At 44.7% G+C, this 130,923-nt stretch overlaps 4 protein-coding genes and 1 non-coding gene across 5 annotated transcripts; 1 reads left to right on the forward strand and 4 right to left on the reverse strand.

The window, feature by feature from the left end:
• Window positions 1–28,653: 28,653 nt before the first annotated feature.
• On the forward strand, window positions 28,654–96,024 carry USP24 (ubiquitin specific peptidase 24). The gene is made up of 68 exons (XM_075711628.1): window positions 28,654–28,959; window positions 41,379–41,544; window positions 42,530–42,597; window positions 44,363–44,506; window positions 45,033–45,155; window positions 46,039–46,074; window positions 46,662–46,727; window positions 48,263–48,328; window positions 49,287–49,361; window positions 50,126–50,284; window positions 51,553–51,667; window positions 52,198–52,301; window positions 53,446–53,553; window positions 54,060–54,155; window positions 54,281–54,475; window positions 54,678–54,692; window positions 56,273–56,380; window positions 57,000–57,149; window positions 57,935–58,066; window positions 58,595–58,706; window positions 58,961–59,037; window positions 59,929–60,069; window positions 60,229–60,282; window positions 60,478–60,593; window positions 61,288–61,354; window positions 61,527–61,637; window positions 62,046–62,144; window positions 62,226–62,396; window positions 63,044–63,129; window positions 63,274–63,367; window positions 63,627–63,782; window positions 66,110–66,207; window positions 66,968–67,063; window positions 67,220–67,448; window positions 68,375–68,534; window positions 68,811–68,966; window positions 69,544–69,614; window positions 70,388–70,548; window positions 71,419–71,480; window positions 71,836–72,027; window positions 72,322–72,439; window positions 73,769–73,913; window positions 74,373–74,492; window positions 74,741–74,866; window positions 75,083–75,181; window positions 75,812–75,894; window positions 76,116–76,257; window positions 76,687–76,806; window positions 77,213–77,433; window positions 77,858–77,982; window positions 78,625–78,766; window positions 79,116–79,266; window positions 80,607–80,702; window positions 81,354–81,457; window positions 81,888–82,001; window positions 82,799–82,895; window positions 84,389–84,505; window positions 85,123–85,215; window positions 85,563–85,665; window positions 86,566–86,687; window positions 87,219–87,332; window positions 87,611–87,676; window positions 87,956–88,022; window positions 90,942–91,020; window positions 91,625–91,700; window positions 92,817–92,903; window positions 93,235–93,345; window positions 93,514–96,024. Exons 1-68 carry the CDS (start codon window positions 28,654–28,656, stop codon window positions 93,574–93,576), a joined length of 7,842 nt encoding a protein of 2,613 aa, XP_075567743.1. The 3' UTR covers window positions 93,577–96,024.
• A 2,736-nt stretch (window positions 96,025–98,760) lies between these two features.
• Window positions 98,761–103,441, reverse strand: PCSK9 (proprotein convertase subtilisin/kexin type 9). The gene is given in 12 exon segments (XM_075710839.1): window positions 98,761–98,928; window positions 99,209–99,390; window positions 99,640–99,805; window positions 99,919–100,067; window positions 100,334–100,504; window positions 100,813–100,996; window positions 101,140–101,336; window positions 101,443–101,584; window positions 102,221–102,354; window positions 102,559–102,682; window positions 102,829–103,017; window positions 103,109–103,441. Coding segments are annotated over 12 exon segments (2,139 nt in total).
• Window positions 103,442–105,078: 1,637 nt separating this feature from the next.
• On the reverse strand, window positions 105,079–105,149 carry TRNAG-CCC (transfer RNA glycine (anticodon CCC)). The gene has a single exon. It is a non-coding gene; the product is annotated as a tRNA-Gly (tRNA).
• A 2,147-nt stretch (window positions 105,150–107,296) lies between these two features.
• On the reverse strand, window positions 107,297–110,445 carry BSND (barttin CLCNK type accessory subunit beta). The gene is made up of 4 exons (XM_075711707.1): window positions 110,269–110,445; window positions 109,045–109,124; window positions 108,390–108,632; window positions 107,297–107,585 (listed from the first exon to the last, which is right to left on the reverse strand). Exons 1-4 carry the CDS (start codon window positions 110,443–110,445, stop codon window positions 107,297–107,299), a joined length of 789 nt encoding a protein of 262 aa, XP_075567822.1.
• A 1,620-nt stretch (window positions 110,446–112,065) lies between these two features.
• Window positions 112,066–114,928, reverse strand: TMEM61 (transmembrane protein 61). Its single transcript, XM_009492811.2, has 2 exons — window positions 114,579–114,928; window positions 112,066–112,351 (listed from the first exon to the last, which is right to left on the reverse strand). Exons 1-2 carry the CDS (start codon window positions 114,926–114,928, stop codon window positions 112,066–112,068), a joined length of 636 nt encoding a protein of 211 aa, XP_009491086.2.
• Window positions 114,929–130,923: the final 15,995 nt, after the last annotated feature.

Genomic DNA, 130,923 nt, shown 5'->3' on the forward strand with positions numbered 1-130,923 from the left:
TATCACAGAGCTCTGACGCAGAAATGAGTGATTGCAATGTAACAAACTACCACACACTAGCTTCTCTCAGTCCACATGCACACACAGATCCCTGGGGGACCTTTTTTTCAAATATGGGGTAGCTTTCCCACGAGTTAAAGAGAAAAACACTAAATCTAATTATTTTCCATTTATTGTGGATTGTCACAGGGTTAGAATATACCAACAGCAAGTTATTACTGGGCAGCTGACAGATGCTTGCTTGTGTGTCAAACCCTTTAGATAGAAGCTGAGCTGAGTCCTGTTCTTTTTTAAGTCAACAGAACTTCTCTGAGATCTTTCACCATGTCCTAACAAACACTGCTGTTTATGACAACCTTTAACTATGAAACACCAGGGATTGCCTAAGTTAGACACCTGGGTTTATATTGATTTCAAGTTAACATAGCCCTTAAAATGGGGGCGGGGTGCTTAATGCCTTTGAAAAGCCCGCTCCACATTTTGCCATACTTTTGGAGAGCACAGAAGCATAGGGAGTAAGTTTGGAAAGTCACTTATGTGATCTCTCACTAAAACTCCAAGGTACTATTCAATAACCCAGCCTTTTGGAAATTTTTGCATGCTGCTTACAGGACACACTTCATTCTTTTGACATAAATAGGAAAAGTTGTTTGCATCAAAGCTTGATAGGTTGGAAACTTTCCTCTTTCTACATATAATACATAACAAAATAACTTCCGGAACCAAAGTTGCTGAGGACCAAACCCTGTCAGTGGGAGCTTTTCCATTTGCTTCATTAAAAACCCAGTGTGGCCCTACAAGAACAATATATACTTTATAACTGCAAGTTAAATTCAGTGTTGTTACATAAAATATTTTCTCTCCAGCTGACAGCACAGGAAAATTATGCCCTCTGTTGCACCTCTATATTTGTATCCCATATGAAAGTCTTTCAGACCATGCTGTCTTTCTCGTTGGGTGGTGGGCTCTGTCAGCCCACAATTTTGCAAGTGAGAGTGATGAATTTACTACTTGATCTTAACAGGCATTTGAATTCCACCCCCTGTTAAAAGACCTCTTTATTCTCCTGCTTAGGTTTTGGAGAGGATCACACAGGATTAAACCTTCCCACCGCTTTGATGGCTATTAATGATTTGCACCATCAGAAGCTGAGTTTAGCGCAGAAAATGTCCTTGGATGACCCACCAGCAAGAAGTCATCACTATATATGCAGCTCTTAATCCAACACTACACCCCTGATATGCCTGCAGAATTTGGCATTTCACTTCACTGTGTAAAACCTTTGGACTCTCTGGAATTTAGACCATTTAACTTCAAAGTTCAGGTTCATTTGCTGGTGAGGGGTAGTCTCACTAAGTCACCCAGGGTGTTTACTTCTAAAAAGTCTGTCCCATATCCTGTTTTCTGGGATGTTTATAACCACTCTTGGGATGCTCATTGCATCTCCCCCATTTAGACAGAACATTAAGTTAAGGTCTTACCTGGGATGACACACTGGGATTTGGAAGCTGGAGGACATGTCATTACAGCTCTATGGATGCACTTTAAACTACCCAATGGCCAAAATATTGTAGATTAATTGCCATTTACCAGGTTTCTGGTGAGGATTTTGCTACCTTCTTAACCTCCACAATACCACAGCTGGACTGCTACCAGCCCCCAAGTTGATGCACCTGAAGTTACTTCCAATATACCTGCAGCCACAGCACAACCATCACTACTGCCACATCTTGCTATGACTGGATCACCCAAGACTATAACCCTGATGCAAATCAGCTACTGCAAATAAATTTATTCTCTGGTTAGCCACAGCACCCCACTGGTGTTTATAACTAAGGCCAGTGTGGATATTAGCAAGTAGGCAGGTTCCTATGGCAGCAGGCTGCTAAAGGGCAGCAGAATAGTCTTTGCTCCCTGTGGTTTAATTTGCCTGTGTGGAGCCCTGGAAAGTCAGGCTGGCTGGGAAAAGGGTAGGATAAAGGCACCCTGCAACAGCATTTTGAGTAGACTGAAAGAGGAGGGGAGAACAGGGGTCTGAACAGCCAGAGGCAAGGAAGCTGCAGCACTCAGATGAGTGAGTGAATTCTGGACAAGGGTAACCACTGAGAACAGTTAATAATAACCCAACACACAAGGGCACATCAGAGACAAGCACTCCAACATGAAATGCTGTTCACAAAAATCTGCAAATGAGCTAACACTAATGAAAACAAGGGGCTTGGAAACTGGATGGTGGTGGGAGGAAAGGAGATGTTGTTGTATAACTTGCTCCTCGTGCCCAGACCAGCCAATGCAGCTGGATTCTGACTTGCAGCATCATCACTTTTCCAGTCTTGGCCTCCTGAACCTGCAGGCAGCCCCTCGAAATGACCTGCCAAACCTTTGCTATCCAAACTATTCTTCCTTTGAACAGCCTGATAAGGGGCCAACCTGTGCAGTAGCTTCTCACCATGCCCTGGAGGAAGAATACAAGGAGGCCTATAAAGCCAATTGCACTTGTTACCCGAGGCAGCTTTTGAACTCTGCACAGAGAGGCTGGAATGCCCCCTTCCACTTAGCAGAACAAAGGCCAGCCAGCCTGCAGGGTTTTAAATCTGAAAGTTAAACATGAATGTGATTAATGTGTGGCTTTGAATTTCATGTATTATTGAATTGTATACATTACTCCAGGCTCGGAGGTTTTCCCCTTTTATACTGCAACACAAATGTATGTTCTGTTTGGGAGCAGTGCAGAGTAGAGAACACCAGGCAAAAGTATTTCCATATGTATTCCCTAAATTCTCTGCCTGAAGGACTTGAGCGAGCCGGGATTTATACTGTGTTCCACTGACCTCAAAAAAACAACTTGAAACAGATTTAGAGAAGATGCACTGGAGCTCATTGCAATTGAAACGCTGGATGCTTATTTGACAGCCTCCAGGAATCCTTCCAGGTCCACCCTTTCCTGTGAATCTGCTAAAGCTCCAGAAGATTATCAGAGTTAAGCTAATGTGCAGGACTCTGGATTTGAGGAGATGGGTTGCCCCTGGTAAGAGTCATAAAAATGATCATCTCTTGTAACCAGTGCTCCAACTCAAAAGACTGAGTCCTTGATCCCACTTAAGTCATAATCCTCTGATAGGAGCCAGAAAGCTGGACCACACCACTCCTGTATGATCCTCCTGGCTTCAGTGGAATGCTGCGTGACCAGAAGAGTATCCTGGCTTTTACTACTGAGGAAACCTTTAAGTATTTTTAGAAACTGTTAATTAACCCCATTCATTACATACAAGGGGCAACTGCAAAGTGCACCTGGACACTTTCAAGTCAGGACTTTTTCATTCTCTGTATGGCTTTGGGCAAGTCTTCTGACTTTACCACAGCATAACACAAGACTAACAAAGGTGCTGAGAAATACTTGAAAATTTTATTTTAGGGAATATAGTTCTTTTTTAATTAGAGGGTTTCCCTAGAGAAATCTTAAATATAGTGTCAAATGGCCAGTATCTGATATGCACTACCTGCCTTTCTGTGGCAATGGGTCTCCTGCAAGTCCTGTGCATTTTCATTCATTCATCCAGCCTTCTGCTGTGCTAGATGGAGTTCTCATTACATTAGTGATTCTGTATAGAACTGAACAACACGTCTGCATAAATGATGAAGCTACACAGTTCAGTGCCCTGACACTTTTACTCTATGTTACAATTTTGATCTCCTGAGAAGCACCTTCAGCTTTGCCTCAAAGACAAGACACTGGCTTCTCTCCCACCATCTAACTGGGTCAATTAGTACTGAATGTATGCAGTGTAATCACAGGCCCTAGGGTGATGAGTTCATTGAGATCATTCTTCAGTATCCAGCCAGATTTTCAGAGAACTGTTTGCATTTTGATAAGACCACTGGGAAGAGGGATTTGCAATTGTATCATATACCTCCACTCACCTTGCTATGGTTAATTCAACAGGGACCACCACTGAAATGTCCAGTGAGCTTGCATTTCATGGGATGCTTCTCACTGGGCTGGGCAGGGAGGATCTGGAAGAAATTAGAGATGATATAAAGAGTTCTCCTTTTCCAAAGCTCAGGTCTAGATGGCTTCTCATAATTTTCCATGCCAATTTGCATCTGGAACTTAATTTGCTTGTGGAATGGAGCATGGCTATTACAGAAGGAGAGCTCTGTCTCCAGAAATAGTTTCTGGCTCAGGAGGATGACTGACCTTTGTTCTGGACAGGAATATGAACTCTGTTGCCTTGGGGACACCTTTGAATCCTTGTCTCCTATGCTTTAGCCATTACTAGCCCTATGATTTCAGGACATGAATCCTAACAGCACTAATAACTCTCCTGGCTTGCCAAGCTTATTACAGAGTAATGCTTCTTTAATTCTTTACTTCCCAATCAAAAGGTCCAGACAGTGGATATGGGAATTGTAACAGTGATTCTTAGACCTGATATATGTCCAGTATTAATTTTGCTAGAGTCTTCCTGAAACATGTACAGAAAAAATATTGACCACTTAGGACCTTTTAGGGGCAGAGAAGTCCAGAATATCATATCGTTGATCCATGGCCTGAGATCAGCCCTGCAACTTCATCCTCAGTCTGAAATCTGGCAAATGCTGTGCACTTGCATGGAACTTACAGAATCCAACTGAGGCTCTGATCTCTTAACTGCAAAGACTAAACCTGCCGCATCTCCAGCTCACCTTTGTGCAGTACAGATGCAAACCAGACAAAGCACGACAACCACATTTCTGTCAAATGAGTGAAAATACATTATATGGTGCTTATGCTGGCTATACAATTTATGCTTGGGCCAGAAGAACAAATAAGCTTTGAGCAGGGAACTGGACAAGAATGCTCTTACAGTTCTGTGATCCTTGGTCTGGCCCTAAAGCACATACCAATGTAGCAGTCAAATGTAGCAAAAATGTAAAATACATTTTGGTCCAGACCCCAGAAACAAAAAAATCTCTACAGCTCCTCTGCAAAATGATGCTTGCAACCCTCACGTACTGCTCCCAACCCCAGAGAACTGCCTGTTTGCTGGGGACATCTGCATCGCTTTTGCTATTGTCTGCCAGCAAGAAGGCCTGACCTGCATCTGAACTCATTCCAGGGTTATTTCAATAAATCCACAGTTTCCCAGTAAGCCCAAAAGTCCTTGGTTAGGACATCCCTGTCCTGTGCAAGCTAAACCAACTCTCCCATTTTTAATTTGGCATGGCTGGTCCTCCTCCCATCTCTTAATTAAATGCAAGAGAAAAAAATAGAAAGGTGTGACAAGGTCTGACAAGACCCACAGAGTGTCCTCTTTTTCTGTGTACTCATGTGGCTCCATTCTTGGAGGCTGACCCAGGGCACAGCTCTGCTCTTCTACATATATTTTCCAGTGGAAGCATTTTTTTTTTCCTTCCATAGATTTATTCAGACTCCAAACTCCAAATTCATCAAAACTGTCATGGACCATTTGCAGGATGGGAAGATATTGCGAGGCCAATCAGCGTGGGTGTCACAAACAATTATCCACTGCAGAATGATCCCAATTAGTAAACACCCTGCTAACGGGCCACCTCCCCAAGGATACTGATTGCCTGTGACAGTGTTTTTTTCAGGATGTCTGTTGAAAAACTACAACTCAAGCCTTTGTGGGCTGGCTTCTGGCAAATTCCTTGTTAACCCTACAAAAGAATCTACACATGGATAATTAAAAATAGATCGGAGTAGAAATTTAAAGTACATCTAGCTTTGTCGCCCAAACCCTTTATAACAAGATCTACTTCTCATGTGGAATAAAATGTAAATTCTATTCCCTGTCTTAGCTCATACAAGGCACTCTCTGTGTTTTGATGCTTTGCTCTAGGCTTTTTGAACTAAATAAAGATTTCAGTATAAACACTCCTTTCCACTTCCTCCTTTCTTCTCTCCTTGTCTGTTGGTGCAAAACTCTTAAAGAGTTGCCTGAAGGACCAAGCTCAGTGAGTGTTTGAAATCTAGCTGCTTACTCCTTGCTTAAGGCATGCTGCCTTTTCTGCTGTATGCCACTGTCTAAAAGAACAGCCTTTAACAATCACAGAGCTATTTTTATGGGATGAAATCACAAAGACAGGAGTAAATGAAGATACAAAACTAAGTAACCTTTTGACCACCCAGTTCTCTCCTGAAATGGACTGAGGAGCGATCAGTCACTTCTCTTCACCCTGATCGTCTGTCAAATCAAAAGACAGCAAGCCCAAATCTGGTGTAACCCAGGAATAATACCACTATGAGTAGTGGAGCTGCAGAGAGGCTGAAGAGAGGAAGAACAGAACTCTGCTTTCCACCATGTGAACTCAGCCCCTGCAGTTCATGCAAGATGGGCCAGAGGACAACTAGCTGTAGCTAATACTCAATACATGGTAGGTAATGCCATGAGTACAGAAGTTTGAAGTTGCAGTATAAGATCATGCTATGAACTACCAATTGCTTGGATCAGAAGATTTCAACTGAATTGCTTTCACACTGAAAGCATGTCATATTAGCGTTACTACCTATAATGCAAAGGTTAGAGTCTGACCTGCTTTGTACATCCTTTGACTAGCCATCATTTTAAATACTGTACCACGTAAGTCTCTGCTTCACACTGCTATCAGCAAATGCTCCAAAAGACTAAACTGCCAAATGCCACATAAAGCAATATAAAAAGCTATAGCTCAAGCAAAATGTACTGAAGAGTAGCAGTAAGTTGCAATTTCCTCACGGGTGGCTGTTAAGAAGGGCCCAAGCAGCATTTGGTACAAAACTGTGGAAATCAGATGAGAAAACCCTTCATCCTTCTCCAGTCCCAGAACCAGCAAGCCAAGAGCAGTGATGCAGGACTGTTTCAGGTTTAGCCCTTTCATCCTCACAATGCTGACTGTGTTTTACGGTGTTGCGGATGACGCAGGTGGAAACTCACCCAGAGCAGAGAGAACGATGAACAAAGTATTCCTGTTCTCCAGCCAGGTGGTCAGAGCTTTACTGGATGCAAGTTGGATGGAGAAATACGCTATTGAGGCACATAGGTTCCTTCCTGAACTGGCCACAGTACATAAATGACCTGTATGCATGCATCTCTCCAAGTATAGGAGCTGAGGATGGACTATGCATTAGTGGTAAAGTCATCATAATTGGACTCCTTGGATCGCGAGTGGGCAGCTTTCTGAAAGAAAATTTCATATTGAGCAACAATGGGTTGGGCTTGACAATATTCACATCTACTACAGGGCAGAGTAGTTCTTTGTTCTGTGGGACTGTTGGGTAAAATCTCATGACCTGCCTGTATTGAAATCTTAGCCATAATCCACAGAGTCCAATTATACAGAGGTAGGAAGACTGATTTGGTCATCAAGGCTGCCTCCCAGCCAACAGTCTTGCTCCCAAGGAATGGGCTTTAGTGCCATACCCTATTTCCTGTCAACTGTGCCAAATCCTCCCATACTGCTCAGTAATACTCCCACACCCCTGCGATTTTGGCAGGTTCCTGTACAGCCTTTCTCCTTCTCCTCTGGCCTGGGGTAAGCAGACTCTCTTCTTTAATATGTGGGGGGAAGTAGATTCATTTAACTCATCCCTCTTACTTTCAGCTCTGATTTCAGTCCAGTTGATTGGTAATTTCTTGGCAGTAAATTCTACCCCAACTATGTCTGCCAAATCTCTGTAGATTTCCATGGAGCTATGCTGCTTACCCCAGTTTACAATCTGGCCCAATAACCTGACTTTAGTTACCTTGTTGTTAGTCTGTCACACGCACCCAAGTATGCAAGCCTAAACTATACACTGCTTGCTTTGCTGTCTCTCACCTTAAAGTTTTCAGGGTTCCTTCTTCCTAAAGAATTTTGCTTTCAGATTTTTTTCACAGATAGAAAAACTTCTTTTCCTCCTCTAATGTTCCATCGCTTTCATTATTTTTATCCCACCAAAATTACCAAAATTCCTGGTTTCTGCCATGCTTCGTGTATAAGGCACTCAGTAATGTTTGCAAAACATCGCACCTAAAACTTTCATTAAAATGTTCTTTACTGCTTTGCTAATGCACAGGAGGAGTCCTCCATAAAACGGATGAATCAAAAAGTTTCATCAGTCACATTGGTCAAAAATCTGCATGATCAGAGCCATGTATCAATTGTCATTTCTACTAATCCATATGACTGAGTTCCTATCCAAGACAAGCCAAACAATTTTGGAGGGAGGGCAAGATCTTGTAAGACCCTGTATCAAATCCTCTACTAGGCTCCAACTGCAATATATCTAATACAATCCCTTTGTCCAATAATTTGCCTTTGCATGATTGAGGATGAAATTGCATAACTATTCCCTCCCTTCCTCTCCCCCAAGCACAATACCCTGTGGTTTGGAGCAATTTAAGACTTAGTTCAAGAATTTGTCTCACTTTTCTCCCATCCTGGTGGTCCACGCTAAATCCCAACTCTTTCTCTTTTACTTTCTTATTCCTTCCTTCCTGATCCACTATGGCGCCAGCATCCAGAGCTTCACCATTCTTTTTCTTCACTTTCAGACTGCAAAGTCATGGGGACAAAATGTGAGAGAAGATCTCCAATATCACCAGCTTGGTTTACACAAATCTTAACGGTGGTGCTATTGCGTTCTTACCCACCTCCCTCATTCCAAAGGAGATTAAGAAAGACTGAATTCCTGTCTCAGTTGAAGAGACTGTTCAGCCCTCTGTAAAACTGCAAGGAGTATGGACACTTGTAAATTTTGGAGAAAAAGCAGGCTGGCTCTCTCCCAGGGGAAGGGCTTTGCACATAAAGCTGAAGACAGAGAATCTGGCCCTGCTTTAAAGAGGAGGGACATAGTTCTATTTCTAGCAGCAACACTGTGTGAGTAACTCCCTCTGAAGTCAAAGGATTTTGCCCTCAGATATTCAAGGGCAGAAACTGGGAGCCATAGAGTCAGCCTTTGTGCCAGCTGATGGAACAAGCACCCTCCAGCTGTAAAAAAACAGCTCTGAACACTGAGATAAAGCTGGAGCCACTGGAAGTGTCCTTGCAGCCACAAACATATTTATGACCCAAAATTCAAATAGCAATTATCATTGCAACCACTGCTGATGCCAGAAGACATTCATTCCCTGCCTATCCATCCTGTTTGGCTCGCAGATCCCAGTGGTCCTCCTCAGGACAGCCACGCAATCTATGTGAAAGCACTTGGCTTCTGTGGAGGCCATGAATCTTCTGTGTTCCCTACTACACATACTCGCCAAGTCAGTCTTGATTTAGCTACAGTAATGTCTGCTGCCTGTTCCCACAGAGAGAAATGTTTATTATATAGGCTCTGATCTCAAATGGATGGTAATAAACGGCCTGCCTCTGCATCAGAACAAGGTCGCTGACCCAATCTTCTGCCCAGAAAACGTATATAAATTCAGCCAGGCCCAGAACTGCAGTAAGAGCCAAGCCTGCCCCAATCACCCTGGGCTGCCAAGCTGGCTGCCTTGTGTTGGTGTATTGCAGGCAGAGAAAGTCTGGCCTGTAAATGTGACTTGAGAGATGATGGGACATTAGGGAATTGCACCCTTGGAAGGACAGCAGGCCCTAATTGCTTTTGCCACTGCAGATCCAATAGAAGCTACACAACCAAAAGGGAGAGGCTTCACAGCTTGGCCATCAGGAGCTTCCTGAGCTATGAAGGAGGAACAGCACTTTGGCCTAAGAGGGGAATAGCCCATACACATAGCTGGAGCAGCTCAAGGCAGCTCTCCTTCACAGGGGAAGTGCACTGACTAGCTGACACACTGTGGATCAGCTTGAGAAATTAGAATGTTCTGGTGAAGCCTGCTTTCTGGCCACGAGGCTTACAAGCGGAGGACTCAGATGAATGTCTGAGTTGGGCTTGAAGTGTTTTACTGCAAAGGGCCACTTTGACGCCACCACACACATGTACACTGTCAGGTTTTACAGTAGGGCTCATGGCACTTCCAGAGCCGACAACTTCACAAAGCCTCACATCAAGTTAGCCAGCAATTCAGCATGGGGTCACTGTGCCTTCTTCAGCAGCAGCTCCCTGACCACACGATCCTGAGATCTTTGGGACTCTGGTGTGGGACTCTGGTCTCATTTCTGTCCACTCAGCCAGGACACAGGCAATGGAGTTTTCACCAGTTTTATGAGCCGACACCAGGAGGGCAGATGACACCTGGCCCAGCATAAAGCCTGCCACTACCAAGGGAATCTGCCACGACAGTTTGAACCAGCAGAGAGAGCTTGTGCTGGACCAGCATGCTCTCTCATGTGGCTGCAGTGTTTTAGATCCAGTACTAAAAGCCCTAAAGACGGTTTTATGGTATCACTGGGGTGAGGACTTTGCTTGAACTCCTTTGGTTTAAGCCTTGATTTAAGCTAGTGCATAATTCACAAGGGGGATGATAACAGATGGCAACTTGTTAAGCCACAGGAACTCAATCAGTTCTGATCACATGACAACACCCTAAATAATTTAAATCATATCCTACTGCAAGAGCTGTTCTGCTGGGGCCCCATGTTACAGAGAGACACCAATGCCACACTGTGGGAGTCATCTTGCAAGGCAGTTATTACCAAGTCCCCCTGTTTGCAAAGGGAGAAACTGAGGCACAAGAGCGAGTGGCTTCCACATGGTCACTTCATGAAAGCAGATCGCTAGTGTCCCCCTGCTCCTCTGCATCAGATCCCAGCCATGAGGCCCGGGTCTCTCCTTCTCTAGAATCATAGAATCATAGAATCATTTAGGTTGGAAAAGACCTTTGAGATCATCCAGTCCAACCATTAACCTAACATTACCAAGTCCACCACTAAACCAATTAAGGGTAGAGTAGCAATTTCATGCTTCCTGGCTTGGTGGCTGGATTATTTATAATGAAAGTAAAAACTAGGAATCATTAAGATTGGAAAGGACCTCTAAGATCATCAGTCCAATCATCAACCCAACACCACCATGCCCACTAAACCATGTCACAAAGTGCCACATCTACCCATTTTTTGAACACTTCCAGGGATGGTGACTCCACCACCTCTCTGGGCAGCCTGTTCCAATGCTTGACCACCCTTTCCGTAAAGAAATTTTTCCCAATATTCAACCTAAACCTCCCCTGGCGCAGCTTGAGCCCATTTCCTCTCATCCTATCGCTAGCTACTTGGGAGAAGAGCCCAATGCCCACCTCACTACAGCCTCCTTTCAGGTAGTTGTAGAGAGCAATAAGGTCTCCTCTCAGCCTCCCCTTCTCCAGACTAAACAATCCCAGTTCCCTCAGCCGCTCCTCATAAGGCCTGTGCTCCAGACCCTTCACCAGCTTCATTGCCCTTCTCTGAACACGCTCCAGCACCTCAATGTCTTTCTTGTATTGAGGGGCCCAAAACTGGACACAGTATTCCAGGTGCGGCCTCACCAGCGCCGAGTACAGGAGGACAATCACCTCCCTGCTCCTGCTGGCCACACTATTCCTGATACAGGCCAGGATACTGTTGGCCTTCTTGGCCACCTAGGCACACCACTGGCTCATGTTCAGCCAGCTGTCAACCAACACCCCCAGGTTCTTTTCAGCCAGGGAGCTTTCCAGCCACTCTTTCCCAAGCCTGTAGCGTTGCATGGGGTTGTTGTGACTGAAGTGCAGGACCCGGCACTTGGCCTTGTTAAACCTCATACAGCTGGCCTCGGCCCATCGGTCCACCCTGTCCAGGTCTCTCTGCAGGGCCATCCTACCGTCAAGCAGATCGATATTCCCACCCAGTTTGGTGTCATCTGCAAACTTACTGAGGGCGCACTCAATCCCCTCATCCAGATAGTTGATAAAGACATTGAACAAGACTGGCCCCAAAACAGAGCCCTGGGGAATACCACTCGTGACCGGCCGCCAACTGGACTTAACTCCATTCACCACTACTCTCTGGGCTCGGCTACCCAACCAGTTTTTTACCCAGTGAAGAGTACACCCTCCCAAGCCATGAGCTGCCAGCTTCCCAAGGAGAATGCTATGGGAGACTGTGTCAAAGGCTTTGCTGAAGTCCAGGTAGATGACATCCACAGCCTTTCCTTCATCCACCAGCAGGGGCACCAGGTCATAGAAGGAGATCAGGTTGGTCAAGCAGGACTTGCCTTTCATGAACCCATGCTGGCTGGACCAGATCCCCCGGTTGACTTCCACATGCCAGTTGAGCGCACTCAGTATGAACCACTCCATAATCTTTCCCGGCACTGAGGTCAGGCTGACAGGTCTGTAGTTCCCGGGGTCCTCCTTCCGGCCCTTCTTGTAGATGGGCGTCACATTCACAAGCCTCCAGTCATCAGGGACCTCCCCTGTTATATGTTGTGCATGTTTACAAAGATATTTGCAAGATGTAAATTCAGACAAAAAACATTACTTAAAAAAAGGGGTGGGGGGTGCCTGTCATCCACAGCATCATTGCTAACTCCAAGCAGATCCTCCAGAGAAGTTTATCACCAGACCAGACCTATTACCTGGTATACGATCCAACCAGGATAAAGGGGTGATTCAATCCATAAGGAAATCCACTGAAATCAATGGATCTAAAAACTAGATTCAGATCCCAGCTTTCCACTGGCAAAACCCCACCTTGCTCCTGGTTTACCCTGCTATATCAGAGAGGCTGCAGGAGCAGGGTCAGGAGAGTGTATTCAGACCACTTCTGACTCCCAGTTTTCATACTCTACTCAGCAATGCAGCCAATCAAAGAGCCAGTGGGAAAAAAGAGACTTCATAGAAAAATATTCACAACTGGAGCCATCCAAGCCATCATACCCTGAAAAATTAAACCCGATTCTAGGAATCCTAATACTGGGTCAAAAAAAGCCAGAGCTATGTGATGCAAAAGTGACGATCTAACAGAAATTCACAAGTTTATCTTTTGCTGTTGCAGGCTCTATGTTAGATCAGGACTTTGCTGTCTCCCTACAGCAAAAGTAAGAGGATAAAGCCATCTCAACTGCATTCATCAAAAATGCAAGCACATCCACTCTTGCCACAGATCCCATTTGTTCTCTGCGTATGATATGGCATTGAAATGTTGACCCCCATTCTCATGACAAAATGTCTCTTTCTTCGTCAACTATAAGAGGAAACTACCTTTCCAACACATGGCCTAAACCTCAGTGACGTGAAGACCCTTCAGTGTCTCTATGAGAACCAGGAGGCCCTGCCAAACTCCTCAGCCACTTCAGGAAGCCATATGGGATGGAGGGCAGCAGGGAGTTTTCTCTTAAGTGTTTCAGCACCTTCATTTTCTTTCCATCATCCAGGCTGCCACATGCACATGAAATCTAGGGCTCTGAGGAAAGTTTCATTCCCAGTGAGTTGAAGCAGTCTTCTGAATGAGAATACTCTTTAGGAAAGAAATGTTCCAGGAATATTCCAACACACTCTGGATTACAAAAATGCTTCTACCATCACAGGGGATAAAGCACCATAAAGAACACAAAACTTTAATGAATTGTTATTATTATCATCTCAGCATACTTATCTACCCCTTTGAGAAGACACACTTGAGTTTGAGTCTTCTCTGGAATTCCAATCAATCATAATCAGCACAGCTAGTCCCGGCTGAAGCACAGGCATTGGCTGCTAACCATAAGCATAATTAACACAGACCAATGCCTCCCGCCTCCTGATATATTACAAGGGAACACTGCCTACACTACATTCATCCTTAAACATCACTTGACTGCCAGACCATTTTTACTCTTCACTTCTAAAATAACCATCCCCTTTTTTAAACATTTCAAATATAAAAGCACTCATAAGCTGACCAGCTAAATTCTCCTACAGTAACTGTTGCGGGCACTTCATCTCCTGAACAGAAAGAAAACTGCTACCTAAAAATCCTTCTCCATCACAGAGGTGTTTGAAGCCCAGTTTGTTGGTCTAAGCACAATGCATGGAGCTCTTCAGCACACTAGTTCTCACCAAAGCACAAGCGTGAACTTTCTCTCTGGTGCACTATTAGCACTTGGCAAAGATGTTTGCAGAAATACCATTAGATAAAACAAAGCCCTGTGTGTACAAGATGGACCAGATTCTCAGCTGGACTAAACTGTTTGAATTCAAGGCAGCTATGCCAAATGACATGAGCAGGGATACAGATCCATGATTCCTCTACATTTGTGTGTTAGTAGTGAAAGACATAACAGTAGATGGTAACAACCCTGTCCTGATCTTCAGGCAATGCTGCACATCAGAAGATACCTCATGCCATGGAGGGTTCTAAAACAGAGGAGCTGCCCCTCCAAAACTATAATCATCCCAAAACTTCTCACAGACAAAGCAGTTTTACATTCAAAACAAGGCCCTGCAAAATATCTCTGTGCTGCCTGGGGCAAGGTCCAATTCTCCATCACTTTGCTAAGTGACTCAAAAAATCTAGAGAACTTGCAGCTGGGGGCAGCCAGTACGGAAGCAGGCCCCAAGAAAAACGTGAACCATGAGTTTAACCACAGAGAATCAGTCAAGAGTGATTTTGTCCATTTGAGTTTGGACCTAAGGAAGCCTTCTCTTTGTAAGGAGCAAAATCCATTTTTGCCACCATGAGTGAACAGTCCCCAGACAAGGCTCACAGTCTCTCCTCCATTCCCCCGTCCCCAAGGCTGCCTATATGAGAGCCAGCACAGCCAAGCTGCTCTCCATGGGGTGGGGTGCTGGGAGGAACCTCTCACCAGCAGCGATGGGCACTGCCTCACCTCAAGCCCAGGCTCAGTGATCAGCCCTGAGGGGAGGCCCTTTTTACACAGAAGTTATTCAACTTGCTTTTCTCAGAAGGAAACCTACAGGAACCCACATCACACACATGCCCACCTGTTCAGGCTCCTTAAGAAATGCCTCTTTCCATCTGAAAAAGCAATCTGACAACTCTCTTTTTTGTTTTATTTCAAGCAAGTAATGACATGTCTGTCTTATTGCACAAACCATCAAGGTACTAACTTCAAAAGCAATGAACCTTACACTTCACTCTTATTACAGGGAATAGAATCATAGGACATTCTTTAACATGGGGAACCAGAGCGGTCTGAACCCAGACTGAACTTAATCTCCTAAACAGGCCCAAACCCAAATCTCTACTCCGAGTGCTTCCAAACTTCAGGGCACATTGCGTCTGGCTTATGTCTCTTGCTGCTGAGTGTGCCAAGTCCTGCAGCTCCATGCAGGTCCTTAACACGCTCCCAGCAAACTGGTGTGTTGGCTACCTGCCTCTGGGGAGGAGAGACAGAACGAAACACAAGATAACTGCAACACGGTGACCTTGTGCGATAAAATTGCCCGAGGAAAACGAACAGCCAGGGTTGCAGGGAACAGCTCTAAAGAAACCAGTGCCAGAGCAAGGAGTGCCAAGGACGGCGAGCTTAGCAGAGGGCGGTGGAGGGAGGGAGGGAGGCGGGGAGCGCGGGGTGATGGAGCCGCGGCAAACCCGAGCGGGAAGCGGGAGGGCTCTGTGGGCTATCCAACACTGCCCCCTGGTGGCAGCAGCGAAAGCCTGCCGCGCCGGCGGGGCTCCCGCCCGGTCACCCACGCCCGGCGTGCAGTGCACGTCTCTATCTTCTAATTACATGAGTGACTAAGGTACGTGGATAAATAACAGTTGCTAAGTCATTTTGATCTTGCCTGTAGCTATACGGTCAGGGTATGGTTTTGGTCAAGCTGAAGCGTGAGAACTGCAAAACAAATTGCCTACATGAATGCACACGCTCCCGCTCTGGACTTCCCTGTGGCTACCTGCGGACTTGCCCAGGCTGGTCGCCAACAGCCGGACCTGCACAAGCCAATCACTCAGCAAGGAGGCTACCACACGTAAAATGTCTTTTGTGCAGCTGGCCGGCAGGAATCTGAAGCTGTCTTCAAAACCTGGATTGTTGCACTGGGGGGGGGGGGGGGGCGGGAATAAAAATTTAAAAAAAAAAGTCCTTTGGCTGTTTTTCCAGGTTTCCTTTTTCATTTTGGTTTTAAAGAAAACTCTGGTTCAAAGGCCCGACCTCAGAAAGGTGTAAATCACTATAAAAATACCAAGTGCAGATTTGGAGTGAACTCAGTTAGGCTTGGAGGCTGCCTTTCCCTCGAGCTAGCCCAGCCAGACAGGACCAGCACAGAGCAGCTTAACTGCTAGCAGTGAGCTCGCAAGGCCACGGAAGGAAGTGGTGAGGCTGGGCACTAAGTCAGGAACTTTCCCCTTTCAGATGGCTGGTTTCTCACTGGCATGGGAGTAAGGAAATCATGACACCGCCAGCAGACCACTGATACACGTGAGCAGTCACTGCATGGCAGACTCCCAAAAAAGATGTCACAAACCTCGGAAACCACAGAGGTGACACATACAGCCTCCTGAAAGGAAGGATGGAGAAGCAGAGGCAGGGGAGATCCAGCGAGCCAGAAGCCATTTCTTCCCGTGATGGTAAATCTGTGATGAATTTTGTTCATGAAAAGTTTTCCCCTTCCTGGCACCCCAACTCCTCCCACCATAATCCAACTTCTGGTAGTCCACAGGCCAAGACTGCCAGGTATAGCCCATGGCCTGAGGAAACCCATGTGCTGCCAGAGGAAAAGGCAAGCTCAAGAAGTGGGCATGGGGCTTCTCTCCCGCTCACCACACCCACACGCCAGATGTGTCGTCAGCCTGAGCAGTGCAGAGAAATCCCAGTGCTTTGGGGGCTGTGGCTGACCCATGCTCCCCAGCGTTACGAGGGCAGACGTCAGCCGAGCTCTGTTAGCCAGCATACACTTTCCCACCTAATGCTGTGTTTTAGCTGTCACAGGACAACAAGAGCAGGTCAGGTAATCAGCTCCATGTTAACCCAAAGCATGCCTGCATCTACAGCCCCCCCAGGATTCAAAACCCAAATGAGGCACTTCAGCCCCCCTAGCAAGCATTAGGCATAAACAATATATTTCTCAGAGTGGGAACTGGCAAAGGCAAGCAGAGACATCACTTTGGATGCCTCTTCCTCTGAACACTATGTGCTGTCAGGCTTCTTTACATCCAGAGCTGGGAATGCCCTTCAAGGACAGGCACTCCCTGCTGTGGGGTACTGTGGATCAGAAGTGATTTTTTTTCCTTTTAAAAGTGTAAGAAAGAACCTGGCAGAGCACTCAGCAGGTGTCCTGTACCCCAGGACAGCGGGTTCCTAAGAGATGTCTCCTCAGGATCTTGGCAAAAGAGCCCAGAGCCTGCTCCTCCTGTCCGAGCGCACGAGGCTTTCTCATGTGGGTAAATCTGTCCTGCTCTACCCCTCTGCTTCTCAGCGAGAGTGCCCCAAGCCCTCCCTCAGCCTGCCCAGGCCTTCCCTGGCAGCTTGTGGTTTCACTCAGTCTCTGGGAGGTGTGTACGTACTCCTCTACGATGCGGAAAACCCAGCTCTCCCACTCCCTGTGTAGGTGTTCAGCCTTTGCCTAGGGTTTGACTCACAATGTGGGCATAGCCCCCAGGGACTTCCCAGCTGTCGAGAGCCAGACAGTGACAGCGAAGATCAAGCAGTACTGGGATGGTGTAGAAACAGAGCTACAGGCACACGGGGCAATTCGCAATCCACACGGGAGGTGCACAGTGAGGGGAGGTGACCCCTCAAGTAAGACAGGTAAGAGAAGTGAGACATTTGGGATCACAGTATGTTTCTCTTTTTTTTTTTAGAACTAGCTCTGTGGCTCCATGTGCATTTAGATGAAAGGGGAGATACCCATCAACTTGTGCAGCCCCAGGACACTCACCGTTCTGGGGCGCTCTGACCCAAGCACTGCCTGTTTGCATCTGCTGCTCCTTCAAGAGTACACGCAGTGAGTACATACACTTCCATGCCACGTTAGGTTTTCTTGCTGACAACAATCATTTTGATAAAAGACAAAACAAAAGAACACAATCGCTCTGAAAAACAGCTAACGTTTCCTAGCTCCCCCCCCCATCATGCTGTAACATGAAATTTCAGCAATCCAAAATGGAGATAGTGCAGATTAATGAGTCTCTCCAGGACATAAAAAAAGGTTGAACACAATGTCAGATGCTGCCAGTACAAAATAACCCACACAAGGTCAGGAACAAGCACAACATGCAGCAGAAAGGCAGATAGATACGCAGATGCAAAACTTTTACATCCCACTTGTTAAAATACCTGTATTGAGCTGTCCAGCACTCAGCTTCACACTAAATCACTCAGGCAGCAGCTAGGGACAGGCTCTGAGCTAGTGTAATCCCAAAGGGCACCGCTGAGATCAAGTCAGAGACATCTCTTTCAAACAAGTCTCTGTTCCCAGATTGCTCCCACAACTCCATTACATCTGGAAGTGTAAATTCTCTGAAATGTTTATGTCATAATTATGATTTTCCAACATTTACATAAAACTCTCATGTACGAGAAAAAACAGATGAAAGTCTTCCACCACATGTTCAAGAATCCAGCTAGCAGATTTCTCCAGTTTCTTGCATTGCTTTCTTGCATACAGTGATAAAATCACTCATAAGTTATTTTTCCCACAGCTGATTTCATGCGGTACTGAAGCTCCACATAAACCCTCTCGTGAGGTCCTGGAGGGGATGTTGGGATCACCTACAAAGTCTGTAACTCTGACCAAGTTTATAAATCACAGCATGTATCAGATTCCCCCACAGGGCTCCAGGAATCGTCCCTTGGCCACCCGGAGACTCAGGAAGGGCAGGTTTCTCAGCTCAGATCAAGAGCCCACCTAGAACTGAGAGAGTGCAGTGTGTCCTGCAGATACAGCCAGCATGCCAGGAGCTCTCAGGGAAAGAAGCAAGAGTCCCATTTCCTCACTGCAACCACATAGCGTTGGCCTTGTTTCTTACGGCAATTAGGCTCATGCTACCCATCTGGGGTGCATCTGTGCCTGTCTAATCCTGATTGAGTCCTCTGGTCAGCCCTAACCAAGCTGGACACTGAGGTGCAGGCCTCAAAGTTAGATAATTTCCCTCAGCTTCATAAAAACTGGGAGTCAGGCAGAAGAATTGTGTTCCCACTGAGGACAGGCTGAGAAGCTTGCCTGTTATTAGTCATCAGCAAATCCACATGTGGAAAGGTAAAAGACAATCAGATACACTACAAATCCAGCTATATTAATCTTGCTGTTCAAGAAACTGCATGCTTTAGAAAGAGTGAGGTAATTTGCACCTTTCAGGAGAGGAATAATGAAAGCAAGTTGCTGTATCTACTTTCAGAAGAATGTTTGAGAAGTACAGAGACTAAACCTGTGTGCCTGGGACTGGACTGCTCCAGGAAAAGAGCCATCCCCCCCTGCACACCAGGCTGAATCCGCTCCAGACAGGAAGAGTAAAGGCAAGCGAAGACTGAGGCTGAATGCAGCCGGGGACAGAGCTTCGGGCATCTGCTGTGTAGAGGGAGCAGAAGACAGGAGAGGGGGCTGTGCAGCAGGAAAAGTGCCTCTCTTCACCCTGAAGATGGGAGATCATGCTGTGAAAGGCAGAGCTAATGGGGAAACAGTATGCTGCTTCTCCCCTCCAGCTCCTGTCCCCATAAATCCACCCCATTGTAAAGACAATACTGAGGCTCAGAAGTGGACTACTTTCAACTCTGCCACTAACCTCCTTTGCAGTCCTGGACAGATTCTCCCCTCCTGGTGGGGATTACCCTTAAATCAGAGCACAAGCTAGAGATGTGGGATCTCTCTGCACATTTATAAATAGCTCACCTACACATTTCACAGGAAGGCAAATGCCAGTAAGCAGCTTTAACGGCAGCCCCAGCAATGACAACAGCAGCAGCAAAAACACTACCACCTTTCTCCAATGTGTCCTTATTTCCAGCATCCCTCATACTAACAGGGACAATTAAAACCTGGAAGAAGCCCCAGGACACTGACAATTAGTGACTGTAGGCCAGACCTGAAACATAGTCAAGGATCAGTAGTTACGAATCTGGGAAACAGGCTGGGCAAGTCATATGAACCTCAGCACGCAACTGGCATCTCTGGTCCCTGCCTCATTCTCCCCACAAGCCTGGACCACATCTCACATGTTTTCCACACCAGGCTGTGGCCCTTCTCCTGCCCACGCACCAGGCAGAGCTTTTAACTTGCCAAACAGTTTTGCACAGATCACAGTGTGGGAGAGATGAGACGTTTTAAGGCATAAACAAAACAAGCCCAACCTGGCCAGTGGAGGAAAGTGATTCGTCACTATTAAACCATGTCAGGATCAGCATATCATGGTCAGGACTCCCAGTGTTAGGGATGTGTTGCAGATATGGGCTGTGCCACTTGGCTGGACCCCATTAGGAGACAAACACCTAGGTAGCCACAGCCTCCCCTGTATTGCATGACCTAGTACAGCAAACATGTCCTCCACCCCGTAGCCCAGCCAAGGCCCACCACTGAGTGTACCAATGAAACAAGTTGGATCACTGATGCGCATCACAACAGCAGGAACTGACAGCTCTGTAGGCTGTGAGATGGCATGTGAGTTTCTACCAGTGTAACCAAATCCTACAAGTCAGGAAGGTTTTGCTAGGTCATCTGATAAGCACCTTCTCCAGCAGAACCGGTTCAGATGCTGCTATTGGTCTTGCTTCCAACACTACTAGGAATTTAGCTGATTTTAAGCAAATAAGTTTAAAATTATTGTGTTGTCTCTGCTTTTGCCCATTTGTCACTGTAAAAAAACTGTAAGCCACAGAATGTGTTTTCAGTCCTGCTGCACACAGAGCACCTTTCTTTCCACTGAGGTCTCCAGCTTCGACAGAATCAACCTCAAATTAAACAAGATCCAGCCTGGCCAGCAAAAGGACACTTCCTGCTACAGGACAGGATTCATCCCTGCTCAGTAACATTAGGATTTACAGATCAGTCAGAGCCCACAGCACCAGGTGCTGTACGGGTGGAATAAACAGCCCCTGCCCCATAGTTTCTTAAAAGCAGCAGCCAGACAAATGCAACAGGGAGAAGGAAGGGAAGAATTAACCGTATCATTATATCTCCATGTAGTGTCTGATGGAAATAGTCATCTTGTAGTAAAGTGATTTCCACTATGATTATTTGAGGATTGAGGGGAACAAAAGTTTATTTCATGCTTTAGAGAAAAAGTATGGATGTACTTGTGACAGCAGTGCACAGACAGCAGAGACTGCAGCATTTGTGGACTGATGATGGCCTTGCACAATGTAATGCAGCATTAAAAAACAAGGGAAGTTGTTACTGCAGTATGGTAACAGATCAAAGGCTGGGAGCACACTAGGAGTGAAAGGAGTAGCTGATAACAGGGTACAGTAACAGAGTTGATACATGGGTGCAACTCAGCCCTGAAGCGCTTTGCTGGTGAAGATAGAGGGCCTTCAAATGAGTCACTGACAGATCAAATGCATTGGGAAAGGGACAACAGGGCTGCGCGTGCCAGCAGGCAGATGAAGCAGGAGAAATCCAAGGCTTTAGGCTCTCACAGCCTTGAAGATCCTCTTGGTATTTCTGAAAACTTAAGCCTTGTGTTTGAACCAAAGATAATCACATGCTTCCACCTCCCTGCTAGTCCCACCTGCAGATCCCTAAGCACAGCACCGAGGCCTTCCTCTAGCACAGAACAGCTGCTGCCTCCCACCCAGAGCTGAGTTTCACTTTCAGCTGCCCTTCAGTCTGCACTTAATAATCTGCATGAAATGACAGAATCTGCCCGAATGAGAAATTGACAAATCCTGTGCAAATACACCTGAAGCAATGGTAATACTAAAGAAATTCAGAAACAGAAAGAGGTTCTTCCATCACAGCCCCTCTGCCTAAACACCCCAAGATTTTTAGTCAGGATAGTGGTTTTTACCGCTCCAACCTCCAAACTCCTGCATGCGGCTGCTGGTGCCAAGCAGCTGCAGTGCTCTAGTACAAAACCCTGGCAGTAGGAACACAACTTCGGGTTTCCACGTCACTGAGAGCAAACAAGGTGGTGTTTTGATCAGGACGTAGAGGTGCCTCTTCGGAGCAGGAGAGGAGTTGTGGAGCAGTCTTTAATATAAACCAGTTTTTTGTGCTCATTTAAGCCCAGCACCACACAGGCCTGTGTTGCCGTGGAACACAGTAAAATAAAAAATAAAAGGCACCAGATCTGTAAAACAGTTTCCATTTGGTGGTTCTCTCCCTCAGCAGGCTCCTTCCTATCTATTCTGTTTCACTAATTAGAGCTTAAAAAATCCTCCAGCTTCACAGACTTGTTTCTCAAGCTTCAATGCAGAATTTAGACAATGAGAAAGTGAAGAAGCAGGTCTTGCTTTAAAGGTCAAAACCTAATTCAAAAGGAATCTGCACAGGGCAAAAAGCCAGCAAGGAGTTCCCTGTTGCTCTATCACATTGCACCATATTTCAGCCTACACCAGGGAAACGCCAACTGCTTTTGTTCCTGAATATCAGATACACGCGCACTACAGAAAACAGCCTTCACCCTCAGAGTACTGCATGTTACTACAAGCACTGTTGCCACACTGCACTGCCCTTAGCTAGACTGATGTAGTCTGTAAAATAAGTATATCCCGTCAGTGTTGGATTCATTGTACTGTTTCCTACCTGCCTAAACAGAGTCTCCGCGTTGTTCCCCTCCACAGTGTCTTGCTTGTTTGCACTGAATTCATAGTCCTATTTACAGCTCTACTGATTATCATAAGACTGCAAAGTCTGTAAATGTTGGATTGGTATCACAACAACACTCAAACACAGTCTCAGACCACATCTCCCCTCCCTAAAGCAGTGTGTTAACTTCAGTGGCTCTGTATCACAGGATCAGGGGGATCCCAGAGAAGGGATCAGCAAGCAAGGCTGGGACAATTTGAAGACAAAATAAAAGCAACCAAAGGCTACCCTGTAAAACTGCATGGTGCCTTACAGACTTGTTCAGTGTAACAAGAACACCAGAAGTTTCCATTTCAGATTGTTTCGCTTCTAAAATGTCACTGCATGAGTTTGTCCCTGCACAAACTGAGCTCTACAGTCTACTATTACGTCAAGTTTCCTCAGCTAACTTGGCTGAAAGATAGAGTGAGCATTCAAGCGCCTGCCTCTGGGTGGGTCTCTCAGGGTGCTGCTGCAGCCTGACACCAAATATCCTGTTTGTATTGTTTCCCCCCCCCCACCAGCAGCTCAGCCACGGCCACTCCAGCATCAGAAATAATTCTGTCATTGCAGTTGATCAGATACTGAACTCACATGTCAACACGTCATTTATCAAAAATGACAATACACCGTAACAAACATGGGGAGAGAAATGATCTTTAAAAGAAGTGATTTTACCTACAACCACGCACATTAAAAATGGATTAGTCATAACTGCAGGTTTTTCTCAGGGCTCTGTTCCAAATCTGATTCTATTGAATGGCTTCACTCTGCATTTCTGCATCTTCGTGCTTTCAGCTTGTTTTAAAGTTCAGCCTTAGCTTTCATTTTCCACAGCTTGTGAAGTTTGTTTCAGGAAGCATGAACAACCTCCTTGCAATTGTTTCATTTTCCAGCCCAGAGCTGTGGAGATGTGTTGTGAGACCCACAAGATGGTCTGAGTTGAAGAGCTGAAAACAAACCCATACAGTGAAGCAGAGGGGGCAGATCTGCTCAGCCCCTGGAGTCAGCTGTTCTCTCCTTTCAGTCATGTTTCCGTTAACATACTGTTCCACTCTTTTCATGCTCACGTCATGCTGCTTCCATTCAAGGGAAACTGTATGAAACTTCATGTTTGTATTCAGGCGACCAGCAGGTACTCAGCTTCTGCTGCAGAAAAAATGGTCATGGTTCAGCTCCTGTTCCTTTTGGACACTAGAATAACAATGGGGACAGAGTTGCTGGAAGAGGCGCATCAACACCACGAGATCTGTTCACCTTTCTTCTTTCCTTTTCAGCCCCAATACGGTTTGTAGCAGTTGTAAAAATGAATACATGTTGAGGAGCTAATGATACTACTCCATCCCCCTATAAGGCTTGTTAGATACCCGTCTTAAAAGCACTGTATTAGAGCTAAATATTGTAATTATGATTACTAGTGTACATGAGTGCCAGCTTGAAACCAAGGTAAACTGCCTCTTTGCAAATCACTGCTGACAGCAGGCTTTGCCTTGGCAGTTACCCGAGTACAAATCTTTCTAGCTGGCCAAAAGCTGCGAAGGCAGCAAAAACTCCTACCGTAGACAAAGTCTAAAAGTATATTGCATGAATCTGTCAGCTGGTGCTCATTAATAGACTCACACACTTCTGTCTGCTAAAATCTTTGTTTTGTGTGCAGCTGCATAGCTACCTGGAGGAGTCAAATGCATTTTGTTATTTGTCCATTGCAACTGTACTTTTCAGGGGGTTTACACAGTTCTTCACTACACAAATGCTTGTAACCTTCTGCTAAAGGCAACCAAACATGATTCATCAGTATCTACCGATAAGAAATGTGATTTTTGATAATTCAGGGAGATTTGCGCTATCTGGTCCCCAAGGCACTTTCTTAAATCCCACCTATTACATTTAGCTATAAATAACACAGAAGCAGGAAACTGGAAGAGACTGGGTGGGACAAGAAATAAAAGGAAGGAAGGAAAGATAAAGTCATTCCAGAAAACCTACATTAATTCTTTGTAACACCATAGAAAAACTGATTCCTACAATATCTCAGATACGCCTTCTTCAGGTAGTAGAGTTCCTCTGTCCCAGTGGCCAGCTACACTAAAAAGCAAGCAGTGCCTTGCCCACCGAAACCGTAAGATGAGGGAAACCTTTGTAAACATGTTCCTCTCATCAGTGTTTGGTATGTTTAGGGGTACAGAGACAGGATATTTCTCAGCAGCAAGTTACCTTCTTGTCTCCATTGGGTAATGAGATTTCCTGTAAGACAATGCCATTTGCTTTGCTGCCTCTTTCCAAGCCTACAAAAAACCCTTTATGCTGCAGCCTGTGGAAAGTGTTTCTCTTCATCTGGCAGATAGGACAGAAGCCTCTTCTTATCATGAGATCCAGCTATATTGGGTGCCTAATCCCAAACCATTAACTTCAGTAAGAAGAAGAGTGTTCTTCCCTTCCAAACAAAGGAGCTGGATTTCATACAGACTCACACACATTCCTCATTTATGCAACAACTGCAAAGGAATTTCTTCTAGCTACTGTAACTCCAGTTTTCATACAGTTCCTTCTGATTTTATGTACCATATAGTGGTGAAGCCCTGTAATTAAATTTTGTCCTGATTTCCCATATTTAGTCATTATTTATAAAAGATTGATGAACAGGAAGTTTTAGCTCGTACTAAGCTTCCCTTGGTAATATATTCATATGGTACTTCTAACAAAATACGAGAAAGATGCTTTTTTATCCTGAGTAGACACATACATGAAATTAAAGATTTGGCGGCAACATAACAAATGTTACATCCCCTTCTATCAAAGTCTCTAAGTATATATGTAACAATTGTGGCTGGGAAGGTACAACAAAGAGGGAAACAAAATCAGGGTAGCAAAGGACGTTTTCTAATTACATCTGAAATTTTGGTTGGCATTCTGCAACAGCTATAAACAACAAGAGAAATCTTCAAGTTCAACAAGCCAGACAGTCACCTCTTAGTTTGGCTGCGTGTGTATGTTCCACCAGAACGATACAGCTGTTTCTCTTTGAGGGAAAACACTGCATTTGCTGTTTAAATAGTGAGTGAGCTGTAAACACAAGACTGGCTTTAAAACAGGCTTATGAAGAAAAGCATAAAAGCATATTCAGTTAAAAAGACAAATTAACTGAACACTCCTACTGTAACATCTCTGCAGAAGTCATTGCAATTCTCCATCAAACTCTATTTTTAGGCTACCCAGCAACACCATGGTCAACCCAAACAGCCAGGTTCGATGTCACAGCACAATCACTTACCAAAACAGTAGTTTCTGTTCCAAAATGTCTCTTTTCTGTAACACAGGGGTTCCTCATGGCCAGACATGCTGCAGGATACACATATGATGCATTCTGTAGAAAGTAACTACCTTCCATAAAGTAACATGGTCAAATAACTAGTAAATGTGTGTTATATCAAACTGGCAACTACACAGGCACAAACTCCAAGTTATCCAAAGGCAGATCTTGAGGATATTTGCTCCCCACTTCAATTTCTTTTTTTGCCTTGTCTCTCTGCACCTCCTGGTGCCCCATCAGGAAAGACTCATTCGCTGCTTTTCTTGTTCTCAGACAAGTTTGCTGTGCTTCTCCCTGCAACTTTTCTTGAAGTGACAATGAATGAAATACATTTGCAAACTGGGACTTCCAGGCTGAATAACTTCTAGAAAAAGATGCACCCATTCCTTCACTAAGCTGGAATGTACAATCTTGTCCTTTAAGTAGTCTCAAGAGAGATGCTGTCAGGGAAGTCTGTAAAAACTAATTTTAGGATGAGTACACCTCACTGTCAGTTATGTCAAGCTGCTGTGTCCAATTGTTACCCTTACATGTTGGCAAATTCAAATTCCCTTCAAATTTCCTTCAAGACAGCTGGGCTATAGAGCATAGGTAACTTAACTGTAAAGCATTCTCTTCTTTCTTAGTCACCTGGGATTACAATCAGTTCTTCCATTACTTTTGGTATGTTTTCATTAGTTAGCTCAGCGCAAATTTACAGGAGCACTTCCTTGAAATAAATCTGAAAGCAATAATGACATCTAATAAAAGATATTACTTTTTCCTACAAACTTTTCTTCAATGAGTAGGGGAAAATGATGCCAACTGACTTCATCAGGCTGTGAGGATTAAATCATTATTTATAACATGCTTCAAAAATGAGAAAGTGTAATTTAAATGTTGGTCATGTGAGCAAGCAGTGAGTCAATATTCAGCATATTAACTGAATGCATTTGAAGTGCTGGAATTTTTCTGAAGCCTGCCAAGCTTGAGCCATAACAGTTTCTTTTATAACTGGAGATCAGCACAAATGAAAGACCTTCCTTAGATCCAGAAGCTTAAGTTCAGAGTCATATACACTTTACCTCCATTCCACTTAATGGCAGCCTACAGGAAAAAAAATCAGAGATGAATGAGCAAGATGAAGGAGTCATGATTACCTTTTGGGTCAGTATACAAGGAATATGAGACCACTGGTGGCATACTGCAATCTAAAAATTAATTCAAAACCTTGCCAATCCAACACACTGATCCATCAGTTTGTCACTTTCTACAGACAAACTCAGTAGCAGACAGACACTGAGCTCTGAAAGTTCATGTAGGTTAGACACCTAAATATTGTTTGTGTGCCCTACACTTGAAAGTTTCCTTTACACTGAATGTGATTTGTTTCTAAGACTTCAGACAGCTGTTTCTAGATTCCTAACCCCCGTGCTTTCAGTGATATTGGCCACTGTTAACACAAAACAGTTTGCCAGCCAACATGAGCCTCCAAAGACAAACGTATATATGCAGATACCAACACTGATCCTGACGAATCTATTACCTTTTTCCTCCTTCGTTCCTCTTCTCTGGACATAGAAAACACATCACTAAAACACAGTGATAAATTTTGCCTGGGAGATTGCCAGGAGATCCAGATCTACTGACTTCTGTGCAGTACCAGAGTTCACTAAGTGTGTCTAAGAAACATATACAACTTATTTTCTGCTTTGGGCACTAGCAATTTTGAAAGTTTTTTTGCTATCGGATTGCACTTTACTTCATTTTGTATGGATTTGCATCTCTGTTTGCTATATCGAAGCACTTGAAGAACACATTTCTACAGAGAAATAAGCTGGAAGCTGGCAGTGACAGCAGCGCTCCGCCTGCGGTTAGATAGTAACTTCTCGGTGTGCCTCTGGAAGCCACATCCTCCACTCGGGCATGCCCAAAACACCGCCGCTTACCTCCTCCGGCCCAGGACTTGCTGTCCAGCTGCCACCCACAAGTGCAGGCAGGGCAGGAGCTTTCGGCAGGGGCCAGGACTTCGTTTCGCCTTAAATCCGACCCTCATCACCTCAGAGGACACCTGCCTACCGCCTGCCCGAGTAGCTCCCCGTCCCCAGGCACCCAGGCCGTGCGCCAGCCCCTGCCCGCTTTCCCGCCTTGCCTAGCCCCCCCCCCCCCCCCCCCCCCCCGTGGGCCTGTTCGTGTTTCGCTGTGAAAGCCCAGCCACCGCCCCGCCCGCCGTGCCCCTGCGGGATTTATTCACAGTAAGAGCCGTAATTAAAGGAAGAACTACCGGCAGCGAGCAGGAGGCCGGCCGCGCAGCCTGCGCCCGGCAGCCCGGCCCCCGCTAGGCGGGCTCCGCCGCACAGGGCGGCCCGGCTGCTGAGGCACCGCCAGGCCGCAGCGAGGCCCGAGCCGGGCCGGGGTCCCGCTCCCCTGGCAACGCCGCTCCCCTCACGTGACATAGCCGGACACGCCCGGCCGCCCCTGTTGCTATGGCGACAGCCGCTCCCTCGCACCCCCCCCCCCCCGCCAGCCCATTCGCGCCCGCGCTGCGCCTCCCCCACCACGTGACGCGGGCCCGGCGTGCGCTCCCCAGCCGGGCTTCGCCGCCGCTTCCGGGCTGAGGGCGGGGCGGAGGGGCCGCGTGTGTGAGGGCGCGCGCGGGGGGGCGGGGGCGGCCGCCGCGGCGGCGGCGGAGGGGAGAGGCGCTCCCGTCAACATGGCGGCGCGCGGGGCGGGCAGCGCCTGAGCCCGGCGCCCCTCGGTTCCTGGCCCCCTCCTCCCCCCTCTCCCCCGGCCCGGCCCGGCGCGGCCCGGCGCGGCGCGGCCATGGAGAGCGAGGAGGAGCAGCACATGACCACGCTGCTCTGCATGGGCTTCTCGGACGCGGCCGCCATCCGCAAGGCCCTGCGCCTGGCCAAGAACGACATCAACGAGGCCGTGGCGCTGCTCACCAACGAGCGGCCCGGCCTCCACTACGGTGGCTACGAGCCCATGGAGAGCGGGCAGGGGCCGCCGGGCGGGCACGGCTCCCCCGCCGGCGGGCAGGGACCCCGCGGCGGCGACGGGGACGGCGGCGGCGGAGGCGGCGGCTTCGACCCGCCGCCCGCCTACCACGAAGTGGTGGAGACCGAGGTGAGCTGCGGCCTGCCCCGGGCGGGCCGCCCCGGGGCCGGCCTCCTGTCAGCGCCGGCCTCCCCGCGGGGCGAGTGGAAGCTCCCCGGGAGCCTCCCCGCTGCGGGGGTGCCGGCGGGCAGGCGTCGTCCCGGGGCGCGGGTGCGGCGGGAGGGTGCCCCGGGGAGCCGCCGCTCCCCGCGGGGTTGGCCCCGCCGGCCCCCGGGCCGGGGCGGCGTGCCCGGGGCCTCTCTTCCCACCGCCTTCCCGCCTCGCCGGCTTGCTCCCGCTCGGTGCCGGGGAGTGCGCGCCGTGGCTCTTCGTTGCGATCGCTGCAAGGTGAAGAGCACCCGGGCTGTTCCCTTGGCATTCTAGGAATGTGTGGCTACCGTAGAATTATTTTTTTTTCTCCCCCTCTTGTGCTTTCTTGCATAATCGGAGTGACTAATGACTGTCTAATTTTTTTTAACTGTTTGCACAATGTGAAGGAAAGTGCAGTCTGGGTATTACTTTGCGTACAGTTTTATTTGGATAAGCTAAGCATAAATTCTGAAATAGGAACGCAGTGAGTTCTGATATTTTCAGAATAAAGGTTTTAACTCGTAACTTAAATTATAACTGTTCTAAAACGGACCTGAAGTAGATAGAAGTGCTGGAGAATGCCAGCCTTTCCTAGTTTCTCTCCTTCCTCCTTTTCTGCCTCTTTCTTGTCTCTCTTCCATCCTCTTCCAGAACTCTGAACTCCTCAGCCAGCAGACATGCTCATGGTGCTTTCCCTGCTGCCTGGAACAGTCTTGTAGCACTTAATGTAAAGCCTTCTCCTCCTCCAGGTCTTTTTTCCAAAACTCCCCACAGTGCTCATATGAAAAGAACTAATTAATAGTGTCCAGACTATGGAACTCGTGGGGATCAGAATGGAAGAACAGCTCTGCTGTGCGGTACCAAAGGGCCACCTTGCGTAGTGTCTGTCTCAAGAAGTAGTCAATAGCAGATGCCTAAGCACGAGTAAAACCAGGGAAACTCATGTACCCTCCCAGGCTTCAGTGAACAGTATCCTGGGATGTCCTGCACCACAAGTGGTATCCTTCTGCGTACTTGTGTGTATGTATCTATAAATACATATATATATGAAGGATACATGCACATACCTTCTTGTGTATAGCTACCCTTGCACAGATCATCTGTATCCAAAGCCTTGGTATATTGAAGTCTAGTCTTGCAGAATAAAGATACATGATCCTGTTCACTGAATTAACTGGGTTAGATCGTAAGATCATATAAGATGATGATGCATGCCTGTGGAGTAAGGTGATCTGTGGGACGGCACATGTGCTGTGCAGAAGAGGAGTCCCTGTTTAACTGCACTGATGGAAGAAATAGGGAACTGGTTTCTAACCTTTTCTTTGAAGGGGTGGGAGTGAATGAGGGTTCTGCTTGTTTGCATTCAGATCTCTGTAGCCACCAAGAGTTGTCATCTGATTTTCCTATCAGATATAGTTATGGTTGGGACAATCTGGGTTGTCAGGGTGACATTTCAAGAGAAGCTGTCAGTGTAAACTTCAGAGAAGTGCTTTTTTTTCCCCACTCCTGTTCCTGTTATAAATGACACTTTGACAACTCTGACTAAGAGGATTTTTTCCCCCTATTATTTCAGCTTGCGTGTCGGACCAAACTTACTTACACTTTATAGTTTCCTTTGCCACTTATGTTCTTGTTTGCTTTGACTTGTGTTCTTGTTAACCCACAGGAGGGAAACCAGACCATTTCAATGTAGGCAAATGACTGCACAAAGTAGGCATTTCAGAAGGATTGCAGTATCTTGCTACATGAAACTTTATATAAATTCAGGCCTCAGTTTAGTAATTGGATTAATTTGCATATGAGCATCTGTCAACTCCTGCACATGTATGCAAACCAATATTTTTGTAATATGAGTTACACCTGTAAAAATCTTAAGACTTGGGATTGTTGCCTGTGCTTATTTGTCTAATATTGCAGTACAACATAGCAGCTTTTGACATATATTTTATAAAAGGGGGAAAATGTTATATGATCAGGTCTTGTGGTTTTTATTCTTCAAATATAATCTCAAACTACATTTAATAAGCTACAGCTATTATTTAAATGGCTAATCAGTAAGTAGTTTTCCATTTAACACAAGCTTATGGCATATGAAACTGTACAGAAAGCCATTGCACAAATAGCTGTATTATTCATTGTGGTCATATATGTTATGTTGAAACATATTGTACCCCATACTATCTTGTGGTAATTCAGATATTATTTCTGGTTTTCTTCCTCTCAGTATCATCTCTCTTTCTAACAGCTCTTAGAGTGTGTATTCCTCATTCTCATCCTAATACCAGATTTAACTTTTATTTAGTGTGGAGGTAGTGGTATGTTAGATTTTTGGTTTGATTTTTGGGTTTTATATATCAGCAATGTACATGAACATATAAATCAAAAGAGCACAATTATTAGAAATCTTATCCTAAATAAAAATTTTCTGGTCTAGTAATCTTCTTCATGAACAAAAGTTAGGATTAGATTTTTTTTTTTTAATTTAAAAATAACAAGAAAGCTTTAGTCATTCTCCAAGACGTGTGTAACAGGTCTATACTTTATATTTACATTCTTTTTTTGGCTGAGTACAGTTTACCTTACATACAAGAATAGATTTATGAATGATTAAACACTTTACGTTTTCCCTAATGAGTAATGAATCCATTATGTTTGCATATGGTTTTTTGGTTTCTATTACATAATGTTAGAATCTGTTCTGTTCAGTAAGCATGTTGATCAAAGAAAGGCTTGTCTGTTGGTTTTCTTTGAGAACAGCACAGCAAGCAGGTACTTACCATACTAGTAAAACCAGCGTGAATCCTCTTGCAGTGGTCCAGACTGCTGGTCTTCGGGGTGTCTACAAGTGTCACAGAAGCCTGAATTTGGGATAACTGGCCCAGAAGCAAGACAGCTGCTGTGAGCTGGTCTGACATGTGCTCTGTGCTTTCTGTGTGAGACTTGAGATGAAGACATACGTAAATTCATTTTCGTGAGGGCTAAAACTTCAGTTTCAGCAGGCTAATGTCTTCCAAAGAACATACAGTTGATTCAATTTTAAGTTAACACCTGTGGTGCGCCTCTGGCATTGATGCTGTTAGCATGGCCATGCTTAACTCATTAAAAGAAAAAGGCCAGACAAACTTGGAAGTACAGAGGGGACTTTGCATTCATTTGTGCAGTCTTCCTGAAATGTCAGGAAGTTCAACTTCAGGTTTACAGTTAGTTTGAAGTTTTGCCCTGTGTAGTGCCAAACCACTTTGACAGGCTGAGATCACCTGCTTTTACAAGAGGTAACTTTGCCTGTTTGACATAACTTCTATGTTTATGTCTGTCTGCTGAAGTAAATCTGGTAAGTGCATTTTGGCAAGAATCTGGGATTTCTGTCTTTATTCCTTAGCCAATGTACAGATTTTTACAGTATGCTTCTTTACAGGGCGGGGGGAAGGATGATATACTCATCTTTTCATACGACTGACAGATAAGCTGTTTTATGAACTGCTGCTAAATCCTTAGAAATTAAGATAAGACTATAAATGAATGTGAGGACAATGTCTGTCAGTGTGTCCATGAATAGCCATGAGTGCCGCAAGTGCTGACTTTGATGAGTTGGGGAGGAATGGGGTGGAGAAGACAGGCCAAATGAATGTGGGGATCGTGACCAGAGAACCTAAAATTGCGGTAAAGGGTAGGAACCTACCTACACTAAAAATATTGAACATATAACAATGGTTTGTATAACCTTTATTAAAATAATCTTGATTTGTTCTTAAACACCTTGTGAGAGTCATTACTATGACCTTTTGGGTAAATTGTGATTAACGGATTATATTACCTTCTAGCTGTTCCTGTCTCTTATAGCATGTGCTCTTTTGATTTTTCTTTTTTTTTTTTTAGTTGAACTGGATCAAAAGCTCATATACACCAGATTTTACTAGATAAGGTTTATAATAAAACTTGTCCAAGATTGCTTTTGAGGTGCTGTTTGATTTCAAGAGAAGGGGGTTTTGTGAAAGAAACAGGCCAGCGACTGTAATGAGTAACAACAGTGCCAGCAACATTCTTGCTAGTCATGCTGCAGAACTGTTGTGTTTAAAACCCTATCCCTCCTCATTATTAGAGCTCAGTACTGAAAGCAGTTCTGCCACAGATGTGCTGCGTCACGGTGGGTGTGTAACTTAACCTCTGCTTTAGCTTTTAGTGTGTAAAATGAGGATAATGGTGTGTGCTTTATTAGGAGTATCACGGACGTCAGGCTTGTGAAGTTCTTTGATCCTTGAATGGAAAGAGCTGTATTTATTTAAAGAGGAAAACGGTATTTAACCTTCAAGTGAATGAGATGGATTTCATGCTACAATCTTATAAATTTAAAGTCAGTCTCCTGTCTTTTAAGTAGTGTTGAGCTTTGCAAAAGTGCATATTTCTGGCATTCTTATGTGGAAGTTTTACAGTGTGGCTTGTCTAGGAATTGGCCTTGTAAAACAATTAAGCAATTAAATAAAGCTCTGTGGTGGATTCTGGCATTGAGTCCCTGGCTGGATGCCATCAGAATGTCAAATGGAATTAGTATTTTAGCACTCCTGGTTTTCAGCATCACCGTTTTCAAAAATTAGTGGCCCTGGTGTAGAACGTCTTTTTAGATTCTGGTTATGTTAATGCTTTCTTGGATTTTGAAAGAAACCCTGGGTTTCATTCTTGGTAATAACACAGACTAATAGAGATGCTACATGAAATTATGGAAAATAGGGGTAATACTGAGAGTTGCAGTTGGTTAATTTTAAACGTAAGCTTTGTTTCTCATAACTTATAAACTCATTATCATGCAATGTGATTGTTAGAGTAATCTTCGGATTCAGACAAGCACTTCATAATTACTGGTTCGTCAGTGGAGGTAGGAGTCAGCTCTGTATAGCCAACTTCTCAGCTGGGCAGGAAGTGTCTTTCATATAATGTTCTCTGGAGGCATTTTCTGGTCATCTTCCCAGTTTACAGTGCTATTCTGTGGCAGCTGTTTAATAAGGAAGTGAAATACTGAGGAAGAATGAGAATAAAAACAAATTAGCCAGTGTTAGAAGTTAATTCCAGCAAATCATTGGGATTGCTTTTGGATTAAGGAACAGTAGCTCTTTGTATGAGGAGGGCAAAGATGGAAAGGAAGTGCCTGTTTCTTTTGTACGCTCTTATTTTGAAAAAAACACGTATTTGTGCTGCCCTAGGAATAGTCTTTGGTATGTATGTTTCAGTTATGCTTCATGGGCCAAATTAAAATTAATCAAAAAGTCAATGTGCTCCATGTTTCTTGCCACTTGATCTTCCTGCTCATTACAGCAGTTCTGGCTTTCTCTTGTTCAGATGCCCAGCAGAGCAGTCTTGAGAGGCATTTAAAGGTTTTTTTTATGTTAGTTAATCACAATTTTGTAATTACACATTGTAGAACTTGATTTCAAAGACATTGTCAGCTGCTTTGTCGGTTCTAGTTTGTGTCTCACATACATCAGTATGTACCCGTAGAACAGAAGTACAGATGAGTGTTTAGCAGTGTTACTGAATTAATTCTCCCTTCCAGAGCTTGACCTTTGGTTGCTAAAATGTTATAATAAATACTTTATCTAGTGTTTCTGCAGCACTTCTCTATTAATGCCTGGTGTTTTGGCAAAGGGAGATAGAAGTATTGACTTAATTTTAAGTACTGAAATGCTAAGCATTTGTGATTCATTGTTTTATTGTATTAAAGCACAATGTTTATCTGATACCACACAAAGTTATTTTGAGTTATTTGGAAATAAGCATGGGGTTTTGTGCTTATGAAAACTCAGGGGTTGGGAGGAATAATGGTATCAACTCAGAGTCTGGCTGTTTGTAGTTACGCTAATGGAGTAAGTTTTTTAAATATATCCACAGACAATACTGAAAACACATGCAAGATAAGTGTGTTTTCCTTGGTTCCTTATGAATGGCATTCTCAACAGTGCTTTCCGTGACCTCTCCCTGGCCTACAACTAGTTATCAAACTTTAAAATACATTGCCAAAAGTGGTTGTAACAAATCTGTCTCAGATTCCACTAAATACTGTGGTAATAGAAGTATAAAAGGGCAAAGGTGTTCCTCTTTCTTAAGTTAAATGAATCTTTTAATTCAAATGTGGTCTTTATAGAGCTTCAATTATTTAGTTTTGCTGTGATGCTTAGTACTGTGTTTATCTCTGAACAACTAGGCACGTATATTGGGGAATATTGCTTAGTAACATGGCACCATCACCCTGGAAATCAGGGAGACCAGTGCAAGCAATGCTTTTAGAAAATGCTAGTTAATTTCTAGCTTTGCTGAATTTATTTTTATTTTCAAATTAATGTTGTGTTCTTATTCCCAGTCTTACACAGTTCTTGGTTGTGAGAGATGGGGGGGAAGGGGAGGAGCCATGGGGTTTTTGTAAGGGATTGTAACAAATCAACCACAACTACTAAGAAGGGTCTCATCTAACCATGCATTCTTGATAGTGCACTTGTACTACTCTCAGTTAAGGTCAGTGTCCAAAACTTTCTGCGAGAACATTCACTAAATAAATCAGAATTTTCTTAGGATGTTTTTATGGTGAGGTGAGAGTCCAAATCTGCTTCACTTAGGTGAAGTCTGTAACCTAGGATTTATTTTCCTTTAGTGGTAGACTGGTATCGTTCCTTTGTATTAACATGATGAAATACTAATATTTTTTCTTATGACAAGACTACGTTAGCTTATATAAAGTAGTGCATAGTAAAAATTTAAAGAGCTCAATTTCTATGTAAAAAGAATAAAACATCCGTATATTTCCCCAATGAGCTTACTTTCTCTTAGCAGAACATAAATAACAAAAAGCATTCTTATCTGTCGCTGTACTCCAGCAGTTTTGCATACAGGTATTTTCTTGTGGATGAAAATGCAAGGGCAAGATGCTGTATCTGTTTAGGACTTAAAAACAGTTGAAAACTGTTACTACACTATACAAATAAGTGTCTGTTCATCAGTAAAACATTTAGGAAATCACAGTGGGTTTTCTTATGGCCAAATAAGAAACATAGGTGGAAATTCCATATATGACACCATTTTCTGAGGCTTGCTAATATTGTCATATTCATAAAAGGATACCAAGCTTGCTCTTAGCAATGTGGGTTGAATGAGTTTGATCTGATGGCAAGAACAGGCAACTGGGAAATGCTTTTCAATTTTGTTCCCACATCTGCCACTTAACATGAGTTTAAAGAAGTTCTTTAAGCTCCTGAAGCACCACTTTATAAAAAGCAAGTCGGTTACAGGTATGAAAATGTAACAGTTTTTTTAAATGTTCAATACCTCATGCTTAGTGTGTTCAAGTGTAAGTGCAAGGTGGTAGCTTTGATTTTGTTTGAAAGCCTTTTAGTTCTTACCCCTGTGATTCAGTTCTACATAACAGAATATCTTCCTTTTAGGAGTTAATTAAAAGAAAAAGAATTGACATCCAGGTGTGAAAGTAAAAGCTGCTTTCATCAGTAGTCTGGCAGATAGACGGACTGTGAAGTCATGACTTTAGAATTCACGGCCTCTCCCACAAATTGATGGACATAATAGATCAGAGAGCAGAGAAATGCTCTGTCCTTATGGGTATTTGATGTATACTCTCACATTGCCTCCACCTGAGCACCTTGCAGTGCTTTGCAAACACTAGTGAATGGTGCATCAGCATGCTGTGGCAGAGGGAAATACCACTGTTGACACTTTACAGCTGGGGAAGTTGAAGCATTGAAAAATTGATTTCCTCATTATTGCTTAGTATGTCTGTGATAAAAACTGAAAGGTGGACCTAGAATTTTTGGCTTCTAATTCTGGCTTTAAGCATTTTTTTCATTACTGCTTTTCAAAGCAATTAAATTTGGTCCTGTTTGTAGCTACATAGTAATAAAATACATTTTATTTTGGTTTTTTTTTAACACTACAGTGAAGCATCAAAAATCTGTTTTCTTGGCTATAATATTGTGGTCATTTTGTGAAAATCACTTATTAGAGAGGCATGAGGGTAAAGAGAACTGCTTGGTCTGCTGGTATCTTAGAAAGTCTGATCCTGTTGCTTGTTGAAAGAAACATGACTTCGGTGTTCTGTTTCATAAGTTATACTAGACTCAAGAGCACATAATGTGACTTAGCTCTGGTGGTAATAAATTCTGTTGGTAGCCTTCTATCAAAACCAAATCAACAAACTAAATTCTAATTTGACTGTAATTTCATTACTAAGACTGCCAATTAGCATCAAAACACTTTCTTAAATTCCTTGTTATTTTATGTAAAGTGACCAGTGTGGTATGGTAAACATCAGTGGCTTTAGTTAAACAGTGTTTGATGAGTTAATTAGCTGAACACTGCAGGAATACATCTTGAAGCTTTGAACGGTGACCATTTGGCAATTAAAGTTAATTTATATTTCACTTTTTTTGTGACGGTGAATCTTTGTTCTGTGTTAGTCTTCCATGGAAGGTTTTATACTACAGATTTACACAATGCTTTATGGATCAGATATTTAACAATTTTTGTTTATTCAGCCTTGCAAACAACCCTAGGAGGTGCCAGGTCCCCAGAGTGAGAATCTTGAATCAGTGCTTGAGACTGTTCATGTGAGGAGATTTCTCTTGAGAGCCTGTGTGTGTATGTTTGGACATAACTGCATTTTCACACCTTGAAAATAAACAGAAAGAGTGAAGTAATGCTGTTAGAATGGGGGGATCTTCAGGGCTTTTGTGTAATAAGAGCTATATCAGAAGGCATGGAAAATGATGTTAAAGGTTTGCCAGCAAATGTTTTTTGGTCTCAAGATTTTGGTTGCAGAAGGGAGAATAGTCACAGGATGTGTGATGTGCGCCATGATTTCCTCTCTCAGAAAACAGGTGATTTTTACAGACTTTTAAACCGTTTATCTTTGGATGACCTGTTGGCTGCCAGGAATAGTTTCTTTGCTTTTTACTGTTCTATTGGTGGAGAATATCACTAACACGTCAGGCATCAGTCCAGTATTAAGTCTGTTCAGCTAGAATTGCATAGGCCTGATTGCGGTCATCATCAACTGGCAGACACCATTCTTAAGTAATTTATTTGAGGGGAGGGAGGGAGTTTCTATATATATTAAAAAAAAAAAAAAAAGTAATTCCCCCAAAAAGAGACCCAGAAAACCACTTTTGGGGAGGCTGACATGGCTTTGTGTACTATTTATTTTCATCTATAGCATACTCTTTCTTTAAAAGCCTTTATTTCACCTGTGGACCCATGTCAGTAGAGTCTGTATTGACAATTCGTAGCTCCTCAGTTACGAAGTGTTAATTGTGGCTACCTGTTCAGAGCTGTGATGTGTTGCATTTGTGAATGTCGACAGAGCAAGTAAGATTTTCAGCATGTGTTGGTTAGTGAGCCAACTTAACGTTATGCAAGAGCTAACCTGGCGTTGCACCTTGCTACAGCAGCTGCTAGCTGCTGTTACTAAAGCTGTCACTTAGAAGAGCTGTACACAAATCAATTTAAAAGTTGGGTGGTGAACAGTTTGGGGGTTTTTTTTGTATGGAAAGACACTAATTATGAAAGAGCAGCAAATGTCTTTAAAGAGACTGTTACTCATACCAGATTATGTTGCAAGAAACAAGACTCAGTCTGCAGTAATATAAACTGAACATAGCAGTAATCTCCAAAAAATATAGGGTATTAAATTTATTAATGGTATGAAGGGGAATTTGAGTTTTAAACTACCTAGGCATTTATTTGAGACTGTTGCAGGTTTCACAGCAGCTGTGAAGCTACTTGTATGTGATGGGTTCTAAAATTAATAAATAATTAAACAATACTTTCTGGGCAGGGTTTTAGTAGCAGAAAACTGACAAGCAAGAAGACTTGTCTCTAATTAGTGGAATGTGCCAAAGATGTGCTCCTTCAATACAAATAGTTCCTGTTGTTATTAGGGCAATATTCTTAGTACTGCACCTGTTTCTATTTCTTCTGGGGAAAAAAAAAAAATGTCTTTTCACTGCATTGTTGGTAGACTCAATCCAGCAATAGGCCAGACATATCCTTAGTGCAGTTTATGGTAATGCCTTTGTTTGTGGGAGCTGCGTGTACAGTAAAGAACATGTGTTATTTCACTCTTTCTGTATGAATTTCCATATTACAGACACTGGCAATCACTTGTGTGCAAAGAGGTAAATAAAGGGCAACATTGCTTAGATGCAGATGGGGAAGCAGAACAACAGGTGAAGTGTTTCAGCAACAGTTGAAGGTCTGTGCTGCTATTAGACTACACATCTTAAACTAGTGTTAGCAATGGATATTTTTATTTAATGTGAACACTTTCCTTCAGGGAATGGAGCAAGTGTTACTATAATCATTTGTTGAAGTGTTGTTTTCCTTTGCTACAAGTCTAGGCTGAACTGAGATGTGGGACCAAGCAATTGAGTGTTTATATTACACTCAGTCTACCTTTATTAGACTAATTGCTGTATCCCATACTGTTACTGTAAGAGCTTTCTTTATAACTGCACATTTATTTTCTACAGGAAATGGATTTGTGTTCTGGATGGGTGTCCTTTACAAAAGCTGTAAACTTAACTGTTGTTTGTTTAATCAATACAACAGGATATTTCCTAGAAAACTTTTGGTTTTAAATGCTGTTAGTGTCTTTTAATTTAGACCTTCAAACGTCTCTTCTCCAGAACTTGGAAGTATTTCAACAGGGCATTATTTGCTAGATGTGAATTACATTAGACTTCCATGCATAGTACTGGATCAGACGACTACAGTTTCAGAAGTTGATATTCAGGTCTGTTAAAGTACAACTTCCCATAATGACAAACTTAGGACTAAATGTTTAGTGGAGGGTTGGGGAAAGGTGGCACCTTACTTCCCAAACACTGACATGTGTTTTTCTGAGCACTATTTTGTGTTCCATTCCTATAAACTTTACTGCTGCTCTCCAGAACCTGTTAGTAAGTCTGGCCACTGTGTGTTATTGTCACCTGCACCAGTGAACTTTAAAGGGTAAGCTCTATACAATTGCTGTTTCCTTGGCTTAATATTTTTGAATCATTGTGAAAGTGAATATGACACATTTACTTTTTAATAAACAGGTCTGATCCTGCAAATAGCAAGTGGAGGGAGACAGTTGGAAGCACAGTTATCTGCATACATTGATTTCATTCTTTGTATACCATGCCCTCCTGAGCTCAGTTCTTTGGGTTTATTCTTTTGTTCCATTCACTTTACTGACACTGTTTGGTTTTTTGGGTTTTGGTGGGTTTGGGGGGGGGGGGGGGGGGGTGTTGGGGTTTTTTTTGTCCTTTTTTTACTCTTGAGCGTGTTTCCTGCTTGTCCTTCCTCCCTACATGTCCCTGGCTTCTCTCTCAGGGGGATCTTGTTACTGTCGCTGCACTTGTGTTTTCCTCTGTCTCTGACAGTTGCTCCTGGTTGCTGCCAGGCCTGATCCAGACATTCCGTCCTTTCTCCTTGTGAAGGCTGGGAAAGTTAGTCAATGTGAACTCTTTGACACATTGGGTAGCTAGCGTCTGTGCGAGGTTAAAAAATAAACAAAAGAAAATAAATGGATAACTTGTCTACTCTTTCATTTGGCACTGTTGAGGCAGTTACCTTATATGGCACTTAGCAAAGAACATGGGGCTAATTCTGTGTTCTGTCTGTACACAGAAATAGCTGCTGTTTAGTGGTACTAGCAAGGAAACCTGTGAAGCCAAGCTGCAGACATCTGCTTGCTTTTTCCCTGTTTGCCTTCCAGAACATATTCCAGTAACTAATTTTGACTTCAGGACAAGGGCAATTGTAGTTTCCTTGTTGGACAACTATATTTGAGATGTAATTTTTGTTTTGGATAATTAGCTGGTAAAAAAAAAAAATCCTGATGTACTGGATTAGTCTTTTTTATTTCTTAATGTGATGAGGTGAGAAAGTGATTAAATTGGCCTCTGTTAGAATAAACTATTCCATATTCTACAGCAGTTGTTGAACAGAGGATTAATATGCAGATCTATGAAGATCAGGGTTTGTACTCTGCAGTCTCACAGGGACTGGAAGTACTTACCACCTGACTCTAGGATCTGATATGCTAAGGAACAAGATTTGCCACTTAAATAGGCAATTAGTTAGCAATTAGTCATGTAAACATAGTAGTTATCACCTACATGAAATACATAAAGGTATGTAATCCCTTCACTTCAAATTGAAATACTAAATTCTACTTTGAAAAATACGAGCAGCCTCAGGGTTGTTAAGAATTTGACATGCTTATAAGCACAGCCACTTTTTCTGAAGCTACTAAATCCTTAAAGTGTCTAGGAGAGAGAAAGAAAAACATTGTTTCACTTGAACTTCCTTTTTATTCACAGAAAAATGATGAAAATGGGAATTGCTCTGGTGAAGGTATTGAGTTTCCAACAACTAACTTGTATGAACTGGAGAGCAGAGTTTTAACAGATCACTGGTCCATACCCTATAAGCGGGAAGAGTCTCTAGGCAAGTGCCTAATTGCATCCACCTGCCTGGCAAGACTAGGTAAGTTTGCTTTCTACACATATAAAGATTATCTGTTTAAAGGATTTCATAGACAGTATGGTAGGCAGTTACGTCTTTCATATTAGTCTTGCAGTTGTTTATTTAGCACCCTGATCACATCTCTGTGAAAGTGTTAACAGTGAACTATTCTACCCAATGCTGTAAAAAGAATGTTGGTCTCTTTTTTTCTCTCTAAAGTAATTTGCTTACTTAAGCTTTTTAAAAAGTGGAGCACATGTTTCTTTATGTTCTGATGATTGTAGGACTTACTGTTTTTCAGAGCTGAATTACTGACTCTTTTTTTCGTTGTGCTGGTTATTTTCCATTAGTAAAAACAAGCTGTCATCTAAATCCATGCGGTACCATGCTTGTATAACTAGTTGTTTTTCCCTAGTGAAATGCTTATACTGCATTAGACCTGAATTTGACTTTTCTGTATTCAGTACTTTGGCTGGGGTTACAAGTGTTATGGAGGCATCATGCCCAACAACTGGTATATAACAAGAGTGCAAGATAGTTTTTCCGTCATGCCTGATGGCAGACTAAGAGGAGGTTATAATCTGTTGGAAGAATGGAAGTGTTAGGTGGTTCTGGTTTGCTTCTTTACTTCTAACCTGTGTTAAGAGGGTGTACTTAGATTTCGTTTTGGTTGGAGGCTGTGAAGCATCAGAAATGATCTGAAGTCAGTATAAGTTACAAACTTTGAAGGGAGAAATACTTATGGTGCTAATAATGCTTGAGGAAGTTGTAAAAGATGGAACATTGGGAAACTTCTTATTTCTACAAGGCAAGTTCTCTTGACTCACACGTTTTTTTGTGGCTGAAAAAGCGTACTAGTTATGAATGAACAGTAGCATGTTTATTACTGCTGGTTTTTGTTGGTGTTCCCAAAAACTTGCAATGAGCTCCCTGAGGTAATCTTAAAAAGTTGTTGGTTTTTTCTTTTTTTTAAATAATTTTAAAAAGCACTCTCCTTTCTGTAAAGGTCTTTCTGATTCTGATGAGAATTGCAAGAGATTTATGGACAGATGTATGCCTGAAGCATTTAAAAAGGTAAGTAGGTCTGGTAGACCAATTCAGTGTTTCTTTGCATTGTTCATGGTGGAAATAGTGTCTTGTAACCCAGACTTCAGAAACTATGGTAACTAGTGAGTATATTCTTAGATTAAAGTCATAGTCAGGCTGTTTTCCTAGATTAAAATCATACATAGACTTACATTAAAATCATACAAAGTCCCAATTCTGGCACATAGCTTTTTTTTTCCCCCCTCCTCTCCCCCCCACTCTTTTTTTTTTTTTTTTTTTTTTTTTTTCTTAAATGAAGAGCTCTGTAGTAATTAGTGGAGCATAAAGACAGGTTTAAAGACCCTTGGATACAGCCATTAATTGCAAGTTCAGAATCAGATTTCCTTTAACTCTATTCTTTCTGCTCCTTCTTTGGCGGGTTGCTAAATTCTTTCTTATCTCTTTGCATGATCTGTTTAGAATTTGTCTTTCCCCTCAGTGCTTAACGCCTAATCATAGAATCGTTTAGGTTGGAAGAGACCTTTGAGATCATCCAGTCCAACCATTAACCTAACATTACCAAGTTCACCACTAAACCAATTAAGGGTAGAGTAGCAATTGCATGCTTCCTGGCTTGGTGGCTGGATTATTTATAATGAAAGTAAAAACTAGGAATCATTAAGATTGGAAAGGACCTCCAAGATCATCAGTCCAATCATCAACCCAACACCACCATGCCCACTAAACCACATCCCAAATCCCAAAGTACCACATCTACCCATTTTTTGAACACTTGTGCCCCTCTGGCTGTTCTTCTCTGGGTTATCGTGAATTTTCTCTACAGAGCTTCCCAAACCAGTTTACTTCCCACTATTCTATTCATTTTGGATACTGCCTAAATTTCTTGCCCAGTTTTTAGACCATGTGTATAAAAACTTATATATACCTTTTAAAAAGTTACTTAGTCCTAATCTTAAAATACAGAGAATATAAGTATATTTAAGGGATTTTTGTTTTCATTTGGCTATTAGAGTAATAGCTTTACATATAATGCTTTTAAATCACTTGGTATTTTTTGCATATTAAATAAACAGTGTAGATTGCTTCTCCACAAAGATAATCTGTAGAAATTTAAGTTCAGAATGTGCTGAATTACAATTTGCTGAAATATTTGCAAGAAACTCTCTTGTTTCTTTAAATGTTACAAAAAGTAATTGTATTTAAAGTATTCAGCTTTTTAACTGCTTATGTTCAGACACAGCTAGCAGAAATTTGCAGATGGAAGCTTAACATCCTTTATAGACAACCCCATTAGATCAGATTTAAAGAGCATGTTTCAATAGGCGCGAAAGCAGCATTAAATACCTCTCTCTTCATGGTACATATTCTTTGTTTTCCAATAGAAACTGCTCAAAAAATATGAATCGATAAATGGTTATTGTGGCTGAATCAGTGAAGCTTTGTGGCATGCCTACTTGAAGATTTAGTAGTTGTGTCTTTAGTCTTCAAACAAATTATTTGCATATTAGTTGTTCTTTGCAAAGGTTGCAGTCTTTACTAGTGCATGGAAATGGAAAACAGTTTGCTTTGCTACATTTTATTTTCTGTCATAAACTGTGATTTGAGGTGTTCAACAAAATTACAAATTTAATTAATTCTTAAGGCATTGGTGTAGAAAGAGCACCTGAAAAACACACCAGATAGTGTTCAGTACACTCTAAGGAAACATTTGCTCTGAAAACAGTCTTGGGGTTGATAAATTTCTCCTGTTTTGTGATTGGGCTCAAACTTAATTTTTTTTTTTCTTTTGTAGCTGTTGACATCCAGTGCTGTTCACAAATGGGGAACTGAAATCCATGAAGGAATATACAACATGCTTATGCTGCTAGTGGACCTAGTTGCAGAAAGAGTAAAACAAGATCCTATTCCTGTGGGCCTGCTCAGTGTACTTACAATGGTATTTGACTCTTTGCAGTTTCTAATATTTGGGTATTTGGCATTTCATATTTAGGCTGCTGCTGCTTTTTCTAACTATATTTAAGTTGTACTGTATTGTCTCACAATCTGCAGGCATTGCTTGCTGCAGATTTTTAACGTCCAATATGCAGTTCATAAAGGGGTGAGTGCTGTTCAAAACTTTTGAAAACAAGTGCTCTCAAAAAAAAAACCAAAAACCAAACCGCACCTGCTGTCACTTCACTGTGTTTTTTAAAACTGGTACTTTGAGTTCATCTCCCCCTTTTTACAGATATCTGGCTCACATGGGTATTGCGTATTGTCTATGCAGATTGGAAGCTTCAGAATGCTTTATACAGTGAGAACTGAGGGGCAGGGGCAGGGGTCTTCTGTTAAACTTTATTTTTTTGCTAGATCTTTAACTGTCAACCAGGAGAATACTCAACTGAAAAAGTCAGACACTATCAAGATAAGTTTTGAGACTGGCGTAAGCCATGCTGTTCATTGCCATGGGTTTTTCTTTCAAGGCTTTTAACCCTGACAATGAGTATCATTTCAAGAATCGAATGAAGGTATGCCAGAGAAACTGGGCAGAAGTCTTCAGGGAGGGGAACATGCATGCTGTCTCGCCCATATCCACTTTTCAAAAGGTGAGCATGGCCATGCCCTAAAACCTATTTTTAGGGTAGATGTGTTTGTTTCAGAAAAGATTGTTTGATTAGTAGGTATTTACAACAGAAGAAAGCTTAAATGTGTCACCAAGAATTACAGCAAATAGATCTTCAGTAGATGTTGGTCTGTAGAAATGAATTTGTCCTTTGAGATTGTCCCAGTTCTCTGTTAGAGGCTGGATTTAGAAACTGGTGTACTTTCATGTCTGAAGCATCACAACAATCAGACGGGTAGATCTGTTGTATCTAAGGACTGACATCTGTTTGGCTGTTGAGTGTGAAATGACCAGGATAACTCAAAGTGTACAGTTGTAGCAGAGAATTCATGCTTTTCTGACAGCCAAGGGTAGGACATTTTCAAGTCAGACACACTGGCAAGGAGGCAGTTTTTGAGGTTTGCACTGTCTTGTCACAGTTGTTCCAGATGGGTGGGTCTGAAAAAGGAGCCTTAGTCGTGTTCACCTCTCCTTCAGAAAACAAGTTTGTGGCAGTAGAAAGAAAAGTCTGCATCTGCTGCTTTGGGAAAGGTTCTTTAGTAGTGTTCAGTGCTCCTAATGTGCTATAAATATAGTTGCTTGTGACTCAGCAGCCACAGTGCGTACTGTTGCCACAGCACATGGTCAGTGATGTCAAGCGGAGTCCAAAAAAGGATGATGCTAATGAGAACCTCACAGAGCTCCAGCTACATGCTTACTAAAGGAGCTGTTACAAACACATTGCTATTTTCTTTGAAATAATAGTGCATGCATTTGGGGTGTGGGTTAATGGGCTGAACGTGTCTGTCCAAATCTCTGTTTCAGAAGACAAATGCTCAGCATTGATTGTTGCAGCTACTAATTTGTTAATATTTTAATTGTTCAAGGAACCTCATGGGTGGCTGGTGGATCTGATAAACAGGGTAGGTAAATGTAAACCAAGCAGAATTGTTATTTGTCACTTGAATTCATTTGGCTTCAGAGATCATTTCTTCTTCCCCCCAACTTGTTTTTCCACTCTTTAGTTTTATGACAACCACAAAGAAAAAAATGGTTTAAGATTTTAATCCTGCCTATGTGTAGGGAAGGGGCCTTGCTAAATAAATCTTGTTGAGTTGCTGCCTTCTCCCTTGAGCACCTTTACCCTGACATGATAGCTATGACTAGAGGAAGTCAAAAGCTCAGCTTAGGCTGCAGTGCTGTTTCCCTGTTAAATGTGCTAGGCCAGTCAGCTGTTGCTATATGTGGTCTAGCTTTCTTCCCTGTATCCATTTTTATCTAAGACAGAGTTTCTAGCTTGATGTTTAAACTGGTACCAGGTATAATTGCATTCCCCAGTGTGCCCCTGAATTCCCATGGAAACAATAAAGCTTATGTTGAACGTGATGTTCCATGGTAAAGGATACTTGTTGGCATCCCAGGAACTCTCAGTGGAGTATTTTCTATAATAGCTTATTTAAAAGATAAAATACCATATTTCACTAACATAATACTGATTATTTTATTTCAGTTTGCAGAGTTGGATGGATTTTTAGCAATTCAGTCCAAACTCAATTCAGAAGATATTGAGCTTGGGGTAAGTTCATCTTCTGTCATGAGACTTCTCCATTTCCATTACACACTTCATGTAGAACCAGTAGCATCCCTTTTGGTAGTGCTCTTACCTTTGCTTTAGTACTGGAGCAACATTCCCACAGAGCCCTGGAGAAGTGCTGTCAGACTGGAGGTCAAATGAGGTTGTGCATAAGAATCCTGACTGAAGAGTTTTTCAGACATCACAGAAAAGAGGAGGGGTTAGTGTACCTTTCTGGGTAACATTCAGCCTTTCCGTTAGACATCATTCAGTCTAGTTTCACTGTAAATTCATAAGTATGTCCCTGGTTTTCTGTTTACTTCAGCTGTAGCTGCATTTAGCTGCAAGTGAATTGACCTCTGTCATTTTTTATAGAAATCATTGTTTAAGGAAAAAAAAAAAAAAAAAACAACTTTAGGAAGACAGACACTGTCTAATCCTAAGCAACGTTTCAAGAGCTATGTCTAAAAACTGACTGGTTCAACAGTTCTAAACTGGGTTTGGTGACAAAGCCTGAGTTGTTCAGTTTTAGCTTCCTAACCTATATTCAGGAGACTTCATAATCTTTCTAGCTTTGAAGAACAAGGAGGCTAAGGGAAGACCACATCATTTAGAATCTTGTCCCTCAGCATAAAATCAGCCTGCTTTGAGTGAAATGCCATTTGGAGAGAATTCAACTTCTTTTCTTGGGGTATTGATATTTGCTACTTTATAAAGAGATAGGTTCATATATAAGCATGACAGAAGAATAAGGAAACTCAATTTAAATACTGATACTGCAATAGAAACTTTGACTTTGTTTAATGACTAATAACGGCTTGCTTAGGAAGGAAGTGTGGTTCAGCATCATGTAACTTAGGCCTTTGATTGCAGTGGTGCACACTCAATTTCACAATTCTTGATCCAGTGTGAGAAGAAACCAATTTTGATATTTTTTATTAGCAAACAAATGTCTTTATATGTTTAATTTCTTGATGATAGATATCACTTAAAAATCATAGAATAGTTTGGGTATATAATCCCAAATACAGTTTGGGTAGTATAGGTATATAGTATGGATATGAAGTAAATAAGAATAAAATCATGCGTTGAAGAGATCTTGACATGTATACGACATGTTTACAAAAGCTTTCTCCCACTTAACGTGTTAATCTTAAGTCTTGCATTCACGCTTCTCTTTTCTGTAGAAAGCAACCAAAATGTAATGTGTCCCTTTCCGTCTGTGTACTGCTGTGACTGAAACAGGACTAGACAGAGAAGACTGAACAGAATGATGAGAGGACCAGGATTAGTGAAAACTGGGAAGGCATTTTTTATTTCAGGCAAAAATATATGACATACTGTATGCCATAGAGTAAATCTCTTTCCTGAACCATGTGTTGTAAAGGAGTTGCACACCAAAATCAATTTGTAGCAAATGACTGGAAATTATCATATGAGATAAATAATACTTACCTTCATTTGCCTTTTAAGGTATAGATCACTAGCTCTGAAAAGATCTCTTATGTACACCTAAATACTTGCTGTATTTCTTTCAGGCAATCTCTGCATTAGTTCAACCATTTGGAGTTTGTGCAGAATATCTTAACTCTTCTGTAGTACAGGTAAAATGCCTTTGTTATGAGGTCTTTTCAGCAAATAGTAAAGCCTTGAAATGTGATTGTAGTAGTTTGCTCAAATTTAGGTGGAGCTCTCTGTGTTAAAGTAGATCTTGGGCAGTATGGTATCAGAAAGACAACTACATGAGAACCTGTTTTTTTAATTGTAGGAATTTTGAAAAAAACAGAGGACTGAAAATTAGTTTACAACTGTATTGGTGTGAAACTGGTGACTAATTTGAAAAGCCTTCAAAACTCACTTTGCATAAAGTACAAGAATCATTTTGAGCATCCTGAGTGCTCAGACAATGATCAGATTAATTTTCTAAGCACAGTTATCTGTAATCACTTATCTACATCTGCAACAGTGAGAAACTTTGCCACTGCCATTAATAAGCTTCATCAGTGTAAAGCGTGAGGGAAAAGAATCTGGCTTGATGGGTGGATTTTTAAATTTAACTTTCTGACTGAGATCAAGCATATGGATATGAGAGTTTACACTGGAAAAAAACTGTGGTACAGGAAAAAAAAATTGCCATGATATATTTGTATATGCAAATATACCCCAGGCTTCACAGTTATACTCACTAACAAAAACAATCAATTTAATAAGTGACTGAAAGTCGTTATTTGAAGAAGAGGTAGTTTAGAAGCCACTGGGAGTCAGAGAGGCACATGCATCTAATAACTGATGCATTTTGAAAGATCTGTTTCTGGTTGGTTTTTGTTTTTTTTTTTAAGTCTGTATTGTGGTGGTCTGAAATGGCTTCTTGCTCCGATTTCTTCTTTTTCTGGACGTACCTAGTAGGATAGTCTTACGTATCTTGTAGGTGTTGCTTTATGTCTAAGATAATTGTGAGCTTTCAGCTATGTATTTTGCTTTGCTGCAGCCAGATCTTATGAGTAATGTAATTGATTTCAGGAAACATAAAATGATTGTCATGCCTTTTCTCACATTCTCTAGCCCATGCTGGATCCAATCATTCATAAAATGATTAAATATGTACAGAATGTAGAAGAGAAGGACTTGAAAGACAAGGTAATGCTTTGTATATTAAATATGTAGGAAGAACTTAACTGTGTGTCTTGGAACTGCTGGCAATGTAGACTAGAACAATAGCTTTATTTTCACTGGCAACAAGACAGCCTGTTCTGAATTCTGACTAAATGACATAGAACAAAATACATTTACCCAATTCCATTCAATATCCTTTTCAGTAGATATCTGATGTCATGACCCTTTTTAAAATGTTTTTCTGCTGTTGCTATTAAATATGGTTTTGTTGGTTGCCTTCTGAAGTATATGGAATGCTCACTTCTCTGACTGACTTGAAGATGCTTACTATCTTGCAGTCTGTTAAATTCTTGTAACTTGTGTGCATACAACTGTTGCATTAGCTGTTTTCTTCTGAGAATTTGGTAATTGTTGATAAAATGTCCATGTAACTTGTGACTACTTCCTGTGTTACCCTGAATTTGGCATTTGGTTCTATTAAATTTTCAAGTGTTGACTTTATTTAAATTGTTAATTGTAAACCGGAAAGGATGCATAGGTTGTATAACTACAGAGGAGCAATTTAGTGTACCAAATCTGCAGCAGGAGAGCCCACTTTAACCACAGGTTTTGTTGTCTTAGAATTTTTAGCGTACAAGTGATACTTTAAGATGTACATGGTACTGCATTTCATAGATTAAACAGTCTGTATTGGGTCACTAAACCTACTCTTTGTGAATCATTGAAGTCTGAAACGGAATAGCAAAAATAGCAATGCTTCTATTTGACCTCTTTTTTGTTTTAAACAGAGACTGGTCAGTATACCTGAGCTCTTGTCTGGTATCAAACTGCTGTGTATGCGCTTCCAACCTGATTTGGTAACTGTGGTAGATGACTTACGGCTGGACATTCTGTTGCGCATGTTAAAATCTCCTCACTTCAGTGCAAAGATGAATTCCCTCAAAGAAGTAGGTTTGCTTTTTGTGTGAGTACATGTGTGTAGGTCAGATGGGTTGTTAGTAAGTCAATGAAACCACAGCCTTAAAGAGATGGTGCAGTATTTCTCAACAAATTATGTTGCCTTAGCAAAAGCTCAGTTCATAATAAATACCAAAACAAGTTAATATCACAAGAGTTGTTTGTAATATGAGTAGCCACTGCAAGGACCGTGGCCTCCCAATTAGAAAACAACTAGACAGAGTCTGAACCTTTTCTAAGAACCACAATTTCAGGCTGATGTATAAGTCTGTCTATGCTATGCTATTCGTGGAATACTCACTCTGAGATAACCCTGATAATTCAGAGCATCCTATGGGGTATCCCTTTTTTCTCCTCCTGTCATTGAGAGAAAAAGGGGAAAAAAACCAAATGGGACTTAATGTTAGATTGGTGTCTCAGTCCAGTTCTATCAGATCATTACGCTATGTAATTGTATTTTTTTTATTATGATTGTATGTGGACACTCTAAGTAGCAGCTAGCAGCTGGAGTGTATGGACCAGGGCTCTTTGTGCTAGAATTTGATAACTAAGTAGAAGAAGAAGACAGTTTGGCTTTTTTTTATGGGAGTTGTGGTTTAAGTACAGAGTTGTTCATTCATCTCTTCCTTCCAGAACTTGTACAATTTAAGTGTCCCCAAAAAAGGCATTTCTTTAGTATGCAGACGTTGTAAGGTGTTTTAGAGTCCCTCTTTTGTGCTTTTTGCTTCTTTATTTATGGGAAAATTGAGATGTTAAACCTCATTGCTGTTTGGTTCTTAATCATAAATGCCATGTATCCTTGGTGAACTTACAAAAGTGCAGCTTTTGAAGGCTTTAGCAGAAATGTACTCTTTCTCCCTAGAGTGAGGAGCCTGTATCAGTTCTGTATTGGATGAAAAATAGGACACCGATTTGAGTGTAACAAGCAGAAGCCTGAGATAACCTACTTCTGGTATACCTGTAGAAATACACCTGGCAGCACAGGCCAGCTTTTCTGTGTCACACTGGATAAGAATCTACTGCATCAGAGACTGATGACAAGGAGGTGTTCCTGGTTAAGAATTTGCCTTTAAACAGCTTATTAAAAAACAAAAACAAAAAACAAAACAACAAAAAAAACCCCAAACACCTTCTGTGCTCAAAATATTTTAGGATTCACACTTAAGCTTCGCAGTAAGCCTTTTGAATAGATTTCATTGTGTGCATGTATAATGCACGTGGGAATCATTGTTAGAATCTTGCATTTTGCAATTTCTAGGTAACGAAATTAATAGAAGACAGCACCATATCCAAGTCAGTGAAGAATGCAATAGATACAGACAGATTACTAAATTGGCTAGTGGAAAATTCTGTCCTGTCAATTGCTCTAGAAGGTAAGCACTTTCACAAAGACTTTTGGCATGTGCTTTGAATGTCTTAAATTTAAAAATTTTGTCTGTCCCTTTCAATAGATTTTAATGGAACACTATTAACAAAGGAGTTCAAGGTTTTTGTCATCTTCAAAATAGAGTACAGAAAATGCTGCAAATCCTGCTACTATCATCTGGTCCTCTGACATCTGTGCAGGTGTCTTCTGCTCTACCTGGGTTTTTTACTCTCCATTTATCTTTGTATATTGTTAGCCCCTAAAAAAGAGAGAAAAGAGGTTTGGGGTTTTTTTCCAAGTAGTAAGGCCCTATAGGTGTGAACTGCTATCAGATGTATGAAGTAAAACAAAATAAAAATGGAAGGAGCCTTTTCTTTTTCTTTGAGCTCATAGATTTGTCTGTAACAGTAAAGAAAGAATTTTCAAATGAAGATAAGTTTGTTCTCCCTTTTAAAAGAACTTGTTTTTTCTTATGCATTTAAGGTATTTAATACTGTTTTAAATATATTTATTTAGTTGCCTTTCTTTGTTTCATAGGTAATATAGACCAAGCGCAATACTGTGATCGTATAAAGGGAATTATTGAACTGCTGGGCAGTAAATTATCTTTAGATGAGCTCACTAAAATTTGGAGAATTCAGGTAAGCAACCAAGAGTAGGCAGGTGCTTTTAGACTGTCTTACAAAAGCAGACATTCTAGTGGTGGGATTGGAGGTGTTGAGATTTTAACAATATAATTAATGCAAAGGCTTTCTTCTGCTTCTTCCCTTACCATTTAAAATCAAGTGTTCTGCCAATTTCTTGTAACACAGCTGTTAAATCTTATGATGAAGTTCAGTTCTTTGCAACAAGTGTTAAGGGGCTGCAAAAATATTTGACTTGGAATAAGAGGTTGTCAGCCCGAAATAGATGATAGAGTTTGTCTAGACCAAAGACCTTGCCTAAGGATATTAATTTTCATGGCTGGAGGTATAAATTTGAATGCAGCTCACAGTGTGACTTTAAAGAGAGTGGGCTCAAACTGTATGAATTCCCATTTAACTTTCTGTACATACATATAATTGACTGACAAGTCATCTTTTCACATTCACTTTATGTGTATTCAGCTTATCACTGTGTAGGAAAAGTGGTTTGACTGCTTAATGCAAATGACGTGGAAATTTTGACCAGGAATGTAATCTTCCACTGCAGGAAATGGTTTTCTTCTCTGTCCAAATGTTGAAGTTTTAGACTAAACTCATTGGACGCTGTCAGATCCGCAGTATGTGCGGGCATGGTAGCAAGTCTTGCATGCTCAGTAGAGCTGAAGTATGATTCTAGCTCGTTTCACTTTTATTCTTTAATAAAATGCAATACTTCCTCCCCGCTTTTGGCTGTTGTTACCATGGTGCTCCCATCGGTGTGGGAGGAGATTTCGTATTGCTGCCTTTTCAGTAAAGCCTTAAAGAGCGTCAGAGGTGGAGCACCCCACACGTGCAATAAAAATGGTGATGTTTGTGTTGCTGGCACCACACCTTACCATGTATGTGCCATGGCAGCATCTTGAAGCTGCTGTAATAATGGCAGACTAACTTGTTCTTTCCTGCTTTAGAATTACTTCCAAAGACCCCTCTACCAGTGAAATGAGGAGCAGAGACAGTTATTCTTACCTTGTGTTTCTAACATGTCAAAAGCTGTTGTTCTTTCTCATTAGTATGAATAGTAGGATAATGCTTACGTGAAGATTTTTCTCTGTCTCATTTGGGATAAAGACCTACCTTGATGTGTTTTCCTTCCTGTTTTCAGTCTGGACAGTCCTCCACTGTGATTGAAAACATACACACCATTATTGCTGCAGCTGCTGTGAAGTTTAGCTCTGATCAGCTCAATCATTTATTTGTCCTAATCCAAAAGGTAAGTTTTCACATGAATTTACATTCCTTAGGAAGAGAATTGATGAGATATACATGTACATCCAGCCTACCGAAAGGCAAATGCCTTGAATACATTTGTGTGTTCTATATAAAAATATAAATATAACATTGGCTATAAAATAACACTGATATCTTTCTGTCTTTTTTTTTTTTTTGTTAACCCAAAAGCCTGATCTGCTACTGGTACTGCTAATTGACTTAGATTTTAAGTACTTTATATAGGTGGTGCTAAAGTACTTAAAAAGTGAGATTTTATTATTGTATTTAATCTCTTCTAGTTTATATTTGAAAATGAGTTTGGCAAATTAGTACTGTAACTCCCAGTAACAAAAATAAGGAAACATGCATGGTGGAAACTTAACTTGTTTGTATTTTGATTTTCCTGCAGTAAAACAATTGTAAAGTGTATTTTTGTGTACACTTGAGACTTAACAGACTGAGAGTGCTTGCTGCTGTAATAGTGAACATTATTTCTTTGCCACACAGAGCTGGGAGACAGAGAGCGATAGAGTGCGACAGAAGCTGTTGAGCCTGATAGGGCGCATTGGTCGAGAAGCACGGGTGGAGACAACGACTGGAAAGGCATGTGAATGTGAAATAAAATCTTTCTTTTGTTTGGGGTTGTTTTTTTTTCCTCTTTATTAAATGTAGGGTTACTAGTCTTTGTACTTCCTAGGTCCTGACTAATGTTGCACTTCTTCCTTTAGGTTCTGGAGGTACTTTGGGAGCTGGCTCATCTTCCGACATTACCGTGTAGTCTTATTCAGCAGGCCTTGGAGGAACATCTGACGATCCTCAGTGATGCCTATGCAGTGAAAGAGGCAATCAAAAGAAACTACATCATCAAATGCATAGAGGATATTAAGAGGGTTGGTTTATTATTTTATCTTTTCCAAAATGAAATGTTATCTAGCCTTGATGTTGCCCTTTCTTTCAAGATGTAGAAATTGCGTGTCCCATCTGTAAGTTCTTACCTTGGGGAGTCCATGAGAGGGGTAGGCTTTGTGTGAGCCAGTTTGTTGACCATGAGACTCATAGTAAGTCTCTTGCCTTTGTTTTAAGCAAATTTTCAGCACAAGGAGTGATCAGTTTATGGGAAACTACCAGGATGGGCCCAAGGTTAGAATTTGCAAATGGAACCACTGTAAAGGTATGCGAGTATTTTAACTGTCCCTTTCATGTGAAAACCTAGATGAGTTTTCTTTAAGCATGTGTTCTGGCATGGCCATTAAGCCTCAAAATGCAAATCAATATTTAAATCGTAGTAGTTTTGTATTTTAATGAAATAGTTAAACTCGTTTCATCTAACATAAAGAAGCCATTCCTGCAGCTGCCTGTGCTAAGATGTTTCCTGAAGCAGAGAAGTGCATGGCTTAAAAGGCTGCATATACTCTATCCTGCACTGTTCACATAGCAGGCAGTTTTTCGTGAGGTCTGCAGGAATGCTCCTGTCTTTTTTTCAGTCTGGAGTATACCCATAAATAAGAAAAAGGCTTGTACTTTTTTCATTCCTTTATTTCATGGTAAATTAAGTTTTGTCTGTGATGCAGCATCTGTAGAGGATTTTAGTTGTTTAGGAGGCATGGTCTGTTGCTGCTTGATATTGATCACACTTTTTTGTGTGTGTTTATGAATACGGATTTCAAACTTTGAGTTCTCAATCTCTGTAAAACTTGCAGTCTTCTCTTTTAGATCTTCTTTTGTCCTTTCCTGTTCTTGCATTCTTTTTAATTAGATTCTGGCAAGGGCCTTAACAGAGGTGCTGCAGTGGGGAACACTAAAGGAAAGCTGTCATTGTAGGCTGGAAGGGATTGGGGTAACCATACAGCAGATGTTTAAAAATGCATAATTTTCTTATTTCCCTTCATTAGGGGAAATGGAGACATAAACTGGGAGGGAACGTAATGTTAAGGCAGCATTCTCAAATACATGAGGGAGTCTTCAGCAGAGAGCTCTGTTATGGGCAGGTTACTTTAATCTCTCTAAGCGTGTAGGTGGTATTGGTTGTTGTCAGTATTTAAACCAGACATCACTTCTCTGAACAAGCAACCTCAGTACTGGTTTGTGTGGTCAAACTTTACAGAAAATGAAGCCTCCCAGAAAAGTGATGAGCAGTTCTAACAATGAGGTAGGAGGGTTATTCTTTGTAGGATCTCTTTCAAAATGCAGCTTAAGTATCCTTTGCTTCCAATCAGAGGGCTCCTTGCAGTATCAATCAGAAATTTCTTCTTGTCTCTTAACCCTCAGTAGTATTTCAGGTTTGTTCTTCTATTATTCTTGCTTTAGCAATAAGTAACATCATTTGACTCGATTTGCCCTTTTATGCCCTAACAGGCCTGCTTCATCTCCCATAATTGAGGAAGGTGGTGGTTATCATCTCTCCCTGCTGCAACTGAGTTCTTTTTGTCTACTTAATTTGCATGTTCTCTAGCAAAGAGGTGGTACTTTGGGCTTAATAATAAGGATAGCAAAATGGCATATGTGTGTGTCAAAGGACTTCTTGTAGAAAGTGAAGGGCACCATGAGTGTGTTTGGAAAGGGACCAGGAACAAGTAACTGAAGCCTTCAGAGCTAGTAGCCGTTGTTTTGCAACAGTGGCATTAATAGAAAATGTTAGGCTTCTAGGAGTCTAAGAGGAAAGTTAATCTGTTGTTGAGCATGTACACATGTGTAATTGTTTTCACCTTTTCTACTACTAGTCGTCCCAGCACAATAATCCTCAATTTGTGTGGGTGGTGCCAGCATTACGTCAGCTCCATGAAATCACACGTTCATTTATTAAGCAAACTTACCAAAAACAAGACAAGGTAAGAATATATGCTGAGATGATTTTTGAAACCCTTGTTGTGTCTGTGTGGCTCTGCTTCTGTAGAACATGGAAGTTTGAATTTAGAAAGGGGGGGGTCAGACTAAAAACCACTTTGACAATTACAGTTTAGTGATGTAGCATAAACAAATTGTTCAAGTAGATATGCTGTATTGTGTGCCATCCATTTGTGTGTGCGTGTATATATATGTATAAATCTGCTGTGTCAGGACTAATTTATTTTATTCTCAGCTTTTTGTAGAATAATTAAGAGGCATGTCTCTGTTAAGAAATGAACAATGGCTAATGTTTAGACCAGCTGTTCTATAATTTAATTGACATTGGCTCTTGGAAAACAGACTAAAATACCAGCAAGTCACGTGTGTTATACAGTGGCTGAGTGGAGGTGTGGGACTTTGCAATCTGCAGCACATGTATTTCAGCACATGCTGAAAACACTAACATCGGGGGGCTTTGGATGCTTGGAAGGGATACAGCTGACTGAGGGAGGAACATTACTCCTTCCGATAAGAGGCACATGCCTGTAGAAGAGCAGATTGCTGTGTGCACATGCCTGTTTATGTATTTTCTTAAAAACATCTTTTTTTTTTTTCCCCAAGAGCATTATTCAAGATCTAAAGAAAAACTTTGAAATAGTGAAGCTGGTGACAGGAAGCTTAATATCATGCCACCGTTTGGCTGCATCTGTGGCAGGTCCAGGAGGGCTTGTTGGAGCAACATTAGTGGATGGCCGATACACTTACAGGGAGGTACTAAACCCTGATTATTTTTTTTTTGCTACCTTAGGTTTTTGAAAACATGATGTAGTGTATCACTGACCAAGTTGTGTAAGATTAGGTGATGTTTCATTTCTGGAATTCAATGGTATGTATGTTCTCTCTGGTGAATAATTACACTAGGGGTTTTTTTATAGTTCTGACACTTATCTATTAGGGCTTGTTGTAGCCTTGTTGTTATATTATAGAGCAAGGGTAGGCGAACATCACAATCTACAAGTTTCTTGGCAAAGTCTTTAACTGGTCGAGAGCTAGATCTCCCCACCCCAGGACCTCCTGTCTCTAAGCTTGTGCCGCTTCCAGCTTCTCCACCAGCTTCAGTTCAGCTACCTTTGTAGAGACTATACCTTTGAATTTGGTGTGAAGCTCTTGAAACCTGAAACAGATTTGCTAGTTAGGACATGGAAGCCACGCACACAGATAGCTTGTAACAGTTTGTTGCTACGGTTTTGATAATTATTTTTTCCACGCTAGTTGTGACTTAGTAACTAGTGTCAAATAATATCAATATCAGGAAAGTAATAGCAAATCCAAGGGGACTTCAATGTTCCTTTTTAGAAGGGTGATCAGAAAGAAGTAATACTAAAAATGGTGTAAAATAAAAATAAATCTCCCTGCAGAAACAATTTCTGTTTTCCAGGCTTTGCAAAGTGTACTGTTATGTGACAACTAAGTTTGCACAAAATGAAAAGAATGCTCAGAGTTCTTGTTTCAGAAAGAAAAGTCTTAAGCCTGAGTTTTTGTTTCCTCTTTCTCAGTATTTGGAGGCACATCTAAAATTTTTGGCATTTTTTCTGCAAGAAGCCACCCTTTATTTGGGCTGGAATCGTGCCAGGGAGATCTGGGAATGCCTTGTAACTGGCCAGGACGTTTGTGAGTTAGATCGAGAGGTAAGAAAAGCGTGATAAGTTTGTGTCTGTGGTTGCAGAGTGAATCTTAATGGATCATGAATAGCACGTGTATATGCTGAGACATGTGAAATGTAAGTAGCAAACACAAACTAGTAATGCATTATATGCTTTGTGTAAGTTAATGGAGCTGCTGTTACATGTTCACTTATGACTAGGATGCTCTTTTAACATTAAATTTGACTGAGGGAGGAACACTGGCCAGGGGATTAGTTGCAGGTTTGTGGATGCTGGTTTGAAAAGGGGTATGTGCAAGTCTGCGGAGTCATAAGAGAGTCATTCAGCATTATTTGGGTAAAAGATGGCTATGAAGATGAAGTACCCTCATGCTGCAATACAGCCTGTATAATATGTGAGGTTACTAGGAGATTAGATTTTGAACCATTTGCTGTAGATAAAACTTCTGTAAGATGAGTTACTGTAGTATCTGACACAGTTTGCCAATGCTCTATAAAACTGAAATATTTGCCATGACAATGCAGTAAAAATACATCTACCTTTCATTCACAGATGTGCTTTGAGTGGTTTACAAAAGGACAGCATGATCTAGAGAGTGATGTGCAGCAACAGCTCTTCAAAGAGAAAATTCTTAAACTGGAGTCGTATGAAATCACTATGAATGGTAAGAAAATGGCTTGGGTCAACAGATTTGGTTTTGAAATATATACCAGAAATTTGCTTCCTAAGCCTTCAAATTAAATATGCGAACAGTTCTGTAAATTAATGTATTAAAGGGGTCTTTTTCTGTCATTTTGAGTTTCAATAGCTGTAGAGGGAAAAGGTCATCTCCTGTATTTGATGTCTTCATTTTTTTCAAAAAAGCATAGAAGTTTAGCCTGACCTGAATAAAAAGCTTGCACCTTTTTTCATTTTCAGGTTTTAGTTTATTTAAGACTTTCTTTGAAAATGTGAACCTGTGTGACCATCGACTAAAGAGGCAAGGTACTCAGTTGGTGAGTGTTCTGGCAAGTTCATTCTTATATACTACCTGTGGCATCTTGGGGATGGGAGGAGGTGAGACAAGGATTCTTTAGCAGCTGTTTGAGATGGTCGTGTTTGTTATTAATCTGTAGATCATCCTTCTAGCATTAACATCATTAAATTCTGAAGCTAAAACTCCAGAATTGCGGCAGTTAAAATTCAGCAACAGGTAGCTGGAATCTGGTATGTAGCTTCTAAAACTTTGCAGGAGGAATGAGTGGACTACTTTTTTTATTAATAATCATGAATTCTAGTGTGCATTTTTTGCTTCTCCCTAGCAGGGAAATATTCCTCTTTTTTTTTATTTTTCTTCTTTACAGGAAACTTAGGCTTATCTATTCAAATTCTAACCTACAATAATTTTTAACTCTATGATCCTTCAATGTTTTTGTTAAAGTAATGGTTATGTGTTAAGTAGTTTTCCATAGGCATTTTAGATCTTTATCACAGAGAGGTAACTTCAAATACGTAATCTTTTGCCAAGTATTGTAGTAAGTTTTGTGATGGTTTATTATGTGGTTATTAACCATGTTGACCTTTATGAAACAAATTCCATTCCCAGTTAGATTTCTCCATGCTTTTAAAGTTTTTAATTTTTCAGTTAGCTTGAATGAGAGTGTTCTTTGGAACTTGTTCATCCACCTGTAAACAATTTTTTTTTTCTAGTATAAATATACAAATCCACAGCTATTGATTTCACATTGCACGGTGCCAAAGCTTGGCAGCATGTTGGAAAAGAAAATTTTTAAGATTCAGTCAAAAGATGCTTTTCCAGCAGATAGAAGACTGTTCTGTTCCTGTGATTCAACTCAGTATTGTTTAAGAAATCCAGTCATGTTTTACTGTTGTTCTTTCTTGCATAGAGTGTAGAAAAACTAGAATTAATAGGAATGGATTTCATTTGGAAGATTGCAATGGAGTCACCTGATGAAGAAATTGCCAATGAAGCTATTCAACTCATAATAAATTACAGCTATATCAATCTAACTCCTAGATTGAAAAAGGTAGGCATATATTTGTACATGAAAGTGTAGTGCTTTGACATTCATAGAGCCTTGATACTCTGCATGTTAAAATGTGTAATTTGTTGGGTTCTGTCAGTTTATGAGTAATTCCCATGATTTTGGTTTAAGTTCTAATTAATTTGTACATTTTACCTTTAGGATTCAGTATCACTGCACAAGAAATTCATTGCTGATTGCTACACACGATTAGAGGTAAAGGACAAATTTTAATTTTTCTTCTACCTACAGACTTTTTCAGTTTTGTATCTTAGAATTAGCATAATTGACTACGATAATTCTATTTAAAGAAAAAATTCACTTCCACAAATATTTCTTGTCCTCTTAGCTCTCCAGGACATACTAATTATCCGTGTAAATCAGCACTTAATACTCTGGTTTGTATTCTAGGCAGCCAGCTCTGCACTTGGTGGTCCAACGTTAACACATGCTGTTACAAGAGCTACAAAAATGCTTACAGCAACTGCTATGCCTACAGTAGCAACATCAGTTCAGTCTCCTTACAGGTAGGCCTGCCTTTTAAAAGAGTAAATATGACAGTAGACATTTGCTCCCAGCTGCTTCCCACATGATTTTGAGCGCTAATTAAAATTCTCAGTATAGGTAGTTGTATATTCTGGTGGTTTCTCAATTGAATATTTCAATTACAATGCAGTTTGAGTTCCAAAGAGACTTTGAAAAAACATGTGGGTTTTTAAAAAACCAAAAAACCCACCAACCAGAAAAAAAGCCCCCACCAAACCAAACCCAACACCCGCCCTCCAACCTCCCAAAACCAACCAACCAACCAAAAAAAAAAAAAAAAAACCCCACAAAAAAACCCCCACAGACTATTACTAGCCTATTAGTCATGTAATATTTCTGGGGCAGCAGGGTTTGGTTTTGGGGGTTTTTTTAATTGGGAGAGAAAAGGATGGTTTTTCATCCTGTAGCTTAATTTACGCATACTTAAATGTGTGTAGCTTAAATATATGAGCACAGGGTGGGACCTTTAGAAACATGAAGCCTCTTCTGAAGCTGGCTACATCTCAAGCAGTATAATGCAAGCTTCTTGGCCTGTTTTCCTAGTTAATTTCAAGTGAATTAACTCCCAAGTTTAAGGAAATATATTTGAAAACAGCTAATTCATGGTAGCTACCTGTGGGAGTTGAAAATTAATCTCCAAGGCAAGTTACTCTTGTTTTCAATGTTTATTTCTAGGTCAACTAAACTTGTAATAATTGAGAGACTGCTGCTGTTGGCAGAGCGTTATGTGATAACAATAGAGGTAAGATATGTAATTTCTTACTAGGCAAGGCTAAGAACACAACTTCCAATATTGTTAAAAAATAGTAGACGTTATTTAAATCTATGCAACTCTAGTAACTTTGTTACATGCCATCACAGAAATGTCTTTGTTTTCAAGGGTGGTATTTACCATCATTCTTCTCTTCCTGTAGGATCTTTACTCTGTTCCCCGAACTATTCTACCTCATGGTGCCTCTTTCCATGGACATCTTTTAACACTTAATGTTACATATGAGTCTACCAAATATACCTTCACCATAGAGGTATGTGTGCACAAGTTACGTGTGTCATACGGTGTTGATCACGTAGCTACTCTTGGGTTTCTTGATGCCTGGACTGAACAGAGTAAGCTGGTTTTATGGACTCCAGTCAACTTGAAAACTCTTTTTGAAAATATTAAAAATGTGTATAAGGCTACTGTAATGGATGTGTCTGTAGACTAATTGTATTTTGATCATCATTCCGGGGTGGGAAAAGAAGTTTTTTGCTTACTGTCAGTGATGGAGCATTTCTACTGCTGTCCTACCCTGTCAGTCTCTTTTGTGGACAATACCTTTACCACCCTATGCAAAGGAGCAGGAAGACATTAATGTAAGATTTTTTTTTTTTTTCCCCTCTTGGAATTTACTGCTTGAGCAGACTTACTGAACCAGTGTCATTTAATTTTACAGGCTCATAGCAATGAAACTGTAGGGAGCGTCAGGTGGAAGATAGCAAAGAGGTTGAATTCGCCTGTGGATAATATACAGATATTTGCCAATGACAGCCTGGTATGTTAACTACAAAGAATTCTCATTCTTTATGAAATTGAGTCCCTTTTCCAGAACTAAATTATAAATATTTTATTGCAGCTAACCGTAAACAAAGATCAGAAACTACTCCACCAGCTGGGCTTCTCTGATGAACAAGTCCTTACAGTAAAAACATCAGGAAGTGGGACTCCATCAGGGAGCTCTGCAGATTCCTCAACCAGTTCCAGCAACAGTGGCAGTGTATTTAGTTCATCTTATGCAATGGAACAGGTACAGCGTAATAGCCTGAAACCTTTCCACAGATTTTTCCTGGAGGGGGGATATTTGGAGGAGACACAGCTGGGGTGGAAGAGGGTACAGTAAGATGAGACAGAAGCTGTTCACATTAGCTTGAGTATCCAATCTTTAGTAGTCTGTTTTTTCTTTCAAGCTGCAATTAAAACAGGGCATTTAAATACACAATTGCTTTATGCAGGCAGATTGGACTTTTAATCTGTATTCTGTCACCTATTGTAGCCTGCTTGGTGTTTATTAATCTCTACAGGGTCTTTTAAACAAACAAGACCCATATGATTGAATTTTGAGATTGTATATTTGTCAGGGGGAGAGATTTCCAGATTTCCATTGTTAATAAAGCTGCAATATGAAAATAAACTAAGAAGCATCAAATACCATGTTCAGACCATACCTGGTCTGCTTTGTATGTCAACCCTAACTAACAGTTGACATCAAAAATTGATTGTTAAAAGGGAAATGAGGTAATGTAAAAATTCAAATGTTGTCTCAGTCTAGAAAGTAGCTGGGATTTCTATGGAGCAGGTTGGCATCTGGGTCAGTTGCTTCAGTGAAGAGCTGTCTTAAATTACTTGCAACAGAGAGGGGAGAAAAAGACCTTTGTATTTCTGCTTAATTCTCAGGAGAAATCCCTCCCTGGAGTCGTCATGGCTCTCGTGTGTAATGTGTTTGACATGCTTTATCAGCTTGCCAACCTAGAGGAGCCAAGGTAAGCAAACTAAATGGTTATTAAATGTTGAAGTGCTCACACTGCAAAGTTTGAGTAGCTACTTATTTTGCAGTGTGTAGGCATCCACCAGGCCACAGTGGGCTGAGCCCTATTTTGCACGAGTAATTTCTGATAACTTTTCAGGATAACACTGCGAGTGAGGAAACTTCTGCTCTTGATTCCCACTGACCCAGCTATTCAGGAGGCTCTTGATCAGCTTGATTCCCTGGGAAGGAAGGTAAGGATTAAACAATAACTAATCTTGCCGAGCCTAACAAAAAGGATTTACTACCACGTTTCTTAAACTCCCTGTCAGATTATAATCTGTGAGGGGTTTGAAACTCTACTGCAAAATAATGCTCATATTAAGGATTATTGAGTCATTTCCAAACAGCTGGAGATGAGAGGGCTATTACAGGGATTATAGGAAATGCATTGCCAATTACAACAACATGCAGTACTCTCAAAATATTTCTTCTGTGGCTTATTCCTCCTAGAAAACACTGCTATCGGAACCAAGTTCTCAGTCTTCAAAATCACCATCCTTGTCTTCAAAACACCAACATCAGCCCAGTGCAAGTTCAATACTAGAAAGTCTTTTCCGATCTTTTGCTCCAGGCATGTCCACCTTCAGAGTACTCTACAATTTAGAGGTAAGAAAACAAATTTACTTCTTTCTACTTGTGTTCTGAGCACTAAGGTTTAAGTAGTGACAAGCTTCTTGGGCAGGAGCCCACCATGACAGGGTCATTATGTAAAATGCAAATGTCATCTTATACTCTGCTATTATATATGTGAGAAATTCTACACTGAACAAAAGGGGTAAAAGGTTCCCCTTTAGAGACCTTACGGTGAAGTCAGACCCCTCTTCTTGTGATTTGCAAGGTGGAAGGAATATTCTGAAGTGGGGAAGGAGCAAAGAAACATCAAAGTCCTTACTGTTTAAGTAAAATTCCTGCTTGAATCTCCAGAAACTCTGCGTATGTGATTTTTAGTATAGATTAAAAAAAAAAGTTTGCTCTTTTAATGGGAGCTGCTGTTTAGTTTGATTGGTTTTGCTTGTTTCAATTTGAAAGAAAAAGAGTGCTAACTTCCCTTCTATATAAGTGTACCATATTCTGTCTGTAGAGGCTAAGGAGGAATATCTTTGAGAAGCATTCAACTGTGAATAATTTTTACTATCCAAATGTGCAGGACTTCTACCCAGAAGCTTCTGGCCTGTTTTAGCTGTGCACATAAAATGAGTAGAATACATACAGTTTTTTTTACCCCTAAGTATTCTCCTAAGTTCTTTAGCTAAAACACTGGATTGGACCCTGTAAAAAGGTTCTTTCCAAATGTTCAGTGCACAGATTTTAACGAGTCTAAGGGAGTTCAGCTGGTGTCATTGTTAGGACACTAATCTGCACACTTGAGGAAGCTGGACAGTTTCTAGTCCTACTCGCAGGTCTCAGTGTTTATAAGGACTAATTGCAAATATGGTTTAAAAAGCTTGAAGTTGCAGGACTGGTTGCCAACAGCTTCAAAAACGGTGGACAAAGTTATTCTCTTTCATTCCCAGTATGCGCTAAGATTACTGTAGGAATTTTCTTGTAGTTGCTTTCCTTTGTGTTTCTGCAGTCTAATGTTAGTTCTTCGTCTTCCTACGCTGTCATCACACTGCAGCATTAGGATCCCCCCCTTTTCTGTACAGCTGGAATGAAAGATACTTGATGATGCCTTTGAAATATGTTGACAAGTTCTACAACTGAAAGCAAATGGTTTAGCATATCACAGCAAGGGTATCTTGTTGAACTGGCAGGTTATATTACAGTATTACAGGACAGTTATCTGCTGCTTTTACGCCAGAGAAAAAAATAAAAGCAAGTAATAAATTGTGTTTGCTTTTCTGGCAAGGGATGAGAAGTAGTAAATTGGATTAGATGTGTACATTATATGAGTAGACTTGTTCCTCAAGTCCAGTCAAGCCAATGGGAGGAAGATTTCTGTCAGGAGAAGGATGATGTGCTTTTTTATCCCCTCAACTGGTGATCTGTTGAAAATATGGGAACCAGTCTGAACTGCTTTCTGAAAAAAAGTGCACAGGAAATTTACAGAGAATGTGAAAGAGATGAAAATTAAATGTTGCAGATGTTCACGGTTATATCATGCCGTGTTGTGATAAGATTTGATGCCTGGAACTCTGTAAACCATTCTTCTGACCTGTGAACCTGGAAAAGATGTATTTTGTTTTCCCACATGCAGCATTGTTGTCTGTACATGCCAAAGAGACTTGTCAGGAAAGTTTTGGGGGGGTCTGGGGTTTTGGGAGGGGCTGGGGAGGGTTGTTTGTTTGGGTGTTGTGTTGTTTTTTCTTGGTGTAAAATGAAGTGAAACTGATTATAAATATATGTGAGATCTGACCCACAGAGACCACAGACTTCCTTATGGCCATGTTTCTGAGCATAATTGCATTCTGTGAAGTTTAGTGCTGACTTTAAAACAGGAGGGATGATACAGTGGTGATGTTCATAAGGCCCATAGAATTAACTGGACCATCTTTTACAGAAAAAAAACCAATAGCAGCAATAGGGTTATGTTTCAGAAGGCACAAATCAATAAGTAAGCCATCTGTAGGGTGTTGTATGGGATACTGTCAACTGAAAATCTAGAAAGGAGAAGAATTTGGGCTCTTAAGGAGCACCAACTGAGCCTGAAGATATTTCATGTGCTAGAGTATGTACTTTATCCTTTCCCTTAACAAGTAAACTGCAATGAGAAAAAAAAAATGCCTTTTGATACAGAATAAATATCTGTAATAGCCACAGTTGTCCTGAATTTTTTAAATATGATTTCTCTTTACTGACTGCAGCTTTGCATAAGTGTATTGTTAATTGCTTCATTTGTAGTGCATTTTTTTCTGTTATACTTTTAACCTTCAGCAGATAAAGAATACTAAGCAGGGGGGTTGTATGCATGCTAATTTATTCATTTATTTTAGGTACTGAGTTCCAAGCTGATGCCAACTGCAGATGATGAAATGGCAAGAAACTGTGCCAAGTCTTTCTGTGAAAACTTCCTCAGAGCAGGAGGTTTGAGGTTAGATTTCAAAATCTTGACTCAATTTATAACACTTCATTTAGTTAGCAGTTCTGCGTGGTTTCTGATTTCCACACTGTAACACGCTAGTACACCTGTCAGCTTCTTTTTCAGCGAAAAAATCCATCCAAAGCTGTGTTTTCATTATCCAGTTCCTGAAAAGCTACTGTAGCTACCATATTAATGTAACAGAATACATGTTATTAAACCCCAAAATAAATTAACCACAGGTAAGCTTGTGAATTGTAGCTTTTACTAAGGTAGTTGATATTTGGATAGTTAGTATTTAAGTGTTTTGCTTCAGATTTGCAACATTACACTATGTCCTGCATAGATACCAGTGGACATTTTAAGCAGTCAAAGCATAGATTGTGCAGTGGGAACCAAATTAAATTTTACAGTCTCCAAAACTTAGACACTTCAGGTAAGAGTTGAGGCACAGTGTGAGTGGTTTGGAAGATCTGGCAATACTGCTTGTGCTTCTGTCAGATTCATCAAGTATATGTTGCTCTCACTACTTCTGTCCACCCCCCTGCCCCATGGATCCTAAAGCATTTTCCAGCAGGAACAGAAAGCTTCCATCTGTAGATCTAAAAGGGGGAAATGGGGTTGTTAGTCTCCAAAGACTGCAGTTTGGCAGTTTTAACTGGCACTCAGCTGACTCAATAGGAGGAGGGAAGGACAGAGATAAATTAATTGCAGCTCTCTCCTAATGTAAAACACTTTCAAATGGAATCTGTCTTATTGATTTGTTTTTAAGTTTGGTGGTGAATGTGATGCAGAGAGATTCCATCCCATCAGAAGTAGACTATGAAACAAGACAGGGAGTCTATTCCATCTGCCTGCAACTTGCAAGGTATGTAATTGCCTTTCATTAGAGAATGTCCTGCTTTCTTGGCTTTTAGAGTGCAGCTTGTAATATTGTGAGATTAATTGGTACTTTGAGTTCTGTTTCATTCACTTGCTGTAAACACTCAAAAATAAGTATGACGTTTTTGCTTTGTGAATGTAGGTTCTTGCTTGTTGGCCAGACAATGCCTACCTTACTGGATGAAGATTTCATTAAAGATGGGGTAGAAGCATTGTCCTCACGCCCCTTCCGTAATGTCAGCCGACAAGCAAGTAGGCAGATGTCCATTTGTGGAACACCTGAGAAATCATCCTACCGACAGCTCTCTGTGTCTGATAGATCCTCCATTAGGGTGGAAGAAATCATACCAGCAGCAAGAGTTGCCATACAAGTAAGAGTTTGGTGATTTATGGTGATGCAGCAGTGTCATCTCCAGTGACAGCTGTATAACTCCTGGATTTTTAATCAAAAGTCTACCTTTTATACAGGTTCTCCATTTAAAAGCGTCTGAAAATTCTGACCATCAGTCTCTCTTCCTGATCTTGATCTGAATTTTAACATAGTCTCAGAAATCATTTTGGCAGTACAAAGGGAAGCAGTACCCCAAAAGTGCTTGCCAGAAGTATATCTACACAGAAATCTTGCTTGTGATTTATTTTCAGTCATGCTTAACTCTTAAGATCTTACTCTTGTTAAATTTTCTGTGAATAGAAAGGAGGAGGTTCCTGCTTGAACTTGTGGCTCATAGTCCATGCTTCTTCGAATTAGAAATTTTGGGCAAGTTTTTTGTTTCAAATAAATTTGCTTGATGGTACCCTGGGGAAAAAGGAAATTTTTATTTTCAATAATTTACGAAAATGCTATTTCCCCCTTTATAAGCATGTCAGTGTAATTAATCTGAGACTGACTATTTACTGAAACAATCTAATCTGACAAGAACTTGACCCATTTGAAAGTTGAGTCCAGTAGAAAGAAACTTCATTGTTAATGTAATGAGTATGCTATGTTAGGTTCTTGGGCAGTGCTTCCCAAATGGATCAATGTGATTGAAATCAGCATGCTGAACTCCAGAGAGGTGAAAAGGGTATTTACCCTAGTGGAGAACTTAAAACCAAACTACTTCTATTAAGAGAGCAGTAGTAATCTCTCCTTGGGAACAAGAAGACTCTTGTATCCTTGAGCCTGCTTAGAAAAGAGAGAGGAAGACAAATCCAAATGTCAATTTGACATGATCCAGAAGATACATCCCTCTTATCCCTATTATTAACAAAGGCTGTTGAATATCATGGAAGTAACTGCTGTTTCTTGTTCCTTCAGACTATGGAGGTGAATGATTTCACTTCCACAGTGGCTTGCTTCATGCGACTCTCTTGGGCTGCTGCTGCAGGACGGCTGGACCTCGTGGGAAGTAGTCAACCAATAAAAGAGAGCAACACTTTATTTCCTGCTGGGATTCGAAACAGACTTAGCAGCTCAGGTAGGTTAACTGTGCCTCTAATCTGAAGAAAGTGTTTGCTTTATTCTTAATTGAACACTTTTGAAGCTTGAAGCTGAATTCATTGGAGTTGGACTCGATCCTCTTGGGTCCTTTCCAACTCAGGATATTATATGATTGAATTACACAAATCTGAGCAAAATGCTGTACATTCATGTGGCATTTGGAGAAGTTTTTTAAATTGCAGAGAACTGACCAGAAGCTGAAAACATCTGAAAAATGTAATGGATTACAGCACTTGTTTTTTTCTTAATGCAGGAAGTAATTGCAGTTCAGGAAGTGAAGGAGAGCCAGCTGCGCTTCATGCTGGTATCTGTGTGAGACAGCAGTCTGTATCCACCAAAGATGCTCTGATTGCTGGGGAAGCCTTGTCTCTCTTAGTAACCTGCCTTCAGCTACGCAGTCAGCAACTAGGTATGAAATAGACTTGGAATTCAAAATATTTGGGATATAAGTAAGGTGAGGGGAGGCTTTTGGAGACAGACAAGTACAAAAAAATAGTGAGGAAACTTCTGGCTTTGTAAGCTCAGACAGCTCAAGTTAAAAACACAAAATTTCATTAAAAAATATGGGGATTTTTTTCCAGGACTGAAGAACAGGTGGCATGAAACAAGGCATGTAGTGCTGTGCTTTAGTGAAATGTTTTGGGAAAGCTGACTTACTGCCAGTATATAAATATTTGCACTGGATTTGAAGTATGTAATTCTGTAAGTGCTGCTGTTTGCATAGCTAGTGTTTAGTACTTGAATCTTTCTGTACAGGAAGTGTAAACATTGGTGGTGGTGGAAGGCAAAGGAAAATGCTGTTATAAAGTGGTGCCAGTCTCTGGTAAGGGAAGGAGATGGGGAGATATGCAAACTGCCATTACTGCTTTTTGGTGTTGACAGGGGCAATGTCCTCTAGGTCCTATGGTATTTTAATGCAAGACCATAACTGACTTATTTAAAATTATTATTTTAAAAAAAGATGGCCTGGTACTCTTCTGTTCTAGGATCTTTTTACAATTTGCCTTGTGTTGCCGATTTCATCATTGACATACTGCTTGGATCACCAAGTGCTGAGGTGGGGGTCTTTCTCTGAAAACTTCTTAAATGTTCTACTTCTGAAATGTGTATGCTTTGATCATTTGATATGGTCTGAAGATGTAATTGCTCATTACAAATATTCCCACAGTTTTTTTGCATTTGAATGAATAACCTTCGTGTAATTGTTAGTAATTCCAGTATCTAGCGATGTGTTGATAGAAAATGCTGAAGTATTATGTTCTTTAGGCTTGTTTAATCCATGAGGTGCACAGGACTGTGCTGTGGCTAGTCTAACGAAAATGTGTTCACTTTGGTGAGACAAACTCTTTAAAACTAGTACTTATGGGAAAGTTCCAAGTAACTTTCGTCTCAAAAGATTTGGGTTGGGTAAGATTTAATGGACTCTTCTGAACCTTTGAAAAATCCTTCCAAATGTTAGAACCCTCCTAAAATTCATTCTTTCCGATTTAAGATTATTCTGGATATTCTAAAATCTAGATATTTTCAAGTCACGCTTACTTCATTTCATTGTACCTCATATATTTTGCATGAAGTCATTGCATCTTTTCCCCCTTATCTGAATTTATAATCTGTGTTTAATAAAGCATCAGAGCTTTTAGCTCAGGGATGAAAGTGGATTGCTAAATCCCTATAAATAGTGAAACCCTGGCTGGTGGGTGCAGAGCTCATAGTCTGGTTTACACAAGCTTTTCAATGTCTGGTTTTTTCTGTTAGATTTCTAACAACACAGAAGTGTATTTTTTGCAACCTTTGAGCAACTGCTAGTGTTTGACAATGACACTGTTTCAGATTCGTCGTGTTGCCTGTGACCAGTTGTACACCCTTAGTCAGACAGACACATCAGCTCATCCAGATGTACAAAAGCCAAACCAGTTTCTCCTGAATGTTGTTCTTGGTGCCCAGCTGCCTCTTTGGTCACCAACCAGCATCATGAGAGGAATCAACCAGAGGTAAGTCAGAAGTGTGTTTATTGAGGAAGCAAATCTATCATGTTTTTAAATGAATAGCACTGTGGAAGCTCTGAGGCACAAGGGATTAGGACTTTGCAGGTCTGTTGAAAGTAGACATCCCTGTCACGCTCCAGATAGTTTTAAAAGTATGTAAATTGAAGGGAAATAAAGCTGAATTCTCAAGGTGCAACTCTTCCTCTGTGAACTGTTATGGTTCAGCTTATTTGACTTCCCATTCAGGAGGTGGTAATTGCTAAATAGGCCTGATCTTTCTGGGATGTGGTCATGGCAGTCAACCTGGCTGGAATCCTGCAAGAGGCACAGAGGTGACAGGATGTATGACAGTAACGTTGTATTTCTTTGATAGTACTGCATAGATCCAGATCAGAAACCAATCCTAAAGGCTCCAGCTTTTTCAGTGATGTCTGGACCCATGACTTCACCTGATCTCTTGTTGCTTATGTTACCCGTTACACCTGTAAAGACTGTAGGTGTCAGTCCTATTAACTTGTCCCTGACTGGCCAAAAGTTCTTTAATTTAACAGTAACTTTAAACAGCAATTTCTAGAGGAATTTGAATAGAGGAGTAACTGAGAAGTTAAAACATGTTGTTCCATAATTGTCTGATAATTAACTAAAATTGTTATGAGGTGAAGGAAGAAAGGAGGATTAAATGTTATTCATAACATTCAGAAATAGCTGCTGGGAAGGAATTTGTTTTAAAGGTGCAGCATGTGCATGCAGAAGCATACATAGATAGCTATGCTATTTTGGATTAGATGGACAGAGCACACAGGCCTTAAAGGCAACTGCTTAGAAAAAAGTTTCTGATTTTAAATTAAACCTTTCTTCTATTTGTACCTCTTTCAGACTTTTGTCCCAGTGTACAGAATATTTTGACCTGAGATGTCAGTTATTGGATGACCTCACGTGTAAGTATGTACAGGCACACATGTCATTCTGATTGCAGCTTCCAAGCATGTCTTCCTTCTGTAGACAAGATGTAGAATTGCCTTCATGGAGGGGTTACTACACCATGTACTCGATGTGACCTGCCAGTGTGCTGGCTCTCCTGTGTTAGTGCCTGGCATGGACTGTTCTTGGCATTCAGTAACGGCAAGGCAGCTCACTCCCTTTGGAAGGTGAAATGAGTTCCTTTGTCGAAGGTACACTTTGTACACATTGCGGGGGAAACTAGACCGTTACCAAACTGTTTGAAACTCTTTGTATTTATATTCTGCATTTATAGAGTTGTTAATTTTTCTTGGTTTTCTTTTTCTCTTGTAGCATCAGAAATGGAACAGCTAAAGATAAGCCCAGCTGCCATGTTAGAAGATGAGATCACTTGGCTAGACAATTTTGAACCCAACCGCACAGCTGAGTGTGAGACCAGTGAAGCTGATAACATCCTGTTAGCAGGACACTTGAGGCTCATCAAGACTCTCCTTTCACTTTGTGGGGCAGAGAAGGAAATGGTTGGTAGGTATTCCTGTTTACTCTAAAGTGACTAGTGTGAATTCTGTGTAGCACTAACAGGTGATTTGGTCAGTAGACAGTACATGTGAAGACATAATACATGGGTAGAAGTGGTACAGAGCTATAAGGAGTAATTTTGGTAGTACCTTTGTTGTACCTTTGACATTTGATGAAATATTTGGATACGTTTTTTGTTGATGCGGTGCTATTAAGTGATTTTGCTGATATAGAACACCTTTTGACATTTGCAGTGATAATGTAAGTATTTAACAGTCAGTGTGCATTACTGTGTTACAGGTTCATCTCTGATTAAGCCATTGTTGGATGATTTCCTCTTCCGAGCATCCAGGATTATTCTGAATAGCCATTCTCCAGCAGGCAGTGCTGCAATCAGTCAGCAAGACTTTCATCCAAAGTAAAAATTGGTTTATTCTGTTTATGTTGGGTTTTGTCCTAGATCTCATGAATGCAAATGTCGCGCTGGGGCTACAGATACTAGGATTTAATACCAATGTTGGAGCTTTTCTCCAGTTCTCTACATTTCCTACATAAGTGTCCAAATAGCATTTTTAAGTTCTTGTGTGACCCAGAATATTTGCTTTTCTGTACTTCCAGAGTCTGTGCTTGTTAAATCAAAGATGAACTGCAAGCACAACTGAGTGCTGATTTCATGAGTCCAAAGAGTACTCCTTTAGCTCATCATGGCTTGGGAAGTTGGCTAAATTGGAACATGAGCAGAAAATTAACTTTCCAAGCCCCTTACAAATGAGAATCTCAAAAGTTCTGCTATTTTCTTTTTCCCTTCAAAAGAACTGTGTTTTGTAAAAAGCTAATGCCAAGCAAGTCTCCTTGCACCTGAGATAGCTGGTAATACATCAAACGGGGAAAAAAGAGGGGGCTTTCTCTTTCCTGTTACACCTGCCTTCTGTTATTGCCATACAATACCTGAAGGGATGGGTAAATTAGCTTGTGTGGGGTTTTGTGCTGCTGCAGCTGGATTGCTTGCATTACACTGACTAGTTGTTGTTAGAGTTGGATCAGGCATACCCACACTGCCTTTCCACAAACCCTGAAGAAGGTTCCAGTGGAGCATTTAGCAACCCCTGAACTGAATGGGACTTGCTACACTTTAGTGTTTTGCTCCAGCTTTGCTCCACTGCAGTTCATCTCAAGCATGCTCTTTCATTTGCTTAAAGTAAAATGAAGCCTTTTCTTTGGCCTTTAGAAGAAAGGGCTGGTGTGTTTGATCCACTGAAAAGAGCTAAGTAGGAGTGTTTTGTACTGGTCTAGCGCAGCTTAGGTCTGAGGTCACCTCTTGTAGCAAGTAAGTTACCTGGTTGAGCTCTTTCAAAGCTTGTCTCCATGTAAATAAGTCATTATGTCTCCATCAGCATTACAGTGAGAGAGAGTATCTGGCTGTCCTCAGACATACAACCAATTCTGTGTCTTCTTTTTAGGGCACCTACTTTTCCTTGCTACTGAATGTTAACAACAGGTGTCCATGTCAGTAAGGGAGGTTTATTTAAAGGAGTGTTCCTGGTGCTGCTCTTCTGATTCAATTCTTCCCTGTTCCCCTTCCCCAAGAAAGAAAAAATAGCACTCTGCAGTCTCTCAGGAGTGTTTTATTATTTAAAGTGTTCCTTTTGAACATTAATTGTCACTTGTTCTGAGTAATACGGCTTTCTGGAATTAGAAATAATTGAGTCATCTACGAAATAGATCCCAAATGTGGTTTTCTTTTTAGGTGCAGTACAGCAGATAGCCGATTAGCTGCTTATGAAGTGTTAGTAATGCTGGCTGATAGCTCACCTTCCAATCTCCAGCTTATTACAAAGGAGCTGCTTTCTATGCATCACCAGTGTGACCCTGCACTTACCAAGGAGTTTGATGTAAGCAAGGCATCTTTTTTTTTTTAATTTGTATTAGCGTGGTTTGGAGTACTGTATATGATCTACTTAACTGCTCCATTCATGAAATTTCCATGGTCTTCAATTTAAAATTAAAAAAAGCAGGTAAGAGTAAACGCAGACCCATTTGATCTTCCCCAGAAGCAAATACTCCAGTGAGTCTTTGTCAGTTATTATCTGGATAAGAAAGAAGTATTTCCTAAATATCACCAATTTTGTTTAGATACATTTTAGGCTATTTTGAACAGTTTTGTGCAAAGTGTTAAATATCTAAATGACCAAATATAGGGCTCTTGTAATCTTTCAGAATTTATATTCCTGGTTTTCTATTAAATTGCTCTTAACAGCTTATATAAAGGTGGTTATAAAAGCTATAGTATGTTGTTGGAGTCTTACGCTTTTTATAACTTACTGGTACAAAAAATGTGTTTGTCATTCTAGTATCTTCCACCAGTGGATAGTCGCTCCATTTCAGGGTTTGTGGGATTGAAGAATGGTGGTGCTACTTGTTACATGAATGCCGTCTTCCAGCAGCTATACATGCAGCCTGGTCTCCCAGAGGTAATTGATTCAACATCCAGTAAAGTCCTCTTCTTGGAATTACTGTCACCTGAATTGCAAGTTCATCTTAGCACCATTTGTAAATGAATTGTTTTTTAAAAAAAAAAAAAAAAAAAAATTTTGTGTGTATGTGCATAAATATATACACACAATAAATATATATATTATAAGTTGTTGTGCTGTGTGTCATGACAACTTACAGTAATAATTTTGCCAAGAACCAATTTAATAAGTTTGTTTCCTTCCAGGCCTTGCTTTCCATTGATGATGATACAGACAATCCAGATGACAATGTGTTCTATCAAGTTCAATCTCTTTTTGGTCATTTGATGGAAAGCAAGCTACAGTATTATGTACCTGAGAACTTTTGGAAGGTATTACATCTTTTTGTTTATAATACATACCTTTCCTACTTAACCAGTTATCATTTATTCAGCCTTTTCTCATTGCAGAATTTCTAGAGATAAAGTAAGTTCTACTTCAAAAAGTCCAAACATGTAAAAATAACAAATTTCTTTCTAGGAATCACTTTCTTTAGTGATATGTATATGAAACAACCACCTTTTTATATATATTTATACTTTATATAGATTTTCAAGATGTGGAATAAGGAACTTTATGTTAGAGAGCAACAGGATGCTTATGAGTTCTTCACCAGTCTTATAGATCAAATGGATGAGTACCTCAAGGTAAAAACCTCAGGGATTTCTTTCCTTGTTTGTATGCATCTCCTTGGTACCTTTTATCTCTTTCTCCTTTGTTCTTCACAAAAGAAGGCAGAGAGCCATTTGGCTTATTTTATAATGTACATAGTATTCAGAAGTTTAAAATGTCTATTGCTTTTTTGGTAGAATCATAGAATAGAATCGTTTAGGTTGGAAAAGACCTTTAAGATCATCCAGTCCAACCATTAACCTACACTACCAAGTCCACACTAAACCAGTCAAGGGTAGACTAGACTAAACCATGTCCCAAAGTGCCACATCTACCCATTTTTTGAATGCTTCCAGGGATGGTGACTCCACCATCTCTCTGGGCAGCCTGTTCCAATGCTTGACTACCCTTTCCGTGAAGAAACTTTTCCTAATACCCAATCTAAACCTCCCCTGGTGCAGCTTGAGCCCATTTCCTCTTGTCCTATCGCTAACTACTTGGGCGAAGAGACCAACACCCACCTCACTACAACCTCCTTTCAGGTAGTTGTAGAGAGCGATAAGGTCTCCCCTCAGCCTTCTCTTCTCCAGACTAAACAACCCTTTCACTCTGGTCTTTCACTCTGCAATATATCCAGCTGATGTCTAACTTTACATCTCCAACAGAAAATAGGAAGAGACCAAATATTTAAGAATACTTTTCAAGGAATCTTCTCTGATCAGAAGATCTGCAAGGACTGTCCTCACAGGTAATGTTAAATTTAGTGCATTAGTTATGTGCTCCCATAACTATTAAAATATGTAGGTCAAAATAGCACAAGAAGGTAGACACGTATGCCTTTGTGAGAATCACAGCTGTCAATAGCTATTGGGCAAATGCGATATTCTTTCCTAAGCACATGTCTTGTTAATGCAAGTTGGATAGGTTCTACTCTGTCAATGCCTTGACTATTTTTCTTCTTGAATTTAGGTATGAGCGTGAGGAAGCCTTCATGGCTCTCAACCTAGGTGTGACTTCATGTCAAAGTCTGGAAATATCATTGGATCAGTTTGTTAGAGGAGAAGTTCTGGAAGGAAGCAATGCATACTACTGCGAAAAGTGCAAAGAAAAGGTACTGGTTCTTCATGTATGTGAAAGAAGATTCAGCTGTAGCTTGTTGTTTTCTTAAGCATTACATGCTCATAGAAGCCATGCTTATATACTGTTTACTCTTTCTTAGTTGAAGACATAATTGGAAGGTTAAATCCATAAATCCATGCGGATAGCATTCTTCATTCCCTGTAATTCATATTGTAGACTGAACACTTAGAGGGATGGCAGGATGGTAAAATGTTCTGTAACATACCAGCCCACTGCACAAACTCTGTATTAGCTGCATTAGTACTTTATCTGTACGTATTATAGTCATCATATGGTCATCCTGCCTCCCATGGCGGTATTGTACATCAGTTCAAGATGGCTGGAATGGGGCATCTGTAGAAGAATACCACAGAATGTTTGAGGTACATAGATAGGGGTGATATTCTCTTTTCTTTTTAAGAGAACTACAGTGAAGCGCACATGCATTAAGGTCTTACCTAGCCTGTTGGTGATTCACCTGATGAGATTTGGCTTTGATTGGGAGAGCGGACGTTCTATTAAATATGATGAACAAATAAGGGTAAGAAAACTTTTCTGTATGGCGGCTCCCTCCCCCCGCCTTGTGGAGTGGACAGTGGAGTGGAATCTCACTCTTCCTATTCGTTCTTCCTTCTTTCCCCCACATTTTGATACTGGGATTTTGAGTACATGGTACACTTACAATATGATCGTGCTACAGAAAATCAGTATTTTTCCTTAGAGCTTTCCTTGTCTGCAACATTCTCGGGGTCCTTGCAGAAAGCAAGAGCAAAAAACTCTGGAAAGACATTTTATTTAACTTCTGTGTCATAAGGATAAAAAGTTGGAGTACCATGTTTTCCTCTGGTGTTCCCAGTGTGGGAAGTATTAATACAATTCTCATAAAATTACACTAATCAGGTACACAACACAATCTCTTAGTTAATCTGAAATATCTCTTCAAACAGTTTCCCTGGATGCTGAACATGGAACCTTACACTGTGTCAGGGATGGCTCGCCAGGACTCATCTTCAGAAGTGGGTGATAATGGTAGAAATGCAGATCAAGGAGGCGGAGGCTCCCCAAGGAAGAAAGTTGCCCCTACAGAAAACTATGAGCTTGTTGGTGTGATTGTTCATAGTGGCCAGGCACATGCAGGGCACTACTACTCCTTTATAAAGGACAGGAGGTAATGGCCAAGAAGACTTGCATGGGGGGTTTGAGAGTGGTCTAAAGACTATCTGTTTTGGGAAGATATAGTGAGCCATTCAGAGCTCTGTTGGAGGCACTCTTCCCTTTAACATCCAACAGTGTAGGTGTTATGGTGTCTCATGTTACTGTCTTACTATAAAAGTCTCAGGAATTCTTATGTACCTTGTATAGCAGTTTGAGGGCTTCCTATGACATTTAGCTGCAGGTGATGTGCTTCTCATTTTTAATCAAGCTTTTTTTTTTTAAAATGAAACTTTGACATTGAACTGAGCTTTCTATTTACTGTCAAAACATGTGATTTCAGGGTTGTCGTTTCTAGGTTATTCAGGACAGTTTGGTTTTTTTACTAGACAGTCAAGTAACTTTGTTTCTGTTGTGTTTCTGTTCTGTTTTGATCACAGGGGATGTGGAAAAGGAAAGTGGTATAAATTTAATGACACCATTGTTGAAGAATTTGATTTAACTGATGAAACCTTGGAATATGAATGTTTTGGTGGAGAATATAGACCTAAAGTCTATGATCAATGTAAGCAGATGTACAGATTGATTTACAGTAGCTTTATATTTCATACTGGCTCTCAGTAGAGGTAGAACTCAGTCCATTATACCTGCTTTGGTCTAATAATCCTTCTGAAGCATTTTTTTTCCTGAAGTCTTCTGTTTACTGAAGGACATAACAGCTTGTATATGGCCTAATATTAATTGAACCATATTCACTGTTGTTCAGCACTTTGTAGACCTAGTAGCAGAGGAGATTCAAAAGTAAAATGGCACCTTGCTAAAGTAGTTTTAGGGGAAAAAAAAAAACCCAAACACCCACAAAACAGGCCTTATTTTAGGCTAGTGACAAGGACTGTGCATAGAACATGGTGTGGCATCATATAGTTAAAGTTTAAGGAATTAATTCCAAATATATTTCCACTAATATTCACTTGTTTCATAATTCTGATAATTATCTTTCTAAAATACATATACTTTTTACAAAAATATTTTAGAATTCAGGTTTTTGTTACTCATTAACATAGACTGATGTTTTAATCTGACAAATAACTTTATATAGCCACAGTGGATATTACTTGCACACCCAGTTTGACTTCATTCCCAGTATAGGAATGAAAGAGATACTAACCCTTCAAAGGCCCTCATCGAATGCCTTTTCTCCCACCAGCTAACCCTTACCCTGATGTGCGTCGGCGCTACTGGAATGCTTATATGCTGTTTTACCAGAGAGTGTCTGATCAGAACTCTCCAGTCTTACCAAAGAAAAGTCGAGTGAGTGTTGTGCGTCAAGAAGCTGAGGACCTCTCATTGTAAGTTCCTCTTGTGTCTGTAAAGGTTTCTCTTATGTTGGTATCTAGACCCTATCTCCAGAACTCAGAAATCAGTAATTCCTGTTTGACAAAGGAATGTACTGAGCCTTCTGTTGTGTTGGTTTTTAAGCTGCTTAATGAATAGTCTTTTATTGCTTTTATAATTTCCTCTTCCATACTGCTGTCACTATTGCAGTAAGAAGTTCCAGCTGACTGACAGCCTTAAGAAGTGTTTAGACTGTCATCTAAATTTGCCCTAAGATTGTACTAGCTGTACTGGTATTTTAAATTTGAACTGTAGATTTGTCATAGGATTTCATTATTCACCTTGAGCATGTATATATTTCAGATCTGCCCCATCTTCACCAGAAATTTCACCCCAGTCATCACCTCGACCCCACAGGCCCAACAGTGACCGCCTCTCCATCTTGACCAAGCTGGTTCGAAAAGGAGAAAAAAAGGGACTCTTTGTAGAGAAAATGCCTGTGCGGATATATCAGGTAGAGCACTCCAAAAGTGGCAACTAAATTGTACTCATAGGAAACTTAAGCACATAGTAAGAGGAACACAGTAATTTTAAAGGTGGCCTTGAAGTAATTCCCTTCTTGAAAGCAAAGCTAGAAAATAATTCTGGTTTCTGATGTAAAGTTATTAACAAGCTGCTCAGTGGTACGTTATTGTAAGTTTTGCTGTCCCTTCTCACAAAATTGACCCGTCATTCTTTGCTTTGAAGAAACTGCAGGCAAGTTAGTCAAATATGAGATAATGGCAGCAGTCAGCATGCAGGCAGGGAGAGATGAGAGCAGAAAAGATGGTTCATTGAAGTACACTTGAAGAGGAATGGAGAAGATGGCGAATTACAGTCATCCTCTAGTTCTTGAGTTCACAAGAAAGTAAAAAGGGGAGAAGAGAAACCAAAACTGACTTCAATTCTGTTTGTGTCTGTTAGCTTATTTAATACTGAATGTGTTCTCAAAGGTGAAAACAAGGATGTTGAAGGCAACTTTGCAAATCAGGGCTGAAAATGAAGGTGCGATGGCATTGACAGAGCAGTGAGAGGATGGTAGAACATGGATATCGGTTAGCTGTCATAAGAGGAAGGTGTCAGTCTGCAGGCCTGCAGCTCTGGTTCATACAGGAGAGGATACAATCTTGCATATATTTGGTCTTCTGAACACACACCATCCTGCTGATGTGCACATGTGCAAGAGAGCCTACATCACATACACAGTAAGAATAAACTGCAGGCTATGTATGGCCATCCACATGGGCTGCATCAGGGCATTAATAGTCATTTTAGGCATTCTTGTATCTGGGGTTGTATTATTACAATGAACAGAACTTGGCTCAAAATTATTGAGAGTCTTTCAGCAAAATCTCACTTGAAAAAAGAGGGACTTGGCATTTAAGTATGTTATTGTGGCTGCAGCTTGTAATTATACCATGGCTCCTTGCTGTACATGTAAATTTGCTAAGCAAGCCTTTCCAGTTTGAATTATGTTCTCTTGGCTTTTTTATTAAAATTATTAAAAACCTATCAGCAACTCTTCCTTTTTCTTTTCCTTTAATAGCCAAATTATTAAGTCCTTCATCTCTTGTCTTGTGTTTTGTAATATCTGTGGAAGAAAATATAAAGAAGAAAATATAAAACCAGGTTTTATACAGGTCTTCTAAGTCTCCTGTGTGTATTTTCCCCTCTGCTGAAGTAGTGATTCAGAGTTTGAACAGAATAGGTCTGACACTGGACTTTGAACGCCACACATATTTGCATAAAAGATGCAATTTTAGTTAGAGAAATGTACTTTGACAACATTTTAAATTTTTTTGCTTTCTTTTACAGATGGTCAGAGATGAAAACTTGAAATTTATGAAGAACAGAGATGTATACAGTAGTGACTACTTCAGTTTTGTTCTGTCATTAGCTTCACTGAATGCTGTAAGTACCTAGATTTTAATCTTAGAGTATTCAGAATATGTTGGGTAGAAAGGGCCACAGAAGCTATTTGGCTCATAACCAGGAAAACTGGAAGAGGAGGGTTGACATGATTTTGCTTTTCCAGCTGAGCAATTCATTGTCCTAAGTAACTTTCCACAGTGATAACATCTGTCTCAAAGCTGACTCCAGCCTCCTGTTCTAGTAGTGGGAGAAACACCATTGTGCCATAGTAAAATTTATGAAATAACATGCACCTTTTTTAATGATGCAAACTGACCTCTAGGATAGAAATTCCTCTCTATATAGAAGATCCAAAAGTTGGTGTTGGTCACCTCCAAGTTGATAAACTTTAACTGGAAATACAGTTTACTAATTAAGTTTTTCTAAATAGAGTAATAAACAAACCAGCATTTATTAAATTTATTAAATCCACAGATCTAGCAGGCCTTACAGCAAGTTTGTTCCTGTTTTAGCATATTTGTTTACAAGCATAGTCAGCACTAGAGACTGTTTTTAGCACAGAAAAATGCTTTGGTTTATTTTTTGCAAATGAAGCAAATTACTTTAATAGAACATGCTGATGTGTTTAAGAGACAGAATATGTGCTGCAGGCATAGTTCTGCTCTGAAGTAAATTTGACATTTCTTTCAGACTAAGGTAAAGCATCCTTATTATCCATGCATGGCAAAGGTGAGCTTACAGCTGGCAGTCCAATTCCTCTTCCAAACCTATCTCCGAACCAAGAAGAAACTCAGGTAAGGCCTTGTTCTGCATACTGTAACAACATTCTGAGGTTTTCGTGTTCGTTGTACCTATAGCACCTTGAAATTAATCCTGTGGGTAATGTAGAGATACACAGGAGTAGCAATACATTCCTGCTTTGCATTGGAATCCCATCGCAAAGAAATCGGAGAGGAAGGAGGGTCATACTTAACCTGACAGTTTGCTGCCTCTCCCAGCTGTCCTTTATTTCCACGGTAGTGGATTGGGCATGGAAAGGCTTTAATGGATTTAAAGACAGCAAGTTGTTCCAGAATACTTCTCTAAGTGTTGTTGTCTTAAGCCATTTAATGTATGTTCAATTAAAGTAAAAATTCTTTCTATTTGGCAAACAAGAAGCATGGCTTAGGTTTTGGAGGTGTTTTTTCTCTTTCATTTCTAACAGTTGTCCTTGTTTTGTTAAAGGGCTGATACAGAAGAATGGATTGCCACCATAGATGCTCTGCTCTCCAAAAGCATTGATGCTTGTCAGTGGTTGGTTGAATATTTTGTTGGGCCAGAAGGCCGGGAGCTTGTAAAGTAAGTACTGGTAATTCTGTCTTGGGTGTTTTGTGTCTCATGTATGGATAAAGCTTCCTAATAACATGATCTGACCTCTACTGATCTATTCCCAAAGGGTTGACTGTGCACATTCTTTAAACAGACACTCTAGATAATCACTTAGGTTTTTATTTCTAGTATTTTCTCAGATTGTGCAGCTTTCTGAGTAATTCTGAAAATCTAATAAAATAGTGCAGTGGACATGGAGGAGGATGCAGATGTTTAATTCAGTAGAGTGCCTTGGAATGTGTTTAAGTTTATGTCTAGTCACTCCTGCAGGAGGTGGGAAAGGAGAATGTGGTGAAAGTGTTTGGGGTAAGGTAAGTTAAATACTTACCTGACAAAGATCACAGATAAACTGGTAAGAATTTTTCTCACCAAGCACAGTGTCAGCTAACAGGTGTTTTTTTGAAAACACCTAAGACAAATTCTTGGAGAACTGACACACTTAGAGAGGTGTGTCAATGTAAAAAAAATTTTATCTTTGAAGCTGCATTGAAAGACAGGATCCTGTGATAGCTTTTAGTTTTTTGGTTGTTGTTGGGGTTGGGGTTTTTTTTGTTATTTGAATGAATAAATATAAAGTAATCTTATAGGCCTTACTAGTGACAAGCAGGAGTGCAGGAAAATAAGTTAAAGCTTATCCACAGAAGTACAATACAAGAAGTATCTGGACTGTTTTCCTTCTTAAAATAATAAACACCACACTTAATCGTAGTAACTGTGTGTACACGTTCATTCGAGTTCTCTTTGCAGCTTTGCCTTTTATCTTCCAGGACTTTCCTCCTGGAATGCAGTGTAAGAGAGGTACGAGTTGCTGTAGCCACTATTCTTGAAAAAACCCTCGACAGTGCCTTGCTTTATCAGGAGAAGGTTAGTGTCACCTCATCACCAATGATTCTGTTGGTTGTCTCTACCTAATGGCTCTTGCTGTGTTTGCAGACAGTGCTGTGTGATTTGTAAATGATAAGGTGAAAGGCTCTTGTCTCGATGATGCTTGTAGCTCTTCATTTCTTGAGTAGGTTAATGCTTGTCTGTTCCTACCCTAGCAGGTAACATGCTGCTGTAATTCTCAGACTTTGAGTTCAAAGGGTTACTTATAAACAATTATGCATAATTTCAGCTGGTCTTATAAACTGGTATCACATATTATTTTAATCGTTTGGAAACAGTGTTTTCTTAAGATTTATTATCTTTTTTTGATTCCAGAAATAAGCTTAATTTTTAACTGATTCTCCTTCTTCACTCAGTCAGAAGCCTATAGCAGTAGTAACTGAGTTATCTTGTTCCAGAGAGAGACCATAAGTATGGTTAATGTTCGAAGATTCAGTTTTCTATTAGAAAATCTTGGCAAGTACAGCTTTGTTACGTTTTGCTGATCGTAATATTCTAGGAAAACCTAGCAGGACATTTGTCAAAGGCAGTCATTTGTGGAATGCTTGAGATTTACCTGTTTTTCTTGGGATACCTGAACCAAATAATTTGTATCAAGAGAACTCAGACAGAAGTGTTACCTATGTTCTGGCATGTTCCTGTAAGTTGTCAGTGGGGGCTTGGACACTTTTAAATGTTCAAGTCTTGTTTAGTCTGAAATAATTTTTTTTTACATCAAACATTAGTATTTGATGTGATAGGATGTTTTTTCTATCCAGTTTCTGGGATCTATCCTTTTTCATCCAGCGTCACGGATGGAAGGCGCTACTGTTGTACAGGCTTCTATTAAGAAAGTTTGTCATATTTAGAGCTTTAAGGAAAGATTGCTGTGAAGTCCTACAAGGTGAATACAGTAGTAGGGAGATGAACATTTACAATATAGTTTGATGGTTTTTGATTACTTCCTCTTGGCTGTTAGTTGCTATCTCTTAACTGAGATGTAATAAATTATATACCGGTGTGTAAACCCTTAGTGTGCTTTGATGCAAACTAAACACTAACATTGCTTTTTGCATAGTTGAGTGTGATAGTATGCTAACATGAGACCTTGAGTGACAGTTTGCTTCTAATCTGGTTTGTTCTGCATTACTGTAATGACTGGAATGTTTGAACATCAGTTCACTCTGAGGAGTAATTTGAATTGCTTTAAAAATATTGCACTCTTACGTAACTGCTGAGTTCCACTACTTTGAGCAAGTTACCTGCATGCCAATGCTTTCATTACTTTTCTGTTTAGTATATGCAGCATTCATTCGGAAGAGTTAAAAGTGGGAAGGCTGCAATCCTATGTTAGGTATTCATACTCATCGCAGCAAGCATATCTGACCACACGTATGATTTTGTTAACTATTCCTTAACTCTGAAATGTGATACACTTGTGTTTTTTAAGCAGTAGACAACTCTCTAAATTCAAATCAATAATTTTTTCACAGTTAAAAAGTCTACATCAATTATTGGAGGTGCTACTTGCTCTACTGGATAAAGATGTTCCTGAAAACTGTAAAAACTGTGCTCAGTACTTTTTGCTATTCAATAACTTTGTACAGAAGGTAAGAAACCATTACTTTTTTAATGCTAGTTTAATTTTAAAGGACAACAGTAAAGCAGCTAGTCATCCATACTCATAGAAGGCTTAAGCAGCACAGTGAAACTCTTCGAGAACTTCTGTTAGAGTATTCCTTTTTTTTTTTTCTTTTTTTGAAAAGTAAATGGCTTTGAACATGGGATTAGGATAAAATCAGACAAAAATATACCAGCAAAGTTTATGAATTGAACATGTTATTTCCAGAGTCTGAATTTTGGATTTCTGTTTTGGAGGGTTGTTCTTGGCTGTTCTTAAAAAAAAAATAAAAAATTCCAACGTTCAGGATTTTTGTCCTATAGGAAGCAGAATAACTGACTAGACCGTACTGTTCACCCCAGTATATGGTTTCTCTCTATTCCCCTATTCTTTTTTTATATGACACTTACTTTGCTTATGCTGATTCCAGCCTGGTTTATATAATGTGCTCTATATAACAAGACAGCTTTTTAGAGTTGTACCTTATTGATCTTTTTCTTTTAGAGTAGAAATGCAGTGTTTAGCCTATGCATTTTACTTTTGTTCCCTAGAGCATTAACTCTTTACCTGCACAGGAATGTAACGTTTTTATTGTTGTCTAAATAGCAGGGTATAAGGGCTAGCAGTCTTCTTCTCAGACACTCTGCTTTGAGGCACATGATCAACTTCCTTCTTGGCCCCAACCGGCAGAGTAATCAGGTAAAGCTTATGTAGTATGTGGTTTTTGTGCTGTATTTTGTCTATCCCCATGTTTTTATGATGCTTAAATTACGGATAAATACTTTTCATGTGGTAGGATAGACTAATCCTTAGATTATTCTGTAAGCTTCATGCAAGTCTTAGTGTACCTATGCATAGTTAACATGGAAGTAGCTGTTTTGGCATAAGTGAGTGTCATGGTTTTGATAACAACAACATTTTCACCAACTTCAAAGTATTAGAACATGGTGGTAGACTGTTAAGGACATTGCTCTGTTTTGACTTAACAGAAGTTGACTAAATCAACCAATCAAAAGTTAATTAAATCTCTCCTTTGGCTCAAGCAGAATCGCAGGTGGAGTTCAGCACAAGCACGTGAGTTTGGATATCTTCACAATACTGTAGCACTACTTGTTTTGCACTCTGACGTCTCCTCACAAAGAAATGTTGGTAAGAATTGAGTTTTTGCCTTTTGGTGACTTTGCATTTCAGTTACTGGGAGTAACTTAATATCAGTGAGGAAAAACACAATCACTTTGAATTCAAGGCAGTAATGGTTAGCATACGTTTGATTACTTTTTATTTTGTTGTAAATGTACTGAGCGTCTGCAGCAAACAGATATTATTACAGGCACTTGGGGGGGGCGGATCTTGATATTAACATTATTGTGCCTTCTCTGCTCCCCCATATGCCTAAAAGGTCTTTCCTCGTGTGAGTGAGTCAAGCTGCGTCATTGTTGTCTGGGACAGACTCGCACCCTAACAGGCTGTATTTTGCTTAGATTTGTTATGCCTTTTGCTAATCTGAAGGGGAGTATTTAGACTGCGGTACTGAATAACAAGCAATAAAATACTTTCCTAGATATTTCTTACAAGAGACAGAGATATCCAAATAAAGATAATCAAGGAATAAGTTGAGTTCCTCAGTTTCCTGAAGGAGGAATTTAAAGTTGTCTTTTTAAAGGAATAACTTGATTTCTGTCTAGGGTTACAAGTTTCTGGAGTTGGAGGCAGTCAAAAATCATAAAGTAAAAGAAGGATGATAAACATTCTGAATGTGATGAATATGCAGCAGTCATTGGAAGTGAAACTAAAGCTCAAAGTACTGATAGTAAATATGGACATTTTGCTTTGGCCTTCTTGCAGTTCATTTGCCTATGTTGTCGCTAAATGATGCTTTAGTGTGCAAGAGATTTGTTACTTGGAGTGGTACCATATGAGCTATAAGCTAGTAGAGATGAATGATGAATGTCATTAGAGATTACATGGTGCCAAATGAGTAGCAGTGTCTTCAAGGTGTGTAGAACAATCTAATTTATTAGTGGATTATTTTTGTATTTGCTGTTATAGCTCCTGGTCTTTTTAAGCAGCGTTCACCTCTAAGCGCCACCGCTTCAGGTCCACTTTTGATGCTTCATGAAGAAGTGGAAGCCTTGTTATTCCTGTCTGAGGAAAAACCTTACTTAATGGAGGTATCTGTTCTAAATTCTGCCCTGCTTGAACCTAAAAGCTGATCTGATGTTAGTTCTTTGAAATATCCTTACATGAAAAACACTTGAATATTGAAAAGCAGACAGCTGGGGAGTACGTAGCTATTATTTTGAGCCTGAACAAGAAGGCACCTTTGGTTTCTTCTTGACACCTTCTTATTTTCCAGTACATCCCTAAACTTAGAGGTCTGGTTAGAGAGTTTACGAAGTTAGCAAAGACAGCTGAACACATTTTGCAAGTGCCCGTGCGGTCAGTTACTGTATGTCAGCTGGAGGTGCTAGTTTGAATTGGTCTGACTTAATGGATCATGCTTGACCAGACTCTTGGAGGTGGGCAGCAGGAGCTGAATGGAGTGCTATGAAGGCAGGGGTTCAGCTCACTGGGCCATGCAGGTGCTGGGAGAAAACAACTGCATCCTTCCTGGGAAAGACTAACATTCTATTATAAACTTGATCCATCTCTTAGAAATAATTGTATGGCTGTGTCTAAAACTGTTTGCACTGTTCCATTAGGTGATGTATGCATTACGAGAGCTAACTGGATCTCTGTCAGTTCTCATTGAGATGGTGGTCTACTGCTGCTTTTGTAATGAGCCCTTTTCCTTTGCTGTGCTACGCTCTATCACGGTATGTAGATAATAAAGATAAGCTTTTTGCATAAGTATTTATTCTAGGCTTTGGTCATACTGTGTCTTATGGGTTATAATGGCACTGGGATCTGCAGAACAATCAGTACAGTTTATTGGATAGTTTATTGGATTGGGGGGGCGGGTTGGGGTTTTTTTAAGCTTTTACTTTTTAAAACAACAAATTTTCAAAAATCTGCAAGAATTACAGGCTGTGTTGTAATTCTTTGCATCATCAACATATTTTACTATATAAGTAACTGTATTTCTTACATGCAGACTCAGCTGGCGACTGCTCCACCTCATGAACTGAAAAACATATTCCAGTTACTCCATGAGATACTGGTAGGTGAAGGGTAAAGACTTGTACAGGACAGATTTTTGTATCAATGCATAATGAAAAAAGTCAGGGCTGCACTGGGTAATTTCAACATCCACATATCTTTTTATCCTTCAGTTTGGAGGTTTTATTACTTTTTAAATTGCTGTCTGGATAATCCAGTGATATATGAAACTTCACAAGTCTTACCTTTTTTTCATGTTGAGGTAGTTAAAAACATTTCATAGAATAGGTAGAGGTATGACATACAACTTACTTTTATTGATCTTTTTCTTTCCTAACAGGTTATCGAAGACCCATTACAAGTAGAGCGCATCAAATTTGCCTTTGAAACTGAAAATGGATTAATAGGCAAGTAAGCCAGTGGGTGAATGCGTCTGTCTCCTACTGACCCTTATGTTGATGATGGTTCATATCATCTCCTAGTGTCTAATCCTTCTAAACTGTTTTACTTCTCAGGGAAAACAAGAAGACACTATTTGATTTAGCCAGCACCACCCCACAAAATAAGCATTAGAATATTAGAGTAACGGCAAACTGGAAAGGAATTTAACTGGGAAAAATTAATCTCCAACAACAGCAGTCAGTGAACCCAAAGAAGGGTGGTATTATGTACTTAAAAAGTGACATTAAGGAACCTTAACCAAGAGGTTGGCAAGAGAGGTTACTTTTTGAAATAAGAAGCAGATCAGGGTGTATACGTAGTGTGAGGGCGGGGGGAAGTACATTGGATTAACATTTGAAGTCTCTACAGAGGGATCTGGGCAGGCTGGATCGATGGGCTGGGGCCGGTTGTATGAGGTTCAACAAGGCTAAGTGCCAGGTCCTGCACTTGGGTCACAACAACCCCATGCAACGCTACAGGCTTGGGAAAGAGCGGCTGGAAAGCTGCTTGGTGGAGAAGGACCTGGGGGTGTTGGTTGACAGCTGGTTGAACATGAGCCAGCAGTGTGCCCAGGTGGCCCAGAAGGCCAACAGCATCCTGGCTTGTATCAGGAACAGTGTGGCCAGCAGGGCTAGGGAAGTGATCATCCCCCCGTACTCAGCACTGGTGAGGCTGCACCTCAAATACTGCGTTCCGTTTTGGGCTCCTCACTACAAGAAAGACATTGAGGTGCTGGAGCATGTCCAAAGAAGAGCAATGAAGCTGGTGAAGGGTCTGGAGCACAACTCTTATGAGGGATGGCTCAGGGAAGTGAGGTGTTTTAGCCTGGAGAAAATGAGGCTCAGGGGAGACCTTGTCACTCTCTACAACTACCTGAAAGGAGGTTGTAGCGAGGTGGGTGTCGGTCTCTTCTCCCAAGTAACAAGCAATAGGACAAGAGGAAACGGCCTCAAGTTGTGCCAGGGGAGGTTTAGATTGGATGTTAGGAAAAAGTTCTTCACCGGAAAGGTTGTCAAGCATTGGAACAGGCTGCCCAGGGAAGTGGTTGAGTCCCCCTCCCTGGAGCTATTTAAAAGACATGTAGATGTGGCGCTTAGGGACATGGTTTAGTGGTGGACTTGGCAGTGCTAGGTTAACAGTTGGACTCGATAATCTTAAAGGTCTTTTCCAACATAAAATGAATCCTGTGACCATAAAAATTAATTTTTATCTCCTACGTATCTCAATAAATTGCAAATCTTTTTGTTTTGTCAGCATCGTAATTACCATGAAAAGAAACTGGTTCAGCATGGAAGGATGCTAATACTACTAATTGCAGGATAGTCTCATAATCTGACAGGTGGCTCCAATTTGTTGCTGCTCATACAAAGTGTTGTCTCTCCACTTGATACAGAAACTTTGCTGAAGTTACTAAAGCATTGAAAAGCAACAGAAAAGTCCCAGAAGTGACGAGAGCTTACTTCATATGAATCAGGAGAAGAGGTTTTGTGTGCAAGAGAAATGTGGGGTACCCACATGGTGCTCAAAGAGCACCTCTGATGAGTTACCACAGCTTGAGCATCTCTTTCATAGTTGTTTGGATGAGTTGCTGCTTCAGATTGTGGCTGTCACCTTAAGTTATTTTGGATTCTGTTTTAGTGAGAAGGAATACTTTGTTCTTTATTTCTCTCTTATACTTCAGTGCTCTTCTGTTTAGTAGTTCCCATGTATGACTGATAGAAAAGAAGATAAGATGCAGCTGTGTAAGAGAATAGCTAAGTGGTTATTTTATTTCTGGGTAAATTGGTCCAACTTGGACCAGTTTTGTTCTGTAATTTGGGCAATACGTGACCTTTTTTTCCTCTACAGAGGAGAGATGCAATTATTCAATTGGATTTTTATGTTGAAGACTTCTTGTGTAATGTTGTTAAACCATACATATTTTACAAGAACTACTGTGGGTTTCGGGAGTGCAAGTTGTAGTTTTACCTTGGAGTTTCCTTGCAACAGCACTGAACAGCATCGAGTCTCACTGCACATGGACTGTGACCTATCAGTCACATTGGCTAGTTTTACTCCAAGAAAGGAAATCAGCAAAAAATAGTTTTCTGTGGTCCTCAAGAAGGTGTTTGTGCATAATTTGCAGTACACCAGTGCTGTAATTTTAATCATCTGCTGTGCTTTCACAGTAGAAGACCTGGCAATTTGCAGTTCCCTAGCAATTGTTTGCCTACTTCAGAGGTTTCAGTACAGTGTTGTTTGCTGACTCCTATGGACAGAGCAATTTTTGAGTAACAAATCTGATTGTGGCAGTGCCATGGAAATCTTTGTGCTTCTCCTCAAAGAATGTTGTTAAAAGATGTGGGAATTCACGATATAGAAAACTTCCTGGTAGGAATGGCCCGAGGTGTTGCCCAAGTCTCCCATAGAAGAGACTTACAGCTGTTGAATTTTGCTATGCTTGTTTGTGTGAAGAAGCTTTAAACATTCTTCAAGCTTTGCAAGTTTTGATCCAGGTGGAAGCTGGTGATCTGGTCTATTTATGGGAGTTTCAAACATTTTTTTCCTTCAGATAGATGTAACCATAGCGATTATCTAACATAGACTGGATTATAGGGGAAGAATAACTGCATTAGGAGAGGACTGTTTAAAATTGAGGTACCGCATTTGAAAGAATTACTGCTTTTTCACTTTGATCTATTTTTAATCCAGTAGACTTGTGGAAGTCCTCAAAACTGTCAGCAATACAGTAGTGTCTTTAACACAAATACTCATGCTAACATCTGTAGAAATAACTTCCACCACCTAAGTTAAAATTTCAGCTTCATCTTTGTTATGTTTTCAGACTGGCTGGTACACAGAAATCTGAACTGTGTTTTTTTTAATCCATCTGTTTCTCCCCACAGCCTTGATGCACCAGAGCAACCATGTGGACAGCAGCCGTTGTTACCAGTGTGTCAAGTTCCTTGTTACTTTGGCTCAGAAGTGAGTAATACGGGTTTCAGAATTTAACCTTATCCCTGCCTTAGGCCCCTCTGTGACTGTTAAGGCTGCTGCTCTTCCTACTTTTGATCAGTTTTATCTTTTGTTTTACTGTGATGTAAGTGGTGCTCAAAGGCCTTGATAGTACCTGTGTCAGTATGAAGTGAAATCTTTACTGATTAGTACCCAAGATGGATTTCTCATATAACAGCCGATAATTGCTGTTTATAAAGGCAAAGGTCAGCTATGTTCTGTAGAGCAGGAGCCTAGGATTAAGACCAAGATAAACACATAACTGTCCCAGATTTTTGAAATTTTATGGTTCCTAAATTCTCCTTGTTTGGAACTTGGTGTATGTCCCAATAAAGCATAGTTCTGAAATACATGAATCTGTGTAGCAGACTACTTTGTGTGAGCTTTACTAGGCATTATTGCTCTTGTTAATTCAGTTAATAACAGGGCTGTACAGTTTAGGTCAGCATTTGCAATGCTGACAGTGCATACAGAGGACAGCAGCACAAAGAAGTCGTCTTTGGATTTTTTTTTTTTTTTAAAGTTTGCCAGAATGCCTTGTTCATGACTAATGAATACAATTTCAATTACCAAGGTGCCCTACGGCGAAAGATTATTTCAAGGAGAATTCCCACCACTGGAGTTGGGCTGTGCAGTGGCTGCAGAAAAAGGTAGTTTGGCTGTAACTTTATGGAAAGACTGCCAGTTTGTAAACAATGAGAATTATGAAATCTCCATCCTCTATATGGCTCTTTGAGATGACTCTTAAGACAAAATACAAGCTACTTCATATTTCACAAGGACAGTTTGGATGCAGCTAAATTTGATACATGCATACATGCAAGAACTTCTGTAGGCCCCTGCATGTTTCACATGTAGATGTGTGTACAGTGAATAAAACCAAGAGTGAATGGTCATAATGATTATCATTCCTTGCCATGTGGGAAGCTTTCAGTGCCGCTGTATTCATGTTAGAAGGTTTCACTTTTCTAAAAAAGCATTTTCCATTGCCTGCATGTTGATGCAAGGGAATGTGTAAATGAGTGGATTCCTTACAGTGTCACTCCAGCTTTGTACAAAACATAACTGTTGACAGATACAGCTTTCTCCTCCCACACTGTATTTTTTGTTCCTCCTTCTAAACTTAAGTAGGTTGGCCAACACGTCTTTAATAAATACCCAAGGATGCTTTGGAAACTTAAAGCTCAGCAGAATTGGCCCAGGTTTGCCTGCAGTCAAGCAGGGCAATGCTTGGTCTCCCAGCTCTGCATGTACAGCACGATAGTATCCCAGCCTCAGGCTGCCTTTCTGTCTTGACAGCTGCTGCCAGGCGGATGTCAGATGCATAAACTAGTACTGTACTGAATACTGGAAGCAGAATTATTGGGATGCTTGCAATGCAGCTGGCACAACTTGTTATCACTCTTCTCTTGAAACACAGCAAACTGACAGTCTGGATAGTCCTGCTGTACCCATTTTTACTTTGTACTGGCTCATGTAAACCCTGAATCTGCCACTCTTCAGCTGGCATCCAGTAACTTGCACACACGTACAGTTACCAAATAAAGGGAGTTGGCTGCTAGTTTTCAGCTGAGGGGCAATAGTCTCTCTGACTGTTCTGGCTGCATGAAAAGTGCATGCTTGTCTGTGCCCCAGACCTCCAGCTCGTTGCCAAAGGATTCAGGAAGCTTGTCCAGACTTAGTTCACCTACCATCACAAGTAGATGAGGCTTTATACCTGTAAAACTCATATGGCAATTTTATGGCTTTCTTGGCTTTTTATGCAGATGTCTGAACATTATTGGGCTCCACAGAGTAATGTATCCAATGAAACATCAACTGCAAAAACCTTCCAGCGCACTATTTCAGCACAGGTAGGTATCAGTCTTGGGAGACTATGTTAAATTTGAATTATTTCCTTTTTTGCTTTTCAGTTAGCATCTTTGGTTTTGGCAACTTTAGCATATTCCAGTGCACTTAAGACCATTCTTCCTTCAGAAGCCCAGACCCTGTGGTTGTTCCTGAAAAAACTAACCTGTAAATGGCGTTAGTCAATACCTCACAATTACCTGTGGTGACTCAACTATCTCACTACAGCAGCTATATTGTTTCAGAATCAACTTAAAAAAAAAAATATTAATAATGATTATGAGATGAAGGTATCACCATGGCCCCTGACACTCTCTTGGACTGTTTCCAACTCAGGACACGCTGGCCTATGCCACAGCCTTGCTGAATGAGAAAGATCAGTCTGGAAGCAGTAACGGGTCAGAAAGTAGTCCAGCCAACGAGAATGGAGAGAGACATCTACAGCAGGTAACAATAAAATAAGGGCATGTCTATCTTCTGTTGCATTGCTCTGTTAGATAGCTTGTTCCTGGGGGTCAGGTCAGAACCATCACTGAATGTAGATGCAATAATTGTGTGCCTTACAAAAATAACGTGCTATATCTTTCTCTCCCCATCCCTTGTGTGTATTGAAAGGGCTCAGAGTCTCCTATGATGATTGGTGAGCATAAAAGTGACCTTGATGATGTTGACCCATAGAGGATACCTATGAATACAAAAACAGATCAACTCAAACATTTAATGCCTGGTACCTACTGAAACTGGAGTCCTGTTACTTATGCCATTAGAAGAGTCTGGAAAAGAAGTGGCTTTACAGGATTGGAGGCAATGCTGGAGGAAGCTGTTTCCCTGAAAGCTAAAAGCATTTTTTAGCCACAAAGGCTTCAGATTAATAAATGCTCTAGAAAACTGCATCTTCACCTGCAGTAGCTTATGACAGTCCAGACACCGAAAACAGTTTGTCAAGAAGATTTTATCAAATACACAAACGCTAGTGGTTGAATTTTTATGTGAACATTAAATGAGTGAATGTAAAACTGTTGCTTTTCTGTGATGCTGCAAAAAAATTCTTTTGGTTTTTATACAGGAAAAAAACACAGACTGCCCTTATGTATGGAGGGCAAATTTTTAATCTTTCTGATAATATTGAATAGGAATATTCAAATTTCTGTAAAGATGTGTGATGACTTACATTTCATTGTAAAATATTAGTTAAAGAATGGGTTTACATAAGGACTTCTGTATTTAATATGTCTCCCTGTTAATTTGTAAAGCTCTTTATGAGGAGGATCAGCAAGATTGTTCTGTAAGGAGAGTGATTCCTTACAGAAAGGTTTGGTCAAGGAGCTCTGGAATGGGACATCTTTTCTGGTACCCTTCCAAAAAACACAGACAATTGAGAAGGGCAATAAAAGAAAAGCTGTGTTCTCTAGGTATGCAAGTGTTAATTATTAAAGGATGTTGGTGAATTAAAAAAAAAAAAAGTTAATGAGTAGTTTAAAAGAAAAAAGCACTTTAAGACGGAGTTCTGTTGCAGTTTTACTCATTAAATTTTTTTAACCTTTGGAGACATATTGAATAAAAAGTAGTCTCAATCATGTGATCTGCAATCGCTTGCTTATGCTTTGAAATTACTGAGAAAGTTGGTATTGGTTGTATATGATGAATAATCCCTTGAGTGAGTTGGGGGGACACTGTTGTGCAGATTTTACAACAATTTTAACACAGGGAAAGAATGATTTGGCTTTGTTTGTATTTTCACTTGACCAGGCAACGTTTAAACTATCACAGCTCTTGATTTGCTCATAAACAACTGGAAACCAGTTGGGATGATTTGAGCAGAGTTTTGTTTTCCATGTCAAGTGCAGTTCAGTGATTTCTGGCTCTGGATACTAGCTTCTTCTGTGCTAACTAACTCTTCACCTTTTGTACGTTTTGCGTTTGTCACGTTTTCTGCACTGCTTTTTGCCTTTATTTATGGATTCTGCCTTACTTTAAAAAAATGATATAAACATGCACAGAAATGGGGGGCATCTTAAGGAGTGCCTGGGTACCTCCAGAATAGATAAATTTGCCAAGTTAAAGGCACAACCAGCCAAAAAGTGCCTTTTTTTCTTTTTACATACTGTTGCCGAAACAAGAAGCAGCAGACAGCTTTTCACTGTTGTGCACTAATATTGAAATTAACCAGTCATTTCACTGTTGGAAGTAAACATCTGATCTGATTTCAGCTGTACAGCTTTAACTTATTGCAGGTTAAGAGAGCCGTTATCATAAATTGCGCGTGCAAAGAAATAAGGGTGGCATTGTAGTGAATCTCTCACTTTCTTTTCCGAACGTTTTCATAGACACATGGCAGAGTTAGCATTTTATAAATGTTTCTGATAATGTGCTGGGACATTTTAAATGTGATGTTTTAAATTAATTTTGAATAAATCATTTCTTATGGATACCCCTTCTTCCTTCCCCCATCCCTGATACTTTGTTAATGGGTCATAAATCATCACAAGAAGTCAGTACGCAGCGGTGATGGTGACGGAAGAAGCTGGTAATATTCCTATGGGTTGGCACCACTTGTCACTTCAGGTTCCTGTTATTTCCTATGGAAACAACGTCCTCAATTATGGCAGGCCCAGAGAAGCATTGATAAGAGAATTGCATCAGGATGGCTCATCACCACTGTATACTTGAAACCAATACAAACTTTTTCATGGTTCTGCTCACGCTTGTACAAAGTCAATGGTTATAATTTGCAATAAGATGATACTTGGTCAATTATTTTTGTTTCCAGCTGCTGTCATTTGAACCTGCTGAAGATTATTTTTTGGAAAACAGAGTTCAACAAAACTAGTTTTTGTGTAAATTGTGATGCATTTCTATGTTGTAATTTTTACTGCCAATCTTTTTGGATGAAAATGTTTTTATACAGCTTACAAAATGTTCAGTGAGGAGCAGCCACAGCCTGCCTGTGAGCATTCGGGGAGATACTGTCTGATTAATACGTAGACATTTGGCACTGGAATAATAGGCAGTCTTGATGAACAGTCTTGGGATTCCTGGTCAATGGAATAAAGTTACTCCTTTCACAGAAAACTAGTGTAATCTTTAGACTGCGGATACGCTGCTACACTGTTGTCTTGTTGATCCTCTTATCTTGAAACTACTTAGGCCAGCCCTGCAGATGATAAGCTCTGAGAGGTTGCCCTGATTGCCATTTTGGCTCCTGTCCAGAGAAAATCGAAGCAGCTTGAATGGCCCTTGGAGCTGCGCTGCTGTATATCCTTATGCCATGGCATGTTCTGGTGCGCTCTCAGATTTGTATCTGCGTGCAGTTTCTTCTGACCTTCTTAGCAGAATGATTTACCCTGGCTACACTGGCTGTCATGGATTAGATGGGCTTTTGTGTGTCAGATAACAAGATTTGCAGGTGATCTGGACTTGAGTTAATGCTGCCTTTTCTGTTGGTGTGAGGTGCAGAAAGCTGGACCCTCAGCAGTGCCATGGTGCTGGCATTCCCCTGCTCACCTGTCTGCTGCTTTCATGAGCAGATCTAGGAGCTGCAGACAGGGCTGCTGTCCCGGCTCTGCCTTCCTGACAGGTGCCTTTGTCCTCTGTTGTAAGGACCAAGACTTCCATTTCAAGCATGACCCAGCCTGTGCTCTCCACTGGCAGTGCCAATCCTGGTAGTGCAAACGTGCTGACGGGACTGTCCGCAGCGTACCAGGGATCAACGCTGCTTTCTCCTGAGTGAGAGGCTCTTCTGCCTACCCACATACAAGATTCTAAGCAAAGGCCAATCTTCTTTTAATAATGGTTCCTTCCACCAGGCTTACGCATGCTTGAACTAAGCCATGAAAGCTGTATCTGGCTTGTGCATGGAACGTGCTCGCACCTTCTGCTGGAAGCTGGTGGGTCAGCAGGCAGCAGGATTTTCCCCTCTCGCAGGGAAGTCAGCAGAGGTGAAATATCTGATGCATGTTTTGAGAGGTTACAGCTAGTTAGTCTGCTGGAAAATAACCAGCTGTGTCAGAGCTGTTCAGGAGCTCTTAGGCTAACATCCCTTTTTCTTTCCCCCCCTCTTTGTGCAAAATTCAGATTATAGCTGATAAAATTATGGGCTGTAATTATATACATGTTATGTAATTACATGTTTAGATTAGGTTGGGCTTTTGCCATCTTTTAGGTAACAGGTTAGAAGTAGTTTAAACCTTTCAAAGTGATGCTTCCTACTGGGTCTCTGTCTTCTCTTGCCAGTTAAAGGTGGAGTAACAGATCTGTAAGAGGTTTTTTGATGGGGAAAAATACCCTACCCAGAATAGCTGAAGTTTGACAGGTTAACTTGGTGCTTGTGGTATCAAGCTTTATTTTTTCATCTGCCCTCAGGTAACACCACACAAATTATATATTGTAGTACCAGGAGGCTGCTAATCACCCCAAAAAAGTGAGACTCCGCTTTGGTGGCTTCTGGTACTTCTCAGCCTTTCTCTGCTGCTGTGCATCTCTCTTTGAGCATCTATGCTTTATCTTCTTTCTGGGGCTTCAATTCTTACCGAGTGAAGCCCGGTGTTACTAGCAACAGCAACAAAAAACACAAGGGCATGTTCCCTAAAGCTGGATCATGGTTTGTTTCCGTAACTGGAAGCTCTTATCCTACACTACTGTTTTAGCAACAAACTCAGTTATTGCATGTGCATGGGACAAGACGACTGAGCCCCTGGTCTCTGTGCCAGCCCCAGAGCTCAGGCCAGCTGTGGGTGAGGGGAGGGTGCCCACGCTGTCTGTGCTGACCTCTGAGGATGCCCATGGCTGTTCAGGGGCACCTCCTGCCAGAGGCAGGGATCAGAGCCTGAGGTGGTGGCCCATGGCTGGCTCGCTAACGAAGCAGAGCTCATTTTGGGGAGCAGTATCCCTGCCCAACGGGTGCCAGCTCCCCCTTCCAGACCGGTTCCCCACGGGGATGTACATGAAGCCAGACGATGGATCATATCTACTGAGCACTAGTCTGTGAATTTTATTTGAAAAAGACATTTATAAAATGTTTATTTATAAAATTTCAAATAAATATTTAAGGTACAAATGTAAAAACCAAGGTACTATGAAAGCTTTTTGTTCTTCCTTTTTTTTTTTTTTTCTTTCTAAAAAGGAATTACAGTGTCTTGGGAAGCCCTGAAAGGGAAACTGTTAAAGCAGTGCGTAACACCAGCAGATCATTAACTTTGACTTAACGACAGAAAAACAACTAACAAAGCAGTAGCTGACTCTGTAGCAATGCAGATTAAAATCTAATTAAACAAGCAGACTTTAAACTAGAGCCCTTACACTTGACTAAAAAGTAAAGAAGTCTCCTAGGTACATGAATAGGCAATTATAAAACTGTCTAAAAATGACTAAACTATGATTTTCCAGGTGCTAAGCGCCATTAGCTGACATCTAATGAGCAACTAACCAGGAAAGAAAGGAGCAATCCTCACCACAATATTTTTTTTAAAAGGTGGTGGTTTTGTCATATGCTGGGTGCCAACACAAACAAACAGCCTTGAGACAGCTTGTAGAGTCAGGGTTTTATAGAAAGACCCGGCGTGCAGTGGGGGAAGGATGCCGTGATGACTCCTGTGATGGGGCAGGGCTCCAGCTGCACGGGGGCTGCTCGGAGAGCATTTGCAGAGCCCCCGGGGTCTCGGCCCCGCTGTGCGCGAGAGGGCGACGAGTTTGTACACCACCGTCACAGCAGCAGCCGTGTGTCGGAGCGTGGACCATGCTGGGAGCAGCACCTCAGCCCCGGGAAGGTACCGAGCCAGCAACGCAGCAGTCCGGCAAGGCACCCATCCCTGCTACGCCGGGCACGCCAGGCCAGGGCAGCCGCGTCACCCGCTCGCCCCATCCCTACGGCTGGCTCCGGCAGCAAATGGCGACGACTGCAGCCACGCTGCTGCCAGGGATGCTGGCTGCCACGCAGGTATCGTCCACGGCGTAGGCTCCCATGGTGCCGGGGCTCTGGGAATGGGCGTTACAGCCCGTCAGCGTCCAGCCGTCGTCACAGGACACCGTCACCTAACAGGGGAGAAAAGGTCATCCTCCGCAGGTCAGCAAAGGGGCGGGGGTCTGCCTGTCCCCAGGGCTCAGGGTGACGTGGCCGGTGTCGCACTGAGCCGCTGGACCCCAGCTGGGGGGGGTGTCCCATTGCAGGTGGGTGACTGGGGACACCAGTGAAGGCTGGGGTTGGGGCAGCTGCAATGAGATGCTGAAGCCAACCCGACCCCTCATCAGGGTGGCAGAGGGACAAGCAAAGGGGACGACAACACCACGGTGGAGGAGTGTGCGCCATCCCTACCTTCTCCGCAGACCCCAGGGACGTGTGCTCCTTCACCCGGCACTCGAGGCCGGCAGCAGAGCAGCACAAGGCGTGTGCCACCACCTCCGTCCCGCCAGCGCAGTGGCTGGGCCCACTCCCCAGCCCCGCGACGGGTCTGCCGCTGTCACCCAGTGCCACAGTGGGGGAGTGGAAACTGCACCCTGCCAAGGCGAGAGGGACTGTCTGCGCGGGGCAGCCGCGGCAGCATCCCAATGCACACGCAGGTGCTCAGGGATGTGCCCCCTGAGCCTTCCCTGCCTCCGTGCACGCAGCACATGTCCCCCTTCCCTGTCTCCCCAGCACTCACACCCACCCTTTTACCCCCAAGTCCCGGAGTGTTTCTGGAAGAAACACCCTAGGCCATCAGCCTGTTGGCTCAAGGCTCTGTAACCTGCCATGTCGGGCATTACCGGTCAGCACACGGTCCCGCGGGGAGCAGCCGGCCCCCTCAGCCGCTGGGGAGCTGGCGTTGATCCGGCACTCAGCCCTGGGCCACGTGCAGCACCTGGCAATGGCGTAGACACCCTGGCCCCGGAAAGCGTTGTGGGCCACACACTGCTTCTGCCCAGCCTTGTCCTGTGGCAGGGGCAGCATGGCATCACCGGGGCTGCTCGGGAGCCCGGCAACGTCCCTCCAAGGCCGGCGGGCACCCCAGAGGCACTACTTCTGCCTCCACACACCCTGCTCACCTCCATGTGCTCCCCCAGCCGCCTGCCGCTGCGGGAGAAGCTGGAGCAGCTGAGCATCTCCTCGGCGCCGGCGCAGCGAGCCACGGCCATGGCATGCCAGGTGAGCCCCGAGCGCGCCGACCACACCGAGCGGCAGTACAGCTGCTCGTCTGCAACGGGGCAGATGGCATCAGTGGCGGGGTGGACACCCAGAGCGACACCCAGAGCCCACGGCATGGACCAGGCGGCCAGCAAGGGCTGGCAAGTCTCCCCCACTACCCTCTGCGTGCAAACAGCCACGCTCAGGCTCAGCCATCCCTGGCACAGCTCAGGGAGGGACATGCCCTGCCGATGTGCCATGCTTTCACCCAGGCGCTTCTTCCCCCGGTAAGGGCAGAGCTCTGCTGGGCACCCAGCAGGCAGCCGAGGTCTTCACCTGCTCCCAGCCGGGTGGGCAGCCCGGCCACGCTGTTGGGCGTCTGGAGCCGCTGCTCCTCGGGGAACCACGCCATGTCCATGACGTTCTTGGTGGCGAAGTGCAGGAGGCGCTGCCGGAGCTCGGCGAGGCTCAGCTGGGGCTCAGCACTGAGCAGCATGGCGGCGATGCCTGCCGAGAGCCCGGGGGGCCATGGTGAGAACCAGGGGCCAGGCAGCCACCTACACACAACTGCCCCAAGCAACACAACTCCAGAGAGACAGGAGAAGGAATCACTGAAGCCCATCATCCGCACGCATGGGATGCGGGAGCTCTGTGCAGGCTGCAGCACCCAAATGTGCCAAAACCATGGCACACAAAAATGTCCCCAGCACAGGCAGCCTTGATGCCTTGTGCCTGCAGGGACACATGCCCAGCGCCAGCACTGCTCAGGGCAAGTGGAGATCCAGCCCTGCCCGCCATCCTGGAGCCCAGCTTGCCTGCCACGTGCGCAGCCGCCTGCGACGTCCCGCTCTGCGCTGTGAAGCACGTGCTGCAGTCACTGGAGGCGCCGATGATGTCGTCCCCTGGGGCGAACAGGTCCACACAGCGGCCAAAGTTGGTGCCCAGGGTGCCGAAGGAGGCGGGTTGGTCCTCGCTGTTGGTGGCACCAACCGTGATGACCTGCCAGGGCGGTGACAAAGGGGGACACGGGAGGGATGGGATGCGCAGCCCCAGCCCACTTGGCGCTGGAGCGGATGAGCCTAGGGAGGTGGGCAGCGTGTCCCTGCACATCCCCAAACTTCAGGGAAGCCCCCAGCCTGTACCTCTGGTTCGGATGCTGGCGAGTACAGGCAGGCATCATCCTTGTAGTTACCGGCAGCCGCGACCATCACCACCCCCATCTGTGCCATCCGCTGACAGCCGGTGTTCAGCACACGGCTGTAGGCACCGGCGAAGGGCAGCAGCACCACCAGCGGCACGTGGGGCTGAGCCTCCAGTGTCACTTTGATAAACTCCAGGCCTGGGGGGGGGGACACGATGAGGGACAGGACACTCTTGCAGGACAGGGACGAGGCGGGGGGCTCCGGGAGGGAGCACACACCTCTCTGGGGCGTGGGGTGACTCACCGATGAGGGTCCCGCTGACAGTGCCCTTCCCCTGGCAGTTCAGCACGCGGAGGCTGCGCACGTTGGCGCCCGTGGCCACGCCGGCGTCGCGCCCGCTCAGCACCCCGGCCATGTGGGTTCCGTGGCTGTCGCACTTGCTGGCCTGGCGCAGGCACCACAGTTTTACAGCCCGGCCCATTGCATCAAGGCAGGTTTGCAACACCACAGCATCCTCCCCATCCCACCCCACCCCTTGTGCTTTGCACCAGCTAAATCTGACTACAGAATAAATCTTCAAAAATATTTTGGGGTGGGGGAAGATTGAAAAAAAAAAAAAATCATCCTGTGCAGAAGGAGAAAGGCTGGCAGAAAGGATGGGCGATGCAGCCAGCCTTGCCTGGTGCCGTGCTAGTGCTGGGCTCCCCTACGCACGCACGCAGTGATGCGATCCACGCAAGGCAGCACTAGCACCCACCGCAGGGCGCAGGCAGCCTTTGCGGCCCCGAGTGTGGGGTGGACCTCGATTCCCTCTTGCAACGACACCTTGACATGCTCCCCCCAGCCTGCTTTCCCCACAAAGGAGCCCTGCCTTGCTCCGCCACAGCCCCAAACAGATCACACTGAAGGTCCCAACATCCCCCGGGACCACAGCTCCCACTGCTGTCTGTCCTGCCCGGCATTTTGCCACGAGCTGAGTGATTCCCCTGTCCTGGGAATCCGCACAGGCCCGTTCAGGGTTTGGTGGGTGCAGGGGGATGCTCTTACCAGGCTGCAGTATGTGGGGCACCTCGGGGCTCACCTGCCTGTGGAAGCGGGTGCCGTCCTCCTCAGGGACACTCTCGAAATCAGTCACGAGCACCCTGCCCTCGATCTCCCGATGGGTGCTCTGCACGCTGGTGTCCAGCAGGTAAATCTCCACCAGGTCACCTTTATCTACCAGGGATGCGGCCGGGGGGGGAAAGGCAACCACCGCCACGGTCAGCCCAGGCTACCTGGGATGCTCCCAAAATGCAGCTGCAGTCCCACAGCACCACAGAGCAGGGGGATATCCCCATCCCCTCGAGATCAGGAGAGGGGACGGGATTACTGACTCTTCCCCAAACCGCCGCGGTCGTCCCCCCACGCCCCAGCACTTACTGGGAGGGCTGTAGGCGCCCGAGCCGGGCTGCGGTGGCACGATCCTGCCCAGGTTCCAGGGGATGCTCTGGGCAAAGACGTAGGCGTCCTCCTCAACGTACTCCACGTGCGGCAGCCTCAGCGCCTGCGGGGAGGAGGCACAGCACCCAGCGTGGCGGCAAAGCTCCTGCTCCCCCCGAGGCTGGGGCTGCCACCCCGCACCGGTGCCCCCCCCGCCGCTGCCCCCCGCCGTGACCCGCCGCCCTGGGACCCGTCCCCCGCCCCACGTACCGTGTCCAGGACGTCGCGGCTCATCTTCACCAGGAAGGCGGGCAGGAGGTGGAAGACGTGCAGCAGCTCGGTCAGGTATCCCCGCCGAGCCGCCCGGGCCTGCAGCCGCCTCGCCGCGCTTCGCACCTCGGCCTCGCCGCCGCCCGGCCGCAGCACCACCACGTAGCGCCCGGGCAGCCGCCACGACGCCTGGGGAGGGACGCAAGCGCCGGGCTTGGGTTTGGGACACACAGACACGCGTGGCCGCCCCGGCCCCCCTCCCCCGCCGCCCACGCCTCACCTTGGCGGCGCGCTGGAAGGCGGCGGGCCCCGACGGGGCGGCCCCGACGGCGGCTGCCTCCTCCTCGGCCGCCCCCAGCGCCAGCACCAGCTCCTCCGCCAGCTCGGCCGCCGCCCGCGCCAGCAGCAGCGCCAGCAGCAGCGCCAGCGCCCGCGGGGCCATGGCCCCCGCAGCCCCGGCGCGGCCCGGACCGCGGAGCCGCTGCGCGCCCGCGGAGCAGCCGGAGCCGCAGCGCGGCCCGCGGAGCGCAGGAGCCCGAGCGCACCCGCGGCGGCGGCGGCGGCTTTGCCCGGCGCGGCGGGGCGGGGATCACGCCACCGCCGCCGGCCCCATCGGCCCACCCGGGCGGGTTAACCATTAACGGGGCCGCCGCCGCGAAGGGGCGCCGCGGGGGCGCGGGGCGCGGGGCCGGCACCGCCGTGGGGGCGCGGAGAGAGGAGGGGAGCCCGCAGCGCTGCCCGCGGCAGCCCCGCGTCGCCGGCGAGCTCGGGATTCCCGCAGGAGCCCCCGTGCATCCCGGGGGGCTCTGGCGAGCGAAACGCAGGCGCTCAAGGACTGTGTTCAGAAAGGGCTGAACGCCTCTATGTGCCTCTTACCGGCTTCCTTCAGAGAGAAATTTCCATGAAAGCCTCTAATCCCGTTTAGGCCTTTTTTACAGAGTCGTCACACATCGCAAATACTATTTTTCCGGGACGGGGTTGGCGCTTTCCCGTGGCTCTCACCGCTGCCCTCCGCCTCTCTTCCCGCAGCGCCGGGCCCCCACGCTGCCCCGACATCCCTGGTGACCTTGGGCAAACCCCTTCCCTGCTCCCTGCTTTTGAGGGAAATAGGGATTAGTGGGGTTTTGCTGGCTATCTATAAGCCCCTCAGAGCTTGTATGTTTTACATGGATGTATCTCTTTTGCAATGATGCATATGTTTTATAATGATGTGTATGGTTTATATGGATATATATGTTTTATATGGATGGGTATGGTTTATATGGACGTATATATGTTATTTTTACTGAGACCTTGAGTGGGTGCCTGCACCCTGCTTTGGGTAACTGGGGGGGGCCACCAGACCCCACTTGCCACCCGCTCTCTGCCACGGCGAGCTGACATCGCCAGGGTCCGGTGTCCAGCAGTCTCCTCAGGGGGGCAAGTCTCGCTCCTGATTTTCGGCTCAGCTTAATCCGGCGCCGCTAACTCCTCCGGCGACATCCCGTGCTGATGCTTTGGGACACCTTCAGGGCAGCTGGGTGCTGCAGAACCCCGTTTCGAGGGGGACGGTCTCCCTCGCCCTGCAGAGTCGCTCGGTCCCTTTTTGCACAGGGGCCAAGCTGTGTCTGAGGGAAGGGTGGAGAGAGCCCAAAGAGGAGGGGGTGGCGAAGGCCCCCCCAGCCCCATGCATACCTTCACGTGCTGAGCAACACAGGGAGGTCTTGGCAGGAATACCCGACCCCAACGCCTGTACAGGGAGTGTGAGAGACAGCCAGCCCTGGAGCTCTAGAAGGAGTGGATATCTGCAGAAAGATTTTTTTTTTTTCCTGAAAAATACTCAGAAATAGCAAAAACCTCCAACCTTGTAGAGAAGAGATCTGTTTCCCATCCTGGCACACGGGAGCTTCTAGCAGCAATTTCTGCTGCTGCTGAGAGCAGCGGTGCCCTCCGGCTATGTCTGTGTAAGGTGGGGGGGGGTGGGGGGGGTGGGGTGTGCCTGTTTGGGGGGGCAGGAAGGAGAGAGCAGAAAAGACAACAGAGAAGGCCCCAACAAGGGGCACCTGAATCCCCTGCTGCCCTCTAATCCCGGGGGATCTGCAGAGTGCTGGGGCGGTGCTGGATACCCCACCACCCACCCCGGGTGCAGCAGCGGGAGGCCTCGGGACAAAAGGAGCGAGGCACTTACACCCCAGATTTTTGGGACCCCTCGGTGCCATTTCAGTGCTTCGAAAGCGCAGAGATGGAAGAGACTACGCACAGCTCGAGCTCTGCACCAGCCGGGAATCGAACCCGGGTCGCAAGAATGGGAATCTTGCATGATACCACTACACCACTGGTGCGCTGCTTTTGGGCTTCCCCGTGCCCCGCCAAGGCCGCGCGGCGCGACCCCCTTCCCGCGCGCGCTGCCCGCGCCCCCCCGCCCCGGCCCGCCCCCCCGGCGCGGGTGCCCGCGGGTGGGGAGGGACGCGGGGGGCGGCGGCCGGGGCCTGGGGCTCTGCGGAGCTCTTCATTTCGCGCCGGAACGCCCCGTTTCCCACAACGCTCAACCTCGGCCGGCGTGGGGGGGTCCCCCCCGCCTGTGGGCACGGCAGGGGGGCTTCGCCGGGGGATGCGGGGACGCAAACCCAGCTGCACAAAGGGTTCCTGGGTGGGGGGGACAGGCTGCAGTCCCCATCTCAGCCCTCTCCTCTGCCCCTGCCCAAGGCAAATGCTTTTGAAAATTGACTTTCTTTTGCCAAAAGTGGTAGTGAGTCCTGGGACGTGAGATGAGCAAAAGCTTTCAGGTCTCCACCAGACTCCTACGCTCAATATGAGCCAGCGACACAGAGCCACGTCCTGCCCCAGGCACCCTCCGCAACCCAGCGAGATGCGGCCCCGTCAGAATGGCGTCCCTGCCCACCGCCACGCTCCCCGCTGCTGGGAAGGATGGGCAGGAGTCGAGCAAGTGTAAACAGTTGGGTAATGCTTCCTCTTGGACAGCTGCTCGCAATCCTGCCAGCAATATTTAGCAAACACCAGCGTCTTTGTTCCCCACCCTCCTGACGGCACTGTTGGCCATAAACACCCCGAGTGCGTGGGGCGCTGCCTGCCCTTTTCCCCTTGCTCCTGCGGTGAAGCGAAGGTGAGCAAAGGGTGCAGTAACACCAGGAAGGGTATCCCAGGGACATGAAGGCCCCAGGTAGAGCCATTTCTTGCACCTCCCTGGATTGTACCAGCAAAGCACTCCCTGGGCGGCAGTGGAGCGCGGAGAGCATCGTTTCCAGGGCTCCCATGCTCCATACCCCTTGGGTGCCAGACAACAGCTCTCCCCCCACTTTTGGGCTTGTCGACCCACATAAATTTGCTAAAGAGCCACTCTGCCAGCAGATATGTGCTCGCAAGCCTCCTGGGGCCATGCCAGGCACACGCAGCATCCAGCCCAGCTTTCCTAAAACAGGACGAGGGACTCTCAGCATCCCCATGCAGTTGCATCCACTGATGCTTTGATCCGAACCCAGCTGCCCCGGGGGAGGCTCAGCCATGCCGATCCCCATGGCCCTGAGCTGCCAAAGGACAGGTGGAGGTCGCAGCTCCCACCGGCGCTGCCGTCTCTGCATGTTGCAAACAGCCCGTGGAAAGCCGCTACGTTGCCCCTGTTGTGGTGACAAACCAGGCTTAGCTCCATCAATGTGAGTTGAAATGGACGCTTATTATTCAGAGGGAGTTTGGGGACAGCAGGCGCCAGCATGCAAAGCCATCTGCAGCGCTGCAGCTGTTGACGCCGACCCAGCGGCGAGAGAAAATGTTGCCCAAAGCCACCACCTCAAGCGGCCCTCAGGAAGCCACAGCCGTCACTGGGGTTTTGGCTCAGCCAAGTCCTCCTCCCGCTGCCCCCATCGGCGCTGGAAGGTGGTCCTCGTGCAGGAGATGGGGCACAGCACGGTCTGTCCCCCCCATCACCCCTCTCCCAACCTGGAGACATGAAGGCTGCCTGCTGCAGGAGGATCTAATTTTAATTCCAGGGCAGCTTTGATAAGTGGGAAAAAGGCTTTGTGGACACCTCTGCCTCATAGAGCCTACCTGGGGTGAATACATCTTTACCTACCTAAACACTGATCCCGTTTCAAGCAGCAAAGCTAATCTTTTCCCTTCCTAAGGACATTGTTTAGCCCAGATCCTGCCCAGCCCGGCATTAGCGCTTATCTGTGCCCACCCAAAGGGCTCTGGCAAGGGAAGCCTTGCTGGCTGTCCCTTCTGCTGTGGAAATTTTGGGGGTCAGGAGATGGTGATGCTCCCCTCGGGTTTTGCGGGATGGCAGCCTCCTGTGCGGCTGGGTGGGCGCGAGGGGCGCAGCATGGCACAGGGGATGGGCAAGAGCCTGGGGGCTCCTCCACGCTGCAGGCGCTGTGCTTTTTGGGGGCAGCCCCAACCCCTCTCTTCCAGGCTGCGATATCTGCATCCCCACCACAAGATGGGTCCATGCCAAGCAGCCACTCTCTCCGGGAAATCAGTTTTCAGGCTCAAAAAGGCAGTCGCTATCCTCGAGCGGAATATCTGGCCCCTCTCGGAGCCCATAATAGAGGTCATCCTCCTCCCCGGTGCCTTTGCGGGGGGAACCAGCGTGCTCTCCCCCCGCCGGGGAGCTGGTCGGGGTGCAGCTGGAGCAGGTGGCAGATGGCAGGGGGGGTCGGCCCCGTGGCACAGGGCTGCCGGGCATGGAGCCCTCCAGCGACGACGTGTCCATGTCCTCCAGGAGAGATGCCAGCGGCGCGTCCCCTGGGGCTGGCTGGGGGGGGCTGCAGGAACAGAGAGGGCTGAGGGGCGGTGGGCAGGGCAGGGGTTACACTAAACACAGCTGGGCTGGAGCTGGGGTTTCCCTTGGAGCGGCTGCTGCTGGGCTCAGCATTGCTCAGCCAGCGTCCCAGCATCACCAGTCCCCTTGCTGGGGGGCTGGGGCATCCCAGGAGGGCCCTATCTCAGCCCCCAGTGCCTGCCTTTAAGGGGACAACCCGCCTGCCAAGTTCCCTCTCCTGCCCATGGGACAAAGGAGCAACTGCCCTTGCACTCTGTGCCCGCATCCCAGGGAGAAAGCAGAGGGCCTCGTTCCAGCCGTAGCTGCATTTTGGCAGAGGAGGTGCCTGAGTCCTACTCCCCAAGGCTGTACGGTGACCCCCATCGCCTGCAAAGTGCTTTTGGGATCTCCTGGACCAATGCAGGGTCATCATACGTGGCATCTGATGTGAGGGGCATGTACTGAGCGTCTCAATTCTATCAAAGTCTGACCAGGAACTTGCGATTTATTCTGGTGAGGGACATTGTTCATATTTATAAAATGAAGTAAGAGCAAAATGCAAATCACAACCAAAGGCAATCCAGATTTCCTCCTGATTTCACCCTGGTAAATAATTTGGTACTGAGAGACCCCATGGGCTGAGACGCTGTCCAGGCTCCAGCAGGGCTGGGGGGTCCCGTGGTTGGTGCCGTGCAAGCAGGAAAGACCCCTCTGCCTCCTCTTCCTCCCCACATGCCGGGGGTCTGACACCCCTGATTTCACCCTGCATCCCGCTGGTACCATCCCCAACCCCACGGGCCTCACATACCAGCTGCCTGCTGCTGTTTCCAGCCAAGGCGCTGGCTCTTGGGGGCGGTCTCCAGCACCCCCCAGCTCCTGGTGGACCTCTGCTTTCGCCTGCACCGCCGGCTGGGAGCAGCCATGGGGGCTGGGCTGGGCCATGGGTGGGAGCAGGACTGAGCCCACCGCCTGCATCTGGATCTGCTCGTAGGATGGCAGGCTTTTCTCGTAGGTGCTGGCAGCCTCTTGGTTGGGGCAGGGTATGATCAAGCTGCGGGAGAAGGAGGAACAGGGTGCTGAGCAGGACCTGGACCCCTGCAGAGTCAGGAGATGCTCAGGGACACGCACACAGGACTCCATCAGGTGCTTTGGAGGCCACACTACTGCCCACGCCAGCAGCGGAGCCAGTGGGTCCTTGCAGGGGGCTGCCCATAGGAACAGAGCTGGATGCTTTGCACCCTCCAGCATCGCTCCGGCTCCAGCCCCGGGGGGGCTCAGCCAGCCCTTGCCTCCCCCACCCCAGCCCCTGCTTGTCATTTTTTGCTGCAATAGGTGCAGTTGTCCCCGGCGCCAGTGTGCTCAGACACTGCCCTTGTCCCCGGGGGCACGCAGATAACTGTGTGTACAGATGAAAGCACTTGCCAAGAGGAAAATGGCCACTGGGGCCGGGCGTGGGGACCTACCGGGTGTCCCCCTCCAGCAGCACGATGGGTTTGCGGTCCAGGAACTGCTCGGCCTCAAGGTCCACAGGAATGAACGTTATCTGGGGGGGAAAGAAATGCAGAGCCCGAGGGGCTGCGCTGGGCATCACAGGGACCCTCGGCCCTCATTAGTGGTAAAAAGTCCGGGGTTTTCCCTTCAGCTGGGTTTTCGGTCTTTTCCCAGCACATTTGGATGTCTTGCTTGGAAATTTTTTTTTGGGGGGAAATCAATAAGGGATTGAATGAACCCAGCGCTGCCTCGCTCTCAGCACCTTGTCCCCAGCAGGATCATGCGTGTCCCTGAGCCCAGGGCAGCTCCCAGGGCCCACGGGGGAGGTCGGTGGCCAGGGACAACACCAAGGGTGCCCTGTCCTTGAGCCCCAAACACAGTGACAAAGCCACATCTACCTCCTTGCCGGGGCTGAGCTCAGTTTTGGGGGGAGCTGGGGTCATCTTTACCCCAGTCCCAGAGGACTCGCCTGATCCTGAGGGTCCCAGCTTGTCCCGAGTCCTGGGGTCCCATGCACAACCCCACATGTCAGGGTGCAGCCAAGCTGTTGACGGGCTGTCCTGCAGCACTGAGATCAGCCTCACAGCCGCCGTCTCCTCGGAAAAAAGCCTTTTCTGCCAGCTCCATTTCCCGGGGCAGGGACGTGTGGCCACCCTGCCATGCCGGTGGTGCCCTCTGCCAAGGAGACCGGGCAGGTGAGGGCTGTGCCTGGGGGGACCCGGGTCCCCCAGACCTCCATGGCCATGACAGCCCCTTCTTCCGAAGCCCTGGGAGCCTGCTGAGCTCCCAGCCCCCGCAGGTGCAAGGAAGGGGCTGGTTTGGGGGGCGGATTTCCATGGGAGAGATGAACACGAGCTGATTTCCTTGGGCTTACTCCCCGCTGCCTGCCTGGCAAAGCCCCAGGCTCAGGGGGGTGCAGAGGCACGGAGGGGTGAGGGAGTGGGGCTGCATCCTGCAGGCTTCGGTGGGGAGGTGCATCAGGGTGAGAGCCGCCCAAACCAACACTTACCCCTCCAGATCGCCCCAGCTGGCTTTCCCCCAGGGCCTGCCGCTACCACATCCTGTGGATGGGGAAACTGAGGCACAGCCCAAGGCTACACGTCTGCAGCAGTGAAGTGGGATGCGGAGCTGAAGCCACCCAAACCCGTCTGAACCCTCCAGCCCCCTGAGGTGCACAGCAGCAGGACAGACCCTACCTTCGGGTAGCACTGACACATGCTCCAGGTGATGCCCACGGCTATGAGCAGGATGCCCAGGGCACAGAAGGTGATGTAGACCTGGGGCTTTTCCACGCTCATGATGAACATTCCCGTCATCACCAGGAAGAAACCCAGCATGATGAACCCGTAGCGAAAGGTCTTCTCCTCGGCCATGGGTGCCGGGCAGGAGAGGCAGGGGAGGAAAGACACCGGGAAGCCCGTTTACCTGCAGCTGCTGCCTGCTGAGCACACCTCCGGGGTAAGGCAAGGAGTGGTTTCTTTCTCTGGAGGCTGCCAGGGGCTGAGGATCGGCTGCACGTTGAGCCTGGTCCTGCCCAGGGCTGAGCCAGCCAGTTTTTAACGGGTTTGTAATGAATGCAAACACTGACCCGCTGTTCACACTCCAGTGAAGCCGCCCGGCACGTGTCCGGGTAACCTTCCCTGCAGGCACGCGTGGTCAGACCCCGCACCTGCGGAAGGGATGGGGAGCGAGAGGGGGGCACAGCGGCAGACGGGGACCTGGAGAGCAGCTGGTCCCGGCGGGACTTTCCCAGCCCTGGGGGCTGGAGCTGGACTTGGCCCATAAATCAGAGCTGGCAGAGCCCCAAAATAAGGGGGGCGCCAGGGTCCAGCATGTTTTCAAGGGCTGCAGGGCTGCAGCAGGGGAGGAGGGAGCGTTCCAGAGTCTTTTTGGAGGCTGGTGGGTTGGGAAGAGCTGCCACCTTGCTCCAGCTGGGCGCTGGGGAACCACTGGTGAGGCTGCCTCCGTGGGGCAGCAACCGGGCTGCAAAGAGGGGCCTAAAGGCTGGAGCAGGGTCAGTCCACCCAGGGGACTGAGGACATAGTGTCTGTGTGCCCTGTGTTTGCTCGAGATGGAGCAGGGGAGTTAAAGGGTGTCCCCTCCACACATCCGACAGCCAGACAGTAGCAGTGGCTTTAGCCATCAGTTTGTTCCCTTGCTTGCCTACTCATGTGGGAAAGCTTGTGCCTGGCTTATGAAAAATAATATATTATATTATAAATAATATGCTATATTTGGCTGTGGCTCCACAGCCACTCTGCAGCCCTGCAGGTCCGCAGGGGGCCCAGGGCAGCCGGTTATTTCAGTGGGATGGAGCAACCAGCAGCAGCCCCCGATGAAGCTGGCATTTCCTCTGGGCAAGGCTGCAAACCCGTCCGTGGTGGGCAGGGAGGGGGGGTGAGCTGCTTAGGGTGTCTTTTTATAGGATACTGCCTGAAATGCCAAGTGCACTTGGATGCCCTGAATGCACACACGAGCCACTGAACAGCTCTAAGCCAAATGAAGTGAGGCATGGGAGTCAGTATGCAAGGAAAGCAAGGTGGAAGGGATGGAGATACGGCTGGAAGGGGCATTGAAAAGGAAGAGGAGTGAATGGGGCAGCACGGAGCTGCTTTTTCTATGGCCAGATTCCTCGTTCATTGCTGCAGTTTTTATTATATAGCTCTTGCTTTGGGTGGGCAGCCCCTGGCCTGATACGAGCTCCCTTTGGTTAGTCAGAGCAGGGGATGAAAAGCATCTGCAACCAGCAGAGGTTTTATTAAAAATGTGAAGGCTTCCAAACATGCCAGTTACCCCCACCAACTCCGAATGCATCACCCACGGGACCCACAATCCCGACAGCCCCGGACTGATCGCTCAGAAAGCCAGACGGACCCCGCCACCTTCCCCCTCCTCGCCCACCCTCCTCTCACCCCGGCAACGGAAGGGGCTTGGTTTAAAGCCAAGGGACCGGGCAGCCACCTGCAGAGTCCCTGCCCCCTGCCACCACCAGCTCAGACGCCCCGGATGCTTATGTTTTCATAGCTGGGGGGAGGCGTTGCCTGCGGCTCGCTGGGGCGCTGGGTCTCCAGCCAAGACGGGCTGGGGCGGAACAGGGCGCTGTCGGAGGAGCTGCGCCGGCGGCCACCCTGCCAGGTCTCGTCCTCCTCCAGGTAGCGGTACAGGGGCGGTGTGAGCTCCTCCTTCCTCCCCGGAGGCTGTACGTAGGCTGGAGCACCGTGGGCAGGTCTGCAGGTCAGGGCTTCTTCATAGGTGGGGATGGCGCTGGCATCCCAGGTGCTGCGAGGGAAGAAGAAACCCAGCAGCGCACCCCATCAACTGGAGCATCCCAGCACCCAACAACTGGAGCATCCCAGCACCCCGTCAACCCCACTGGCTGGAGCATCCCTGAGCATGATGGACACGTGTGTGCTGGGGACAGCACACAGGCAGGTTTTGCATGCCCAGAGTCAAGGGAAGACCGTGTCAGCCACTTCCTGGCACCAGGCGGGTGGGGAGGCACGCAGGAGGAAGGGCACCATCCATCAGACCTTGCAACAAGGCAACGTCGCCCCGTTCCCACTGAGTTTATTAACACCTCACCCAAGAAGAGGAAGGGTAGCCTGGCGGGGCAGCCTCGAAGAGCTGCTACCTCCGGCATTAAGAGCTACAGCTGTAGGTGTGGCTGACCACAAAGCAGCAGGGCTGCTGGCTCTCGAGACATCTGCCACCGTTCTGCACCGTGCTGCTTCCCACGGGCAGGAGAGCATCCTCATCATCTGCCTAACCCCAAGTCACCCCCCGAAGCACAGAGGCTGCAGGCAGCTAAGTGAGCGGTTTGGCACGAGCAGCCGAGTGAGAGCCAGGCATCCTGGTTCAATGCGGTTGCACCCCATCCTCGCGCCCACCAGAGCCCTCCGTGCACCGGCCAAGCCTGGTGCCACTTCCAGCAGCCCTTTGCTAAGCAAACATGGCTTGTGTACAGGGAAAACCTCCGTGCAACCTTTGCCCTGCGCACGGCCCCACTTAGCACCCTACGAAACGGTGTGGCCCCAAAGACAGGGAGGCTTTGAAAGCAACCCACCATCCGCTTGCTTTTGCAGATGAAAACCCAGCGAGGCGTGCTCAGGGAGGCTGCAGGCGTCAGAGGGGCACAGCTGGTCCAAAGGGAAAGCTGCGATGCTCTGCAGGGATGCCTCCACCCCGAACTCAGCAGCGCCCTGTCCCGGACCTACCGCCCCGGGCATCCGCACAGGGGCTTTTGCCAACCAGCCTCAGCTTGCAAAGGGATGCTGCCTTGGAAATGCAGAGAGGGCGGTCTCTCCCAGTGCAGGATGTCATGCTGCCAACCCTCTGCGGAGCAGTGTTTTCTGCTTTGGAGGGCTTTGCTGCGCGAATGCCAGCACAGCTGGGGCTGCAGGAGCTGCTGCAGCACAAGCAATGCTGGGGCAATGCCTTCCCATCCAGCACTGGAGCCGGGAGCTCAGGGAAGGGGACATTCCCCATGGGGGACACAGCAAAGTCCTCCATAGGAGGAGGAAAACCCCCCAGACTGCCCAGACCAGCTTACAATCTCACCCCCAGATATTCAGATGGGCACTGAAACCCCCAGAAAACCAGGAATGTGCCTCCCGCCCCGACTGAATTTTTATGGTTTTATGTTCTTACGAGTTTCTTTTAGTGCCGCTTCTCCCCAGAGCCCGATTTATGCTGGAGCCAAGATCTTTGCTGTGACCCCATAAAACACCACTGGGAAGGGCCAGTTGGCTCGGCTTCCACAGCAGTCTCTGGAAAAAAAACCTCTTTTGATCAAAAAACTTTTAAATCAAGAAGTGGGAATGAATCTCAGGCTCACACAGGAAGAGTCTGGGGACCCAACAAGCAGCAGTAGTGTTTGGGGGGGCGAGAGGTCTTCCCACAGCCCAAAACAGACTTCGTAGAGGGACCCACCACCTGCATTTCCATCTGAATGCCAATCTGAGGATTATTTTCCTTCTTTTTTCCTTTCAACTCCCTTTTAACATAGATTTTGCTTCCATTAAAGATGGCACAAACCCCCATCGTCCTTACAGAGCACTGCAGACCTGTGGCACCAGGGAAGGTTTCAACAGCTGGAGGTCTGGATGACCGCCCCCACGCAAATCCAGGCGCTCTGCCAGAAAACCAATGTGGTGTTCTGCTCAGTGGCTCTGATAAGGAGATGTCTGCCTCGGCCAGTGATGGCCCTGCAGGGCAAGGAGAGCTGTCTGCAGCTGAGCCAGCCATGGGAGCAGCCAGCGTGGGCACAGAGGGTGCCTGCAGGGAGGGGAGGGTGCGGGGCTCGGGCAAGGCTCGACACTGATGAGCAGGAGCTTCTGCTCAGGGAGCAGGAGGAGAGCACAGAACGGGGGCTGAGCGGCAGCCGGCAGCACGGCGGCATTACTGCCCATCTGAGCTTGCCCACGAGAGGCGCACGGCCGTGCCAGGACAGTCGAACCCAGCCTCAACTTCTTCCCACCCAAGCGCCGCGCATGGACGTGGCACCCACCTGCAGTTCCACTTCTCCAGAGGCTCCGCGGTGAAGTACTGCAGGTCCCTGGGGAAATGGTACTGGTAGCGGCGGGAGACCACCCTGGCGTTGGCTTTCACGGACCAGAGGAGCCCGAAGAGAAGGAGGATGCCGCCAATGCCGCAGCAGAAGAAGCTGACGGAGCGGAGCAGGGCGCTGGAGGAGGAGCTGGGAACTGCCTCAGCTTCCTGGGGAGGCAGGAGGCGAGCCCCGCTGCTGGCCAGGCTGCCCACCTCCCCATCGCTCCACCAGGCAAAGCACAGCGTGCCCGTCACCAGCAGCACAGCCCCGGTGATGGTCACGCCATAGCGGAAAGAGGCAGCTGCCATCCTTCAGAAGGAGGTTTTAGGAGGGGAGAAGAGCGAGACAAGGCATGAGAGAGCCCACGTCCTGCAAGACAAGAAAGGGCCCAGGTTTGAGAGGGACAAGGTCATGGAAGAAGACATACCAGAGAAGGAAACTACTGAGCTAGGACCTCTCTGGGGGTTGCACACTCTTCAGCTACTTATTATTGACCATCAGAAGGGGCATTTCCACCATCTCAGATGGGAGGCCCTCGTGCAGAGCAAAGTCAGCCACCAATTTGGACCCATAAATGTCCCAACAGCCTTGGAAAAAAATCCTCATTTTCAAGAAATGACCCAGTGCTCCCACGGAGGCAGCATGGAAACTTCAGCCGGGGAAGCTTCAGAGGTGGCTCTGGGGACTTGCATAGCTCCTGTCTTTGGGTTTTATTCCAGACTTCCTCCCAAGCTCGGAGGAATACCAGCAGGGTTTCTGATCAAAGCAAGGCTTATGGAAGAGGTTAGGGAGAGGGACATAAATTTAAGATGTCATCGTTTCCAAATTATCAGTGCACGTTTTCTCCTCTGAAACTGAAGGTAAATCAGTCCTCTGGTGACAGTAGGTGTCTGGCATCACTGCTCAAAAGCCCACAGCCCAGGGGATTCAGGGCTGCCCTGCCTCTTGCATTCTCAGGGAAAAGGGCCAAGTACCATCTCTGAAAGTCACAGAGATGCTATTTCAGGGAAAAATCAACCCTCAGATGCCAGCAACCCAGGGTACCTCATCTAGGGCTGGCTCCCAAGATGCTGAGTGAGCAGCGACCCCAAAGAGCTCTCCTGTGACTGATGGAGCCCACAATAGCTGCGCACCCCAACATGACCAAGCTCGGAGCAAGGATGGGAGCGGGAATCACTCTGTATCTCTGTTAAAAGTCAGGAATGTGCTGGATACCAGCTAAACCCTCAGAGAGTGTGTGACCTACTGCTGAAGCAGGTGTTTCTGCTATGCTGGTCAGGGGGTTGAGGCAACAGACCACAGAGGTCTATGAGGGTCTTGCTGACCCAGCTATGATGTCCCATTTCGAGACACTCCAGAAGCACAGAGGAGCTTCAGTTTATTTTGAAGGTGGGATAAATACCCTGACACTGGAAGAGTCTGCTCAGTCTTCATCCAAATGAGCTTTTGCACATCAAATCTTGCTCCCTTGGGTCAGCTCCAGCACACACCTTCTCAGCTCCCCCGCACAATCAATCCCACAGGTGTTATCACCACCTTCACCGTCCCTATCAGGTTGGTTTGGGGGTTGGTTTGACAACCAAAGAGATGAGGCAGTGCCACATGTTCCTGTTGGGTGGCACTTCTCAGCTCAATGTCACATGCTGAGAGCAACTGTCCTTCCCCAGCACAGGAAAATCTGGGGAGGAGGAGCTGGTTCCTGATTTCTGGGGCTCTCACCCTCCCTTGCTTTCTCCAGCAAACAACAAGCATCTGCTCTCTGGGCTTGAGGATCCCCAGCCCCCAACTAACCAAACATCACCAGCAACCAGGGAGGCAGAGAGGTCCCACCACGTCCCCTCTGGCCTTGGTCGCTGCCCAGTAAGAAGATGCAGGTTCAGCTCCCACTTCTTGATGGACAAAAAGCTTTGGACCATGTGGGAATTAAACACCAGCACCCCCTTACAGATTCAATCTTGGGTGACTCCTCTGCGAGAGCTTCTTGTGGTGGCAGTGCCAGTGGAGAGCCTGCACGTTGGGGGCTGTCCAGGACGGAGATGGGGCTCAAGCACAGAGGTGGATGGAGAGCTGGGTGACCCACGCTCAGCCCCCCTCCTCTGCCTTCATCCCTTTGCCTGTACATCAGTAAAATGAAGATAAACTGGTGGCTTTGGTCTCCATTCCTCCAGGCAGGGCTCTCCTCCTACAGCAGGGACTCAAATTGTACCCTGAGATCTGGAAGTGCCAAGCCAGAGCTAAGCAGGGAGCAGAAGTCCAGCACAGACTCGGTGTGATCAAGGGCAGGTGGAATTACGTTATTTTGTGCCATTATTTATCAGATCGGCCCACTAAATGGAAAGCCAAATTACTTCATAGTGAAAGAAACAGCATCTGATCTAATCTACATTTAATGAAGAAATCCGATGAGAAGTGGGATTTAGGAAACCTGGAGGAAGGCCGCAGGACTGGGAGCCCCAACAACACACTCTGGCTCTCGTCCCGCGGTCACGAGCTCAAATCGCCGCCCGGGCTGGCGGTGGCCGGTGGTCCCCACCAGCAGCCGCAGCCACCCACCAGGAAGGAGATGGTGTTTCTGGGCTGAGAGGAGGCAGAGCCTCCCCCCATAACAAGGGGACATGTTTAGATGCTCCCTCCCAAATGGCAGGGAATGAGCAGGACACAGCAGACAAGCTGGGCTCATGCTGCCTTGCAGCAGTAGATGCTCAGGAGAGCACAAGAACCCTACTGACCCATGAATCCAGCTCCTTTTGAGAGCATCACATTTACCTAGAACATTTTCAGCCAATATTATTTGAAAAAAACCCCACAACCCAGAAAACCCTAGAGCGAAGCTCTCCATCCAACTGCATGGAAATTACAGATCACTCCACACTGAAAGCCTGGATTGAAACAGCACCAAGAGTTGAAATGTTCAGCTCCCGCAGTCAACACTGTCCTCATTTTGGGGTCAGCCTGGTGAGGTTTGGGAGATGCTGCGATTCCCCTGGTGAGGTTTGGGAGATGCTGCGATTCCCCTGCCCGGGCACAGGGAATTTTGCAGCCCCCAGCGCTGCGCACATCTGGGAGCGCTGGCAGTGAGGGGGAGGCGGACGTGGAGGGAAGGCGGAGAGCCGCTGGGAGGTGATGGATTGACAGCTTGAGAGAATAAACTCTTCTCTCTTGACAAAGCCAGCGCAGCGCAGGGAGCTCCTCCAGCCTACCCGGCACGTGGTCCCGCAGTGCGTGTGCGGGGGCAGCTCCTCCGCGCTGGGTGACATTGCCATTGCACCGTCCCCTTGCCAAACCCCATCTCAGGCTGGCGCGGCTCTCCTGAGCCTCTCTAAAAGACCCACGATGTTTTTCTCAGCACACCAATCACTGGAAGAAGAGGCTGAAGGAGCAGAGGCGGGAAGTGAGGTGTGATGCTGGGGCAGGACCCGAGTCCCTGCTCCCTGAGCCTGCTCGCGGCTCCGCTCCCGGGGCACTCAGCATCCCGCACATCAAGTCTCCTGCTGAGCATTTCCAGCGCAGGCTTCCATGGAGGGGCTGCCCCTCCAAAGACAACAATTGCCAGCTCCCAAACACCCGTCTCCACCCGCCAAGTCACCCTGACATTTTGTTCTGCCCCGTCTTCTCCTTTGACCTGCTCTGAAATAGTCTTTCTGGGGAAATAGATTGCATGTTGCATGGACAAACACATACAAATGGTAATAGTTTACATAGTTTCAGTAAGATGCTGAGAATAGCATCCCCCATATAAAGTTATTGCAGATGGTGATTCATAGGGTCTAGTAAGCATTACTCAGAAAAACACTCTTTTCCAGCGAAACAAGAAATGAAAAGAGTTTTGAATCTCTCCCACCGCCATCAAGCAGAAATCCACCTCCACATCCCATCCCTCCACGGTGCTTACAGCCCGTCCTTCCACACCACGCGGGCCGGAGACCTTTAGCCGCGCGCAGACATGCCAAGAGGAACGCCGGGGAGAGATGCGCTGAAGTGCGAGCGTGTCATCAGGGAGATTCCTTCCTGCCTTTACCTGAATTTGCTATTATTATCAGTTATTACTAGTTAGGGGTTTGGTACCCATGCAAAGCATACTAACAATGAAGCTTTCGAAAGAGCATCCGAGAAGCTCGGATCGTCAGCCTCCCAAACGCGGGTTCAGACGGAGGGGAGCCCTCCCGGAGGGGAGCCCGTGTGTGCCCCCAGCCCCCGTGCCCCCAGCAGCGCCGGCCGCCCCGACGGCCGCCCCACAGAAGCGCTTCTCACCCGCTGGCACCCCCGGGGCAGCCGTCCCCGCCGCCGCCCCCCTCCGGCAAAGCGACAAGCGGGGGATGGCGGGGTCCGCGTCCCCTTCGCCCCCCGCCCGGGCCCGCCGCGGTACTCACCCGCCGCCGCCAGCCCCGCTCCGGCCCAGCGGCGGCTCCCGCGGAGCGCGGCCCCGGGGGGGGCGGGCGGGGCCGCGGCCGGGCGGGGCCGGGGGCGGGCAGGGGGGGCCGGGCGGGGCCGGGGGCGGGCAGGGGGGGCCGGGCGGGGCCGGGGGCGGGCAGGGGGGGCCGGGCGCGCCGCTCCCCGCCGCCCAGCGCTCCCCGCCCAGCCCGGCTCCCTCCGCGGAGCGCGGCTCCCGGCCCGGCCCGTCGGGGCGCGGCCCTTCCGTGCTTACCCCGGGGAGAAAAAAAAACAAAAAAGAGAGAAAAAGAAAAGGGGGAAGGAACCTCCCCCCGCGGCGCTGTGTTGCTGTGTTCTGCTTGTTAAGCAGGCGACTCGCTCCGGGGGCATCGGCATCCGGGGGGGGTGCCGGCGAGGCGGGCAGCGCCCGGGTGCGCTGGTTGGGGCGGCGGTGGTGCTGCCCCTGCTGCCGAGGGACGGGGGGCACGGAGCAGGGCCCCCCGGGGCCCAGGAGCCAGGGAACGGGCGTCTCGGGGACCTGGGGAGAGCTTGGGGCTGCAGAGCCCGTGAGAGGTGCCCTGCGGGCATCGCTACCCCGCGGCTGGGACACCCCCACCCTGCGGGCATCGCTACCCCAGGGGTGGGACAGCAGTACCCCACGGACGGGACGCCGCTGTCCTAGGGGTGGGACACCCACGCCGCAGCACGGCGGGATCTCTGCCACATGCTTCGTAAGCACTTCAGTTCTCCTCACCTGTCAAATGCCACTATTGCCCCTTTTTTCCCTGTTCCAGCCGGATCTTTTTGCCCTGCAGCACCCATGAGGATACCTGGATGATCAACAAGCTGAGGGTGCTCTGATCGGAGGTTCAGGATGGTCCGTATGACCGGCACCTGGGTTCGCGCGCACTTTCTCCTCACGCAGGTGGAGGTAGGTTTTATTAACAGCTGTCATCCTGCTCCGTGCTATTGCTCTGCGCTCTCGCAGATCCATTGCGTTGCTCTTGAGCTACAGCTGAGCATCACGGACAGACAAAGCCATTTCTGCGGCTACACCTGCACTGTAGCTGAACCCTGGGCTGCTGTTCCTGCACTGCTTGCAGCTCCTCACCTTGCTGGTTCAAAAACAGCTCAGAGTTTATCTGGACAGACTGCAGGGACTGATGCAAAGTCCCATCGTGTAATTCATATCGGCTTTGTATATGCTTGGTAGCCACTCAGCCTAGCTGAAAATGTGTGGGTGTGCAGCCCCTTTTACCTGCAGACACTGAGGAGTTTTACAAATGGTAAACTGAGGCACAAGAAGGGCTGGTTCACACGGGGCTGGCCCTGTAGCAGGTTGGGTCTCCATCGCAGAGGAGCATGGGGCAGGGTTCCCCAAAGCCAGCACCCCAGCATGGCCTCACCCCCCAGGCTGGGATGCAGCAGGGTCCTTGAACCCCAGGGTGCAAATCCCCAGCAACAAATCCCACACCTCCTCCAAAGACTGTGTTCATCGCTTCTTGGCAGGACAGAGTTTGGCCCCAGGCATCCCAGGAGTGAACATCTGGATTCCTCTGTGGCAGATACGCCGGTGCTGAGCACTCTCATTACCACCCATGAGTGATGCAGGCACTGTGAATCACCCTATTAAAGGACAATGAGACATCTTCTGCTCGTTACCTGCTCAGATATTATATTTGATTGTCAAATGGCTTCTGAAGCACTTCAAGGCGGTGTTTGCACACGGCTCTGTGTGCTCTTCATAGCACAGGGCTTCAGGGAGTGAGGTGGCTCAGTGCCAATGCATTGCTCTGGTCCTTTGGTTCTCCAGCCCCATAACCAGCTGGGATCTTCTGTCTTCCCCAGAGAAGCTGGCCTACAGGCAGCCACAAATGCACGGCAAACATTTTGCAACAGGGCAGAAGCTGTAAGTGGTGAGTGTGCCCATCACAGAAGAGTGCCAGCACCTCTGCCTGCTTAGCAGCACCTTGGCCAAATTTCAGTTTCCATCTCTGAGAACTTTCCTGGTGGTGGACAAGGTGCTGCAACACATCACGGGGCACAGGCAAAGGGCTTCTCCGGAATAAAGACAGAATATCTGTGCAAAATATGTAAAACATCCCATACACAGTGAAACTGCAGAGGAGAAAACAAGAACATATAAAAGACAGTTACAGCCCCTGCAAGAACAGGAACAAAGGAGGAGCAGAGAAAGAGAGATTGTTCCAGTAATTGCCTCCCCCAGGTAAGGATGCCGTGCTTGATCAACGCTGCTAGCACAGAAAAGTGCTGCTTTTTGATTCACCGTTCACCACATTTTGCTGCTGCAGCAAATCACATGTAAAATACTGTATTTCACTGTATAATCAGGCTAAATAAGTTAGCTTTTTCAATACCTCTCTGTGTATGTATGTGTGCGTGCATGCACATGCATGCACTTTCTGCCCCATCACAACGAGGTGGCTGATACCAGAGCACCAAGTCAAGAGTGAATTTGGGTGCAAGGCACCAAGCCAAGAGAAGAGGAGCCCAGGCTCCCTGCCAGGACCCTCATACCCGGCACGGGAGTGTCAATACCCTGGGCCAGGTCTCAGGTCTCCATCAACGATTTGGCACCCGGGCCACTCTCCGCACACCCAGCTGCCCCCGGCAAGCACCGCTCAGCAGGGTGCAGCCACCCATGACAGAGCCTCTAAAGAGCCACTGATGACGGCTTAGGGCACACATCTCAGCAGTCACCCATATTGTCTAGATCCACAGAGAAGCCATTCCCAAGGGGCTGGCACACCTCATGTTTCCTCTTAGCACAGGTCACTGGGCACAGCAGAGGTAGGTGCAGCCTGCCAAGCTGATAAGGGGCTACAGCACGCAGCCATGAGGATGTGCAGATGGGAAAGAGTTCCTGCACCCGGCACACGTAAAGCAAGGGAGAAACCTCCTGCTGTTTATCTTTGCCTTAATCTGCATCTTCTTAAAATGTCTCATTAGTTGTGTTGATATACTGGTTCAGGCACCCCTACCTAATCCAGTAAGTAAATCTCAGCATTGAAAATATTTGTCCTACGTCTTCAAATTATGTTTACCAGTGTCCTTAGGCTTATTTGGAGCTGAACCTGGAGCTGGCCAAAGATCTCTCTTTGGTGGTTCTGCTGTATGGACAGCTGGAGGATTTGGGACTACTCATTCTTGCTCTCCAGCAGGGAAAGTCTACCATTTGGATGTGAAAGGTGATCAACCCCACGAACTCAAAAGTGGTGCTTGTTTGTTTTGGCCAAGTTCACCAAGAAGTACTCTTTCTGTGGACAGCGATGTTTTTGCCCTGAGACTTTATTGACTCCAGAAGCCCATTTTGTACATAATATATCTTATTATTTAGTTCCAGTGGCTTTTACTGGCTTTGAGTTATAACAGAAGGGCAAGAGGTATATAAACTACATTCAGCTCAATCACTTGTTTAATATCAGTTTCTGAAGTGGTTTCTGCACTAGCTATGGCCATCATCTAGCAAGTCGCTGGACCCAAAACCTCTGAGTGTTTTAAAGCTTAAGTGTGTGCTAACCTGACCGTAACGGTGTCCTAACCAGCAGTTTGTAAAGCTGCACCATGCTGAGGAATGTGACTGTGGTGGGAGGGCCTGGAAAGGGAGGACTACTGATACCCTCATCCATGGAGAGCTTTATGGATAAGCAACGATCTCAAAATCCTTCTGCTCTTCATTCAGGACTTGTGTTAGTACAGGAGCACCAGGCTGATGTGCCACCTCCTGTTGAGGCTGTTGTGTCGATAAACAGGCATGATAAAGCTGTGGGTTTCCTGCAAGGGAAATTTCTGTGTTGAAAATGGGGACAGCAAGAGCTTCCTAGGAGCTTTCCACCAAAATCTGCAAAGGATTTGAAATTCACCTAAAAAGGAGTAGGAGAAGAAAAGAGTTAAATCCTGATGCCTCTGCTCAATCTTTAGTCAGGCAAAACTTTTCTTGAGCTCCTGGAGATTTTTGCCTTAGAGGCCCCATGTGCTCCGCACGTTTCAGGACTGAGCTGCTTTTTCTAGGAAGAAGCGCAACTGTTGTGCTAACGCGCATGTAACCCACCACCCAGCGTGTTTTACACGCTGCAGATGTTGTGGCTCTGCTAGAGCATGAGCTGACATTTGGTTCGCGGTGAAGAAACATCGATTTTCAGCCTTGTAGACTCCTCAGTCAAGCTTGATGCCGGTCATGACTGCAGCCATCACACCTGAGCAGAGGGAGCTATCAAGGATCTGCACTGGCTGCCGAAACACGGCAGCAGCTAGCTTTACTGCACACATTGAATATCTGAGGATGGAGCTCCTGTGTATCCTTGATTCCAAATCCTGATGGCCAAAAAAGTAGCAAGCACTTATAATCAAAGACACAACTGGCTAAATTTGCTTTCTATTGAACGCAGCGTTACACACAGGATGAACTCCAGCTACCCTGACATCCCCGAGACCCTGTTGCAGTCTTCATGTCTCCACTGCACTCAGCTATTACAGTGGTCTCCAGAGAGTAGGTAATGGGCTTTTTTTTTTTTTTTCACCAGCACAGAAATGCAAGAGAGAAGCTTAAAAGCAGCATTAATTATGATTTTTAGAAAAAGGATAGAGCAGATATCTAGCTCTTCTTGTTGCCACCATGTGCAGAGCCATGAGGAAGCCCTCGGTGTCCAGCACACACCCATCCCAGATGCTCCACAGCTGGTTTCCTTTCCCAGTGCCCCTGCATTATCTCACCCCCTGACCTGGCATCAGGCTGTCCACAAGCACTTGCTTACATAGGTGTGCTGCGCTGGGAGGTTGCTGAGGGGTATTACACTGCCAGCAAACCCTGCAAAACTTTTGTTGCAGGCATGACAGCCTGAGGAGATATGCAAGGTATGGCTGAAAGTGAGAGGGAGCACATTTTATTAGTCTAGGGGATATATAGCTGGAAAAAAACCAAACAGGCTTTCAGGCACAAAAGCCCTTCTGCAGGTCAGAGTATTTGGGGCAGCATCTGGCATCTGAGGGTTATAGGTAGTGAGGTGTGTGGGAAAGGTGCTGTGTTTCTTACCCCAGCTTAGGAGGTAGGTGGTTTTTAGCTTGCTTCTCTTTTCTTCACACCACGTGGTCTCCGTTTCAAACAGAAAATGTCACTCTCTTCCTTCCAGCAGCAGTGATGTTGCTCTGGCTGTACTGCTGTGCCCAAAAGCTTGTCTGTTTACTTCAAAGCTTGTCTGCAATATTGTCTGTTGCCCTAGTAAAAGCTGTTATTTCTGCCTGCACACCTTGCCTCACTTTTAACCTGGAATATTTACATCTTCTTACCTGAGTTTCTAGGTAACTGGAGACAATTTCGAAATCCTGCAAAAATGACAGGAGGTGAGTTTGGGAAATAACGGGCTGCAACTTCTTTGCAATGGCATTGAAGGTGTCAGAGCCAGGCTGACTGCAGATACCAATACACGTCTCCAATGAGGCCAACGGCAGCACCGCAGCTCCCTCAGTGGTGAATTTGGCTCGCACTCTGGTTAGCTCTGTAGTCTAAGGCCCCAATCCAAACATGTTATTCTGATTTACTTCTGAAAGAAACAGCTGTAGCAGAAGCTTTCTTCTATGGAGGCGTAGGAGCAGGTTGCTCCTATCTCTTCCCTCGACCTGTCAGGGAAAAACAGACCCTATACTGGCCTGGGAAAAAGAGAAGAACGTGAAGGTGAGTAACAGACGTTTATAAAGATGAAGAAACAGATGGAAGACATTGCCTAAATTACTTACCTTCAGACTGAAAAAAAGGTCTCTATCTCCCACATCCAGATGACTTACCAACAGCATCTCAGAATGTGGCAGGACCTCAGAGAAAGCACCGGTAAGAAGTAGCATCCCTGAGACAGAGACCTGGCATCCCTGATGGAGAACACAGGCTTCCCTGCTCAACCTCCCTGTGAAGTGTTCCAGGACCCAGAGAGTTAATCTTTCTCCCCAAAATGTATCAGGTCCTTTCTTTAGCTAGGAGCTAGTCTGGCTACTCATTTGGAAGAGTGTAGTTTCACTTCCCCAGAGGTGTGCCAGAAAACAGGCAACTCTTGTCAGCGGGCGACTTCTTGCCTCACAGAGGGATGAAACTCTCCTTCCTCCGTGATTCACTGTGCCACTTCCAGCAGGAGGGAGAGCTCATCCTGGCCCTATAATCTGCATCAGTCTGGATGCGAGCAGACACCTCCATGCAATGAAAGTTCAGAGCTTATTACGGCTCTTGGCTGATACGAGAGATAATGGTAATTAACCGCTCTGGGATGACAATGGTTTATTGCTGGCCGATCTCCTGATGCTTTTCTTAAGCATTTTGTAAAAAAAATGGGCCTTGCTGAGGATGGAGAGGCAGGAGGAGACAGAAAGCAGTTGTGTGAGTCTGCAGCTGAGCACGCAAGGTTTGAGAAGCATGCCTAGGTTTTAACATGAGCTGGAGACAGGATCTGTGCATTTACCCATTCTCAGATCTATTTTGGGAGTCACAGGATTTCTGTGTGTGGGTATGGAAAGGCCACTTCTCCCCATCAGCACGGTTTCGCAACCATCACATTTCTGCGCTTGCTACGGGTACGAAAAAAACATTTTTTGATTGTGTCAGAAGGTACTGAAATTGCTGTCTCATTTTACTAGGTATTGCTATAATCAAGTCTGCCAAACTGAATTTTACAGGAATCTCTTGTATTAAAGGAGACTGAGCAATCACGCCCTTGTCACCTTCCCGTGCAGACACCTTTGCCAATCACTTATTTGCAGCGGTGAGGACCACTCTATTTATTCAGTCCTCAGACTGAAATTGTTCTGTATCTCCAAGAGATGATCAACACGCAAGAGCATGTCTTGTCACTCTCGATAGAAAGGGGCAGGAACCTCTTCTCAAAGCCTCCAGCTTCCATACACATGGGAGTCGTTTCCCAACGTGGTTTGCCACCAAGGCACATCTGCCATCGAAAGGAGGTGAGCAACTCAGAGGGAAGTAAAATGGCTTAACAGATACTGGCAATCAGCTTTTGACCTGATTTTATACTGAGTTTTTTAGTGAAAAAGGGGCATCTGTAGTCTATCAGCATAGCACTGAACCATATTAAATACGCCTCCTTATCTTCAATAAGACTAATACAGTTCCTTATTATTGGAACAATGGTATATTTTTGTCACCCCTAATTATTAACTTCTCTGGCTGCGATTGCTTCGCTTATGGAAAGGATATGCTAGGTGACTGTAATAGCTATAATAGCTATAATAGCTATACAACTCTTATATAACCAACATTTTAAACTGTTTTTTTCAGCCGTTCTTTTCCTTTTTTGCTTTACTTACAGCTTTTCTATTTTTCTTTGGCATAGGTAAGTAAACCCAAAGGACCAGATCCTACAGTTACACTGATGTTTTTGGAGCATGGCCTGGAATTTTATCATTTGACATCATCTGGGATTGGGCCCATGAAACTTTTAAAACGTTGAAATAAATGGAAGCAGACAGGTGACAGAGTGACAGCACCAGACGGAGAGAAAGGTGACGGCCAAGGCAGCAAAAGTCTTAGCTTTATTTGGAGGGAAAGGGCCCGCAAGTACATCTGGTACCAGGAGGCTAACACACATGCAGATTTGCTGGGAGCTGAAAACAGGAGAAAAATGTGGCCTGTACAGAAAAATAACTTCCAGTGTTTTCCTCCGGTGACATTGGCAAGCCTTCACTGTCACGTTAGCCCTAAATGCTTTTTGCATGTTCCCACAGCATTTGCCACTCCAGGCAAGAGGAGGCCAGAGGCAAGTGATGGGAGAAGGTATCCTGGAGATGTTCATCACCAGCCGTGGTTCGCAACTGCCTTCACAACAAAGTTGACCCTGGGCATCTTGGAGGCCACTGGCACGCGTGTCCATTATATGTAGATGTGTATAGATATATATCGTGAGTCTGAAATAACACACTTAGTGCACAGGGTGGGCCTTTCAGTGACTGGAGCTCCTTCCTGATGCCCAGCACAGTCGGTATCTCCAGGATCTCACCGATGGGAGAAGACAGGGGACCACCACCACTTCTCCGACTGCTGCCCCTCCTCACGCTCAGACAGCCCCATGCCCAGAGGGGCCGTGAAGCCAACTGAGGGCTGCCCATCAGCTCGCTCTCCTCCACCCACGAGGACTGCGGCCTCCCTCAGTTTGGAGTTTCAGTGCTGGAACCCCAGGCCCTTCAGCAACCAGCTCATCGTGCCAGCGAGATTGCCACAGCCATTTCATTTTTGCTGCTGAGGACACCAGCCCCAGTGACAATGAAGGGAGGGCTGAATTCCTTTCCCAGCCTGGCTCTCTGTTTTGACAAGTGATTCTTTTTATAAATCCCAGACAGCGCGTCTTTTCACAGGCAGTTGTAAAGCTGGATTTAATACACGTCAGAGAGAATACACGAAAGCTCTCGCACGTTCTGCGGTGCGGGTTTTTTTCGGCAGCTCTGTGAATGTGCTGACCAGCAGCTGACCTTGCCTCCTGAAGCAGCACACAGCCACTGAAGGATGGGCCCCATTCTGCCATCGTTAATATTCCAGATTTCACTTCACACCCTACATCTGCTTCCTCCCAAGATGACAACTGGGGTTCCACCAGCTGTCTAGAATAACTCATTGCTGGAGGAGTGGGGCCACACAACACAGCCAGTATGCAAGCACATAGGGTACAGCCCAGGCATCTTTGGTTCCTTGTCCTGTCTTGCAGCACCAGTTATTCCTTCTCTTGGTGAGGCCCTTCCCAGTGCAAACGGGGTGAGTGCAGCCTTGAGAGGACAAGAAGGTGGCAAGGAAGAAAGAGCAAAGTCACCCTGAGGACTAGGTGTGCTGAGCAGGCTGGGCTACAGCCATCACAAATGTTAAACAAGTCCTTCCACATTAGATTAGGTCCACCTACACCTAAAATAGCCTAATCATCCTGAAGATCCTTGTCTAAGCCTTCAGGTGGTGTTTCACTTTCCATCAGAGCTACCTGGCAGTTTCTAAAGTAACTGTAATCCCATTGTCCCTTTTTGATCGATTTTCCAACAGCCACCACAGCTACAGTTGTTGTACTAAACCCTCTGCCCTCCTCCTCCTCAAGTCATCATGCATCTCTACTCCCTCATATGAAATATTTGTGAAACCTGAGAAGCGGGTCCTGGATAATGGATATTCTATTGATAAAGACCTTTCAAAAAACACGATCTGTAAGTCAGGCAATTGAGCAACATAAGATAAACCACATTCTTCCCATACACCCTCTAAAGAGGTTTTCTAAGGTACAGCATGCAGCTTTGATGAATCAAACACCAGTAGAAATGTCTCTGCTGTCTTTTGAAATCTCCTGGGCCTCGCAAATGTGCATCCAGGTGGAGAAAGGTCACTCGGAGCCACTCCAATTCGTAAGTCCCTCCTCTTCAGACAGGTAGGACCATCACACCAGCTATTTTCCATTTAGATTTGCACTATCAAAAGGGTTTAGCAGTGTTTGGCCACATTTCCCCATATTCCTTGGAAATGTACCCCAATCCCAGCATGTGGCTGTCAGGCGTTAGGTGGGGTACGTGCCCTGCTCCCCCTGAGAAAGGCACAGAGCACTCCCCAGACCAGGCTGGCTTTAAATCGTGCTGTGCCACAAAGTGACTTTTTTCTTTCAGAGGTAATACATAAGTATGTGTCATCCCTCTGCAATATTCTGGCAGTTGTTCTGATATCATCAGTCTATAAAACAGCTGATAATATTCCCCTGTATTATTTTCCTTAAAGCCCTCAAGCTGAAATTTGACATTTTTCTTCAATTACTGGATGTACGAAAGCTCTCAAGATTTGTTCAGCCCATATCCAGAACAGCATGTGCCAGTGTCACACAGAAAGCCCCACACCGGGCTACGTCCCCAACAGGCTTTTCCTTCAAAGCAACCACATATACCTCGTTTTTTCTCAGTAGAGGGAGCTTCTCACTCAGCAGTTTGAACGCCACATCCCTCAAACCCTCTGAAACCACATCCAATTTCTGACAATACCAGCTCTGTGCCAAACAAACGTGCAGGAAACCTGAAGGTAGGTGATTAGGGAAATGTACTCCTAACCCCTAGTAACCATGGGCTGGTTTGTTTAGTGAATTAAGAAGGCTTGCAGCCTTCCCAAAGTTCTTTATTAGTTTTCATAACTATTACTATTAATACGCCCGTCCTTTCGACATGCTGGTACCACTCAGCAACAGCTCTGTGGCAGTCAGTACCAGGGCTACGAGAGCTTGCATGAAAAAAAGGGCTTCTCATGCTTTTCAGTGCCTTTCTTTGGTTCCACTGAATGCTGCTTGATACTTTTCTTATGGAGACGGAAGTTTTCAGCCTACTTTTGTCTGCAGCTCAAATGCTCTGTACATTATTATCACGTCCCTTTTAGCTGTCTCCTTAGACAAACAGCTGCATCTTCTCATTCTTTCTTCATCCAAAAGCCTTTGCATAGTTATTACTAAATCCCACTTGCTAATGAACAAGAGTCCTGCACAGTATCGGCAGGGTGATCTGTGATGAGCTCTCACCAAGGAGATGGGTAGCTCCGGCGCAGTCAATAAGAGGCCCCTGCTCTGCTCCCTGCACCCCACTTACACAAGCATGTGTGGGGTGAATTCCACCAGAGCTGATCCAGGCAGAAAAACATTGTTCCAAAAAACAGTCCGATTCTTCAGTCAGATCAGTTCCCCAACCTGTTTTACTGAGTTACAGCAGAAGCACTTGTGCTGCACAGCGTGCCCAGAACAGCATGAGTGGGTGGATGGGATGGCAGGAGTGGGAGGGAGGAGAGGAAGGGAAGAGGACTGCTTTTTTAAGAAGCACTAACAGCTTACGCACACTTAAAATGATAATTTAATTGAAGACACCAGGGATTTTAGTCTTACAAAGACACCAAGGGAATCTTAGCTTTTCAAACCAGATTTGCAGATGCTGTTTTCCTAAGCCCACACAGACTGTTGGATGACGTTTTGCCCACACCTAAAATAAATAAAATTGAAAACCACCAGCATTTAAAACATCTCTCTCCCCTTCCCTCATTCCTTGCTGATTCCTGTATTTTCTATGCTTGGCATTGGTAGGTAGATAGGCAATTTCACCATAATCTTAGTGGTGGTGATTCACTCTGTTTTAAAGCACAGTTTCACATCACAATCTTTGAGCTCACCTACTCCCTCTTGCTGCTTAGAGCCTTACAAAAACAAGAGCAGAACATGGAAAACATTATAAACACTTTCAATGGGTCCTCATAAAAACAATTTCAAAACAGTATTTACACTGAAGGTATAAATATCCCCTTATGAATAAATAATGCTGTTATCCAATAAGCCCTGCACTTGATCACACTCAGATCAAGAATAATTATTTAGCTCCTTCAGAGAGGTTAAAATAACCTCTCTAAGGCATGGGAAACTTCTTTTCCATGCATAATTCCAGTCAGCAGACAAATTGGTAAACAAAAGGAGATAACATCAGCTTGGATGTAAGCAGGAAAAGAGCTAGTGGACAGACTAGGCACAAGTGCAATGAATATAATTTGGCCGTGAATAAATTTAGGCTGGAAATCAGGAGGCCGTTCTGAAACATCAAAGCAGGGAAGTTTCAGACCAGTCTTTCGATAAAAGCAGTGGGACAAAAAATTAACTGGGTTCAAAACAAAGCCTACGAGTTGTCTGAAGGAGACTACAAGGTGCGGCTGCCTGCCATAGCTGAGCTTTGAACCTTGATGCAGCGATCCCTCCCAGTCTGGTGCTCCCGAGTATCTCCTGTGGCAGCTAAAGGCAAAGGTGACTGTTTGTCCTGCTGACGAAGAGGCACCATTTGACACATTAGTGTGTTATGTCACCGTGGTAGTATCCTCACGAAAACACCTTGACACCATGTTTCTCTCCGAAACCAGCGGTGCTGCGGGAGGGTCTCTCTG

The sequence above is a fragment of the Pelecanus crispus genome, chromosome 5 (genome assembly GCF_030463565.1).
Source record: "Pelecanus crispus isolate bPelCri1 chromosome 5, bPelCri1.pri, whole genome shotgun sequence".
Lineage (NCBI taxonomy): Eukaryota > Metazoa > Chordata > Aves > Pelecaniformes > Pelecanidae > Pelecanus > Pelecanus crispus.

Coding starts and splice junctions, on each gene's coding strand:
- USP24 (XM_075711628.1), top strand. CDS start 28,654: ATGGAGAGCGAGGAGGAGCAGCACATGACCACGCTGCTCTGCATGGGC. Junction 60,070..60,228: donor TAACTCCTAGATTGAAAAAG/GTAGGCATATAT, acceptor TTTTACCTTTAG/GATTCAGTATCACTGCACAA. Junction 75,895..76,115: donor TGCAAGGACTGTCCTCACAG/GTAATGTTAAAT, acceptor TCTTGAATTTAG/GTATGAGCGTGAGGAAGCCT.
- TMEM61 (XM_009492811.2), bottom strand. CDS start 114,928: ATGGCAGCTGCCTCTTTCCGCTATGGCGTGACCATCACCGGGGCTGTG. Junction 112,352..114,578: donor CTGGAGAAGTGGAACTGCAG/GTGGGTGCCACG, acceptor CTTCCCTCGCAG/CACCTGGGATGCCAGCGCCA.
- BSND (XM_075711707.1), bottom strand. CDS start 110,445: ATGGCCGAGGAGAAGACCTTTCGCTACGGGTTCATCATGCTGGGTTTC. Junction 109,125..110,268: donor TGTGTCAGTGCTACCCGAAG/GTAGGGTCTGTC, acceptor TTTCCCCCCCAG/ATAACGTTCATTCCTGTGGA. Junction 107,586..108,389: donor GAAACAGCAGCAGGCAGCTG/GTATGTGAGGCC, acceptor CTGTTCCTGCAG/CCCCCCCCAGCCAGCCCCAG.